The sequence below is a fragment of the Rhineura floridana genome, chromosome 11 (genome assembly GCF_030035675.1).
Source record: "Rhineura floridana isolate rRhiFlo1 chromosome 11, rRhiFlo1.hap2, whole genome shotgun sequence".
Classification (NCBI taxonomy): Eukaryota; Metazoa; Chordata; class Lepidosauria; order Squamata; family Rhineuridae; genus Rhineura; species Rhineura floridana.
In genome coordinates, this window is record NC_084490.1 from 2102956 (window position 1) to 2244547 (window position 141592).

General features: G+C 47.6%; 5 protein-coding genes and 1 pseudogene across 12 annotated transcripts in view; 2 read left to right on the plus strand and 4 right to left on the minus strand.

Moving 5' to 3' along the window:
- Positions 1–705: 705 nt before the first annotated feature.
- LOC133365887 (asialoglycoprotein receptor 1-like) lies at positions 706–19386 on the plus strand. 3 transcript variants are annotated; one of them, XM_061588307.1, is made up of 9 exons: positions 706–799; positions 4759–4857; positions 5258–5380; positions 8338–8433; positions 11174–11245; positions 15844–15936; positions 17850–17995; positions 18902–19008; positions 19139–19386. In XM_061588307.1, the coding sequence occupies exons 2-9, from the start codon at positions 4824–4826 to the stop codon at positions 19281–19283; spliced, it is 816 nt and encodes a 271-aa protein (XP_061444291.1). In that variant the 5' UTR covers positions 706–799; positions 4759–4823; the 3' UTR covers positions 19284–19386. The 3 variants fall into 3 exon arrangements, with proteins under 3 accessions (XP_061444291.1, XP_061444289.1, XP_061444290.1); XM_061588305.1 differs by lacking the exon at positions 706–799 and adding an exon at positions 809–1248; XM_061588306.1 differs by lacking the exons at positions 706–799; positions 19139–19386 and adding an exon at positions 809–1248 and having other exon boundaries at positions 18902–19012.
- LOC133365889 (thialysine N-epsilon-acetyltransferase-like) lies at positions 19355–28784 on the minus strand. Its single transcript, XM_061588309.1, has 6 exons — positions 28546–28784; positions 23780–23831; positions 22969–23052; positions 22083–22184; positions 21676–21716; positions 19355–21021 (listed from the first exon to the last, which is right to left on the minus strand). Exons 1-6 carry the CDS (start codon positions 28627–28629, stop codon positions 20842–20844), a joined length of 543 nt encoding a protein of 180 aa, XP_061444293.1. The 5' UTR covers positions 28630–28784; the 3' UTR covers positions 19355–20841.
- On the plus strand, positions 26967–42765 carry LOC133365888 (thialysine N-epsilon-acetyltransferase-like). The gene is made up of 7 exons (XM_061588308.1): positions 26967–27006; positions 33203–33390; positions 38530–38584; positions 38965–39048; positions 39594–39695; positions 40414–40454; positions 42474–42765. The coding sequence occupies exons 2-7, from the start codon at positions 33319–33321 to the stop codon at positions 42648–42650; spliced, it is 531 nt and encodes a 176-aa protein (XP_061444292.1). The 5' UTR covers positions 26967–27006; positions 33203–33318; the 3' UTR covers positions 42651–42765.
- Positions 42766–53243: 10478 nt separating this feature from the next.
- FGF11 (fibroblast growth factor 11) lies at positions 53244–112858 on the minus strand. 5 transcript variants are annotated; one of them, XM_061588767.1, is made up of 14 exons: positions 112250–112858; positions 91107–91217; positions 88031–88134; positions 81538–81652; positions 70735–70874; positions 67267–67311; positions 64153–64262; positions 62654–62762; positions 61410–61557; positions 60230–60421; positions 57164–57387; positions 56464–56639; positions 54509–54656; positions 53244–54054 (listed from the first exon to the last, which is right to left on the minus strand). In XM_061588767.1, the coding sequence occupies exons 1-14, from the start codon at positions 112440–112442 to the stop codon at positions 53914–53916; spliced, it is 1956 nt and encodes a 651-aa protein (XP_061444751.1). In that variant the 5' UTR covers positions 112443–112858; the 3' UTR covers positions 53244–53913. The 5 variants fall into 5 exon arrangements, with proteins under 5 accessions (XP_061444751.1, XP_061444750.1, XP_061444753.1 ...); XM_061588766.1 differs by having other exon boundaries at positions 81538–81736; XM_061588768.1 differs by having other exon boundaries at positions 53965–54054; positions 54509–54579; positions 81538–81736.
- On the minus strand, positions 74692–74810 carry LOC133368157 (5S ribosomal RNA; annotated as a pseudogene).
- Positions 112859–139664: 26806 nt separating the features above from the next.
- Positions 139665–141592, minus strand: part of TMEM102 (transmembrane protein 102) — a 12373-nt gene continuing 10445 nt past the window's right edge. For both annotated transcript variants that reach the window (XM_061589692.1, XM_061589693.1), the window contains exon 3: positions 139665–141592. This exon is cut by the window's right edge and continues 1539 nt beyond it. The gene's annotated coding sequence lies outside the window, so the exon portion shown is untranslated.

Genomic DNA, 141592 nt, shown 5'->3' on the forward strand with positions numbered 1-141592 from the left:
GATTGATTCCATAAAGGAAGCCACAGACCTGAACATACAAGATTTGAACAGGGTGGTTCATGACAGATGCCCTTGGAGGTCGCTGATTCATAGGGTCACCATAAGTTGTGATCAACTTGAAGGCGCATAACCACAACATTGTGAGAGATGAAGGAAAACGTTTCTCTCTACCTTCTCCACCCTGTGCATCATTTTATAAACCTACCACATCCTCCCTTTTTAGTCACCTGTTTAGCCCAGCGTGGTGCCCTCTACCTGCTTAGGACTACAGCTCCTATCAGCCGCAAACAGCACAGCTCTGCTCCCTTTCATCTCAGCATCACAGGGCTGTGCTGACTGAGGCTGATGAGAGCTGCAGTCCAAAACATCTGGAGGGCACCAGGTTGGTGAAGGCTGCAATCCCTCAAGCGTAAAACAGCCGGTCTCATGTATTGCCATGATCGCCCTTCCCCCCACCTGGCTGTGTTTTTAAAAAATCCCTCCAGCATCTCCTCCATTTGGCCTTGACGGGGATGCATTTTGTGTGCCTTTGGTGTGTGGCGGTGGGAGGGGGAGCCTGCCTCAGGGTGGAGCTTGAGCCTGCCAGTATATGAGGAAGGGCTCAGGGTGCAGGCTGGGGTGGGGGCACGGGAAGATTCCCCTTCAATGCAGTTCTAAATTTAGGCATGGAGGACAAATAATATTGACAGTTCAAAGATCACTGGGGAGCAATGGGGGGTGGGAGCCTGTGAAAGCGTTTGTGGGGGAGGGCGAGGGAGGCAACAGGCAGACGTTGAGCTACAGAGAGAGAGAGGAGAAGGTAAAGAAGGATCTCTAGCCAGTGGGGCTGGTGGCCCCCATCTCAGTGGGGCAGATAATCTGCTCTGGGCTTTAATTTGAACGTTCAAGGAGCTCTCCAAGTTGCTTCCTTGAAAGTTTGGATTAAAACATAGAGCGGATTCACTGCCTCACTGATGTTGGAGCCACCAGCCTTCACTGCCTCTAGCCCCCATATTCCTCTGCTCCAGAGCAACCAGAAATGTGTGTGTGTGTGACAGAGAGGGTCTTTGTGCGACCTTATTGTGCAGATCCAAAGGGTTAGCTGTCATTCATTGAAGATAATGATTAATTTATTAGAGCTGTGGAAATATTGGTTATTGGTTCAAAACTCTGGACACATTCGGGGAGACTGAACATTGTACTTCCCCACTGAGCATGTGTCCAGCTAGAGAATCTATTTTCAAGGAAAATCGCTGTGTCGTCTGAAAGGTAAGCAGTGGGAGTGCTGATGAATCTGTCAGGAGCTCCAGGGGGATTCCAGCAGGAGGGGAAATTCTCAGTGTGGAATGAAACTGTATGTATGTATTAGGAAAGCAGGTATAAGCAGATTGTGTATCTGTTGCTCTGTACAAAGAAATATTTCATACCACAGTTTCATTTTGTCTGTAGATCAATCATTTCGGGGGAAACGGAGAAATTCTGAGATGTTGCCACCAGCTTTAGAACTGGGCGTTAAATCAGTTTCATTTGGCAACTCCAAAATGCCAATATTGGACAATTTGAGCATTGATGTAAACCTTTTTGACTTAAATATTTGAGCCAGTTTCACTTAGAAAGCCAACTGCCATGCAAACTGAAATGCCAGGGCTTTTCCGGCTGAAATAATACATTTCAAATATGAAAAAAATTGCTTATGGTTGTTAGTATTTTTAAGTTGCATCGTGGGCCATTTAGAAGTGGGTGATACCAAGGTAATTGCAAACAGAATATTGTATGAAATATAGGACTTCAATGAAATATATTTAATTTGATTGCTTTGGCTAACATTCTTTTTTCGTTTTGCATTTTAACGTGCCCCCAAATGTATTTATTTTGAAAGGGGAAACGTGTCAGTTATTGAGAATGCTTGTTAATCTTCACAGTTTAATTCTGTGAGTTTGGCTGATGATAACTGAAAACTTAATTTTGAATTAGCATTTCCCCCACAGTTGGATATTTGGACTTTGAAATTGCCAGTATCTGGCTTAAATGAACTCACAGAATCCTCTGAGACTGGGAGACTTCAGGCTTGCAGGGTCTATAATTTGTTTGTCTGTCTCTCTGTGTTTTACTAGAAATCTCCAGAAGTTCATCAACTGGATATACTTGCAAAAGAAGGGCAGGGATGGTGGAGGAGAAGGGGCCAACCGTGGAGGCTGGCGGCTCCATGTCAGTGGGGCAGTGGAATCCGCTCTGGGTTTTAGTCTGAACTTTCAAGGAGCTGTCTGAGGTGCTTTAGCATCGTGCATTCCACTGCCCCACAGACATGGAGCCACCAGCCACCTCTGAGGACGACACAGTCACAGAATTAAGACACGGGGCACTTCCAGACAGCCTTATTGTGTGTGCGGGGAGATTAAATGACATTGGCTATTTAAGCAGCATTCATTCTGATTTGTTTGTGGGGAGGTTAGATGATGTTGCAACAAAGCAAGCGTTATCCCACATTTCCCAGGGCATTTCCCAGTCACTTTCCTTAATAGCAAAAAGTCCAGTCTTTGGGGGAAGAGGGTTTGTTGCACAAGAGACCTCCCAAGCAACTATGACCGGGCAACCTGAATTTGCCCATGATTTATGTATATATTATTGCATTTCTATCCCACTTTCTTTCCTCCAAGGAGCTCAAGGTGGCATCCAAATATGATTCTCCCCCTCCTGATTTTATCCTCACAGCAACCCTGTGAGGTAGGTTAGGCTGAGAGACAGTGACTGGCCCCTAAGGTTACCCAGTGAGCTTCCTGGCTGAGTGGGAATCTGAACCCTGGTTGTCATAGAATCATAGAATAGTAGAGTTGGAAGGGGCCTATAAGGCCATCGAGTCCAACCCCTGCTCAGTACAGGAATCCAAATCAAAGCATCCCTGACAGATCTTGAATGCCTCCAGTGTTGCAGAGCCCACCACCTCCCGAGGTCATTGGTTCCATTGTTGTACCGCTCTAACAGTTAGGAAGTTTTTCCTGATGTTCATCCAAAAACTGGCTTCCTGCAACTTGAGCCCATTATTCCACGTCCTGCAGTCTGGGGTGATTGAGAAGAGATCCTGGCCCTCCTCTGTGTGGCAACTTTTCATGTACTTGAAGAGTGCTATCCTATCTCCCCTCAGTCTTCTCTTCTCAAGGCTAAACATGCCCAGTTCTCTCAGTCTCTCCTCATAGGGCTTTGTTTCCAGTCCCCTGATCATCCTTGTTGCCCTCCTCTGAACCCGTTCAAGTTTGTCTGCATCCTTCTTAAAGTGCAGCATCCAGAACTGGACACAGGACTCAAGATGAGGCCTAACCAGTGCTGAATAGAGGGGAACCAATACTTCACGCAATTTGGAAACTATACTTCTGTTAATGCAGCCTCCCAGGAAGGGCTGCTGCCAAAGGGTGGCCAGGGCAGGCCCTGGCTGAGGGCCCCTGTGGCCCAGAGGGGCTCCTGAAGGGCCCTTCGTATGGGTGGGAGAGTAGCGCTCCACTGCCGCGGATCGCAAGAAGGGAGCTTCCAGGCTGTCCGCCTGTTCGCTCTCACCACCTACCTCTCTCTTCTGTCTTATGCAGCTGCGTGCGCTGCGCATGCAAGGCCACCATCAATCAAGATGGCGGTGCAGACTTCTTTAAGAGGCTGATGCCCCTACCGCCATTTTGGTTGATGGCAGGCATGTGCGCACATGTAGTGTACTGCACATACATGCCATCAACCAAGATGGCAGTGAGGGCATCAGCACCTTAGAGAAGCCTCTGCCGCCATCTTGGTTGATGGCAGCCCTGCGCGCGCAGCATGCACAGCAGTAGGAGACAGGAGAGAGGTAAGTGGAACAGGCAGGAGCCACGTGCCCGGGCAGGCTGGTGGTGCCCAAGGGCCCAGTAATGCCTGGCGTCAACCCTGCTCCAAATTCCCAGTCCAAGACTGTAACTACTAGAGAGTTACAGAGAGCTTTGGCTATGGGGCGGTATATAAAAGTGATAAATGTAATAAATAAATAAATAAACTACTACACCACACTGGCTGCAATCCAAAAACAGTGACAATCTGGAAGCGCCTATGCCTCCAAGGACATGCTCAGCGCAGGATTATGTCTGCAGTGTCTGAAGGGGGCGCAGGGTCTCGTCTCACATGCAAAAATCCACTCCTGTTTTTTTTTTCCTCCCAAGCCACCTTCCTCTGAGCAGCCTAATTTTTAGAAGGAAAAAAAACCCCTTTTTGTTCTTGCTGTTCTTAAACAGTTCCGAGTCACAATCCCTTAGTGATCTACTGCGAGCCACCCACAATCTAATGATCCCAATCTAACGTCTCTTCTCCAGCCCCACCCCACTCCATGAGACGAGGAAGGGTCAGGTGCGCTGTGCAGATGACAGCAGGGAGGCCTGTTCCTCCAAGTGCATCAAAGAGGCTCTTTGCTTCTGTGAAATGCCCACTGGACTCAATTTGAAATGGACCGATTAATGCCAGAGTGGAGGGGGGGCTGCCTTGAAAGGCTGGAACATGTACACACCATATATCGAAAGCACATGACTTCCCCTCCAAAACCCTGGGAATTGTAGTCTGTTAAGGGTTCTGGAAATGGTAGCTCTGTGAGAGGTAAACTACAGTTCCCAGGATTCTTTGGGGGAAACAATGTGTTTTAAATGCACTTTAAATGCATGGTGCATGTGCAGCCAGACCCATGACCTTCAAGAGCAACCTCACTCTTTGCTCCATACCTGGCTTTCCATACCTTTCAAATTCAACCCTCCCCACCCCGATATATTCTGATTCCAGGTTCTTCATGCCCTCTCCAAAGCACAGCAATCAAGGGTCATCAAGAAGACATTAAATTCCTGGATATGGAAGACAAATACGAAGTGCAAGGAAGAAGCGGTACAACTTTCTTTCTTTCTTTCTTTCTTTGCTCCCACAGTTTGTTTGACTTTTAAAATTATTATTTCTTACCTGCCCATCACCACAGGGTCCCTGGGCAGAGTTCAACAATAAAATATACAATTATAAAACAGTTACAAGTATGAAACAAGTGTCAACGCAATTGAAAACAATTCTATACGTAAATCAATTAAAAATACAGACATTTAAAAATGATTCCGGATATGAACACAGTTTTAAAGTAGTTCCAACACAGACGGAGAATGGGATAAAGGTCTTTGCTTCAGAGGCTTGCTGAAAGAGGTGCATCATTAATGGCAGTGGGTGAGGTTGGCAGGGTGGCCCATTGCAGGCTGAAGAGGGTTCTGTGTTCATTGTACCTGCTGCTCGTTCCCTGCAGAATTTGGCCCACACCAGTCATACTCGTGGCGACAGCGTGTCTGTCCCGGCCACCGCCTGGTTTTTGCCCTCCTGGGGCTCGTCTGCATCTTCACTGTCACAATTGCCGTGTTTGGCTTAACTGGTGAGTAACTCAGTGGGAGAGACGTTGAGCTGGGTGGTGGTGCAGAAATTGGGGACATGGCAAAGAGAGGAGTGGGTGACCTGCTGTATGACAGCTGGAGGGGGGGGCATCAGTAACCTTGGGCCAGTCACTGTCTCTCAGCCTAACCTACCTTTCAGGGCTGTTGTGCAGACAAAATGGGGAGGGGAGAATCATGTAGACAAATTCATAGAGGATAAAGCCACCAGTGGCTACTAACCAGGATGGCTCCGCTCTCCGTCCCTGGAAGGACCAAAAGAACTGTCAATTTCAAGTCTCCCCAGTTCTCATTTTTCTAATCCTAAATTTGGTTCTCCACATTTCTGTCGTTTGTGATTTTTTTAAAACCCTCATGAAAATTCTTCAGCATTTTTGTGCAAATTTATCCTAATAAATACATTTTATATGTAGTTTTGACTAATGTACACATTTTCTGCAAGCAATTTCTCCTAATATAAATGCATTTTTCTATGTTACTTTATTTATTTATTTATTTATTTAAAATATTTATACCTCGCCCTTTTTCTAGAGAACTCAGGGCGGCTTACAAGAATAATCATAAAAAAGATTAAGACAGTAAATATACAAAATTAAAAACAATTAGAATGAATAAAATCAAGTACAATTAATTAACCAATTCAATTAAAAGCTCGTCTAAAAAGGATCGTCTTCACCTTAGCACGGAAGGACAAAAGCGAGGAGGCTAATCGCACTTCACTAGGGAGCAAATTCCACAATCTGGGGGCGGCCAACGAAAAAGCCATATTCTGTGTCTTTGCAAGAAGAACTTGTGAAAAAGATGGAATAGCGAGTAAGGCCTCAATGGAGGATCTTAGATTCCGGGCAGGTTCATAAAGGGAGATACAGTCTAAGAGATAACCAGGACCTAAGCCGTATAAGGCTTTATAGGTCAAAACCAGCACTTTGAATTGTGCCCGGAAACATATTGGCAGCCAGTGGAGCTGGTACAGCAAAGGGGTTATATTCATTTTGTGCGCCCTTTGCTTTGTGTGCGTTTTTGTAAACATTGCTTGGTTGCAGACCTGCATCGCAATATTTGGATACATGCAAATTTCAAAGGATGGCTGTGTTTTGGTTCTCATATTCCTTTGGAAAGTGAGATTTTGATAAATTCATCTTTAAATGGGAGACTGAATCAAATTTCTCCCCCAGTCAGAAGCAGCACGCTTCCGAATACCAGTTGCCGGTAGCCGCAGGAGGGGACAGTGCTCTTGCGCTCAGGTCCTGCTTGCCAGCTTCCCATGGGGGCATCTGGTTGGCCACTGCGAGAACAGGATGCCGGACTAGATGGGGCCCTTTGGGCCTGATCCAGCTGCTGCTGTGGGGCTCTTCTGATATTCTTATGTGCACCACCTTGAGCTCCATGGCGGAAAAGGTGGTATATATACATGCAAGAAACGGGGGGGGGAGAAATGGACTGCCTTCAAGTCGATCCCAACTTATGGCGACCCTATAAATAAGGTTTTCATGGTAAGTGGTATTCAGAGGGGGTTTCCCATTGCCTTCCTCTGGGGCTGAGAGGCAGTGACTGGCCCAAGGTCACCCAGTGAGCTTCAGGGCTGTGTGGGGATTCGAACCCTGCTCTCCCAGGTCGTAGTCCAGCACCTTAAGCACTACACCACACTGGCTCTCAAGAAATAAAGAAACAAGAAATAAAATAATGGTGATGAGGCCAAATGTGAGATTGGGGCTGTTCTGTCATCTGGGAAGCAGAGACAATTAGTGAGCAAGTGGCGCAGGTGACTACAGAAGGGTCAGATCGCCGCTTGGCTATTGTGGGAAGGATCAGAGTGCTGGATTAGATGGGCCCCCTTTGGCCTGATCCGGCTGTGGCGCTTTTTTAACAGAAGCGTGAAGAATGAACGGTGGACTGAGGAAGGAGAGGCTTATCATAGAATCATAGAACAGTAGAGTTGGAAGGAGCCCATAAGGCCATCAAGTCCACCCCCCTGCTCAATGCAGGGATCCAAATCATGTTTGCTTGTACAACTGCTCAGGAGAAGTGTGGGAAAAGGAATGGATGGGTTAATAATTTTGGGTTGACTGCATTGCACAGATGGCCGCTTCCCCACCTGGTTAGAGTTTGCCAGGTACCTAACAATCTAACGACATTAGGAAGAGTCTGGCGGGCAGCTGGATCAGGCCAGAGGGGGGCCATCTAGGCCAGGGGGCAGGCAGATGTCTTCCTGGGAAGCTCAGAAGTGGGACGTGCATGCAACAGCATTCTCCCCTCTCATGCGCTATTGGTGGCCACCACTGCCTCTTGTGGGAGCGAATTCCATAGTTTAGCTTTGCGCTTTGTGAAGAAGTATTTTCTTTCGTCTGTCCTGAGCCTTCCAATATTTAGCTCCATTGGGTTCTAATATTACGAGAGAGGGAGAATGTTTGAGCAGCACCTATGTGATTCCAGGGCTACTACTTTAAATTTAAAGGTGGCCTCTCAGCAGTAGAGTGTCTTCTTTGCATGTTGAAGGTTCATGCACAACAGATGCTCTGTTGCAGAGCTATGGCCCTTTCTCCCATTAAATGCTGCGTAGGACACCTGCTTTAATTCTGTTTCCTGCTAGTTGCGGAAAAGCCATGCCTCACCAGCACAGAAGAGCCTCAGTGTGGGAAACAGCCACAGCGGACCAGTCCACCCTAACAGCCTACCGCAGAGTGACAGCCATTCAAAGTAGCCTCTCCTCTGTGTGGCCCTGAGAATGATGAGATCTTGGATTTGCAAAGGAAATAATGAGTGTGTGTGTGAATTTGGCTGTGCCAAAGTAGTACAGGCAGCCAAAGGAGATGAGTGTATGTGTGAATGAGAGTGCAAGGAAGGGTCTTGGGCACAGGTGACAGGTAGGAGATGAAGCTGGAGGAAGGGACCAGCAGAGGGCACCGATTTATCTGACCTTCATCCACTTCTCTCACCCCAGGGCGCAAGATTGGCACTGATTTGAGGGGGATGCAGGGAGACCTCAAGAGTGTCAATCGCACGGTCTTTGTGGAGTTAGCGGCTTTGAAAAACAAGGGTAAGTCAAGGAAACTTCTCTTCATGAGTATATTCTGGGGCTCACCTCTCTGAGGTTGAGGGATGCAATTGCCTGTCATGGTGTCCAGTAGTGGCTGAAGGAGGGGGAAATGGGAGGTGCAAAGGTCGGTATGGGGGCAGGGGAGGGAACAGGATTGTAGCTCATCTGCGTTGCATGCAAAAAGTCCCTGGTTGCAACTCTGCTGTCTCCAGCTATGAGTGGGAAAAACTCCCCTTTTGAAACCCTAGAGAACTGCTGCCAGTCAGTGTAGGCTGTACAGCTATGCATAGCCCCCCTTGTTATGGAAATATGTGTGTATATATATGTGTATGATACTCAGTAGTCTGAGTTGTGTGTGCCAGTGTGTGTATATATCGAAGAAGCAGGCTTTTGCCCTGCATTGAGATCACTGAGACTTAAGACTTAGTAAAATAAGAAAAGCTACTTTATTTGTAGAAATGCATAGTAGATAGGAAAGGCAGACCTAGTTCTAAGTTGGAGGCGCAGTGCCCAGACGTGGACATTGCCCTCATGGCTCAGGAGAGAGAGCAAAGACAGAGATGTTTCCTCTCTCCTTGGACAGTGGAAGAAGAAGACAAAGGAAGGAGTGGCAGGTCAGCTTCCCTGAGCATATCAGTTTACAACGAAAGGAAGTTAGGTAGAGAAGAGCACAAGTCAAGGTAGGCCAGCCTAGCCAGGTGGAGCACCCAAATCTATCTCCCTTCTGGAATCCAAACAAAGGACAAACAGGAGTTGCTGTTGCCCCCACTTCCAACACCCCTGACCAAATTCAGACCCCCCAATTTCCCTCCGACTCAAGGAACACCTGGCTGGCTCAGATCCAGTCCCTAATCAATTTGGGGTGGTGTTCTGGCCAACCCCTTCGGAACCAGGCTCAGGGGCGCTGACGTGTCTTTCTCTGTGACTTTTAATGTGAAACTTAACATGCAAGTGGTACATAGATCAGACTACACAGGCCACACAGGCCTCTGGGTCTCTACAAGGCATTGCTAGGTACCCGTACTCAAGCGAAGATGGTGTCACAGCACTGAGAGCTTGGAAAAGTTACTTTTTTGAACTACAACTCCCATCAGCCCAATCCAGTGGCCATGCTGGCTGGGGCTGATGGGAGTTGTAGTTTAAAAAAGTAACTTTTCCAAGCTCATTGAGACAAGGACCCCTCAAGAAGGTTTGGGGCAGGCGCACTACTTGTGTGGGAACTGTCGGAGCAGGACTGGGCAAGCAAATGGGCCCTCCTACAAATAGTCTGGGGAGGGGGCTCAGTATATCCACACCTGACCTTGGCAACAGAGGCGGAGACACCTCAGACTCCACCTTCGAGTTCTCCAGCTGGGCGGGAGCAGCAAATGTTCCGGAGGCAGCGTAGGTGGGTGATCCTTTGGTGATTCAGCCTTGTCTGCAGCTGCCCACACCTCAGGGGCAATGCTGTTGCTCAGCAGATCACTGGGTTCCTCCCCAGTTTCATCAGCCACCCCCAGCAGACCACTGGGCCCCTCCCCAGGATCCCAGTCCTCCTCCTCTTCGGAGCCACTCTGCCAGGAATGCTCTATGCGGCTCATGACAGGTGGGGCTAATGTTCCATTAGGGGTTATTAAACCCTAATTAAAACATACAGTCAGGAGGGGTGAGGGGAAGGGGGTGCTGTCTCTCTTCCTGACCCCTGCAGCCCTCAGGATTGAATCCTCTGCTCACCAGCTGGAGAGCATAGGGTCCAGTCCTGCTCAGTTTGGCTGCATGTGTGCGTTCCCCTGCAGCCAAAGCTCTTTCTTCCTGCTGGACGCTCCGCCCCCTGATAATACCAGATTGCTCCAGACAGGCCTGAAGTGGGGTGATCCAGAGCTGTTTCCACCCAACTCAGCCAGAGTCCCCAGCATTGGCCCGATTCGGTTCAGGATTCAGGCTTTGGCTGAATCTGGTGCACAGCCCTAGTAGATAGTACTGAGCTGGATGGATCCAGCGGTCTGACTCGGCATACGAAGGGGTTTGGGTAGTTCTGTACCAGGCTGGCCACAGCTGTCTCTCTCCCCTGCTCTGCAATGTGATCACTTTCTCCGCACCTCTTGAGTTAACAAAAGCAGATGAGCTTTTAAAAAAGTTATTGCTGTTGTTGGTACCTCTGCCTGTGCAGAAACCAGGGAGACAACACAAATATCTAGAAATGTATATCCTGCTTCTAAAATGTTGACATTAAATTTCAAAAGTGGCTAACAATAAATATTAATTTTTTAAAACTTTTATTTTAAAAAATAACCAATAAAAGCCAGAAGATGAAAAGTCATAAAGAATATAAGAAATATCAGAAAGAAAAATAATCAAATGCCAGACAGAACCACAATCTCTTTAAATGTTTTTAGCAAATCAACATTCACTAAAAAACATGTGCAAGCAATAAGGTAGCGCCCAAGCCTTTGCCAACCTGGTGCCCTCCAGATGTTCTGGGCTACAACTCCCATAAGCCCCACACTGGGAAAAGTTGACCTCAAGCTGAGCAAAGAAGAGGCCAGGTGGAACTCTCTAGGGAAAGCATTCTGCAAATGGGATGCAATCCCCTCCCCTCCAAAGACCCTTACCTCAATAAGGATAAGGCAAGGGGGTGGCACCAGCATTCAGGCAGTGTATGTGTGTGTGTGTGTGTGTGTCTGACTGTCAGTCTGTGTTTGCAAAAGCTTGGATGTGACTTTCCCAACCCTAACCCTTAACCTGTTTGTTCCAAGTCCAGAGGCAGATGATTTGAAGACGCTCGTGAAGATTGACCATCTGGTACAAAACCTGACTGAGGAGGTGAAGGAAGGTGGGTCAGCTGGTGCACCAACTATGGCCATTCTTGGAAAAGGATAGCCTGACTGTGGTGATTCAAGTGCTGGTAACCTCAATTTTTGTGGTGCTCCATTTAGGGCAACCCTTGCGCCTGGTGTGGAACCTCCAGATGGTGCAAAATGCTGCGGCTAGACTGTTGTTGGGGAGAGATTATCACTAGCACATAACTCCGGTGCTTAAAAGCTTGCACTGGCTGCTGCCCATATGTTATCGGGCCATGTTGGAGGTTCGAGTATTGCTCTACAAGGCTCTTAACTTGGGTCCAGGATATCTTAAGGACCACCTGATCCCTTGTATATCCTGGCCTAATCACTAAGATCTTGGGGAAATCTCTGTTGGTCGCCCCCCATTGCATAGATGCACGGCTCACAAGGACTGGAAGCCATGCATTTAGTGGGCCCAAGCCTGTGGAACTCCCTCCCAGCTGAGATTGGACAGGCACCCTCTTAGTTGACCTTCAGGTGCATGACAAAAACTTCCTTCTTCCAGCAGGTACTTTAAGGTAGAGTTTGGTTTGATGATTATTTTATTGTTTTATTTTAAATATGGCTGCTCATTTTTTATGTACGCTGCTTAGAAATGCAAAAGATTAAATGGTATAAAAATGCCTTACATGAATGAATGAATATATTAACTACAAATATAACAGAAAGAAAAAATAAGCAAGTTCAGGTCACACATTAATATAAACAGTTCATATGTGCAAATAGATATCCAAATCAGATGGTAAGATATACGTTCGACATGCAGAAAGGGCAGTAAGAGCTTCAGACCATCGACTAACAGATGGTGGGTGTTTATTCTACTGATCTTGAAGTATAAATCTCTTTGCACTCATCAGGGCTTGAAGGGTCCACTTTCATTGCCCATCTGTTAGTCCCCAGATCACAGGAATATAATTTAAAAGTGTGTTGTTGTTGTTATGTGCCTCCAAGTCGACTACGACTTATGGCGACCCTATGAATCAGCGACCTCCAAGAGCATCTGTCATGAACCACCCTGTTCAGATCTTGTAAGTTCAGGTCTGTGGCTTCCTCTATGGAATCAATCCATCTCTTGTTTGGCCTTCCTCTTTTTCTACTCCCTTCTGTTTTTCCAAGCATTATTATCTTTTCTAATGAATCATGTCTTCTCATTATGTGTCCAAAGTATGATAATCTCAAGTTTCATCATTTTAGCTTCTAGTGATAGTTCTGGTTTAATTTGTCCTAACACCCAATTATTTGTCTTTTTTGCAGTCCATGGTATCCACAAAGCTCTCTTCCAACATCACATTTCAAATGAGTTGATTTTTCTCTTATCCGCCTTTTTCACTGTTCAACTTTCACATCCATACAAAGAGATTGGGAATAGCATGGTCTGAATGATCCAGACTTTAGTGTTCAGTGATACATCTTTACGTTTGAGGACCTTTTCTAGTTCTCTCACAGGTGCCCTCCCCAGTCCTAGCCTTCTTCTGATTTCTTGACTATTGTCTCCATTTTGGTTAAGGACTGTGCTGAGGTATTGATAATCCTTGAGAAGTTCAATGTCCTCATTGTCAACTGTAAAGTTACATAAATCTTCTGTTGTCATTACTTTAGTCTTCTTGACTTTCAGCTGTAGTCCCGCTTTTGTGCTTTCCTCTTTAACTTTCATCAGCATTCGTTTCAAATCATGACTGGTTTCTGCTAGTAATATGGTATCGTCTGCATATCTTAAATTATTTATATTTCTCCCTCCAATTTCCTCCTTCATCTTAGTTGAATCCTGCTTTCCGTGTGATATGTTCTGCTTATAGATTAAATAAATAGGGTGATAAAATACTCCCCTGTCTCACACCCTTTCCGATGGGGAACCAATTGGTTTCTCCATATTCTGTCCTTACAGTAGCCTCTTGTGCAGAGTATAGGTTGCGCATCAGGACAATCAAATGCTGTGGCGCCCCCATTTCTTTTAAAGCATTCCATAGTTTTTCAAGTTCTACACAGTCAAAGGCTTTGCTGTAATCTATAAAGCACAGGGTGATTTTCTTCTGAAATTCCTTTGCCCGTTCCATTATCCAATGTATGTTTGCGATATGATCTCTGGTGCCTCTTCCCTTTCTAAATCCAGCTTGGATGTCTGGCATTTCTCGCTCCATATATGGCAAGAGCCTTTGTTGTAGAATCTTGAGCATTACTTTACTTGCATGGGATATTAAGGCAATAGTTCGATAATTACTGCATTCCCTGGGATCCCCTTTCTTTGGAATTTGGATGTATATGGAACGCTTCCAGTCTGTGGGCCATTGTTTAGTTTTCCATATTTCTTGACAGGTTTTAGTCAAAATTTGGACTGATTCAGTCTCAGTAGCTTGTAGCATCTGTATGCCATCTGTTCCTGGTGATTTGTTTCTTCCAAGTATTTGAAGAGCAGCTTTCACCTCACATTCTAAAATTTCTGGTTCTTCATCAGATGGTTCCTCCATGAATGAATCTGTCATCCTGGAATCTCTTTTACAGAGTTCTTCGGAGTATTGCTTCCATCTTCCTTTTATTTCATCTTGGTCAGTCAATGTGTCCCCCTGTAGATTATTCAACATCCCTGCTCTTGGTTTAAATTTCCCTTTCATTTCTCTAATCTTTTGGAACAGGGCTCTTGTTCTACCCTTTTTGTTGTCCTCTTCTATTTCTATACAGTAACTATTGTAATAGTTCTCTTTGTCCCTACATACTAGTCACTGTATTGTTGCATTTAGGGTTCTGACTGTGTTTCTATCTCCTTTTGCTTTTGCTTTCCTTCTCTCTTTAACCATTTGAAGAGTTTCTTCAGTCATCCATTGGGGTCTTTCTCTCTTTTTAACTAGAGGTATTGTCTTTTTGCATTCTTCTCTGATAACATCTCTGACTTCATTCCATACTACTTCTGGTTCTCTGTCAACTAAGTTTAAAGCCTCAAACCTGTTCCTTATTTGATCTTTATATGCTTCTGGAATGTTATTTAAATTGTATTTTGGCATTATGATTGCTTTGTTGTTCTTCTTTAGCTTTACTCTGATTTTCGATACGACCAGTTCATGATCTGTACCGCAGTCTGCTCCTGGTCTTGTTTTTGCAGAAAGTATGGAACTTCTCCATCTTCTGCTACCAATTATATAATCAATTTGATTCCTATATTGACCATTTGGTGATGTCCACGTGTATAGTCGTCTTTTTGGTTGTTCAAAAAATGTGTTGGCAAGAAACAAATTATTGGCTTCACAGAATTCAATAAGTCTTTCTCCTGCTTCATTTCTGTCACCTAAGGCCCATTTCCCCACAATTCCTAATTCTTCTCTGTTCCCTACTTTTGCATTCCAATCCCCCATGATTATCAGCACATCTTGTTTTGGTGTGTGATCAATTTCTTCCTGTACTTCTGCATAAAATCTCTCCAATTCCTCTTCTTCTGTGTTTGTCGTCGGAGCATAGACTTCGATGATGGTTATGTTGATAGGTTTCCCATTTAATCTCATTGATATCACTCACTCAGACTTTGTGTTGTAGCTCCTAATTGCTTTTGCTACATCACTTCTCACTATTAAAGCAACCCCATTTCTTCTTAGTTTCTCATTTCCTGCATAAAATATTTTGTAGTTGCCTGATTGGAAATGTCCCATTCCCATCCATTTTAGTTCGCTCACACCAAGTATCGTAATGTTGATGCGTTCTATTTCTTGCTTGACAATTTCTAACTTTCCCTGGTTCATGCTTCTCACATTCCATGTTCCTATTGTGTGCGTCATACAACTCCGGACCCTCCTTTCGCATCTGTGCACATCAGCCTCTGGGCTTCCTTTCGGCTTTGACCCAGCTGCGTCATTAGTCACAGCGCTACTCGTACTTGTCCTTTGTTCTTCCCCAGTAGCTTGGTGAGTGCCTTCTGACCTGGGGGTCTCATCTTCCAGCACTACCTCGTGTTGCATTTTGGATACTCTGTTCATATGATTTTCGTGGTAAGAGGTATTCAGAGGTGGTTTACCATTGCCTTCCTCTGAGTCTGGATGTATCTTAGTCTGGTGTCTCAGCTTTGACCATTTCACCTTGGGTTCCGCTGCTAGGAGTCTAGCCTCTTGGTCTAGACTCCTGATGGCATTGCTCTTAGCTTCTTCAACACACTCAAACCCCCTCACCATGTTAAGGTGTGAACACCCATAAATATCAAGGGTTTTTCCAAAATGAATGTTAATGTGAACAACAATTTCTGGCCAAAAATAAGACAATCCTACATCATACGCCTCAATGTATTTTTACAAAATTTTAAATACGTTGCAAGTCACTTGGAGAACTTTTTGTGTAAGAAGCAACTAAAAAGTTTAATTAATAATAATCTTGTGGTAGTGAGTTCCACAGTTTAACTCTGTGCTGTGTGAAGAAGTGCTTCCCTTTGTCTCTCTTGAATCTTCCTATCATTCACCAACATTGAATGACCTCAGCTGGGTTCAAGGGTTATATGAGAGAAGGCAATAAGCACTTTTATTAGACCATATCCCTGTGATCATGATGAGCCCCTTGCTGTGGGGCTGAGGGGGAATCGTGTCAAATGACCCTTATTTCCTTTCACCTGCTGCAGTAAAGACCCAGTTCCACGACCAGATCTCTAAGCTGCGGATCAACATTCGGACCCAAAATTGCAACCTGGAGAATGCTAAACGCAATCAAACAGGTCAGGAATTAATTTGGAAGAGGCACTCACAGGGTAGGGTGGGGTTGCATGTGCAGAGGACAGACTGGGCACAAACACGGAAGGCAAAACTGGATCATGTAATCATGTTTTAACGTCTCCAAGGCAACGAGAAGGAAGTGACTTCTTCTACGTTGAGGAGTCTGCCTTGCGAATGTTCTGGCGTTGCACCCAGGTCACGACTCAACATGTTCTTGTTCAAATGAATTTTGAAAGATTGCCGAAGACCGTAAGAAGAGCCGGCTGACTCAGGCCAAAGGGGGGCAGAGCTTGGAAAAGTTACTTTTTTGAACTACAACTCCCATCAGCCCCAGCCAGCATGGCCACTGGATTGGGCTGATGGGCGTTGTAGTTCAAAAAAGTAACTTTTCCAAGCTCTGAAGGGGAGCCCATCATCTAGCCCAGCAGCTTGTTCACAGAGTGGCCAACCAGAGGCCGCAAAGGGGGGGGGGCACAAGCAGATCACCTGAGCGCAAGAGCACCCTCCCCTTTCTTGGTATTCCCAAGCATCCTGTCTCTGACCGTGGAGGTATAATGTAGCCAATGTAGCTAGCAGTCACTGATAGCCTTATTCTCCATGAATTTATCTTAACCCTCTTTTAGAGCCATCCATGTTGGCAGCCGTCACTGCCCCGAAGTGGTGCAGTTCAGGGCAGAGAGTTTGGCAAGAATACCCCTTCCCTGTTAGTCCTCTGCTCTGAATTGCCAGCAGCATCCAGTCTGTGTGCAAGGAGTATGTCCTTCGGGCTAAGACTGCTAGCCACCTTTGCCTTGACTTCACAGCACGTGGTGCCAGTGAGTTCCACAAGTTAACATGTAGAGCAGGAGTGTGGAACCTCAGGCCCAGGGACCAAGTGTGGCCCTCCAGGCCTCTCTATCTGGTCTTTAGAACTCTCCCCAGATCACACCCCTTCCCAGCCACGCCCCCTCTCCCCATGCCATGCCCCCTTACTGGACCCACCATCCTTGAGTATTTTTGTCTGGCTGCAACGTACCCTTGAACTCTGCTTGTCTGGATGGAAGACAGAGAGGTCGGTGTGTAGAAACCAGCAGGGTGTCCTGCCCAGAGTGCGAGACATGAGACGGAGGCGAGGCTGGAATTAATTCTTGTTTTATTAGAGTAACGTTTACATCAAAAGCAGTGCGCTTCATAGACCTAACTATGCTGACTCACTACTGACCCTACCTAATCTAACTAGACATTCTCTGCAGCGTGTGGAGTAAGTTGACTCAGAACCCCAGTGAGGGGGGCGCTGCCTTAAATAGGGAAGGTCTTTGCCCGTCATCTCTGACTCCTGCGAAGTATTCTCCTCTGACCGTCCCTCGTCTTGAGTCGTCTCGCACGGGGCGAGAGGGGGCGAGCCTCTGGCTGCTCATCTGACAGCAAAGGCTCACTAGGTGTCGGCTCAGCCTTGAGGGGCGGGGAGCAGGTTGGCGAGGAAGCATTTGACGTGCCAGGCGGGGCATCCCGGGGGTGTGTGGAGGTGGTGCGCGTGAGAGATTGCTTGCCAACGGCTCTGTTGGAGTGCTTGCAGTCGGAGCGGAAGCCACGTCAATGGGAGGACTGTCCGTGGGAACTTGTGGGCTGTCAGCATCTCCCCCTCCCTCAGTGTCCTCAAAAACCTCCTCCTCCTCCGACACCTCTCCCTTGTCCACCTGAGGGAACTGGGGCTCAACACAGGGGAGACTGGTGACTCCATGTCAGCGGGGCAGTCTGCCAAAACAACAAACACTTTAGAGGAGGAGTCAGCAGAGGGAAGAAGAGATTGCCTCTCTGTCTTTCACCTCTCACTGGCTCAGGTCACTTGTAACATGTGTTGGTTGCTTTACTCCCAATAAAGGCATGGTAGAGGTTGACCATTATGTCATTCCGCCTTCTTATCCGCCACAAACAGATAGCCACTGCTGCCCTAAAGGTTGGCACTCATTTAGCCGGAGCTGCTACTGGATCTCCACAACGGACAAGCCCTGGGACGACGCCAGAGTGGACTGTGAAGATAAAGATTCCCACCTGGTCATCCTCACCAGCTACTCGGAGCAGGTCAGTGGCTTGAGTTTCGCAGGGCAAGTGAGAAAGAAAGATGGAGACAGAGCTGGCTGGGAGGGGGAGGGAGGGGCCCCAAGAGAGTGTGCTGGTGTCCGTCGGGGCTGGCGGGGTGGAAAGCAGGGGACCAAAAGGAGGAGGAGCCAATGCTAATGAGAGGCGGAGCCACACCCAATGAGAGGCGGAGACATGTTCTAGTTATGCCCCCACCCTCTTCCCTGCCAAATTCGACAAGGGTGTGAAACAAAGTCCTTCCCCGCGCAGAACTCAGCGACGGGATCCGCTCCCGCAGGAGGCAGCAATGGCCGCCCGCTGGGATGGCTTTAAAAGAGGGTTAGATAAAGTCATCCAGAAGGAAGAGGTTGTCGGTGGTCCTGCTTGCGGGCTTCCTATCAAGGGCGTCTGGCTGGCCACGGTGAGAACAGGAGGGTGGACTAGATGGGCCCCCAGTGGCCGGGTCCCACTGCTGATGCCGCCAGGCTCTTCTGATGTTCTCAAGGAGGAGGAAGCTGGCAGCCAGCCAGGGCCACCCCTTGTGCAAGATGTAAGTAAGACAGCAAGCAGAGGTGGGGGCTGGCAGACGGCAGACTGAGGTTGGTGGAGCAGTGCCCCATGCACCCTCATGGGTCAGCCTCCGCTGTGCCTATTCCAGCCCCACCTCCCTGGGGATGTGTGTGCGTAGCTCTGTGTGCCCAGTGGTGGCTGGTGGCTCCGTGTCAGCAGGGCAGCAGAATCTGCGCTGGCTTTTAGTCTGAACTCTCAAGGAGCTGGCCAAGATGCTTAGTTCAGCCTAAAACCCGGAGTGGATTCCACTGCCCCATTGGCACGGGGCCACCGGCTGCCACTGTGAGTGCCCTGGTTTCCATGCTTTTCATGGGTACTTTGTCTCCTCTCTTGTGCTAGCAATTTGTCACCCAGCTCGCGAAACCCCGGTACACGTGGATTGGCCTGACCCTGACCAGCGGGAGTTGGAAGTGGGTGGATGGGACGGCGTACACAGTTCGCAGAATGTGAGTTCACTGGCTGCCCTTTCGTCAGTGCCCAACCCAGCAACGTCTCTGTGTGGGGTGGCTGTGGAGGCAGGTTCTCTGCCCACCCCCACCCCACTTGCTTTAGCCGCCCCCTGCTGCTCTCTTCCAGAGACTGGAGACGAGGAGAGCCCAATTTGTCCCACCATGCAGGTGGGCCTGCCAACTGCGCACACCTTTACCGGGATGGGCTGTGGAGCGCTGAGCACTGCACACGCCGGTACAACTGGATGTGTGAGATGGAGACAAGGGGCTGAGCTGTCTGGCCAAGGAGCAGCCAGCCCTTCGACGTTGGGGAAAGGTGCACAGGTTTCGGGACGATTAAATGTCTTGCACAAATAAAAATGTTTATTATGTGAAGGAAGGTAGCCATGGAGTGGTAGTCCCATAGGCAGGACCAGCTTTGCTTCCCTGATTGTTATCTTATGGTGAGGGGTGGGGGAGAAAGTCGATTTTGTCTGCACTTCGAAATGAGAAACCAGTCCCGAATTCCCACTTCTCAAATCAATATGCGAACCAAAACACAGCGATCTTTTGAAATTCACACTTCTGTGAATTTTGTGATGCAGTTTTTCAACCAAACGTCATGCTAAAAAGAAAAAAAGTATATATTAGGAAAAGGTGTATGTAAAAATGCATATATTAGTGAAAATAACAGACAAAAATGCATTGCGTTGTGGAGAACTGCTTTAAAACCGTGCATATTATTTATTATTTATTTATTAGATTCATCTCTCGCCCTTCCTCCCAGTAGGAGCCCAGGCATATTAGTCAGAACAACACACACAAAATGTGTTTGTTAGGGAAATTCTGCATGAACGTGCTGACGAATTTGCATGAGGATTTAAAAGAGAAATACTGCAAGTTGCTGCAGAAATGGGAGCCCAATTTAAAAGTAGGAAAAATGAGAAACTAGAAGGGATAAATAAGTTTGTCCTCCTTATCCGGCTGTGACCACAACCGGCTGCAGAGAGGGCCCTGGCTTCCGACTCCCCCCCACCATGGAATGCGCTGGGACAGGCCAGTGGCTCAGTGGAAGGATATGTGCTTTGCACGCAGAGGGTTGCAGGTGGTTCAGTCCCTGCCTGCCCTGCTGAAAGGATTGCAGAGGAGCCGATGAAAAAGTTCTTTATCTGCCTGGGACACGGGAGAGCTGCTGCATGAGAGCATGCCAGCCTTTGCCAACCTGGCAAATTTGCCAACCCTCCAGATGTTTTGGACTACAACTCCCATCAGCCCCCGCCTGCCCAGTGCTAGATGTGCTAATGGACTGACTCTTGTGTAAGGGCACTGCATATGGATCAATACTGCTTTGGGAAGGACCATCATGTCTTCTCATTAAGTGTCCAAAGTATGATAACCTCAGTTTCATACTTTGGACACATCATGAGAAGACCTGATTCACTAGAAAAGACCATAATGCTAAGAAAAACAGAAGGAAGTAGAAAAAGAGGAAAGCCAAACAAGAGATGGGTTGATTCCATCAAGGAAGCCACAGACCTGAACTTACAAGATCTGAACAGGGTGGTTCACGACAGATGCTATTGGAGGTCTCTGATTCTTAGGGTTGCCAGAAGTCGTACTCGACTTGAAGGCACATAACAACAACAATATATATATATACACATTTATTTCTATTTGATTGTTACACCATGAAGCCTCGGAGGCGGCTGGTGCCCATCGGGACTGGTGTGGTGGAAAGCAAGGAGGCCAGGAAGAGGTGGAGTTCTCCAAGAGCCGGCAAGCGGGGAGATCTCTGCAACATGGTGCAGGCCCCTCTGAACCTTGTACCCGGGCCCTCACTCCGAGTGTGGCTCAGTTGTCCCACTGCCCGCCTGCCAGCCGCCGCATGGCATCTGCTTCGAAGCGGAACATGTGCCAGCCCTCTGTGGCTGTCAGGTCCACGGCCCCTTTGCCCAGATAGAAGTCGATGGCAGAGCGATTCCAGTCCAGCGCTGCAAACTTCAACTGGGTGCACCCCTTTCCCAAGCCGATCTGCAGAGCAACAGCATGGAGGAGTCAGCCAGGGAGAGTGAGGGAGGGCCTCCACCTAGCAGGAAGGGCATCTGTCTCGCATGCAGAAGGCCCTAGGTTCAATCCCCTGTGGCATCTCCAAGTAGCGCTGGGAATGTCCTGTCTGACGTCTTGGAGAGCTGCTGCCAGTCAGTGTTGACAACGCTGAGCTGGACAGAGCAGTGCTCTGACTCAGGAACATCAGAAGTTCCCTTATACCAAGTCAGGCCATTGGTCCACCTAGCTCAGTGTTGCCTACATGGACTGGCAGTGAATCCACTCTGGCCTTTAGTCCAAACTGTCAAGCAACTGTCCAAGGGCCTTGCTTTCAGCACCTAGGACAGCTCCTTGAGAGCTTGGGCCAGAGCCCAGAGCAGATTCATTGCCCCATTGACGTCGGAGCCAATAGTCTCACCTGGGGGAGAGGGCGTGATTACACGGTTATGGGGGGGGGCGTGTTCCCTGCTCCTGAAAGGAGTAACCAGAGTGCTTCCAAGTCCCTGCTGGTTGAAAGAGGAGGTGGCAAAATCCCTTGGCGCATTCACCAGTGGCACGCTGGCCAGCCCTTCTCCCCTCGGAAATAGAGACTGGGCAATGCAAGGCTGGAGCCCACAGAAACAAAAAGCAGCAGGTTACCTCTGCAATTGTGCTCAAGAGTTTCTTCCCGATGCCTTTCCCTGTGACAGAAGGGGGGGGGGGAGAAAGAGGCGACTCAGTTGAACGTGGAGGCCTTGAAGAGCTCCTGGCTTCTCGGACAAACACTTCCCACCCCTTCTTGGGAAACACACACACCCCTCCGCATCTTGGCTTCAGCCACTGTGGATGCTCCGAAGAGAGAGCATCACGGGATCTGACCCAAGTCATCTTGTCATCTCCCAGTCACCTTCATGCTGGCTGGGGCGGATGGGAGTTGCATCCGGAGCGCACCAGGTTGGCAAAGTCTGCTGCAAAGGTACATGGCTGTACATACATGCACAGGCATGCGCGCACACACCTCCTTAATGATCACCTCTTCCCTCCCCTTTCCCATCCAAATTCTGTACCCCGAAATTCTGGCATCACATAGAGATCTTCCATGTAGATGTTCCTGCCTTTCCAAGTGCTGTAAGTGAAAAAATAAAGGCTGTAGCCTACGATGGTGTGGCCTGTAAGAGAAAAGAAGTGGTGAAAGGGAGACTTTTACCTGGCTTCAAATCAGTTGTGCTGCCATGGATTCTGGGGACTGATGTTTTGTCAGAGGGTGGCATTAGAGAACCCACCAACCCCCTCCAAGAACTGCACTTGCAGGTTGGAAACTGCTGTGGCAGCACAATCCTAGGTGTCTCTACTCAGAAAGAGGCCCCATTGACTTCAGTGGGGCTTACTTCTAGATGCATAGGATTGCAGCGAAGTCCAATGGCACAGGGAACCCAGGAACCTCAGAAGATCCCTGCAGCAGCTGGATCAGGCCAAAGGGGGCCCACCTAGTCCCACATCCGGTGGCCGACACCAGATGCCCATAATGACAAGCCCGCAAGCAGGACCTGAGCACAACAGCAGCACTCTCCCCGCTTGCGATTCCTGGCAACTGGTGTTCCGAGTCAGGCAGCCTCCAACCGGGGAGGGAGAACACAGCCATCGCACCTATAGCCTTCTCCAAACAATTGGTAGGGGGCAGAAACTATATTTGGGAATGCCAACGCAGCAAGGTGTCACCTGAGGTCCTCTGCACTGTGGCAAGGGACCGTGGACTGCCCCTGCGGAGTCTTGCCTTGCAGCTATTTGGCAGGCAAAGAACATCTCAGATGGGTGAGTGGGGGCCGGTCTTCGCCAGGGTGACGAACGAACAAAACAAACTTACTGGGGACCCCCAAGGTGGCAGCGGTGGTGGAGGAAAGACTCTTTCTTCCCCAGGCAGCAGACGAGGCACTGAGCACGACCCTCACTTACCATCTTTGCTTCGGCACTGGGGTGGGACCTCAGCGACCACACATTTATAAAAAGGGTCCTGGCTGAAGCCGTCTTTGCAAAGTCCTATCAAGGCGGAAATAAGAGATGGATGTCAAAGGGGGGAGGAGAGGAAGGGGGCAGACAAATGAAGGGGCAGCACAGGACACAGCAGGAGGAGGAGAGAGAACTCCAACAGAGCGCCAGCTGTATAGCCCGAATAACAGACGGTAGCACTGAATCCCAGATGCACTTGGACCCGTCTGCACAATATATTAAAGCACTCTGATACCACTTCAAGCAGTCATGGCTTCTCCCAAAGGCTCCTGGGAATTATAGTTTGTTAAGGGTGGTGAGAATTGTTATGAGACCCCTGGTCCCCTCACAGAGCTTTGAACGCACAGTGCAGATGACGCCCCAGAGACTTTTTCAAGGGGAAACTGCTTTGTGAGTAAAATAGGGCAGCTGGACCAAGTCACTCATTTGAGAGTCATCTTCTGCCTTCCACTGCCCTCACTTTCCTTAATTGTCTCCCCTACGTTGACATAAATTGGAAGCCTCTCCGGGGCAGAGACCTGCCCTCTTGTGCTTTGTAAAGTGCCAGTGTTCACGGATGCTGCTGTTGGATGGTAAGGGGTATAAAGCCACCTTTCCCAACTTGGGGTCCTCAAGATGTTTTCGTCTGCAACTCCCATCAGCTCCTGCAAGGAGCTCATCCCACCCAACATGCTCTAAATATGACCACAGACTTTTGCAAGCAGACACAGGCGGTGAAGATTCACCATGAGAATTCCCACCAGGAGCTGAGCCTCACCTTGATCACTAATTTCTACCTGCTCAGGAAGATTCTCAAACTCTGCAAGTTCCTGAAAGGGGGGGGTTAGGGGAGAGAGAGAAGAGCATCAATCACAGATGTAGGAAACCCAGCAAATCCCACCAGTAAGACCTTGACTTTTTACCCACCCAGCCCCAAAAGTTTATGCTGGAATTTCTCTTCCTGGAACCCCAAAATGCTCATATAAAGAAACTAATTTTTGTGACAAATTGTCCTGTGCAGGGGTGTAGTTGCCCAGAGTCTTGAGTGGTCTTAGACCTCTTACTTTTTTGGGAGCAGGCTCCCTATGTCTCCAGTATCCTTGCCTCAGGTCAATAGGCAGGGAGTTCCAAAGGATATAAAAGGAATGACTCTATACTACATTCATATGAAGGTATGGTGGCGGAGAATTCTAAATTGTGAATATTGGGGCCAATGACCATGAAATATAGGAAATTCTGCTAGTGTTTTAAATTATAATTATTGATGATAAATACAGTATATCGTACTGAAACAGTCTCTAGGCTATGTACAAAATGTTAAAAAAACAAAACCAACAACATACAATTGACAGTCGGGAACAAATACAGTATGTAAGCCAAACATGAATATTACAGGGAGTAAGATAATAAAGAAGTGTAAAGATCTAATTGTTTTATTGCTGTACTTTGACTGGGTATTCTAGTACGATGTATATTCTCTCCTGTGCTATTTAGATGACGAAAGATTTCGTTTTATTTAACTGACTCCTTGGGAAGGGCTGCAGTTCGGTGGGAGAGCACTTGCTTTGTAGAAAGTCCCTGGTTAAATCCCCAACATCTCGAGGTAGGACTGGCAGAGACCCTGGTCTGAAAACCTGGAGAGTTGCTACCAGTCAGTGGACACCACTGAGCTAGACAGACCAAGGTTCTGACACGGTAGGAAGCAGCCTCCAACCCATGTTTCCTAGTAGGTGACACATGCCTGAGACATTTTTTTATTCTTCCGGTTCTTTGCCATTATGTTTTTTGCTTTTACTGTTTCTCTTTATACTGGATAAAACAATATACAAAATGTCAATAAAGTGTTTAGAAACAAACAACAACAGCTTCTTTTTAAAAGATTCCTTAAATGGTCCTTCTAGAGACCTTGTGAAAAAGTCTTAACCCGGTGCTGGAATGACATTTGTGTAGGTGTCAGGCAAACTTCTTTGGGGACCAAATTTCAGAAATGGAGGGGGGGTACCACAGAGAAGACCCTCTGTCTTGTGGCTACCCTTGGCAGCATTTTCTGTCCAAATGTATGCAAAACAGAAATGGGCTGCCTTCAAGTCGCTCCCGACTTATGGGGACCCTGTGAATGGTGTTTTCATGGTAAGCAGAATTCAGAGGTGGTTTCCCATTGCCTTCCTCTGAGGCTGAGAGGCAGCGACTGGCCCAAGGTCACCCAGGGAGCTTCATGGCTGTGTGGGGATTCGAACCCTGGTCTCCCAGGTTGTAGGCCAACACGCCACATTGGCTCTCTCCAAATGTACGCAAGGAAAGCACAAATGCCAGAAGGCCGCCAGGCAGTCTGTTGCAGGGAGCAAACACAACAAAATGTATTTTGTAGCCATAATAAAGGCTAGCAGATTCACAGTGCATCTCTACTCAGAAGTTAAGTCCCATTGAGTTCAATGGGGCTTACTCTCAGGTAAGAGTGTGTATAACTTTGCAGCCTTATTGTTGCAAAATCTTCCATGAACTGCACCCCACCTCATCAGATGCATCCCCCATTGACAGATATATAGAGCTGGGTCCAGACTTAGTCATATTTAGAGGAGACCCATTGAAATGAATGGGACTCAGTACTACCTGAAGTAGCATTGATTCCAATGGATCTCCCCTAAGCACAATTAAGCAAGTAGGGAGAACAGAGAAACAAGGAAGCTGCCTTATCCCGACTCATACCATCTGGGTCCATCCAGCTCAGTATTGTCTACACTGACTGGCAGCTCTCCATGGCTTCAGACCAAGGTCTCTCTTAGCCCTACCTGGAGATACCATGAGGAATTGAACGTGGGACTTCCTGTGCGCAAAACAGACGCTCTAACCAGTGAGCCATGGCCCTATTGCTACACTCCAGCCCCGCTTGTGGGCTTCCCTTCGGGGCATCTGGTTGGCCACTGTGAGACCAGGAGGCTGGACTAGGTGGGTCCCCTCTGGCCTGATCCGGCGGCAGGGCTCTGTTCTCCTGTTCCATCTCGTAGGGAGGGATTGAAAACTGTGGAGCCCAAAGGCTGTGAGATGCAAGAGTCAGAACTTGTGGCATTCCTCTAAAAATCTCAAAACAAGTACAAGAGCAAAGGACAACATTGGCAACCACACAATCTCTGGGAGCACTTTGTTGTACTGATGTGAAACCCACATCAGAAATCCTTGGCCTTGGTTCAGGGCTAGGACCAAACTGGCTGATAAATTCTGGTTCAGCCTTTTGAAGGGTGGGTGGGGTGGGGGGCTCCCTTTGAAGTCTTACGGTGTGAACATTTCAGCTCCAGCAGCAGCAAAGCATCCTTTGAGGCCAGATGTTCTCCCTTTGCTTCCCAAATGATGCCGCTGTGGACGTCAGACTCGTGTGCCGGTTCATTCTTTGGCATTGAGGCTGGTCTGTTTGTTCTGTTTAGACAGCAGGGGCAGGGGGGGTTGCTAGGAGCGGAAACAAATCCAGGGCACAAGCCCAGAGGCACAAATCTGCATGATGCTAATGTGTACGTTTAGGTACAAACACTGGGATTTAAATGTCACAGAAGGAAAGCCAATTCATTCCCCATCCAAATCACCCCAGGAACATTCTTCAGTTAATTTGCACTGCACTTCAGGACACCCCAAATCGGTTCCTCTTTGCTCATTTACCCCTCGCCCCCATATCCCAACACATCCTGCTTCAGATCAGTTCAATTCCCTCCTAATATTACTCCCCAAATCATCAACTATATAGCTTTGGAAAGTTGTTTCTTTGCTATGCGTTGGGAGACCTCTTAAGATATCATAATGAAATGTGCATGATGGTTCCTGATATTAAAGAGCAGGTTTTGGTCCATGCTTGGAAACAATTGGATGCCACTGTGAATCAAGATGGCGGACTGAAGCTTTCAAAACTGCACTGATTTAAAGCACTGATTTCAAACCTACACTGATTTTTGTTTTGTTTCTTAGAATTCCTGGGGAATGCCGGATACGAGGCTGATTGTCACTAGATAAAGCCATCAGGTAAACTACTTTATTTTCCCAAATTAATATGCTACCCGGTAAGCCAGATTACCCTTCAGTTCAAATTCCCCTGAATCCATTATCTGCTCCCAAACACTCAGGGCATTTAGAAAAGTATTTGGGGTCCATCGCCTATCAGCGCGTCCCAAGCAACACCCAATGACTTCGATCACACTGAACATACACGCTCATGCACACACCTATATTAGTCCATTGCGGGGGAACCAACATCCACAGAACGGCAAGAGCTCTTGCCTTCCATGCAGAAGCTCCCCAGTTCAGTTCCTGACAACATCGACAGGTAGGGCTGGGAGAGAGACTCCCAATCTGAAATCTTGAAGAGCCGCTGCCAGTCAGTGTCAACAATACTCGGCTAGATGGATCAATGGGTCCGACTCTGTGTCCGCGGCTGCCCGTGCTGCGGTGCCAAGATACGTGAGCCAGCTTTCAAGTTCCCCAGCATTCTTCATCAGGCAAGCCTGCAGGGGCAATGTTGTTTGGTGCCCAAGTTTGCAGCTTATAACAAATTTTGTGCTGGAAGGCAGGGAGGGTGTTGCGGACGCAGCTGGGCCTACCACTCAAGTTGGAGGGCCAGCATCGCCTCTAGGCAGCGCAAAGGGGCTGGTTCTGGGTGTTATTAAAAGGCAGGACAATTATTATTTAATTTATTGTTGTCTCTTCCCTGCTGGGGAGGCGGAGAAGTGCTTCTATGATTCTTTGCATTCAGGTACCAAGATAGTTGGCTGGCTCTGGGTCTATGCACCTTGACTTTTGGGGCAGGACAGCCTTTTCCGACTCTACAATATCTTTTTGGAGGCGAGGCGACCAGAACTGGACATAGTATTCCAAATGCAGCCGCACCATAGATTTGTATAAAAGCATTATGACAGCTGCAGTTTTATTTTCAATACTTTCTAATATTTTCTAATGATCCCTAACATGGAATTTGCCTTTTTCACAATTGCTGCACACTGGGTCAACATCTTCATCCAGGTATACACTGCAGCCCTACGGTCTCGTTCCTGGTCAGTCACCATCACTTCAGACCCCATAAGCGTATATGTGAAATTAAGCTTTTTTGCTCCAATACGCAGCACTTTACACTTGCTTACAATGAATTGCATTTGCCATTTTACTGCCCGTTCCCTCTGTCTGGAGCTCTTCGCAATCTCTTTTCCCCGCAACCACCCTGAACAATTTAGTATCACCGGCAAACTTGGCCACCTCACTGCTCACCCCTAACTTTAGACGGTTTATGAACAAGTTAAAGAGCCCAGGTCCCAACACCGATCTTAGGGGCACTCCACTTTCTGCAGCCCTCCACTGGGAGAGCTGTCCATTTATTCCTAAATGCAACTCCTGCCTCACCGTCGAGGTGTCTTTGCTATTTAGGCTGCAACGGGGGCGAGTGCCAGGACCCAACATCGGGGCAGGCAGAAATTCAACAGGTGTAGCAGCTGAATGGTTGCATAAGTCCCCCCCCTTCGCCCAGGGCAGAGCTGCGCCCCCCTTATGCCTGCCTGCCTGCCTGGAGCCTACCCGAATCATGCGCACGATCTCCGCGCAGTCGTCGGCTCGCGACGGCCGGATCGACACCGCGGGGGTGGCAGTTGCCTGGTCCATGGCTCCCGAGGAGGCGATCGCAATCCCCGGGCTGGGGTTGGAGCTGGACTCGACTCCGCTGCCCGTCCTCCCGCTCACCGCCCAGGACTGCTCAGGGAAGTTCCCTCCTCCTCCTGAGAGGACTACATTTCCCAGGATGCCTCGGGGAAAAGGGAGGGGGTGGAGAGGACGCGAGGGGAAAGCGGCGCACGCAACTCAGCGCACCACGGGTGGTTGCAGGCAGCCCTTTAACCCAAAGGGACCGCTTGAAGCGGTATTTGGGCGGCATCGACACGGGGGCCCTCTGTGGACTCCAACGCAGGCAGCGTGGCCCCAGGGCCAGGCACGATGGGCGCTGCAGTCCAAGCGCGGTCCCGCACCCCGATTTAGGAAAAGTTTCGCTCACTTCCCTTCCATCGCCCTTGCACCTTGAACTAGTTAAAACCACTCGCCTGAAAGCGTAAGAAGGAATTCGTCTTGAGAATCACCTGGACGTGAGGAAGAAATGGGTCAAGGCTCTCCGGTGGCCCAAGGCTCTGGGTGCTTCTAGACGGGATGGCTTGTGGGCTCAGTCCTGACCGCCCATGTGGCTGCGAGGACATGATTGGCCAAGAGCGAAGCATTTCTATTGGCCACACCTGGAGGGGGAATGGGTTGATCTGCCAATTAGATGCAACGTTTCTTGGAAGCCCTGGAACCGGCTGAACAAGGAGGGTGTTTCTACCCTTGGGGGTCAAGCCTAGGCCTCAGCACCTTGGACAGCTCCGTGAAAGTTTGGATTAAAACCCAGAGAGTATTCCTCCGCTCCACTGACATGGAGCCACTAGTAACCACCACCTCACAGGGTTGTTGTTTGTGAGGATAAAAATGGGGGAGTGGGAAAAACAATGTGCCCTGATCAGAGCTCCTTGGAGGAGAAAAGTGGGCGATAAACGTGAAATGAATAAATCTTGGCTCCTGTTTTCTTGTTTGCTCTGCCAGCTTCCAAACATGCTTCCCATGGATACGGCACAGGCTCAGGCCCATAGCAGGGATGGGGGCTGGCCCCTCCGGCCTCTCCTAAAAAAATCTACTCCCTAATTTTTTTTTTTTTACAGAAAACAGATAATTAAATTACAGATTTTTTCTCCCCCCCCCTTTTTTTTTGGTGCCTCTGCCCCTGAATTTTGAGGCTGGCTACGGGCCTGCAGCGGTGCCAGTGGTTCCGGGCGGTGACGTTCACAGCTCCCGCCCTGGTGAGAAATCCATAGCTGGCTGGTTCCACTGGGCAGAGCTGGGAGCAGCCTTTCTCCAACCCATTCTAATGGGTCAAATTCCACAGGCTGTTTCACTTCCTCACCTTTGCCCATTTATTCAGCGGACCTGTGCCAGCACCTTTGTCTTTTCAGGATTTTTTTTAAAAGTAGAAATTGTTGGCTTTTGCTTTCTTTTTTTACTTTGGCAACCAGTTGTTTATGTAAATACTTCTCACAGGCTGTGGACACACCATAAATTTAAAGCGCATGGCTCCCCCCAAAGAATCCTGCTAATTGTAGTTTACCCCTCACACAGCTACTATTCCAGGGTTCTATAGTTCCGGGGTGTGTGTGTGTCAGCCTGAAAGCTGCCTTTGTTGCCGGATCGGGCCAAGGTGGGGCCATCTAGCCCAGCACCAATGGAGCACCTTGGAGAGCTCCTTGGAAGTTCACACTAAGATCTGGAGCAGATTCACTGCCCCACTGGCATCAGAGCCACTAGTCTCCACTGCCCAGCACTCTGTTTCCAATGCAGGCCAGGCAGATGCCTCCGGGAAGCTCACCAACCAGACCTGAAGGCTGTGGACTTCCCCCTTGTTGGCCTTGTTGGGAGTAGAGCACCAACACTTGTAACAAGTAACCTGAACCACTGCGGGGACAGGAAACAGAAAGACAACCTTTCCTCATAGATTCCTTCTTTAGTAACTACTTGTTTGTTTTGATTGATTGATTTGATTGATCGTTTTTTCTTAAGCTTTACTTCCTTCCTCTTCTCTTTCTTTGTTAGGGAGAGATCGTGCCTGTGAGTGCAAGCCTCATGGCTCTACAATGACCACATGCATGTCTGTAGTCAGAATGACTTTAATTCCCAGTAGTAATAAGCCTTAAGTTTCTTTCATAATAGTCTTTTCAGACTATTCATTTCTGCATTCCACTGCAATATATACCAAACTCCAGTACGCCTTACATTCCTCAAATGCATTGAACAAATGCGGTTTAGCATCTCCGAATTACACTTTACTAATCTCTGTAGGTTCAGTGGAGAGAAGGAGAGAGAGAGATGCACTTTGCACATGCTTAGAGGACCACACCAGCTTCCTTAGTACCACTGAAATCCAGTACCATGTAGAGACCTTCTTGCCAAAAGCAATTTGGCTATCCCATATGCAGTAGGACTGATAACAGAATTAGTAGTTTATTAACAAACTAAAATTAACAAATCACAGGAAGATGGTGCAGGATGCGGGTTCAGAGGGTTCTTGCAGAGCTCAAATATAAAACTGCTGATCTCACAATTTCCCCCCTGACTCATCACTAAAATAGACCTGAGCTCATCTGATAAAATTCAGGAGAGATGAAAGGAAATACTACTTTGCATGACACATAATTATGCTATGGAACTCACCGCCACAAGACGCAATGATGGCTGCTAGGTTAGACTTCAAAAGGAGGAGGAGGATCAGAGGTCTGTGTATGCCTGTCCATCATGATGGCTATATAGAACCTCCAGGTTCAGGGGCAGTCTACCTCTCAATATCATATTTCCAGCTCCAACCATCGGGTGGGTGGTGCCTTTCATGTCCTGCTTGTGGTGGCCTTTCTGGGGGGGGTCTGGTTGGCCCTTTGCTCTGACCCCTCAGAGCTCTAACTCTGTTTCACTGGGATTGCTTTGCCTTGCCCCTCGATTGCAACCTCCTGCCTGGCTTTTCCACTGTGGAGAAAACCCTCCTGGTTCCAGAAACAGGAATCCGTTTGCGTGGAGTGAGGCTCTTGGCCTATCGAGACCAGCACAATCTACCCCAGCTGTCTACTCTCTGGACACTTCCAGACTGTCGCTATTTTCAGGTGGGGTTCATTCACATTCCAGCCAAATCAGGCTGCACAATTAATGCTGATTTGGGGTGACCAGCCTGCTTGCCCTCTAAAAGAACAGACTTTTTGCAGTAAGGGAGGTGATGGGAAAGTGTGGGATAAGGCTTGCTTTGATGCAACGTCCAAGCGACCTCTCTCTCTCTCTCCCACTGGGGTTTTCCCCTTTATCTGCCGCCTGAGCGCTGGAATTGAACCCAGGGCCTTCTGCAGGCAAAGTACTCAGAACAGAAGCCGTGGCCCCTCCTCCCCAGAAGAAGTCACTGAGGACGCGAACCCTGCTGGGCCCTTTCTTGTGCAACCCGGCTACACATGACTGCCCTTTAAGGACAGAAGGACACACAGAGAAATTAATTGCAGAGAAGGAGCTGCAGGTTCTGGAGTCATGGCTGCTGTTGTCTGCCCCTGCACCCCCCAGGACCTGAAGGATACTGTGAGACTTGTGAGGGGCAGGATGGGAGAGGCTGCATCCGAAGTGGAGCAGAAAGAAGTCCTGTCCTGAGGCAGAGCCCAAAAGTCATAGGAACAGAGGGAGTTGCCTTATACTGAGTCAGAGCACTGGGATCCATGTAGCTCACTATTGTCCCCACTAGGGTTGCCAGGTCCATGGCCTGAGACGGATCCTGTATCTTCAGGAGAAGAGAAGGTCAGCCAAGTGCAGGTGTTCTTGCAACCCTGTAATGGGAAAAACCAAAAGGTGGAATTCTCCCTCCCCACTCCACAACTTTTAAAGATATGGAAGACCTCTTGGTTGCCAGGATTCGAACCTTGGTCTCCCAGGTCATAGTCCAACACCACACTGGCTGTCAAGCTTTTTAAGCAGAATCTTATCCCAGTCTGCGTCTCTGTTGGAATTGCTTTTTAATATGTTTTTAAAGTTGTTTTTTTAAAGATATTTTAAAGATGATTTGTTTTAACATGTTGTTAAAACTCTGATGTTTTTAAGATGTTTTAAAGTGCTTTTAGTGTTTTTGTTTGCTGCCCTAAGCTCCTTCTGGGAGGAAGGGAGGGATATAAATTTAATAAATAATAAATAATAATAAATATCTATTTAACGTGTATAATTGTATAGTTGTAATTGTATATAATATCATGTAACTTTCCTTTTCTTTTATATATATATATAAATATATAAATATTTTTCTGTAAACACACAATAAACAACATTTCACAAAGCAAACAGATAAAAGTGCCCTAACCCAATGTGTGCTTTCTGAAATAATCTGAGAACTGACACACAGCCATCCTTTGACATTCACACGCATCCGCATTTTGCACTGCAGTTCTCTAGCCAATTAATGTCCACAAAAATGCATATACCGGGCAAAGCGTGCATATAAATACCTATATTACTGAAAATAATACATAAAATGCATTATATTAGGGAAGACTGCCTAGCAAAAATGGGCAAAGTTGCAGACGAACTTGCATACATTAGGAAACATTTGCACTAAAATGCTGATGAATCTTTATGACTGTTATTTTTAAAGAATCACAAACTAATGAGGAAATGAATTTAAGATTAGAAAAATGAGGAACGGCTGGGAAGCAAAATGACCAGATTCGCCCCTCCCAAGCAGAGAATGCGTCTGACTGAAACCCTTGAATGGGTAAGACAGCAGGGAGAGTTGACAGAAGAAGCAGACCACAACTCCACCTCAGCCAACTATTTGTGTGTGTGAGTATTTATGTTTGTGGACTGTTAAAGTGCAGCAAATAGGTTTGAAGTGAACGGGGTGTGTGTGAGACTCTTTTTGCAAAGATTCTCAGTAGCAATGAAAAGTGCCTGCCTGCTTTGGCACTTTTCCTTATTGTTGCTCCAGAAGGGGTTGATTGGCATGTTGTCACATGACAACATGTTAACGGTGTCTCCTGAATCCAAATTCTGTATGGGCATAACTCCAGTTTTGGTGACAAGCATATTTGCACAGCTAATACAGAGCTGTGTACAGCAAGCAAGTTAAATAAGCAGGCATGTGTTTGCTGACAATGCATGATTTATGATCCCGTCAGGATCCAGGTTTTTAAAGTTCCTGGATATCTCGGCAAGGATTGAGGGAATGGAAGGAAGGACGGGCAAACAAGCAGGTGAAAAGCCATCTCAGGGCCCTTCCTGCTTCATCTAGGGCAAGAGAGGCTGCTTTACTGGGATGGGGAGAATTTCAATTCAGTTTGCATTTAAAGGTGAACATAATTCACACTTTTTGAATCAATACAAGAACTGAAATACAACCATCCTTCAAAATTTGCACTTTTCTGAATTTTGCAATGCAGTTCTTTAGCCAAGTAATGTGTACAAGAATGCATATCCCAGGTATAGGGTGCATAAAAATGCATATATGAGTGAAAATAACATACAAAAATGCATTATTTCAGGGGAAATTGCATTGCAAAAATGTGTACATTAGGCAAAACTGCATGCAAATGTCTATATAAGGAGAAATTCACACTAAAATGCTGGTGAATTTTCAGGAGGAGTTTTTAAAATCCACAAATTGATGGGGAAATGTGGAGAGCTGAATTTAAGACTGGAAAAATGAGAAGCACCAAAATGTAAGCTGTAATGTAATGTAATCCCTAGCTTTAGCTAGAGCCAGGGACCTGAGTGCTGGAGGAATTGTACCCAGGAGAATTTCCTGCAGAGGATTCGTTGGAAATGCGAGTCTTCAAATTCAGGGTGTGATGCAGACTTCTGGGGCAGAGGAAGGAGTTTCCTCTAGATCAGTGACCTTGTGGGGTTGTTGTTCGTGGGGTCCTTGTTGGCTTCACCATCAAACAAGGTGTTTCTCTCCCTCACATTGTGCTGCTTACCAGGATAGGGAACCTCAGGCTGAGGGGCCAAATGCGGCCCTCGATATTTCTCTATCTGGCCCTGAGACTCTCTGCAGGCCACATCTCCTCTCCAGACCACACCCCTAATCTGCCCAGTTTCAAGCTCTTCTTGAGAGTTTCTTCTTCCCTGGAAGGAATATATCTGAACTATGATGAGGCCTCTTGCTTGTGTTGATGGAGGATGGGGAGATGGGGGTGTTTGGCTGGGGGAAGTGGAGGCTAGTGGCTCCAGTGTCAGTGAGGCAGTGAATCTGCTCCGAGTTTTAGTCCGAACTTTCAAGGAGCTGTCCAAGGTGCTAAAACCTGGAGTGGATTCACTGCCCCACTGACATGGAGCCACCACCTGCCACCTGCCAAGGGTGTAGAATCCTGTAACCTTTGTGTGGCATGCGGGCCCCGAAAGGTTCTCCACGAGGGAATGTGGCCCCCAGGCTGAAAAGTTTCCCGACCCCTGATCTGGCTTTATGAAGAGTTCTAGAGAACTCAAAAGTTTGCACGTTATTTTGTGACATTTTGGTTGGCCTAATAAAGGCATTGCCCGAATACTGACATGGTCAACCCTGTTGGATTCAGACTCGGACTCACTTCTGTGTTTTTCTCCATTATGTTCAATGTGGAATTCCATCTTAGAGAATGTCATAGTTCAGCTAACAGGTTACACAGGACTCTGCATCTCTGCACAACATAACTAGGCATGACTACTCAAGCTAAGTTGTTGTCTTAGCAATTGGCTACACCCTGTGAGACCCTCTAAGTAGGCTCAGGGCAGGCTTTCTATTTGTGTGGGGACTGGGTTAGTGAGTGGACACTCCTACGGACAAGTTGAAAAGCTGGCGCTATCTGCTCACACCTGCACATCTGCTGGCCCATCCTTGCTGATGGGGGTTGAGGCACTTCAGCCAGCTCTCCCTCCAGCACAGCTTCTGGTTGAGCTTCCAATTCCTCCCCCCCCCCTGGGAAAAGCACAATTGTTTTTTGTGTTTTAAAATTTGTATATTTGTTTTTAATGTTTTTAATTGTTGTAAACCGCCCAGAGAGTTTCGGCTATGGGGCGGTATATAAATGTAATCACAGAATAGTAGAGTTGGAAGGGGCCTATAAGGCCATCAAGTCCAACCCCCTGCTCAATGCAGGAATCCAAATCAAAGCATTCCCGACAGATGGCTGTCCAGCTGCCTCTTGAAGGCCTCCAGTGTCAGTGATGCCTCGCCAACAAGGCACGGCTGAGAGGCTAGACAGGGATCGGCTCGCTGTCAGATAGTGCTTTACCAGACGTAACTGGAATTAAGGGGTGGAGGAGCTGCCAGTGTCAAAGCTGATGAAGTCTTCTCCATTTCCAGCTCCCTCTCCCTGCAGCCCACTGGGTCTCTCCCCAGGATACCAACCCTCCTCCTTCTCCTCCCTCTGATCACCCAGCCAAGAACTCTGCATGCGGCCTATGACAAATATGGATTCTGGATTTTTTCTTACCTGCCCAAAACATCCACACTTTATTTTTTGTAGTAACTTGTTTATAACTCTTACAATAGCACCGTAAGTTAGATCAGAACTGTGACTTTGTGAATATGTTCATCCTTATTTTGGCTACCAAATCCTGGCCGGCCCCAGGGCTGATCCCCAATAAGAATTGACTTCCAGGGGGGGTGGGGGTGGTTTGAAGACTAGAGGTGTCAAGAGATGAAGCTCTAGGAGGCCTTATTAGGAAACTAGAGATAAGCAATCCAGGGGGGAGTGAGGGAGGGGTCCAAGCGGCATCCACCTAAGAGTTCTTATAGAGCTCAGATATGAAACTGCTGATCTCCCAGAAACATGCAACTCCTCACTAAAACAGACCTGAGATCACCCAATGAAATTCATGAGAGAAAATACTACTTTACGCAACACATAGAATAGACGGATACAAGATGTGATGAAGGTTGCTAAGTTAAATGGCTTTAAAAGGGTGTTAGCCAAATTCATGGAAGTGGAGGAGCCGAGGTCTGACAGTGTTTGTCGTGGTACCTCCAGATTCAGGGGCAGTCTACCTCTCAGTATCAGTTGGCAGGACCAGCCAAGAGGAGGTGGGCTTCCTGGAGGCATCTGGCTGGCTCTCCTTGTGGTTCCCTATCCTATGGTCTCCTGCCTGGACATTTCTGCAGTGCAGAGGGACCTCCTGGCTCTGGGGGCAGGGATCCGGTTGTGCAGAGTGAGGCCCTTGGTCCGTCCAGCCCAACATTGTCTGCTGCTCTGACTGGCAGCAGCACTTTCCAGCATCTCAGGCAGAGAGAGTTCCCTTTCCCATCCATCCCCTGCTAGCTTGAGGTCCAGGTTAACTGGAAATGCCGGGGGGGGTTGGACTTGGGACCCTGCTGCATGCCAAGGACACAGAAGCCATGCCCACTCCTTCCCAGAAGCCACTCAGGACAAGGAAGGGTCAGGATCCCACCCCTCACTTTCTTATGCAACTCCACACACGGCTGTCCTTCACAGAGGGAGAGAGAGAGAGAGGAATTAAGCGTAGAGAAGGAGCCATGGGTGCCATTGTCCGCCCCTGCACCCCCCAAGACCTGAAGGATATCATGCGGCTTGTGAAGGTGAGGGGCAGGATGGGAGAGGTGTTGGAAGTGGGGCAAGAGCAACTCCTGTTTTGTTCTTTTGTTTAAGCTCCAGAGGAGAGATAGGGCTAGGGTCCTCCAGATGGATACGCTTTGTTTACCTTTACCTGTGATGCTCTGACTGACTTCCTTCTGGCTACTAGACTGATACGTCTTTAGGGAAGCTTACCTGCCCCTCCTCCTTCTGCCCTTTCCACTCCTTTGTCCTCTGGCTGTCCGGGAGAGAGGAGACATCCCTTTGTCTCTGCTGTCTCTCCTAGCCACGGGGCTGACTCCCACACCTGGGCGTTATGCCTCCAACTTAGTTAGTTAGTTAGAACTAGGCATGCCTTTCTATCTACTGTGTATTTCTATAAATAAAGTAGCTTTTCTTATTTTACCAAGTCTCCAGTCTCAGTGATGCTGATGCAGGGTAAAAGCCTGCTTTCTTAGGCAAACACACACACATGCTGGCACACTCGCATTTCAACAACTGCTGTTACTCTCTGCTGCTGTGGTGCTGCTTTTAAACAAAATTAAGCAACACAACTACACACAGCGCAACAAGAGGCTGCATCCCAAACTGGAACAGAAATAAGTCCTCTCCTGGAGGCAGAGCCCAAGCAACACCCGCCTGACCCAGCCCTCCATCCCCTGCAGCTCTGCATGGAGTCAGGCTTGTAGGCCCCATGAACCAGGGTGGAATGGGGGAGGGGGGAGAGAGATCTCTCCCACAGGGCCCAATCCACTGCGGCTTTTGGAGAAGAATGCCCCAGTGGACTGAGCCGTGCATGGGGAAAAGCGATGCCATTGGGACTCCCCTTCTTGATTGTTTTAATGCTGCATTTTAAGGCTGCAAACACACCAGTGGCCAGATCAAAGCCATCCCATTAGCCACACCTGGAGGGGGAACGGGACGATCTGCCATTCAGATGCGACATCTGTTTGAAGATAAAAAATTTAAAAATTCACTAGAGCTGCTCCCTCCAGGTTTTACAGTGTAAAGGGGTGGGGTTTGACTAGCGTGGTGTGCCCCCGCTTTCAGAAGAGAGTGGTGGAGACACAATGGAACCAGCAGAACAGCGAGCGTGTTTCCACCCTAAGATTCCATTTTGTATTTTATGGTCTTATGTTTAATTATTATTATTATTATGTTGTATGCTGTCCAGAGAACATTAGTTTTGGGGCAACTAGGATATATAGCAAATAAAAAAGTAAAAAAAACCCAAAACTTCAGACAAATCTCTTGGGGTAGCCCCATTCACTCTGGCCCAGAGAACCCAGGCGTCCTGGCGTCCATTGCAGGCACCTTGATGTCAGGGAGTCAGAGGTAACTGGAGGACAAATGAGTCTTACTGGATCTGCAAACATGCATCTTTCAGCAGCACCCATTTCTGTCTCTCTTTTTGCAGGAAATTGCGAGCATTTATACCGTGCCCTTGAACTCACTCAGAACTAATGTGGAAGGTAAGGAAGGGGTTCTGGTATGTATAGTATAGATATAGGACAACTATAGATATATAGATAGATATCCATTTTTCAGGTGCTGGAGCAGGGTAGGGTTAAGTGCTGTACAGTACTCCTTAGACCGTGCATTGGGTTGCCTTCCGGCCTCGCCTGCATTGAGCAGCAGTAGGATCTGCCGAAGTCACAAAGCTTCTGAAGACAAGCACAGCCACTTTCTAAAATCTGCAGATCAAGCCGGTGTCAAAGGCAGAGCTGCAAGGACTGACTACAAAGTTGGCAGCCTTCACCCACCCAGCTGACTGAACTGGGGATGGGTATTCTTGCTTTTTTTACAGTAAGGTTCACCATCTCCCCCTTTCTTTTCCTCACTTCCTCCTCAGAGTTGAAGAAGGCTGGATTTGGGGAGAATCCCCGATATGAGTGCTTTGTGGCCGAAGTTCCCCCTGAGCAAAAAAGCAAGGAAGGTAAATAGGGAAGGAGATGAAAGTGCATCGATCCCCCCCCTTCTGAAGGGATGTCTAGGCCAATGCAACTACAGGACACATTTTCCTGCTCTGGGTGGCGAATGCAACTGTGTGCCTGGAGCCGCCTGGGCGAAGAAGCTCATGTAATTTGGGGTAGATGTGCTGATTGCTGACAAATGCTAATGGGTGCTGATGGCTGACTGAGTGCCTATAATGTGTTCCGCAGTGAGTTGCTCAGTGTTTGAGGCATGGCGCCGCCTCTGTCAGGGCTCTGAGGAGGCCCAACTAGTGGCCATGCCTTGCATGCATTGATTAGGCTAGAGAGCAGGTGGGGATGGAGGCGCTGCGTTTTCCAGAGTCATCACAACTCTTTGCACGAGCGAAGAGTGAACAGGCTGAAGGTGATCCCATATTTGTCCTGGCCCCCTTCCCTGCTTGGCTTAGTTCACCCCCCTGGAAAAGAAGATGGACATCTTGGAGTCAACCATTTTAGGGGAAATGGCTGTGAGGCTGAGCTCCATGGTAACGCTGTTTCTGTTCTGCAGGCCACACTATTATTGGGTACACCCTGTTCACTCGCACCTACAACACGTGGAGAAGAAAAAACATCTACATGGACAATCTCTACGTCATGCCAGAATTTAGAGGTATGGCTTGTAAGGAAACCTGGATTAGTGGTGATTTTGGGGGAGCAGGTTAGGACGTCTTGCTCCTCTTTGAGTAATAAGCAGCATGGATGTCACACAGTTCCTTTACTCTGGATTAATTGCACACCTGCGCAGTGGAGGCTGGTGGCTCCAACGTCAGTGGGGCAGGGAATCCACTCCAGGATTTAGCCTGAACTTTCATGTAGCTGTCCAAGGTGCTTAGGCAGCTCCTTGAAAGTTTGGGCTAAAACCCGGGCAGGTTCTCTGCCCCATTGACGTCAAAGCCATTGACCTGCACTGCATCTGGTCTTGAAGAAACGGTCCATGGCACAGCTGCCAAGGGTATGATGCTGCAAAGTCGGTATAGCTAAGCAGGTTGGGGTCTGGTCAGTTCCTGGATGGGAGACCAGTTGGGGCAACCTCCACCTCACTCCCATGGATGCTGCCTTGGGCAGAGCTTGGAAAAGTTACTTTTTTAAACTCCCATCAGCCCCAGCCAGCATGGCCACTGTATTGGGCTGATAGGAGTTGTAGTTCAAAAAAGTAACTTTTCCAAGCTCTGGCCTTGGGTTTCATCATGGGAGAAAGGCAGAGAATATGAATGGAATACGTACATTCACTAATGGAATATAGAACATATTCCTATCTCTTCAGTGGGAGAAAAATGTATCTTGCTCAGTCTCTCATAATAGGCTCTCTTGGTTGTTCTTCCTTGCAGGGAGGTGTATTGGAAGTGAACTGATGGACCGAGTGGCAGAGGTGAGTCAGGTGTCCCTCGTTGGCCCCATTCACACCAGCAGCTGTTCCGGCCCCAAGAGGTATTCTGCTCTGTTGTCCTTCCAACAGTAATCAGACCCCTGACCAATGCTCCCATATTACTGAATTACAAATGGTACATTGTAATTTCGTTCTGTATGATATTTTATTTTGAAATGCTGAAACTCAAAATCAATTATTGTAAGGTGACATTGGTTTTATGTTAGGAAATGTTTGTAAGTAACATAAAAAACATGTTGCTTGCATAAGTATTCAAGCGTTGGTCAGGGGTCTGAGTACTTTTGCAAGGCACTGCATTTGCCTGCACTGCAGCACCGTCCTGTCCCGTTTCACCATCCTTATGCCCTGTTCTGGCCTTGCGGAGGAGCCCTTTGTGGCATTGCCACCATGGAGCGCTCCTTGTGAGTAACTTGCTCCTACAAGATGTGGAAATGAAAGGGGAATTCCTGCCTCCTCTGCTCCCAAGGGCTCCTCCAGACCTCTGAGTTCAGCCTTCATCCTGATTTGCTTTCAGAAAGCAGTGGCTTGGTCATGCCCAGTGTTTATGGAGCTTCCATTCTGATGTATTTCAAGAGAGGTTATTTCCTAATAGGCAAGAAACCCTTGCGGTTTAAGAGTGTGCCTGTAGCAAACAGATATTTCTATCAAACGTTAAAATGCAGGGAAATTGGGCAACTACAGTGAATGCACCAGGGGAGCAGGAGACCTGACCTCCTCTCTGAGATATTGTACTGCTTTACAAATTTGTAAAAATGCAAACACAGTTTGGGTTGGTTGTTCACAGTCCAATGTACTTCCTGTGTAGCTTGAAAGAATTTGGTAGCATGTGCCTCTGAGCAGGATAATAAGAATTAGGAAGCCTTCCCCACATCTGTCTAGACAAGTCTGTGAGGATACAGACTCAAGTCCCCACCTCCTCCACCTTCTCCTTCCCAGGGTGCCTTGTTCCACCATAGAGTCAAGGACTCCTTCTTCCTCTCTAGCATGAAAACCTCTATGGTTCTACCCTATAGGTGGCGTGGGGAGTAGCTGAAAACCACCAAAGTATTCTTGGGAGGTGCTCAGTGCTGATTTGCACTGGCATGGGGGGGCTGCTTTCCTGCCACTTATTCCCAGCAGAGGCTGGTGGCTCCGATGTCGGTGGGGACAATGAATCTGTTCCGGGTTTTAGTCCGAACATTTAAGTGTTGAGCACCTTGGACAGCTCCTTGAAAGTTCGGACTAAAACCTGAAGCGGATTCATTGCCCCCACTGACTTTGGAGCCACCAATCCGCGCAGCTTATTTGCAACATTTGTCTGGGAAGGAACAAGTCCATGAGGTTCCTTAATTCACACATTGCCAGAGTGATGTGGGGAGAAGTCAGGCCCTGAAAGGGTTTCTGCTAGGGATCAGGGAGAAATGTAATTCATTTTGCATTTATAGGCAAGCCTACCTAATGAGCAGTTTCTGAAACGACGTGCAGACTGAAGCACAGGCATCCAAAATGTGCACTTCTTCAAATTTGGTGATGCAGTTCTCCAGCTACACACTGTTTACAAAATGCATATATTAGGGGAAAGCATGCATGAAAACGAACATACTAGAGAAAATAAAAGAACATGCAAAAATGTATCTGCATTAGGAGAAATTGCTTACAAAAATGTGTCTAGTGGGAGAAATTTGCACCAAAATGCTAATGAATTTTCACGACTTCTTTTTTTTAAATCACAAACTGATGTGGCAATGTGGAGAACTGTCCTTAAGAGTGGAAAAATGAGAGACGGAGAGAACCAAAACAGCCAGATTTGATCATCCCTAATTCCTACACTGCGAGCCAGTCAGTGTGAATAAGCTCTCAGCCGTGGAAGAATGAGAGATGGCTTCCTTATTATGCCACTTGAAATAGGCCAAATATCCCTTCTGTCCAATGTTTGGGCCAGCCATTGCTGACATCAGGTCTTCATGATGGTGGTGGTGGAAATCTGAATTTCGGTGGACTACTCTTTTTTTCCCCCCTCAGGCCGCTTGGAGCCAAGGCTATACCCAACTCCGAATGCATGCTTCTGCCAAGAAGCCAGAAGTCATACAATTCCAAGTGCAACGTAAAGGCGAAGACCTCACCATCAAAGAAGGCTGGCATCTCTTCCGTTTTCCCAACGAGGTGCTACACAAACTGGCAGCTCAGAGCAAATTCTAGTGGTCCCACCACACCCCAAACCCCGGGATGAGTTTTGTGGCTGGAGAAAAACAACATATCTGGGTCGTGGGGTGTGGGGAAGAAAGCACAGCCGAGTGTCTCCAGTTCACTGAGGCATGGTGCCTGCTGCTTTACCATGCTACGCCTCAGCATCATAACCTATGTGTGTGTAAAAAATAAAGAACAGTCCTTTTGAAGCATGTGTAGAGTGCTTTCCGCCTTAAATCACTGAACAACCAGAACCGAATCTGGAATGGAAGGAAAGAGAATTCTATAGAAGTAGTCTTAAACTCCAGCACCTCTTGTTTTAGGCTCAACACTGCCTCTCTGGGCAAGGTTTCCTGCACGGTCCTCAGATCTTGAGTCCAATCTGCCCTGAAGGGGAAAGGCCAGCCACTGAAGCTTCCAGTGCAGTTATTAAAATGGTACCTGCTCCCCCCAACACACATATTTAATCTGAGTCTGGCTCCCTTTGGCATTGAAGCTCTGTACTTAATGTTGCACGCCACCCCAAATCTCCGAGTGGTGAGAGATCTTCAGGGGTCCCTGTGCTTGTCCAGGGTTTGGTTTCCTTGGGAAGAAGGTCAACGGAGACTGTGGTGCCTTTTAGGAAATATGTTTTTTATTTACACGCATTCCAACCTGAGGTTAAGATGGAGGGGTTCAAAGCATAAGGAGGCACCCCAAAGCCATGGTGCAGAGAGCCAGCCTCTCTGTTTGCCTCCAGTTCCCAGCCTTTCCTCAGACTCAGCCAAAAACACAAGCCTCTCCTTGGCCTCAGAAAGGGGGGGGGCTCTCCTGAAGAGTTTCAATAACAATAGGATCTCCCTGGCCCATTCGCCAGTTAATGGGCACTCAGCAGACCCATTAGCCCACCTGGCCACTCTATGAGATTAACAAAGGGGACTCATCTGACCAGCGGGTTTCTCAGCTGCACAGCCCACCTCCAGGTGCGGGGTTCCAAATCAGAGGCTGGAAAGGGACTCATAGAAATCATCTATCTCAACCCCAAACCCACAGCATTAACTTCTTAATTGCTCTTACCCCAACCAGCCTGCTGTGAGCAAGAGCAAGCCCACATTTCCATCCAGCCAGGGACGACTGGCAAGAAGCACTCAAGGCTTCAGACGCCATATTTAAAAGGGCCATCTGTCCCTTGTTTTCAGGTGCCTGTCTGTGGTAAAAGGCTGCTCCTGTTTTCTGTTATTTTTCTGACTTTGTCTTACTAGAACCTGACTTTTTCTTTGCCTGACTTTACCTTAACGGAACCTGACCTTGACCTTGCTTGCCTTGCTAGAACTTGAACTCTTTCCAAACACACACACACACATGCCAGCTTGGGGTAGAACTCTGCCTTGCTCAGACCACCACTTGGGACAGAACAAAGGCAGGCCGCAGTCCCTACAGGCTGCGTGATCAGTAGCTGAATGGATGAACCTGCACGGGTGTCAATGTGAATATACAGATGGGTTACTCAGAATCCTCCCTCTCATGCAGGAGCTCTTCCCACGTCTGTTGAATGTGTGGCTGTCTTGGGGTGTAGACAGTGCATGTGGTGTGGATGGGGGGTGTTGCAAAACTCCCACAATTGGGGGGGCTATTCAGCATAACCCCACATCACCCTCCGATGTTTTTCCAATGCCTCAGGGGTGTTAAAGTGAACCCCCTTCCGTCTCTGGGCTGCAAGGTCTCCCTTTCCTCTATAGGACTGTCATTCTGGGCTTTTGATACCAAAATGATAGCAAAAGCAGAGCTTGGAGAAGTTACTTTTTTGAACTACAACTCCCATCAGCCCAGTCCAGTGGCCATGCTGGCTGGGGCTGATGGGAGTTGTAGTTCAAAAAAAGTAACTTTTCCAAGCTCTGAAAGGCTACAGCAGTGCAGGAAAATGAGTGCAGTGGGAGAAAAATCCTGATCAAAACGTCCCCACTGTGCTTAACCTTTCTCCTGAAGAAAAAAGTATGAATTTGAAACCTTTGCTCTTTTGGCTGACGGACTCACAATAGAACTCTGCAAGCCTATGAGAACTTTTCATCTCATTTGCAGTTCCGCACAGAATGCAGCTCTCTTCGGGAACCAGGTGACATATCTGCACACACTGCAGTGGTATCCTTTCGTTCTGAAGGCTTGGACAATGGACTGAAAAGCAAAGTCTCGTAGTAATCAATTTGCTTATTTAATACAGAGTTGTGTACATCATGCAGGTTAAATAAATAGGCATGTGTTTGCTGACAATGCATAATTGATTGTACTAGGTTTTTCAATTATTTATTTATTTATTTATTTATTTATTTATTATTTAATTTATATCCTGCCCTTCCTCCCAGCAGGAGCCCAGATGCCTCAGCAGGCACAAGGAAAAAGAGACCAGGTGGAACATCTCACCTGGGAGATGAGGGGCAGGCAGCTACAGGGAGGAACTTGGGTGCAGCAGGAATAAGAGTACCAAGTAAAATTTCCTCCAAAGGATTCACTGGACATTCAGGGCCTGATGCAGACTTCTGTAGTGTAGGAAGGAGTTTCCACTAGGTCTCTCTTCCAAAAACAGTGCTTTCGTGTGTTCAAAATTCTTGTAATCCCTACAGTAATCCTGTAAGGTAGTTTTGAAATGCAAAGGAGGTTTGTTTTTTGTTTTGCCAGGAAATCCTGACATAGAAATGGTTTATAGGGCTGATCTTTGATACAAATTAACTTTCAAAGAGAGCGGGTCCAAAGACCTGGGTTAAGTGGAGATGAAGGACTTCTTAACAAGCTAAAAGTTAATAAGTCATCGGGTGGTCCAGAGAGCAATCCAGCTGATGTGCAACCCATCATTCTAGCCTTGAGATCATCCAATGAAATGCAGGACATTCAGAAGATGTTGCAATGCACCCTCACTCCACGCAGGAACATCTCCAGGGCAGAGCTTGGAAAAGTTACTTTTTTGAACTACAATTCCCATCAGCCCCAGCCAGCATGGCCACTGGCTTGGGCTGATGGGAGTTGTGGTTCAAAAAAGTAACTTTTCCAAGCTCTGCCCAGGGCCAGCCCAGAATGAATCTGTCACCTCAGGCATCAGATGCTGAACTGGCAGCAACCAGCAAGCACAATATCAGAGGGCAGGGCTGTCTCTGCCCTGTGGCCTGCCTGGCATCCCCTGTGCTAGCCTGATGCCCTCAGGTGCAGTGGAGGATGCTCTCCTGGAGCCCCAACTGCCAATCTGGACAGAAGGGGCTGGGGGGATTTTGGTGCCACTTTGCCCTTTGTCTCAAGCAGCCACATCTCTTCGGCTAGCAGCTCTGACTTCTCCCTCTGGGCAGAGACAGTGTCGCAGGAGGCAGCAGCGTGGGCAGGCAAGGCTCTCCCCATGTCATTTCACCTCCCCAAGCAGGTGCGTCACATGATCCCAGAGGTACATCTGTCTGACACAGTTGCGCTCCAGCACCACTCCTCTGGCAGCCCTGCAAAGGATCCTGGGAGTGCAACTCTTGGATCCCGTCATGTACTGTTTTGCTGGCTAGCCATAAAACTAGCCACAATGGTTGCCCGTTGGCTAGGGAAACAAGGGCCTAATCACTTTTATTTATTATTATTATTACTTATTTATTTATTAGATTTATATCCCACCCTTCCTCGCAGTAGGAGCCCAGGGCAGCATTTTAAAAAATTGCTTTCAGGTAGGGATGGTTGAGAATTTCAATTCAGTTTGCATTTCGAGCCGAATTAATCAAATTTGCACTTTCTGAAACAATATGCGAACTGAAACATGCCCATCCTTTGAAATTTGCATTTATTAGAATTCTGCGATGCAGTTTGCCAACTAAAGAACATTTACAAAAATGCATATGTTAAGGGAAAGTGTGCATAAAACAGAATAAATGAATGAAAATAACATGCAAAAATACATTATGTGATGTGAAATGGCTTGCAAAATGTGTACATGAGTCAAAACTGCCCACAAAAATGTGTTTATTAGGAGAAATTCACACTCAAATGCTGGAGAACTTTCATGAGATTAAAAAAAACAAATTCGCAAATTCCTGCAGAAATGTGGAAAACTGAATTGAAGACTGGAAAAATGAGGAACAGGGAGAAGCAAACGGACGGATCCTCCTTTCAGGTTGTATCTCTCAGTCATTTTCCTTTTAGCTGCAGGTCTGAACTTTCAGCCAACAGAGATATTTTAGTGAACACTGCTGCTTTTGCTGCTATGCTGTTCTTGTTTTTTACTGCTGAATTTACTTTTTAAACAAGAGATGCCACCCTACAAGTCAATATTTTGCACGGCAGGTGCAGAATATAAACCAACCATCTAGCTGCAGATAAAATGCCACTTTGAATACCATTGCTGGGGACCGCAGGTAGGGAGAATGTTCCTGCTCAGGTCCTCCTTCCAGGCTTCCCACTGGCCGCCATGGGAACATGATGCTGGTCTAGGTGGGCCCCCTTTGGCCTGATCTAGCAGCCAGTTTGCCTTATGGTCTTAAATTGCCTCCTCCCTGTCCCATGGTGTCCACTAGGAGGAAGCCACAACCTCAGAAAAGTCTTCACTGAAGTCAGTGTAAATAAGCCATGGAGGACTGGGGGAATGGAAAAGGATCAGGCCCTTGGTGAAGGGCCACAGCCCAGTGGTTAGAGCATCTGTTTTGCATGCAGAACCCTCCAGGTTTAAACCCCGGCATCTCTAGGTAGGGCTGGGAGAGACTCCCTGCCTGAAAACGTGGACAGCCACTGCCAGTCAGAGCAGGCAATACTAAGCTAACTAGACCATCAGTCAGGATAAGACACTTTCCTATGGTCCAGTTATGTCCAACACTTGGGCTGGCCATTACTGCCAAAATGATGGTGGCGGTTTACATTTTTGTCCTGCCCTTCCACCAACAAGGAGCCCAGGGTGGCAATCAGACCTTCATATCATTCAGGGAGGGGGCCATTCCGTCAAGGGCATCCCCAAATCCAAATGCATGGTTCTGGTGATCAGCAGAAGGGCATGGGGTTCCTTCTGCACTGCGGAGACAAAGATCTCGCTGCCAGAGAAGGGTAGACCCTCTTCTGGATTCACAACCGTGTGCTCCACTGAATGGCCGCTCAGAGCAAATCTAGCACTAGGCAGGTGACCTTCTTGCGGCGAGATTTCTGGGCGGAGGGAGGTGATGTCTCAAGGTGTTTTAAGGTTCAATGCCCCAGATTTCTCACTTGAAAACATGTTTAAAATGCCAAGGTGCAGCATTGACCGATGTAAAATGTAAAAACAAAACGTAAAATGTAAATATAATGTAATGTAAAACATATAAATAATGTAAAAATGAAGGAGATGCAAAAAATAAATAAATGTAAAAATAAAAAAAATGAAAATAAAAAATAAAGGAGAGCATGTACAGAGTGCCTTTTCCCTTCATCAGAACCCTGCAAGTCTGGAATTGCAGGAAAGAGAAGAATTCAGTCATGGCAGCCAGCTTTGGACTCTCTCATTTTAGCTTTGCCTATATAAGAAAGAATCTTGCACGCTCCTCAGGTCCCCATGCCAACTTTACCTTACAGGGGAAAAGTCAGTCACAGGAGTTGCCAGTGCAGTTTATTATTCTGTAACTAAATGGCGATAATGGCAACCCTCCACTAATCTTTCACCCAAACCTAGTTACCTTCGGTGTTCAAGCTCTGTGCTTAAATGCCTTGCCATGCCAGCAAAGTCAAGCCCACATTTCCTTCAGACCGGGGGCTTGAGTGAGGAGGACTGACAGGGAGGAGCCAGGACTTTCGCTCCAGATACCTGTGCTTAAAACAGGGGATGGGCCCTGTTCTCTGCTGCCTCTCTGTGGTAAATCGCTTTGTTGTTGTTATGTGCCTTCAAGAGGGTTTCAACTTATGGCAACCCTATGAATCAGCACCCTCTGTTTTAAATCTCTTTATGAGGATGCTTTATGCAGAATTGTAGCTCAGAACTCTCTCCCTGGCTATGTGATAGGAGGTTTCTTTCACATGCACGCAGCAAAAGGGAAAGTTGTTTTGACTTGGGTGATGGTTCTTCTGAACCAGCACATCAAAAGACGCATGAGCTGTGGCATTGCTTTCCCACAATCAACTAGAGCTGGAATTAAAATGGAGCTTCTATACACCCTTCAATACAGCACTTCATTATCCAGCAATGACTATCTCCATGGTCATTTGCATAATGGTTATTCACAAGCAAGTACCATTCTACAAAGGTCCACTCCAGTGTTAAGTAAAAGCTTCCTGTTGGTCAAGCTGGTCCGTTTCATTACTTCCTGTTCCATTTGGCTGAGGGATTATTGATGGATTGCCCCTTAAATTATCAGCGTCGGTTCCACAGGAAGGAGATTAAATACTAGTTTTCCTGATTTCCCCCATTAATATTATTATAGTGGTATTTCACTGTAAAAAAATACAATAAAATGAAAGCTGGGAAATGCAAAGAAACCAGTTTCCCTTCCTCTGAGAGAAGCTCACCAATTAATGAGAAATTCAGGGGCAATTCATCATTTCCCCCCTAATGGTGCTGTACAAGAAGTAATAAAATAAGCAGAACCAGCATACAGGAAGCTTTTATTTAAAGGATCAGGTGCATTTAACAGCCTCACTTTTGCTTTATCAGTGACACTGGACAGGCTGGTAATGCAAATATATGTATGGAATTACATTTTACTGTAAAAAAGAAATGACCACAAACGAGATCTTAAAAAACAAACCAACCAGGAGCCCCAATGATTTGGCAAAAACGTCATCCGGATTCTCTGTAAGAAAAAATTGAAGAAAAGAAGGCAATTTCAGGAAGAAGAACCAATGTGGAAGCAAACTTAGATGGGCAAGGGCAGGGAAACCCTCCTTTTGTGTCTAGACTTTTGTGAAGAAGATACAAAGAGCCTGCTGGGTGAGGCCCAAGGGGGCCCCTCTAGTCCAGCATCCTGTTCTCACAGTGGCCAACAAGATGTCCCAAATAGAAAGCATGCAAGCAGGGCCCAGTGCCAGTGGATGGCTCCTTGTCAGCACCTTGGACAGCTCCTTGAAGTTTGGACTGAAACTCACGAGCGGATTCCATCACCCCACTGACATGGAGCCACCAGCCACCACTGGCAGCACCTGAGCCCAAGAGCACTCTCCCCTCCTGCCGTTCCCAGCAACTGGTATGCCGAGGCTTTCCACCTCCCGTCAGAGCATAGCCACCGTGGCCTTTAGCCCTTGGGAGCCTTCTCCTCCATGGATTTGTCCAATCCTCTTTTAAAGCCATCCAAGTGGGTGGCCATCACTGTTTAACTACGCACTGCATGATGAACACCATCATTAGTAAAGGTAAAGGTGTCCCCGCACTTACAGTGCCAGTCATTTCCGACTCTTAGGGTGACCTCTTGCGACGTTTACTAGGCAGACCGTATATATGGGGTGGGATTGCCAGTTCCTTCCCCGGCCTTTCTTTACCCCCCAGCCTATGCCGGGTACTCATTTTACCCACCACGGATGGATGGAAGGCTGAGTGGACCTCGACCCCTTCTACCAGAGATTCGACTTCCTCCTTCCGTTGGAATCGAACTCCGGCCGTGAGCAGAGCTTCGGCTGCATTACCGCCGCTTACCACTCTGCGCCACGGAGGGTCGTTTAACTACGCACTGCATGATGAACACCATCATTAAAAGAATGCAATTAAATTGAATGGAACGTGGGACCATGCAGCTCAATACTGCTGAGTACTCAATACTGTGACTGTGAACAGGTCTCCGGGGATCCAGACAGGAGCTCTTCCTAGCCCTCCCTGGAATTAAACTTGAGAGCTTCAGCTTGTATGGAAGATGCTCTGCTACTAAGCAACAGTATTTCCCAATGGAGTGGTGGAACAAATCCTATGTTTCTGCTTTCCCTAGCATAACGGGGCAGTCCTGGAAATGGACTGCCTTCAAGTCGATCCCGACTTATGGCTACCCTATGAATAGGGTTTTCATGGTAAGCGGTATTCCGAGGGGGGTTACCATTGCCTTCCTCTGAGGCCAGTCCTCCCCAGCTGGCTAGGGCCTACTCAGCTTGCCACAGCTGCACAAGCCAGCCCCTTCCTTGTCCGCAACTGCCAGCTGGGGGGCAACTGGGCTCCTTGGGACTCTGCAGCTTGCCCACGGCTGCACAGGTGGCAGGGCACGTAACCCGTAAGCCACTCACTGCGGGGTGATCTTTAGCTGGCCCTTTACACCCAGGAGACAGGAGCGGGGATTTGAACTCACAGACTCTGGACTCCCAGCCAGGCTCTCCTCCCTACTGTGCTATACCAGCCCTTGGTGCAGTCCTAGAGATGGCTACTTAGAAGCAAGTGCTACTGAGTTCAATGGGGTTGGCTACTCCAATCCTGTACCTTTTTACCTAGGAATAAATCCCACTGAACTCACTGGGGCTTCTTCCCTTATAGTAGACATTTTTGGACGGTGTATAAGCTGCCAAGTCCTGTCTCTTTCTCCATAGATTGAACGGCACACCTGCTGTTCCTCTTCCCTTGCCCCCACGGTAGCATTTTGAACCTGCCAAAGAATGTTGGTTCTTCTCTGTGTTAAGGTAGGAGTAACCGCGGATGGTGCCAGGTCTTTTCTTCAGCACCTTGTTGCCAAAATCAGAAGTAATTCCAAACGTGCTTATTCTCTGATCTGTTGGACCAGCGTTTGCCAAACTGGTGCCCTCAAGATGTTTTGTACTGCGACTCCCAGACATATGGGCTGTCAAAGACTGTGTGACCTTGTGGCAGAGTTCCAGATGGCCCACCTTGTATTTGGCCATTTAACAAAGAACCAAAGACTCCAAGGACAGCCAAAGCAACACTATTTTGATGTCTCTTGATGAGTGACCAGATTGAGTCTCGTGGGACTGTTTGGCTAAAGCCAAGACTGAATGCTGTCTTGGACGCCTGATATGGAAAACCACCAGCTCAGCCTGGATTTGTTGATGTGCTGGAATTCCTGGCTGAGATAGTAACCTGGTAACCCCAAGGTTTCTGCATAGGCCGGAGCAGAATAAGGAGGGTTTAAAGATACATGATTAAAAGAACAGCAGGACAAACAGAGTCTTGGTGTTTTGTGGATCTGCTGGCTTCAGGATTAAGAGGCCGGCACTTAAACAGAGAAGGGAAATTAATTATAATGGTGTGGACTTTGCCTTTTTTTTTTATCCATCCTTACTTTTGATCTTTTTGATCCATCCATTTATATACAAGAACATATATTTTTGCAATAAAAGGCTAAAATAAGGAGACGATTCCTGCATTTGATTGTCTCCTCTAGGCAATGCTCTTTACGAAGCCAGCCTTATTTCTCGAGGAGAGCTTTTGGGCCGGGAGCCCCTGGGAGCCCCATGCTTCTCATTTTCCATGGTTATCACTCAGGTCTTGGCCTCTGACAACCCCACGGGTGTATATTTTGAAAACATCCATTACCTTCAATCTAGCGATGCCCTTCCCTACTCCCTCACTGCTCTTAAAGAAAGCTTACATCTGGGGGTCAAGCCAGGGGTACCTTTCAAACAGTGTTGATTCTAGTGTGCTTGTGTGAATCATCTGCTAGGGTTCACAGGGCCAAATACCCCAGCAGTCATACCATGGATGTAACTCCAAAGTATATTTATTGAACCCAATGGGGTAGTTTCAATTTCACACTTGCATTAAGCGGAATAGAATTCCGTTAAGATAAGGAGAGTAACATCACTTCTTATATATGCAACTGTTGATGAAAACATGATAGATTCAACTATTTGGAACCACTGTCAAGAACATAAGAAGAGCCTGCTGGATCAGGCTAATGGCCCATGTAGGCTAGCATCCTGTTCTCACAGAGCACTCTCCCCTCTTGTGGTTTCCAGAAACTGGTGTCAGAAGAAATGCCTCTGTGCTGAGACCAACTTCTTGTATTCTCGGCCCCTGCCCAACGTGGCTCATTGTGAGCTGCAGAGACAAACTGGGCGAGGGGATCAGGGCAGTGGTTAATGCGTCCCTTGATGAAGGTCATCTGCCATCTGCCTTCAAGGAGGCGGTAATAATTCCAGCTTTGAAAAAGGCCTCCTTAGACCCCTTGGATTTAAACAACTTCCGCCCAGTCTCAAATCTACCATTCCTGGGTAAATTGGTCAAGCGGGTAGCAGATTGCAGTTCTTGGGGGGTTTAAACTCAAATTTAGGCTGGCAGATTGCAGATCTTGAGGGGTTTAAATGTTTAAGCTTTTAATTTTTAATTTCTAATTTTTAGGATTTTGATTATGTTTATATGAAATGTACTTGTGTTTGGTTGTAAGTCGCCCAGAGTGGCAGATTAACCTCTGCCAGATGGGCGTCTAACAAATCTCATAAATAAATATATAAATAAATAAATATCTAACTGTGGAGGTAGAGCTTAGCCATCCTAGCTAGTTATCGTTGATGGCCTTTTCCTCCATGAATGTGTCTAATCCACTTTTAAAACCACCCAAGTTGGTGGACATCACTGCCTCTTGTGGGAGGGAGTTCCATAGTTTAACAATGCACTGTGTGAAGAAGTGCTTTCTTTTGCCTGTCCTGAATTTTCCAACATTCAGCTTCATTGCTGAATCTACTGGAGCTCTGGTGCCAATATCCTAGGGACAAACATAACAGAGCAAATTAATAGGAACTCTATGGGTCCTGAGGCCTTTATTGCTTGCAAAAAAGGGGGGATGCAGTAGGGGCAAATGCAGACCACTCATCCAGAACCCGGATTCAAATCCAAAGCAAGCCACGGACACAAAGGCTACAATCCTATACAGACTTAACTTGCAAGGAAGCCCCACTGAACCCACCAGGGCTCATTTCCAAGTAAACATGCATACGATTGGGTAGTAGATATGTGACTCTAGAGCAGGGGAAGGCAACTTTCTTCAGGTTGAGGGCCACATTCCATGGTGGGCAATCTTGCAGGGGCCGCATACCAGAGGTAGATGGGGCCAGAGGTAAAAAAAAGTGGGTAGAGCAATGAACGTGACTCTTATTTTGAACAGTAGGGTACATTCCAGCCATGCAAAAATCAGAAGTTTCTACGCCTGAAAAGAAAGGGGTGGCCTGGAGAGGAGATGTTGCCTATGGAGAGTCTTAAGGGCCAGAGAGAGGGCTCTGGAGGGCCACACTTGGCCCCCAAGCCTGAGGCTCCCTGCATCTGCTCTAGAGAGAGGCAGACACAGACACGACCACATTCTTTGTGTTTTGCAGCTCCACTGGTGGGATGTAACCTTTCCGTAGGTCTCCATTGTGGAAGGACCAGCTGGCATCTTCTGGGGTGGTGCAGGAGGCTGAGGGTTCATGGGAAAGCCTGGTCGGGGGTCAGGTGGGACCTGGCATCTAGGAAGATGCTGAGGGTCCCAACGGTGGTGAAGATGATGAAGGTCCAGAAGAAAAGGCGGTCCACCACCATGGCGACGTATTCCCAGTCTTCCTTGAGCTGGAAGGGTTGGGGACAAGGGGAGAGAGAAGCAGTCATGGAGGGCAGCAATCCTCCCCCTAATGTTGTTCAACTCAGTGGTATGTTCGATGTCAGCAGGGCAGTGGAATCCGCTCCGGGTTTTAGTCCAAACGTAAAGGAGCTGTCCAAGGTGCAGAAACCCACTCCCAAACTAGGTTTAGTATCTTGGGCAGCTCCTTGAAAACGGCACAATTCTGCTGGGCTGCTCTTGCACAGCCCCTGTTCACTGACGTGGTGCAAGAGCAGGAGAGCAGACCAGCACAACTGCACCCCACGGAGCAATACTTTCTCTCTGTCTCCCATAATAGTGCCTTCAAATCCATTTGCTTCTTTGAAGGACTATCCCTGCACTGGATTCCCTGTTCACCGAGGCCAGCTGAGGTGGCAAGGAAGCACCCTCCAGTTCCTCCCCTTCCTTCCCCCAGCAACTCACCGCATCATAGTCCTCTTGCTCCTGTAGTTGTTCCGCTATGTACGTGATGGCATCCATGGCAGACTTCAGTTCTGGCGGGAGAGCAATGCAGTGACTGGGGCCATCAACGAATTTTTTCATATCTGTGGGGAATGCCTCCGGCTGAAATCTTAGAAGAGTAAGATAGGAGGGAGTCCGCCATTGATAGAACAAGCTCACTATGTCTTCATCTCGGGCTCCAGCCCTACTGTTTGTAGGGGACTGTTAAAGAGTGTCAGATATGATTGCGATAAACCGGGGGGGGGGCTCTTTCTGTAAAATTTCTAAGCAGCAATGAAAAGTGCTGGCCTGCTTTGGCGATTTGCCAAGGTAAAAATGTTTGCCCATTCAGAGTGATGCCAGTGATGATCCAGGAAGGATTACCCTCACTCTCATTTGTTTTTGACTGTCCTCTCAACTGGCTTTGAAGACCTGTAAAATGGTTTTACTGTCTCATGACCAAACCTGATTGGTATTGTAATCTCTCTAGATAATGAATGAATGAAGGCTTTATTGTTCAGAGCCATAGGCTACCACAATTAAACAGATATAAAAAGAAGATACAAAATACATATTAAAAACAGATCATATTACAATAAAACACAGTTCAACAGCATAGAGTGGAAAAGCAGCGGTACAAATAATTAATGAGATAATGTTTAGGCAAGCCTACCCAGACATGTAAAACTGATGTGTATTTTAATCTGTAATGTTCGCTTAGAACGTATACTTTTAAACTGTTGATTTTATTCATTTTGTTTTTAAATAAACTTGTTTGTAACGTTGATTTTTCCTGACAATTTTAATGTATATTTTAATGTAATGCCTAGAGGTTTTAATTAAGCAGTATCCAAAGTTTGTTAAATAAATATAAATAAATAAACAATTGGCTCCACTCCCTTCTCCTCCTCCTGTTTTTGGTCTAGCTTGGTGTCCCTTGAGCTGCCACCTTGTGCCTGGTTCTAAGTAGCTCACCCAAGCCTGAAGTCTGCCTGACGACCCTGCAGATTTCCCAATTGGCTGGGATCTGCCCATGTGACTATTTCCAGGATGGACACAACATAAGCTGGGGGGTGGGTGGGGAAAGGTGCCAAAGCCCCAGCAGCAGACACAGTTGCCTACTTTAGGGCTTTTTCCAGGAACTATTTTGGGTTCCTCCAAAACGGGCAAATCTTCAGTGCAACCCTAGCAACAAATGTCCACACTGACCCTTGACCTCCACCCAGCAGATATGTGTGAGCCAGGAGGAGCCTTCCCCTAGCCTTCCCCAACATGGTGCCCTCCAGATGTTTTTGGCTACAACTCCCTTCTAGGATTAATACAACTAAAAAGTGAACCAACATAATTTGCACTTTCCGAAACAATACAAGAGCTAAAATGTAGCCAACTCCCATAAATTTGCACTTTTTTGAATTTTGCAGTGCATTTTCCAGCCAAGTGCTGTGTACAAAACTGCATATACTGGGGCAAGATGTGCATAATGCATATATATATATATATATATTCATGAAAGTAACAGACAAAATGCATTATATTAGGGAAAACTGCTTTGCAAAAATGTGCACATTAGGCAAAATTGCACACCAATATTTGTATATTAGGAGAAATTTGCACGAAATCGCTGAATTTTCATGAGGAATTTAAAAAACCCCTGTAAATGTGGAGAACTGTACTTAAAACTGGAAAAAAGGGGCACTGAGCGAACCCAAAATGGACATATTTGCTCACCCTGTGCTGCCATCAGCCCAGCCAGGATGTCTGTCTGATCCTGGGGCTGGTGCAAGGTGTAATCCAAAACAGCTGGAGGGCACCAGGTTGGCAAAGGCTGCCCTGCATTTCTGTTACTGCAGTTCCAGAAATGCCTAGGAATGACCTTCTCCCTTCCTCCCACCTCTACTTCCTGTGCCAAAGTACCTGATGCCAAGTCAGGGACTCACCTGTTGGATTTGGGGAACAGAGAATCGCAGGCAGGGGTGCGGATGAAATATTCGTCAGTGCGGCGGTTGCTTTTCACGGTGAGCTCTTGCTTGGGGTGCAAGGGGGTGGGTTTCAGGATGGTCTCTGGCTTTGGGCGTCGCAGGCCCAAATACCAAGGGAGCTTGTGGATAAAAATCTGGAGAGGAAGGAAAGAAGGGAAGAGAATGCATTTGTGTATATTATCCGTCTGAGACATGCTAGCAAGGCAGAAGGTATTAGTAGGACTATGGCTGCCTTGATTTTGATCCATTTGTATAATTGGACACTAGATGGTAGTCTAAAGAGTTTATGTTCCTTAATTGCTGGAAACCTCTCCCCAGCCTCTTGGCATGCCATACTCATCACGGTCTGGGAGACAGAGAACTAGAGAGCATCATGGCTTGCTTGCATGGAATATATGGCTTCTCCTAGTAGTCACTTGCGCAAATGTTGAGGTTTGGAATAGCTGGACACTAGAAAAGAGGCTCATGAGAATTCGTCTGGTATGCTCTGAACTTGTTGAACTGGAGGCTTTGAACTGATCCTGCATTGCCCACAGAAGGGATGTGGCTTCATGGTCAGGTCACTCCCCTGACCCCTGCCACATCCTGTCCTCTTGAGCATCACTGGCCCTATCCTCCTAGGCCTGGTCCCCCCTCCCAGACAGCAAAGGGGCCATACCTTCCTCACCCAGAAGGGCATCTCATGAGTGTTGGGTGAGCGATGGTGCAAGTTGAGGACCACCACGCTGAGGATGACAGAGAAGGTCACGAGGATCATGGTGAACATAAGGTACTTGATGATGATGGGGACCGCCAAGGACGTCTCAGGCACTTTGCCGGCCAGCAGGAGCAGGAAGATGGTGAGGGTGAGGAGGGCAAAGATGGAGAGGTTCACCTTCTCACCTGGGGGGGGGGAGAAGCAGAGAAGGGAGACAGGCTTGGCAAACGCTCCCATCCCCACAGCAATAAAAACCAAAACCCTCAAGAGTGCAGCTCAGGAGTGCAGAATGGGAAGGAAAGCCACTGGCTTGACTCCTAGACTTTCAGGGAAAGCTGCAAGCAGTGGACCAATCCACAGAAAGTTGTTTACACTATGGTCCCGTTCAGTGGAGACTGGAACATTAGGACAACCAGGGTGCTGCCCCACCAATCACAGTCTGGCCTCAGCCAGCCCAGCACCTGCCTGATACCTTACTTAAAAACAGGGGGTGACCCTGGCCGCTGTCATTCTCCTCCTCCTCCGTCGCAATGTTGCCCTTGTAGAGCTCAGCAGGGAGGAGGAGGGGGAGGGAGGGAACTAGTGTGAGCTGACCCTGCCGCTCATTGGCTTTGGCTCCCTTTGATGTTTGGGCTGCCTGGATTCTGCCCCACCAGTCTCAGTGGGGACCAGTGGGGGGAGAAGTCCTTCCTTCCTTCCACCTTCCCTCTTCCCTTTCGGGTCCCCCAAACCACCTATTTATTGAGCACTCATCCTGAGTTGCTTGCACAAAGCTGACATGGAGGTTAGACTTTGTCCAACCTTTATTGAGCATTCATTCTGCTTCGATCGCAGGGCGTCTACATGACAATGAGCCTTCGTTCTGCATTCGTCCTGAGTTGCCTGTGGGGTACTTACACGTCTTCCCATTAATCCAGGCATGGGAACCTCTTTGGCCCTCCAGATGTTGCTGAATGATGACTCCCACCATTCCCCTGCACCTGTCTTGCGTTAATCATTCATTCATCCCACAGTTTTCAATACATTTCCCCATAACTTTCCAAATCGCAAAAAGTCTGGGTTTTTAAAAAATGGACTTTTTTTTTTAAGCTGGGGCAACAAAGAGCTTTAATCCACTTTAAGTGTGTAAACTTTCATTTCCAGTATGTGCTTGAATCCCTCCTACAAAATATGGTTAGTTTGAAGGTGCCCCGAATTTTATCAAATTCGCACTTTCTAAAACGATATGAGAACTGAAAGACAGCCATCCGTCAAAAATCACACTTTATTGAATGTTGCAGTGCATTTCCCAACCAATGTTTACAAAACTGCATATATTAGGAAAAAATGTCCATAAAAATGAATAGATGAGTGAAAATAACATACAAAAATACATTATATGATGAGAAATTGCTTGCAAAAATGTGTACATTAGTCAAAACTGCCTACAGAAATGTGTTTAGAAGTTTTTTTAAAAAAAACAATGCAAATTTGCTGCAGAAATGTAAACTGAATTTAAGATTGGAAAAATGAGGAACTGAGAACCAAAATCGACAGATCTTTTCATCCCTATCTGTCTGTCTGTCTATCTTTCTATCTATCTACTGCATTTATATTCTTCCTGTCTACCAAGGCATGCACTAAGCTGAAAAGAGAAACAGAAGTGGAAATTGCTGGTGTTTGCTCATTTGTCCCATGTCCAGAACAGAAATCAAGCCAGCAAATATGATCAGCATGTTGTTGTTGCTTCAGGCCTGCAAATGATACGTAATTGATTACATTCCCCCCACCCCTGTTTACATTGTTTTTTCTTTGCATTGAAATTAATGGGGTGGAATAACGTAATGACAACATAATTTATGTAATTTGCGTAATGAATTATTTAACTTATGAAATACTGCCATAGTGGAGAGCAAGATAAATAACAGCTTTTGGTGGAATTCAAACTGCAGCAGAATGAAAACACTGCTGCATGAGACAAATATAGGTCGGCTCAGAAACAAGGTCTGTTTATATCCCTAGTACCCCCTTTATCTATCTCCCACTGCCATCTGCCCTGACAGCCAGCACGGCTAATGTGTCAGTTGTAGTCCAACAACACTTGAAGGGTTTATTTATTTATTTATTATTTGATTTATATCCCACCCTTCCTCCCAGCAGGAGCCCAGGGCGACAACCCAAGGTTCCAGGTTGCTGCAGGCTGCTTTAAGCTATGCCTCCACCTATGCTCAACCTGTACATTTGTAAATAATCAGCAAATATTTCAAATCTCCAATAAGCCTCCAAAGACCTCCTTCTTCCAGTGGACACCAAAACTGGGTAAATGGGTGATCACCAGGAAGTGTCGGTGACTGAGCCAGCTGGAAGCTGCATTTGGATGGACTGGGTGGAGTGGGTTTTGCTAGCAGGCTAACAGGTCTGTATGACAGGGGCTGGGGGAATCTGCAGGCCTTCTGCAGCTTGTTGGAAGTCCTGAGGGCTCCCCAACAGCCACTGGGCAACATCACAGAAAAATCCAGAAGAGCATGGAACTCCATGGCAAGGGAAATAATGATTAGGTGTGGCTTTCAGATTGAGATTTGAAATGGACAAATCTGTCATTTCTGGATCCCCATTTTTCCAATATTTAATTCAGTTCCTGCACTGAGCAGAGAGTTTGACTCCATGGCCTTCTAGGCCCCTTCCAACTCTATGATTCTGTGTGTCTTTGTTTCTGCAGCAATTTGTGAAAATTCACCAGCATTTTAGTGCAGATTTCTTCATCTTTTCTATGCCGTTTCGACTAATATTTTTGTATGTTATTTTCATTAATACATGCATTTATATGCACACTTTCCCCTAATATATGCCTGGTTAGACGCCTTGTTTGGTTGGAGCACTGCATTGCAAAATTCGGAGAAGTGGGGACTTCAAAGGATAATTGTGTTTCAGTTCTCCTATTGGTTCTAGAAATGCAAATTAGGCAGCTTGTCATTAAAATGCCAACAAAATTGAATTTCTCCCCCATCCTCCTAACTGAGACAGAGGACGGGGTATGGGGAAACCCACCGGCATCTGGTGGGAGATAGAAGACAAAGATGGCGAGGATTGTAATCAAGATGCAAGGAATGATAACGTTGATGACGTAGAAGAGAGGCTTCCGGCATATGATGAGGTAAAAGGTGATGTCCTCGTAGAGCGGGTCACGCGGGAGCGTGTTCTTACGGGACGGTTTGTGCCAGATCTCCCATTGCCCGTTGTCTGCCAAAGGATAGACAGAAGTACAAAGGATTAGCCCTTGATGCTAACTGGAGGTCAACAAGTCCTGCACTTTGGTTGCCCAAGCACCATCTTGTTGACTGTCTGTGTATGAGGAAGAATGAAGGGAGGTGGAAATGTGGGAAGCACCCAACACTTGGGATGCCATTGTGGGTGTGTGAGGTGGAAGGGATGGGTGGGAGAGAATGGCCTCAAATTTGGTATCAGAAATCTGCAGGAGATGGAGAGAGAGGCAGGGGGTGGGTGGGAGGAGAGGTGCATGTGGGAGGCACATGATGGCATACGCCCAAGGTCCTTGATGATGTTAATTGTTTATTTTTGTATTTTTTTACATTTACATCCTGCCTTTCTTCCATCAAGGAACCCAAAGTGGCATACATGGGGTTCCCATGGGGTCACCCATCCAGGCCCTGACCAGACCCAGCCCTGCTAAGCTTCAGCAAAGTGGTGGCCGCCTGCCCCTTCAGACCAGACCTGCTACTGGAAAGAGGTGCTGGGCTAACCTTTGTGAGCCCTGGCACCAATCAGTTACAGACTGAAGAAAGACAGGTCACTTCTAGACGACCTTTTTAGTGAGCATTTGTCCTCATTCGTCTGCGGGGAGATTAGATGCTGCCAGCTGTTTATTAAGCATTCACTCTCTTCTGTTGGCAACGAGGTTATACAGCACCGCTTTGAGGAATTGTTACCCATTATTCCAGTGCATTCTCCTGTCACTTCCTTGCTGATAAAATCATAATAGTCTTTTTTTTGGGGGGGGGGAGTAGGGCTTGTTGTGCCAGAGTGCCAAATCAACTTTAATTGTGAAAGCTGCATTTGCCAGTACATGATGAAATTCCACCCAAAAATCCTGAAGCGCCCCCAGAGAGAGGGACAGGGCCTGCCCGCCCTTGGGGGTGTGTGCATGTGTTAGTTAAATGCAAACTCATGTCACAGGCATTTTTCCAGGAGCCACTGAGCCATTTCTCACCTATAAATGTGTTCTCATATACGATGATCTCCTTCACCTCCATCCCATTCTCGTCGAGCGGGTGCAGAAGGGTGATTTCCGAAGCGTCGTAAGAGTACGAACGGAAGGTCATTGTACAGTTCTGCCAGTCGAATGGGAAGTAGGTCACCTGCTCCCCGCCCCCCAGCAAAAGGGAAAGGGGTCAATGGAAAACACAGCATCTGTCCCACCTTCTGTTTCAAAATACCTTCTCTTGATTAAACACTTTCTCTCTCGTAAATGTTTTTGGGGCCTTTTAGACAGAAATTAGGTGTGATCGGAGGTGCTTCTAGATGCCTTATTTACAGAGCATTCATCCTGATTTGTTTGCGGAAAGGTTAGGGAACGTGTCAAAGCAAACGTTATCTCACACTTTCCAGTCCATTTCCCAGTCCCCTTCCTTAATAGCAAAAAAATCCAGTCTTGGGAATCCACTATAATTGACAACCTGAATTTGCCAGTATGCAATTGGATCCCACCTGAAGACACCAACAGTCTGGAAGTGCCCTGGACCAGTGTCCTCAATGGGAAGCCTACAAGCAGGACCTGAACGCAACAGCAGCCCTTTCTTCACTTGTGATTCCCAGCAAATGCCAGTTCAGAGGTATACTGTCTTCAGTAGTGGAGGCAGAAGATAGCCATCATGGCTGGTAGCCACTGACAGCCTTACCCTCCATGAATTTGCCTGATCCTCTTCTAAAGCCACCCAAGTTGGTGGCCATCCCTGCCTCTTGTGGGAGTGAATTCCATACTTTGACTCTGCCCTGTGTGAAGAAGGACTTTCTTTTGTCTGTCCTGAATCTCCCAACATTCAGCTTCACTGGATGTCCACAAGTTCTAGTGTTATGGGAGATGCATTTCCCTTACACTTTCTCCACACCAGACATAACTTTATATACTTCTATCATGTCTCCCCCTCTCCTTTTTTCTAAATAAAAATCCCAAAATGTTGTAACCTTTCCATGTAGAGGAGTTGCTCCATCCCCTTGATCACTGCACTTCGGGGCAGCAGACTCCACCCACTCCATGCACCCACCACAATCGGCTGCCTGAGGCAGATGCCTCACTCTGCCCAAATGATAGGACCAGCTCTGATTCCTGGGTGTGACCTAGCTGAGTTCTTTTGAAGGTCTTGCTACAGTTCATCGTACAGGTATGGCTGATTCTCCATGTCTGAAATAATAAATGGTCAATTGACAATCACATCCCATTCTAAAAATACTCACCTGGATACTGCAGCTGCTTTGATAAACGGCCGGCGGTTGCCAGCGGACTATTCCATTGTAGCTCACAAGGACATTCACTGCCAGAGCAATTTCAAATGTACCATCATTACTGGATAGGTGAATTGAGAAAGTATGGTTACCCTCCCCTGCCATTTGGGGGGAGATCGCACAAAAACATCTTCCTAAACTAGGAGTAGCCAACATGATGTCCTCACTCGAGATATTGCTAGCTTCTATCAGACCCAGCTAAGGTTGGGAGAGGAATTCGGTCTGGTTAGCATTTTAATGTCAGCCTACTTAATGATTTACTTTCCTAAAATGATGAAACTGAGGTTATCATACTTTGGACACATCATGAGAAGACATGATTCACTAGAAAAGACAATAATGCTGGGAAAAACAGAAGGGAGTAGAAAAAGAGGAAGGCCAAACAAGAGATGGGTTGGTTCCATAAAGGAATCCACAGATCTGAATTTACAAGATCTGAACAGAGGGGTTTATGCTCTTGGTGGTTGCTTTCATAGGGTAGCCTATAAGTCGAAATCAACTTGAAGGCACATAACAACAACAAACTTAATTTGCACTTCCTAAACAGGATGTGAACTGAAAAGGCAGCTGTCCTAAATTTCCCACTGCTCCAAATTTTGGGATGTTAATTTCTAGCCAAAAAATGCATGCAAAAAAGGCGTAAACATGCGTAGATCAGTGAAGAGAACATACACAAACGTGTTACATTAGAGAAAACTACTTGCAAAATATGTATATTAGGTAAACTTGCATACAAAAATGTGTATGTTAGGAAGTGTGCTCTAAAATCCTGATGAATTTTCATTAAAATGCTGATGATTTTTTGTGAGGACATAAAAAAATAATTGCAAACTGAGGCAGAAATATGGTGAACTGAATTTTAGATTGAAAACATGAGAAATGGTGAGAAACCCAAACTGACCAGCCCCTGCAAACATAGGCCAGGGCCAGGGGTGATGGGAGTTGTAGTCCCCCAGCAACATCTGGAGGGTACACAACAACTATCCTGTGTTAAACACACACACACATACATGAGGGATCCTTACTATCAACATAAGGTTAAGAGCCCTGATGGATCAGACCCCAGACCCATTTAATCCAGAAGCTTGCTTCTCCCAAAATATTTTGGATGACAAGGCCCACAAACTCCAGCATCCTACAGCCAGTGGTGGCTGGTGGCTCCATGTCAGTGGGGCAGTGGAATCCGCTCCGGGCTTTAGTCTGAACTTTCGGGGAGCTGTCCATGGTGCTGAAATCCCAAAACCTGGAGCAGATTCCACTCCTCACTGAGACAGAGCCACTAGCTGCCTCTGCCTACGGCCATGCTGGCTGTGGGCTGATGGGAGTTGCAGTCCAAAACATCTGGAGGCTTGGGGGGGGGAGGCTGATTCAAGGGAACCATGCTAGAAATAGACCTTTCCCACCCTAGAGATAGCTTCCTTTTTAGGTTCCCAGTCCTCATTGCTACTCACGTGTTGGTAAGGCCTATATCTGGGAGCCAGACATTGTCAGCGAAAGTCCTTATGGAGGTGATGCCCTCATAGTCGTCAGGAATCCAGGTGAGGCGATAGTCTGTCCACGTCTGGCACCAGAAGAAGGAAAAGGATTGTTGTATGAAGAGAGGGAGGAGGGTGCAAGAAGGCCAACAGAAACAGGAAAATTATCACTCCACGGAATATGCATTTGGTTTTATAGCCCACCTTAACCAATAGGCTCATATCAATTTTAGGCCCTGTCTACAACAGACATTTAAAGCAACATCGTACCACTTGAAACAGTCACGGCTTCCTCCAAATAGTACTTGGAATTGTCTCTTGTCAAGGGTGCTGAGAGTTAGGAGAAGCCCTCTTCCCCCTCACAGAGCTACAATTCCCAGGGTGGTTTAACAAACAATCCCTCTTCCTCCAGGGAACTCTGAGACTGGTAGCTCTGTGAACTCTGGAACTCTCAGCACCCTTAGCAAACTACAGTTCCCAGGATTCTTTGGGGGAAGCCATGATAGTTCAAAGTGGTACAATACTGCTTGAAATGTATGGGACAGATGAGGCCTAAGTTTCCCTTATGCCAATGTCATAAGGAAACATCGTCATTGCCACTAATTGCGCCAGTTTCATAGAATCCAGAATGGCTGCTGTGAGATCCCTTCTTCCCAACCAGGGCCATGCCTCTGAAGTCCCAAAACTGCAGAGAGGTGGGATTTGAACCCATGGCTCCATTGAGTCCTCTCTCAGCCCCCCCCCAATCAATTCAGTCTCCACCTTGCTGACTCCCCTCAGGCTTCTTTTCCAGCTACTTGCCCAAAGCTGCCCAGGCATGTTTTCTCTTCATAACAATGAGGCCTAGAATATTGTCGATGCGTTAAACAGATTCCTGATTCTACAAATTGTGACACTGGACCTCTTGCTGCCACCAGCTCTGTGACCAATGAGAGAACAGTCTCACAACATCTTATACTTGACTCCATATTGACTAGCATAGGGTTGCCAACCTTTTTGGGCCAAGGGGCTCATTTCAAATTTTGGGAGAGGGCTGGGAGCACCAGTCACAATAACACCAAATTAAACAGCAGTCATGATAAAGCTTTCCCCATAATTGTATTTCCATACTAGAAAAAGCTTGACCTGTTGAATTTCTGCCTGCCATACATCTGCTAAAGGCACAAGAACCCTGTTTTTTCCCATGCCAACCCTAAACAAAAGCCTAGGCTGCCATCTGTACCCATTTACCTGGAAGTAACCCCCATTAAACACAAGAAGACTTACTCTGAATAGACATGTACTGTAAGTTAACTCTGCAAATTCCTAATGAGTCCCTGGTCTATGAGAGAACTAGAAAAGGTACTCAAATGCAAAGATGTATCACTGAACACTAAAGTCAGGATCATTGAGACCAGGGTATTCACGATCTCTATATATGGATGTGAAAGTTGGACAGTGAAACAAGCGGATAAAAGAAAAATCAACTCCTTTGAAATGTGGTGTTGGAGGAGAGCTTTGCGCATACCATGGACTGCGAAAAAGACACATAATTGGGCGTTAGAACAAATTAAACCAGAACTATCACTAGAAGCTAAAATGATGAAACTGAGGTTATCATACTTTGGACGCATAATGAGAAGACCTGACTCACTAGAAAAGACAATAATGCTGGGAAAAACAGAATAGAGTAGAAAAAGAGGAAGGCCAAACAAGAGATGGGTTGATTCCACAAAGGAAGCCACAGCCCTGAACATACAAGATCTGAACAGGGTGGTTCATGACAGATGCTCTTGGAGGTCACTGATTCAGAGGGTCGCCATAAGTCATAATCGACTTGAAGGCACATCACAACAACAAGAAGCCTGGTCTTTAACCACTGCAAAGCAGGAGACATGCCTAAGCCTCTTTGCAAAGTTTTCACATTTGCATTTTTGGGGGGGAAGGGGGGATCCTTTAACATTCACCCATACATATTGTGTAGTAATATTTGCAGAAAATAACTTCTAGGCACTACCTGATCTCAGGCGAACCCAGTGCAGGAAAGATGTATCCTGGTTACTAGGGGGGAAAGAAGGGCAAAATACAGAGATTTCCAGAAGTTAGAATAACAAAAAGTGCACTAAAAGGGAGGGTAAAACAGCAGCTCTCTAGGACCCCAGGGGTTCCTGTTGCCTGGTGTCCAAATACCTCACTTATCAATCACAGCTCTGACTTCACTCATTGGCTAGTAACATGAACCGGGAGAAGCAACCAGGCTGGCTTATTTCGCAGAAATGGCTTACAAAGGTACCGGCATATTTTTCTACATAACTTTCTTGACAGGGCTAGAGACATTTTTAAAAATGAAAATTCAGATGCTGGACTTGCTGGGGGCACCATTGAGTGTCATGTTGCCTTGGGCAATGGGTTGGCGCCCCCTGAAGTGGCACATCCTAGGATGTTCACAGCCACTCGTGTAGATTCTAATAAGGGACAGATCAAAGGGGAAGGAAGAAAAGCTGTTTGTTTTCTTTTCACGAGAGCCATGAGGCTTCTTTTTACATCAAAGTCTTCTTTGGTTTTAGTGTGGTTATTTGATGTTCTTGTTTATCTGCTTTTTCTTTTCATGACTGCCATAAATCTTTTTGAGCAACTGGAGAAAAAGTGTATGTAAATACTTGAGTAAGTCAATAAAGCGCTCCACCTAGACAACATGAACAAACTGGAAAAGAAGGGGCAGGAGAGGACAGTTCAGGGCAGCATGTTAAGGGATCTTATTCATTCATTCCGCTTACATCCCACCTTTATCCAAGCTGCTCAAGGTGGCATACACAGTCTTCCTCTCCTAATTTATTCACACAACAACCCTGTGGGGTAGGTTAGGCTGAGAGACAGTGGCTGGGGCAAAGCCACCCAGTGAGCTTCATGTGGCTGAGTGGGGATTTGAACCCTGGTCTCCCAGGTCCTAGTCCAACAATCTAACCACTACACCATACCTTCTGGAAAAGGTTTTGGAATTGTGGCTCGTTTGAACTAAACTGAACACCCACTGGCTCCTGGTAGATATCCGGAAGGGAAGGCGTGCTTGTGTGTTTGAGAGAAATAGATGGAGATTTCCTTTTAACCTACCATATCCAGATAGACTTTTGTAGTCAGTTCTTCGTCTTTTTCTTTCTAAAAAAAAGAAGAAAGAACACCAAAGGAAATGGTTGATTGTAAGACTCCAGAGCGGTAATGGCTGCGTCAACCCATTTATTCAGCATTTTTCCTGATTCGCTTGCGCAAAGTGTATGCGGTGGTTAAGCTATGGACCTCTCCAGACTGGTGTCTTTTTGCAGTTCCCTCAGCCTCATTAAAACCCTGTTCATAGAGCCACCCTAAGTTGGAATGGACTTGAAGGCAGGACATTTACATTGCTGTATTCTGCAACATTCCATTCGCGCAATGACGGTGCGTTCGTGGTCAATTTATACTGGACCATCCACGCATCATTCCACTTTGTGAATTGTTCTGCAATGCATCCCCAATATTACTGTGTTATTGCTATCTGGAGGGGCAATTCTTCCTCTGTAGTGCAACAAAAATGAGATCAACCCTCCCCTCTCAGAACATTTGTGGTATAAATAGTGACAGGATATCTGCAGAAAGCTGTGGGACATGCACCAACCAGGAACAAAGCAGGGTGTCCTGCCTGAAATGTTTTATAGGCACATTCCGTATTGAAAACAGGCTCACGCAGAACTGCTCCTGGTATCATCGTTAGCACAAAAAATCACCCTGAATGCAAAATGGAAAGGATGTCTGGAGAGCCCCAAAGCCAGGTCTTCAATGAGCATTTGTTCTGATTCGTTTACAAGGCAGTTCCATGACAATATTTGTCCTGCACTCATCCTGATTTGCAGGGTGTTTACACATCTTCCTGTTAATCATTCATTCATCCCACACACACTGTCCAATGCATTCTCCTGACACTTTCAAAATGGCAGAAAGTCTGGGTTTTTTTAAAAAACTGATTTGTTGCACTGGGGCAACAGAGCCCTTTAATCCACTTGCACACAATGTCAATTTAGGGTAGGTGCCTGAATCCCACCCACAAAATCCTGACGATCTGGAGGCATCCAGTGCTGCAAAGCCAAGACAGAGACAGTTGCCCGGCCGTGCACACACCCCCTCATCTGCTCCGTGGCTTCAGTTTGGAGGAGGGGCATCAGGGTGACTCACCCTGGGTCAATGCAGGAACCACCCACTCCAGCTCAGAGCTATTCATGAATAAGTTCAGAGGCAGGGCTTGTGTTTAATTGGGGTTTTAAAAAACCCCAATTAAACATATGGCCGTGCGGGGACAGTTTTATAGGTACAAAGCCTTCCCCGTTCCCAACAGAGAGCGGGCTCAGTTTATCCTTTGCAATGCTGTTTTGCAAAACAGCACCGACACCCTTGGAAAATCCCTGCCTCTGCTCATCAAGCAGGGAGGACAGCCACGGATGCCTCTTCTTCCTGCCTGTAGCCCTGACCCCTGACAGCCCCAGGGCGCTCTGGGTCATCAAGTCTGACCTGTAGCAATCTGTGGCCAGTATTGTAGTGACAAGTTCAGAAGTGCAGGGTCCCTTCATAATAGTCACGCCACGCTCCCTCATAGCCACATTCCGGTATTTACTTGCTTGCTCTCTGTTGTCATCTCCACATTTCTCAGTCCTTCCCACGTGCACTTTTCCCCAGAACAACAGATGTCCATAGGAGCCAATCAACATGCAAGAGGAGTGTGTTAGCTACTGAAAAGAGTCTTCTCAGTGGCTGCCCATCTCCTTTCGCTGTGATTGGCTCCAATCAGCAGGAAAGGACAAGGAAGCATGTTAGAAGACTCTTCTCAGTGGCTAACACACTCCTCTTTCATGCTGATTGGCTCATAGGATGCCGGAGACATAGGGACCCTGCTCCCAAAATAATAAGGGGTCTAAGACCCCCCCCAAGACCCTGGACCACTACACCCCTGTCTGTGCCTGTCAGAACCCAACTCGTCCAAGGCCCAAAAACATCTGAATGGTTTAGCCAAATCTGATGCACAGCCCTACAATTAGCCAGTAGTGGCCAGAGGAACACAGAAATTTTTTTATCTAAAAACATTAATGGGTGACCCTATAAGGGGCCATCCGACTCTTGTTTTTGCAGCAAACAGACCAAAGTGCGATCCTATTCATGCCTCTCTGGAAGTAAATCCTATGAGTTCAATGGGAGCTGGTCACTCAGGGTCCCTCCAGAAGCCTATTGATTAAGCATTTATCCTGATTTGCACGCACAAAGCTTACACGGTGGATAGATCACATCCAGTCCTGACCGAGGATTCATTCTGATCTGTTCACTGGGCAGTTCTACGACAAGGCACTTTTATCCAGATTTGCCGGCCGAGGATTGACCCTGGGCCCTTCTGCATTGGAAAACGCAGCTTTTCATTTTTATTGGCTCTGGTAATGGGGACGATGCCGGTTCTGGGATGGACAGAAGGCAGGTCCGGATTGACTGGATCTTGGGGATTTGAAGTAAATTGGCAAGGGCTTCTGACTCCCAATTTGGTTAATGATGGCAATAATAAAATGAGATCCACACTCCACCGCAGCATTGTATGCCTCTGAAATGAAGAAAGCTAAAGGTGGGCTAACCGAGAGTGGTTCTGGCATGTGGTGCGGTGGGTGGGGGTACGATACTGACAGGAAGGGATGAGCCATTCACCATGGAGAGGGACACAGCGGCCGGCTGGCCTTTGTCCCAGTAGCGCCTCGGCATAATTTGGTTATTAATAGCCAGCCACTTCAGCTGTCAGGGCTGTTGCTTGCTGCTGCCTTTAACTATTTCTATACCCAAGCCCAGAAGAGTCCAAAAGCTAAAAAAAATAATCCAGATGGGTTCAGTTTATAAATGGAAATGGGCTGTCTTCAAGTCGATCCCGACTTATGGCGACCCTATGAACAGGATTTTCATGGTAAGCGGTATTCAGAGGGGGCTTACCATTGCCTTCCTCTGAGGCTGAGAGGTAGTGACTGGCCCAAGGTCATCCAGTGAGCTCCATGGCTGTGTGGGGATTCGAACCCTGGTCTCCCAGGCCATAGTGCAACATTCTAACCACTATGCCACACTGGCTCTCGTTAAGCAGAATATGAACAGATAAATAGTGGGTAATTGCTATTCATAACCACAATAAATGCACATTACATTTATTTCCCCTGTGCCCTTTAAATAATTGGTCTCTTTCCTGCTCCCCCCCCCCGCTGTTCTTTTAGGGACTGGGTTGAAGGGCAGCCGGATCATTACGGCCATGGTCTGGGGGGAGAAAGAAGAAAACTGATTCTCTGCCTCGCTCACTGAGCGTTCCACAGCTCTGCAGATCTGATCGGTGTTGAGGAGCACAGTTCTCCACTGTCGCCCTCTGCTGTTGCCCGGTGGTATTCCACCACAGGGAAAAGGAAACCAGACTGCCCTCTACAGGCCACACACAAGCAGCAGGGTTCCGATTGGCTACTGCGGTGCCACACCTTTCCGGCTGCTGGTGCTGTCCTAGTGCTGCATCTTCAAGCCGCATGCTCCAGAGGATCATCAACTCACCAGGCTGATGAGCTGTGAGAGGGACATGCCAATTCTCACAGGGACTCTGTCAGTGATCCTGCGAATGGGAAGGACCGCCTTGGTGTAATCCTCGAAGAGTTTCTGCAGCAGGCGACCCTCGATGTTGGAGGTGTTCACAGCTAGAGAGAAGAGAGAGAGAATACCATATGGGAGAGGGGGGTGACCACTTTCTTCTTGTCTCTCTTTTGCACTGGGAGAGGTCATGGACTCATAAGCAAAAGCCAAGGTTTTCATGGCCATGTAGAGTAAATGCATGCTTGTATATTTTTGTGGGAGGGGCTGGTGGCCTCTGATGTATGTATTTCTGTATTTTGAATCTGCGAATGGTAATTAAGGTCCCCATATGTTTGTTGTTTCACATTTATCCAGAAGTTTACAAGGATATCTAATTGCTGCTCTAAAATGTGGGTTTTGTTATTGTACAATTTGCATTTGTGCTTATTTGTGTTATTTTTAGGATGCTGTAAACCACTCAGTGATTTCCCTGAAATATGAAGTGGCATATAAATAATATCAACCCTAAATAATAAAAATCCTGATGAAATATAGTTTTAAAAAAGAAGTGTTTATAACAAAGCCAACTAATAGATACATGGCCATGCGCCTGACCCTCACCAAGCGCAAACCCCACCCTGTGCAGACAGCTCTCATGAGCATTCGAAAAGAGGTTCTGCTGAAAGGGTAAGCTCCAGGATGCCGTGTTTTGGAATAATCACAGCCCTGGCTTCCCCCCCCCCGTCTGTCGAAAGCTTCTTCCCCATTCCTGGAGCTGCCTGTTCTAAGAGCAAAAACGAAAAGTGCCCCTGTCACACTTACCCACAGCAGAGAGCGCCCATAGGAGCCCCCAAACTATCCCTTGGCTCGACATGATTCCCCTTGTTTATCTATACCCCCTGCAATATCCCAGAGGAGGACAGTTGGGGCCCTCCCCCACCCCACCCCCATCCCTTTCCCCTGAGGCCAGGCAGAGCGTCTTATTGGTGTCAGTGCCTGTCAGTCAGTAGGATCCTGAAATGGGCCACCAGGGTTTGTCTGGGGAAAATATAAAGAGTTATGGGTGGCATTTCACAGCTGTTGCGGGATTTCTGGCCTGGCCACCTGTTCTGGAGAGGCAGTCGAAAGAAGCGGGTTTCTGGTTTTTTTAACCCTCTCTGGCTGCAGGATTGTCACAAGGGGGCTGTTTCCTGTCTGCCCTTTGTGAAGGCTACTGAGCCACGCTCTTGCAGGCATGGGCTTGGCTTGCTATTCAAAACATGGAAGTGGACCTCTGCAGTCCTTGAACTGGGAACAAGTCTTGGGAGAGATGGAGAAAACCTGGAGTGAAATCCCTTCTGAAGTCTGGAATGGAGTCATCAGAGCAACCTGCAGTCTATCTGTGGAAATAGTTAAAGCCTGGAGGTGGAGCCACCCTGGACTGGAGCCAAAACTAAATCCAGAGGAGACAAACAGCTGGGTCAGTGCTAGCAGAGCACCTGTTTTGCATGCAAATAGTCCCCAATTCCATCTCCAGTTAGAGAAGCCTTCCCGAACTTGGTGCCCTCCAGATGTTTTGAACTACAACTCATTCCTCTCATGGAGCAACAATCCCCAGAGTTCCCTAGGGAGGAGGGTGGATTGTCAAACTACTCTGGGGATTGTAGCACTGTGAGGGGAACAGGAGGTCTCCAAACAACCCTCAGCACCCTTACCAAACTACAGTTCCTAGGATTATTTGTGGGAAGCCATGACTGTTCAAAGTGGTACGGTCCTGCTTTAAATGTATGGGGCAGATGGAGACAAACTGTCATCGCCTGAATTCCTGTGTGCCACCAGTTTGTGTCAGAGGAATGCGTAAGACCTGGATCAGGACATTTGTAAGAATAAGTGGAAAAGGAATCAAAAAGTATAAATCCTGGAAGTGGATCTCTGGATCTGGAGACCCTCTCCTCCCCCCTCCCCCGCGTTCCTCCTTGCAGATACTCACAGAGACAAGGCAGGCAGAATAATATAAATGCTCATTTTATTTCGAGAGTGCAGAACAAGGGGGCATTGAGATGCTTGGCCCTTCGAACCAGGTTTTAAGAGGGGGAGGTTATTGCTGAGAGGAGTCATTTTCTCATGCAGGGAGTCGAGGGCCAAAGACAGAGAGAATTCTTGCAATTATTGCTTTTCTGTGCTGGTAAAGGGGAAAAGGAAAAGGCAGGGAGGTGGGGGCGGAGTCAAGGAGGTGAAGCCCCGCCCCCCAGCTGTTGTCAACCCCAACAGTTCTACATCTGAAAGAGAAAATGAGGAGCTTTTCTGATCTTGAAGTGCAACAGGGTGTCTTTTACACACAGAAACACAACATTACTGAAATGTGCAAGACTCACAAGACTTCTAATAAAACAGTGCAATTTGAGCTCCCAAAGAACTCAGTCACGGGATTTGAATTTTTGTGAAATTTATTCTGAAATATTGGATTTGGAATAGTCACGCGCTCAGATTTGAAATCCCACTCCTAATTTCAGATGAGAAGGCCCACTCTTTGTAGAATGAAAAGGATCTTTTTAAAATATTCTTCCCCCCCCCCCGCAAAAAAAACCCAATCCAAATTTTTTGATTTTTGCACTGGGCCAAGGAATTATGATCTTCTGGAAAGTAGATTCTCAGATTCCAAAATGCTTGAAGCATGCAATTTTATTTTATTTTATTTTTAAAAAGCAAGTAAATGCCGTGTGGATTTCAAATCCAGATCAGAAAGTGGTGGAATTTAAATTGGGGACAGTTTTAAATTCTGGAATGCCTTAAAGTTTTGAAATATTGACATGTTTGCGTCTGGCAACCTCTAGAGAAGATGGGAATAGGGGGAAGGCGGAGGGTGGAGGAGAAAATGAACTGGGAAACACACACACACACACATTTAGGGGAGGGGTGTCAAACATCAAAGGAGAGAGGGCACCAGGGAGGATTTAACCCCTTCCCATAGCCCTAGTCTTCAGCTGAGGCTGGAGGGAGAGAGAGAATACAGAATTATATACACAGTATAGCCTTCAGATATAAAGTTGACCGAAAGGAATAAAAGAGGTTAGATGTTAAATCCACAACCTTTTGTGCCAGCTGGTTATCCCTCTCTGGTGCGCTCGCACACCCACCCACCCACCCACACACAAGAGATGTGCTGTAGGGAGAGCAAGTAGCCTCTAATGGAATTATTCCACAGTGAAGCAGTTAAAGCTGCTTGGGCATGGGGGGGGCACACATAGGACATTTTAGGATCCATAAGGATGAGTACATGAGAGCCAGTGTGGTGTAGTGGTTAGAGTGTTGGACTGCGACCTGAGAGACCAGGCTTCGAATCCCCACACAGCCAGGAAGCTCCCTGGGTGACCTTGGGCCAGTCACTGCCTCTCAGCCCCAGAGGAAGGCAATGGGAAACCCCCTTGGAACACCCCTTACCATGAAAGCCCTATTCGTAGGGTCGCCACAAGTAGGAATCGACTTGAAGGCAGTAAAAAGATAGGGGGATTTAGTTTGTGTTCTGTTTTTTGAGGGAGGCTGAGATAGGTCTGAAATCTCATCCATTAGCCAAAATATGGCTAATGTTGCTGTTGCATGTCTTCAAGTCGATTATGACATGGCAACCCTATGAATCTTTTTTTGATATATTGATAGGGTTTTCATGGTACGAGGTATTTGCCCTCCTCTAAGTCTATGGCAGTGATGCTCAAACGGTGCGCCCAGGCACACTGGTGCACCCTAAGAGGTGGCTAGGTGTGCCTCAAATATTATGAAAGTATATTTTAAAAATGAGAAGAAACCCATTTGTATAGGGTAAGTAATAGTTTTCCATAGTTTAAGTTATTTTTTATTCATACTTTAAAATATATTAATATATTTTTAATTTTGTACATGAAGTGCGCCAGAAATTTTTTATATGTTTTACAGTGCGCCGTGAACCAAAAAAGTTTGAGAACGACTGGTCTATGGCATCCAGTGTTCCCAGGCGGTCTCCTATCCAAGTACTAACCAGGCCTGACCCTGTTTAGCTTCCAAGATCAGATGAGATCAGGCACGTTCAGGGTAGTTTGGCCATAGGCATGGCTAATGTAAGATGCCTCAAATAGTGACGTTTTAATTAGAATTGCTGAGTGTAACAATTGTGAATTTTGTAAATTGTTGAGCTTAAAGTGTGTGGATTTTGTAAAACAGAAAAGAAAAAGTTCCAAAGGTGTTGGACTATGACCTGGGAGACCAGGGTTCAAATCCCCACATAGCCATGAAGCGCACTGGGTGACCTTGGGCCAGTCACTGCCTCAGCCTCATGAAAACCCTCTTCATAAAGTCGCCGTAAGTCAGAATCGACTTGAAGGCAGTACATTTTAAATTTTGGCACCCAAGATGTCCTACCAGAAGATCCATGCCTGCCCTTGACCTATTGACTTTGCTGTTGTTTTTTGAATTGCGGCAGGCCTGAAGATCACAACTGAACTCTGAAATCTGAGACATGAACGGCTGAAATTGTTGAATAGACAATTTTTGGAAACAGGACTTTGCAAACATTTTAGACTTCTGATCAGGGGTGTAGTTGTCCTGGGACTTGGGGGATCTTAGACCCCTTACTTTTTTGGGAGCAGGGTCCCAATTTCTCCAGCATCCTACGAGACAATCAGCAAGGGGAGTGTGTTAACCACTAAGAAGAGTCATCTAACATGTTGCCTTATCCTTATCTGCTGATTGGAGCCAATCAGAGTGAAAAGAGGTAAGTCAGCCATTAAGACTCTTCTCAGCAGCTAACACTCTCCCCTTTCATGCATATTGGCTCCTAGGGACGTCTGTTGTTGTGGGAGAAGGCATTAGCAAGGATCTCATTCTCAATCCAGCAGCAAAAAGAAGGGGGGAGGTATGGGTGTGGCTAACATTTTTTTAGCGCTTTGTTTGCCTCCCTGGGCTCCTGCTGGGAGGAAGAGCAGGATACAAATTAAATAATAAAATAAAATAAATAAAAATAAAACATAAAGGGGCCCTGTGCTTCTGAATTTGCCATTACACTACTGCTTCTGATGCTCCCATCCTGCTACCTGCCAGACCTGTGGTTTTGGCTGACCCTAAAGGAGGCTTGTGTGGAGACTAGCCATTCTGCAAAGCTGGAATGTTGAATTTATAACTACAGTTGGCTCTGGTTTAAGTCAGAAAAGACATGTAAGAACATAAGAACATAAGAACATAAGAAGAGCCTGCTGGATCAGGCCAGTGGCCCATCTAGTCCAGCATCCTGTTCTCACAGTGGCCAACCAGGTGCCTGGGGGAAGCCCGCAAGCAGGACCCGAGTGCAAGAACACTCTCCCCTCCTGAGGCTTCCGGCAACTGGTTTTCAGAAGCATGCTGCCTCTGACTAGGGTGGCAGAGCACAGCCATCATGGCTAGTAGCCATTGATAGCCCTGTCCTCCATGAATTTGTCTAATCTTCTTTTAAAGCCGTCCAAGCTGGTGGCCATTACTGCATCTTGTGGGAGCAAATTCCATAGTTTAACTATGCGCTGAGTAAAGAAGTACTTCCTTTTGTCTGTCCTGAATCTTCCAACATTCAGCTTCTTTGAATGTCCACGAGTTCTAGTATTATGAGAGAGGGAGAAGAACTTTTCTCTATCCACTTTCTCAATGCCATGCATAATTTTATACACTTCTATCATGTCTCCTCTGAACCGCCTTTTCTCTAAACTAAAAAGCCCCAAATGCTGCAACCTTTCCTCGTAAGGGAGTCGCTCCATCCCCTTGATCATTCTGGTTGCCCTCTTCTGAACCTTTTCCAACTCTATAATATCCTTTTTGAGATGAGGCGACCAGAACTGTACACAGTATTCCAAATGCGGCCGCACCATAGATTTATACAATGGCATTATGATATCGGCTGTTTTATTTTCAATACCTTTCCTAATTATCGCTAGCATGGAATTTGCCTTTTTCACAGCTGCCGCACACTGGGTCGACATTTTCATCGTGCTGTCCACCACAACCCCGAGGTCTCTCTCCTGGTCGGTCACCGCCAGTTCAGACCCCATGAGCGTATATGTGAAATTAAGATTTTTTGCTCCAATATGCATAATTTTACACTTCTTTATATTGAATTGCATTTGCCATTTTTCCGCCCATTCACTCAGTTTGGAGAGATCTTTTTGGAGCTCTTCGCAATCCCTTTTTGTTTTAACAACCCTGAACAATTTAGTGTCATCAGCAAACTTGGCCACTTCACTGCTCACTCCTAATTCTAGGTCATTAATGAACAAGTTGAAAAGTACAGGTCCCAATACCGATCCTTGAGGGACTCCACTTTCTACAGCCCTCCATTGGGAGAACTGTCCGTTGATTCCTACTCTCTGCTTTCTGCTTCTTAACCAATTTCTTATCCACAAGAGGACCTCTCCTCTTATTCCATGACTGCTAAGCTTCCTCAGAAGCCTTTGGTGAGGTACCTTGTCAAACGCTTTTTGAAAGTCTAAGTACACTATGTCCACTGGATCACCTCTATCTATATGCTTGTTGACACTCTCAAAGAATTCTAATAGGTTACTGAGACAGGACTTTCCCTTGCAGAAGCCATGCTGACTCTGCTTCAGCAAGGCTTGTTCTTCTATGTGCTTAGTTAATCTAGCTTTAATAATACTTTCTACCAGTTTTTCAGGGACAGAAGTTAAGCTAACTGGCCTGTAATTTCCGGGATCCCCTCTGAATCCCTTTTTGAAGATTGGCGTTACATTTGCCACTTTCCAGTCCTCAGGCACGGAGGAGGACCCAAGGGACAAGTTACATATTTTAGTTAGCAGATCAGCAATTTCACATTTGAGTTCTTTGAGAACTCTCGGGTGGATGCCATCCAGGCCCGGTGATTTGTCAGTTTTTATATTGTCCATTAAGCTTAGAACTTCCTCTCTCGTTACCACTATTTGTCTCAGTTCCTCAGAATCCCTTCCTGCAAATGTTAGTTCAGGTTCAGGGATCTGCCCTATATCTTCCACTGTGAAGACAGATGCAAAGAATTCATTTAGCTTCTCTGCAATCTCCTTATCGTTCTTTAGTACACCTTTGACTCCCTTATCATCCAAGGGTCCAATTGTCTCCCTAGATGGTCTCCTGCTTTGAATGTATTTATAGATTTTTTTGTTGTTGGTTTTTATGTTCTTAGCAATGTGCTCCTCAAATTCTTTTTTAGCATCCCTTATTGTCTTCTTGCATTTCTTGGAACATGTGCAAATGCTCTGTCTCGTGTGTGTCTGCCTGTGTGTGTGTCTGCCTGTGTGTATGCGTGCACGCATGCACGTGCACACACATGCACACACACATACACACACGAGACAGAGCATTTGCACATGTTCCAAGGAAAGAGGCTGGCCTCATGAATATAAAGATTAATGGCAGCTCACTGAAAATCACACCAGCCGGTCAATCCACATTATGACACTGGCCCTCCACTGCCCACTGGTGGCTGCGCAGAGAACTGCTCCTCCGTGGGCATTTTCCCCCGGCAGCCGTTGCCCCCTACAGGCTGCACCTTGCAAAAACGCCATTGCATCTCATGGGATTCCTGAGTTCACATGAACCCTGGGGCCAGCTGACAAAAGGCGAGACGTAGGCGCTTGCCTGATTTTCGAGTGGTGGGTGGTGATGGCGGGGCAGTGGCAGGTACCACTGCTGCTACGTGGGACACCCATGGCTCGTGCGTGGCATTGCCACCACCGGGAGGAAGACAAGATAGGAAGTCATGGCTCAAAGGATGAGAGTCAGTCCCTCGCTCCCTGCCTCCACTCTCTTCTTCTCTCTGCCGGCTGAACAGAGATGAATCTCTCTTTCCCACAAGGCTCAAACGATTTGCTGAGCGCAAAGTAACTCTGGAGCCTGAGGGCAAAAGCACTGGAAGGGGGGCGCACAGTCCTGGCTCCCAGACTCTTCCTCTTGCATTGGCTGTGGATCAGCAGTCTCAAGAAAATGGTCAAGGGCAGCCTTTCCCCAACCTGGTGCCCTCCATATGCTCTGGACAACAGCTGGGGCTGATGGGAGGAGTTGTCCAAAACATCTGGAGGGCACCAGGTTGGAGAGAGGCTGGTCTAACCATTTCAGGGCTGTGAACCAGAGAGACCCTTGGGTTTTTTCAGTGGGGGGAGAGAGTGAGGGCAGCCTAGCTAGTGGTTGTGTGGAACCAGAACAAGCATGCATGAACCAGGATCCCCTCATTTCTCCCACAGAGCTTCAAGGGGATCCGGACGACAGGGCTGGTTAGGGAACAGGGGGAGTGCAGGGGGATGTCTGAAGGGAGCTGGCACTGAGGATCCCTGGGTTTGCTTTCTGAAAGGGAAACTCAAGGGAATACAAGATGATTAAAAAAAAAACCTCTTCCACATCCATTCATACACCCCCATTCATACATGCCCCCCCAACTGGCCTACCTGGGTTCAGCCAGAGGCCCCACTGAGCCCCCCGAACCCCACAATCATTGGTAAATGTCACCTCCCACCCCCACAGAATACAGTTTAACATCAGCTCCCCTCCCACCCTTGTTCATTTATTGCCTGTTGAAATCCTGCAAAGATTGGAGAAAGGCAAATTTGGGCTCCAGGGATGCAGTGGTGGGGGGCAAAATGGTGGTGGTGGTGGAGGCTGGGTGCAGAATCTTATGGCATGCACCCCTCCCCAAATTATTGGCTATCTGTTCCCAAAAGTTCCATGCGCCAGCAAGATTGTTTGGACATTGCAAATTAGGTTAAAGATGTCCTGATTCCCCCAAGCCAGAATGACAGTGCTGCCACTCAGTGGCCAAATATAGGTACTGCATTCTCTTCTTTTTCAGTGGAAGCTGGCACATGACAGTTAATTATCTGTATCTTCCATGAAAGCAATGTTGCCATCCAGTGGCCAGAAGGGGTATTTCACTTTTGGGGGGCAATGTTCTCCCAGCTGGCTGTAAAATGTTCTTCATTCCTCCTAGGACAATGTTGGCCCCTAGTGGGCAAAATCAGCAACACAGTCTTTTTTTCCTCTTCTCACTGTAGAAGGTGGGAACTCAGCAGAGAAAACACAGTCCTTTGAATTACAAGTGTCCTGAATTTTCATTGGAATTTGTTTATTTTGGGGGAACAGTCACTGTGGGTTTTTTAAAGTGCCAACACTGGCATCCTGTGAATGATGAAAATGATTCCACTTTTTAAAATTGCTAAATTTTAACAGTGTTAGATGATTTCATTCTGAAAGCTTATCTCCACCTTCTGGGTCATGGGACTACTAAGAGGAGCAGACAGCCTCAGCAGCTACCTGAGCTGGTTAAAGCTATACTCAATTTGTCACTCTGACCCCATCCGAAGGAATTCCGCATTGTTAACTGCTGCTCTTATTCACAAATCTTAAAAGATCAGCAGTGAAATCTATATACATCTTGCAACAATTCCAAGTTAGAGAATGTCACCACCCAGTGGCTGAAAAGGGTATAACATAGTTGTTATGAAATGGAAGATCTTGTTTTTCCCTGTAGTAGGCAACAGTGTCGCTTTCTGTTGGCTGTTAAAAGAAGGCTAACACATCTTTTCCCCCTCTCCTCCATTCTGCTTCTCCCTGATGTGGTATTAGAAGTCGTGTCATCAGCACAGGAGGAGCCCAGCACTGTTGTTGGCCCACGTTGTTTGCACGGAAGACCACAGTAGTTTGATTGTTTTTAATGCTAAGAATATCCCTGACAGACGCAACAACTTCTGCGGTACGGAGGCCAAAAGCCCGCACAGTGGATTTGTCATAGTTTGAAAAAAAAATTGGTGCCTGTCCCATGCAGCATCACAATGTCGCCCCCTGATAGCTGGATGCCACATTGCACCTATAGATTGAAAAGGAAGACTTTCTCTGTGAAATGACTTCTCATCCGAGCATGGAAAAGCCTCTGGCTCCTTCCTGGCCAGATTTTATTGGTGTTAAAAGTCCCAGAGGCTGAAGACAACGAGAGAGAAAGGTTGGAAAACACATCCTGAGACATAGAGAGAGAGAGGAGGATTTGTGAATGTGTGGTTAGGAAGATGGTTCTCAAAAGAGTGGCTGTTGAAGATGAGGGGGTGCACGTGGGTCTCGCCCAGGGGAGGTGGGGGTGGAGGAGAATGGATGCACCCCCCATCCTTGGGGCTACGTGGCTTCTGCCTTGGATATCTCTTTGATGGGAGCCGCCGGAGCACTCCCTTCCTCGGCTTTCTTCACCAGGGCTGGCTCGACAACGTTGTGTAAGGAAGGCTCACGATACAAGGCCACTGCCAAGGCAAGAAAGAAAGATGGAGGAATTGAAATAGTAAAGCAGCCTTCCCCAACCTGGTGCCCTCCAGCTGTTTTGGACTACAGCTGGAGGGCACCAGGTTGGCGAAGGCTACAATACAGCAATAGGGGGTTCAGCCCTGCTCCACACTCCACCAATGGCAGGGCCAGACTATGGACACAAACCCACTAGGGGTTCATTCCTGTAAAAGCTGCGCTGGAAAGATGAGGCATGAGAGGGCCAAGAGCACAACTTTCAGGGCCACTTTGCATGAAGTCAGCAAAGAGGCCTGCTGTGCCAAAGAGCTGGGTGCACCTCACTCAGCTCCTGCAACGGGGACCGGAAGGAAGGTGCAGTGTGCTGCTCTCACAAGAGGGGGATGTGTATGAGAACCATCTGCAAAGAGGCAGCTGTGCAAGAGATCATTCGCACCAGACTAAGAGGCCGTGCCAGAGATCACTTGTGCAAAGGGGGTTCCTTTGCATATGAGGAATGATATCCAGGGATTACTGCTGAACAGGTTTTCTCCCAACCCCAACCCCGCTCACCTTCCAGTAGTTTTGGGAGGAAGTGGGCTGCAGCTTTGGTCTTCTTGACTCGGTTTCCCTTCATCACCTGCCCGTCTTTGTTGATGCCCAAATACCACGAGCGCCCCGACTCCCGCTGTCGGTAGAGGGTGGAGGAATACATGACGTAATAGTTCTCAAAGACGCACTCCTTGAAACGGCACTCAGTGGTGAAGTGAGTCTGGAAAGGGGAGGGGGCGGGAGGAGGGGGATGTGGCAAGAGGGTTAATCCCATGTTGGTTGGAGCATATTAAATCAGCCTTTGCCAAGCTGGTGCCCTCCCAGATGTGCTGGCTGGGGTTGATGGGCGTTGCAGTCCAAAACTTCGGGAGGGCACCAGCTTGGCAAAGGCGAGTATAAATAAAAAATTGGAGCGGCTCACCCTGCTCAGACGGGGGCTAAGATTCTGCTCCCAGAATCCTTTTCCTGTCTCTTCTCACAATACATTTCATAAGCTGTTTAACTCCACTACCAGTCCAGTTGTGGCTGGTAAACAAATCACAGAGGGAACGCTGGGCTGTGCGTGTGTGCATGCAAGGGAGAGGGTGGGGTGAGAGACAGGATAATCCCCCCAAAAGAGGTGCGGGGGGGGGAAACAGCAGAGCATAGCTTGAAGGCAGGTTAAGAGAGGAACTCCCTTAAATGACCCTGCCCTCCCACTCTTGAAGCCCCTTAAGAACAGCAGAAGAGTTTCACAGCAGCAGCAGCAGCCGTTCTCACAGTGCCCTGTCAGATGTCTCAGCAGGGATGGAGGAGAAACTAGGATTCAGTTCACATTTAAAGCTGGATGTATCAAATTTACACTTTCTGAAACTATTTGAAAAATGAAACATCTATTCCTTTGAAATTTGCACTTACTGTATCTGAATTTTGCAACACTGTTCTCCAGCCAAAGGGTTTACAAAAATGTGTATTTGAGGAGAAAGTATGCATAAAAATAAAAATATTAGTGAAAATGCATTACATTAGAAGATATTGCTTGCAAAGATGTCGGCATAAGAAGATCTTCAAGGGATGTCAAACAGTCAAAAGCAAGAGTGCCTCTGCAGAATCTCAGCTGGAAGAATGTTCCATAGCATGGGACTGGCAACGCTTAATGCCCTGCTTCTAGTTGAGGCCCATGAGGCCTCTGTAACGGGTGAGAACGAACTCTCCTCTGGATGATCTCAGTGACTGGTCTGGGATATAAGGGTTCAAGTGGTCCTTAAGGGATCCTGGACCCAAGTTATTCAGGTCTCTGTACATCAACACAAAAATAATTCAATATTTATTTATTTATTTATTTATTATTTGATTTATATCTCGCCCTTCCTCCCAGCAGGAGCCCAGGGCGGCATTAATTAAATTAATTAAATGAAATTAAATGCAAAATATATTTTGTTTATTTTTACAAAAATAATAAAATAAAATAAAATGCTATATATATGAGATTATCTTCAAAATGTATTATAATCCTTTTATTATTTCACAAAAATAAATAAAACGCAACATATATATTGCAGAGTAACTATTAAAAACATTAAAGCCAAATATATGAATGCAATCATTATAAACCTCCTTGGGCTTTTTTTGAAAAGCAGGATATATAACAACATACCCCCCCTCAAAAAAAAGAACACCAGAAAGCCCCCCCCCGTTCTGACCTTCATGCAAATAGATTTGTCATGACAGCTGCCTGCCACAAGGTGGCGCTGCCCAACACCAAAGGAATGCTCTTGTGAGATCACCCAAAGTAAAGGGGGGGGGAGGGCACTTGTCCCTCCAGGATGCCTGGGTTCCCATCCCAGAAACGTGAGGAGGAAGGCGCCAAGGGAGCCATAATGTTAATGAGAGCAAAATGTCCCAGCGGAGCACCTCCCATCCCCACCACCTCCCTTTCTCCCCATCCCCCACCCCGAGAGGTCCATCATTCTCGCTGCCAAATTTCTTCAAATATGTTTAGTTGGCATTAAAAAGGTCTCTTAATGCCACCAAGGGATGTGCCGGGGGTGTGTGTGTGAGAAGAAAATATCCCTCCAGAAAGATTTCTGCCATTATCAGAGGCCGGGAAACAGAGAAGAGAAAATGGTGGCCATCACCCCACCCCCAGCAGCCTGGCCTCGGTTCGCTCTCGGGGGTGGGGGACCTCAGGATTCTCGCCAGCCACAGCCCCTCTCCTCAGGCCACAGGCCTCCCGGCCGGGCTTCCCACCCTCCTCAAATGTTTTTGCATTGCTGGGATGTGTCCTTGAACTCGGATCATGCCTCTTCCTGGTCTGGATGGAAGAGATTGAGGGGTGGGCGAGTCTGGGTCGAAACTACCCTCCTGTACAAAGGCAAAGTTTACATCCGCTGCCCCACCCACTTTTTCCTCTGGCCCCACCCACCCCTGGCATGTGGCCCCTGGAAGATTGCCCAGGAGGGAATGCGGCCCTTGGCCTGAGAAAGCCTCCCCACCCCTGTCCTGAGGATCCCAGGTGGGGAGATTGTTGCTGTTGAGCTCATCTCCCACTTGTGGGCTACCCAGTTGGCCACTGTGAGAACAGGGCCTTTGGGCCTGATCCAGCTGCTGGTGCTGCTCGGCTCTTCCTACGTTTTTTGTCAAAAGCCCGTCAGGCCAACAACCTGTTTTTTAGCCCAGAAATAGAGCAAGCGGCGATCAAGAGTGCCTCTGAGCATGCCAGGTGCTTCCAGGTGCCCTATGGAGTGTTCATCCAGATTTGTTTGCAGGGAGCTTAGATGACATTGGCTGTTTAATGAGCATTCAGTTTGATTTCTTTGCAAGGAGGTTAGACGATGCTGCATTAAAGCAAGTGTCATCCCACACTTTCCAGGACCGTTTCCACCCAGACACGTCCCTTAATCACAAAAAGTCTGATATTTGAGGGTAGGGGAGAGGGGGGTTTGTTGCGCGAGGCCTCCCAAACAAGTACAATTCCACAACCTGAATTTGGTGGTACGTGATTGAACCCCACCTCTCGGTCGAAACTGAACAACCACAGCCGGCCCATGGGTTCACACAACAGCTGAGCTTTGGGGTGGGGGTGGGAAGAGTGGGGGGGCAGGCCTTCTGAGTCAGAAGTCGTGGCATCAAGAAAACGAGTGTGGACTCAAAGCAGGAGCCGTGCACCCTCGTTTCCGTTCTGCCCCTTTCAGCCAGCCTCTCGCTTTGGGCTCATTCTTTTGCCCTCTCCTCTTGTTTCTCTCGCCCACCCCGCCAAGCTGTCACCCTTTCACTCTCAGCTCTTCCTTCCATGGCTTATTTTTGGAGCTGGGGGGAGGGGAAGAATGGCCAGCACTGAAGCTGGGTTGCCAGACAGCTTTGACCTCTGACTCCTGGGGGTGTAGGCAAGCAGAGGCTGCGGGGACTTGCCGGTTTCAGAAATGCTCTCTTACCATGCTCAGTGGCACTCACTGTTTTTGTTAGGAAGCCGCCTTATACCAAACCAGGCCATTGGTTCACCACTTACTAGAAAGGCTAATGATGAAGCAGTCGGCCTTAAACAAAACAAAACAAAAGAGTAGTATTGCCTATGCTCTCCAGGGCTTCAGGCAGGGCGTTGGATTTTCCAGCCCTTCCTGGAGACGCCATTGCTGGGGCCTTCTGCATGCAAAGCAGATGCTCTGCCCACTGAGCTACGCTCCTACCCCAGTATAAGCAGCTGTCTCATACCGAATCAGACCATTCATTGGTCCATCTAGCTCAGTATTGTCTACACTGACTGGCAGCAGCTGTCCACAGTTTCAGGCAGGGAGATGCCTGGAGATGCCCTTGGGGACTGAACCCAGAACCTTCTGATGCTCTGCCTGCTGGCCTGCAGCCCTTTCCCTTAGATTCTTGCCCTGAAATCCACGGCACCCACACAGGGCCTCTGGAGAGCTCAGCCTGAACGGGGATTTGCATTCCTCTCGTGTGTGTGTCCGTGTCCCCTTCCCTGGTCACTCCTCTGTCCGGACCTCCATCCGGCCCCCCTTTCCCTCTTCCCCTCGCTCACTCACACAGCCATCATCTTCCCCTAGCCTCATCGCTTCTGACAGACGCCACCTTCCCAGGAAAAACTCCTTTGCTCTCAGCTGTTCCCCATTTCTCTTCTCCCCCCCGCTGGATCGGGGTCATCTCTCTATATGATTCAGCATATCCCCCCCCCTTATCCTCCCTGCTCTGGCTGCTGGCAGCACCTTCCCTCATCCATCCACCCTTCCTCCTTTTCTGCAAGGGACCCAAAAAGCTGGCCCTCCCAGGCGGCCGGTGCCAGGAATTTGCCCGAAGGTGAATCACGTGGCCGAGGGCCACCTTGCCGTGGGCGGGGGCAAGGGGCGGTCGCCTCAGCATCTGCCAGGCCCAAAGATGAGCAAGGAGTGCTGGGAGAAAGGGCGGCTTATGCTGGCAGCCACCCAGCTTAAAAAGGAACAGAAGACAAAACCCGCACAACTACACAATTTCACTGTGTGGGGTGGGTGGGCCTTAGTTTGTGCTGGAATTTAGCTCCAGAACCATCAGTGGTTGTGTACACACCATCCCTTTCAAGCATATGAAGCTAAGACGAGCCCTCCTGGATGGATCAGGCCACAAGAGCCCCTGCCCCATCTAGTCCACCATCCTGTTCTCACACGGGCCAACCAGATGCCCCAATGGGAAGCCCACAAGCAGGACATTTCATGCGCATTTCAAGCACATGACTTCCTCCAAAGAATCCTGGGAACTGTCGTCTGTTAAGTGTGCTGGGAATTGCAGCTCTGTGAGGGGTAAACAGCATTCCCCAGGATTCTTGGGGGCGGGAAAGGAATGTCCTATCAGTGTATGGTGTGTACACAGACAGGGTGTCTAGAGAAGAAGGAGCCGGGGCTCCAGTCTGCTGGGGATGTTGCACTCACTCTAGTTCTCTCCCCCCCCCAAAAATCACAGCAGGTGAGAAACCACTCCAATTGTCTCAAGTCCCCCCCCCCCCGGCAACACTCCTGTCCTGTTACCTTTTTGCACCAAGCATACCGGTGGGACAAACAGGATTAGTGATCAGGCAGTCTACTGAAAAAGGTTTACGGGCACAGGAGGCAGCAGCAGAATGGTTGTTGGATGCAATCTGCTCCCTTCCAGATTGGGGTCAGGGAATTCTCTCTCCTTGTTAAGGAGGGCAGCTGCTAATTGCAGTTGAGAGAGAGACAGAGAGAGAGAGGAGTATTCCTCTCCCGGGAAAATTATTAAATGATTGGTTCCCTGAATTCCTGTGGAAACACCCACCCACATAGTTTTGTGGGTGGAGGTAGTGGTGGCTGGTGGCTTCAGCACCTTGAACAGCTCTTGGAGTAACATTTGGAGTAAAACTGGAGCGGATTCCACTGCCCCACTGACATGGTCACCAGCTGCCACGGGGTGGAACCCTTTCCCTGTCTTAAAACCTGGAGACACTTTTACAGCTTAATCACTGCTTACTAGACTGTGCATGTGGGGCATGTGGGGAGCTCCTGTACAAATCGCACAAACTGCACAAATGAGAGACCTTCTTCCACCCAAGAGGGTGAGTTATTTGCAGCTTACAGGAGACGGATGAGATGACAGCTTCATACTCACCATACATTTCAAGTGCATTCCTCCCCACTCACAGAATCCTGGGAACTGTAGTTCATGCCCATGGACCTATAGTTCCCAGCAACCTTAACAAGCTACAGTTACCAGGATTCTTTGAGGAGGGGAAAATGTGCTTTCAATGTGCTTTCAATGTATGGTGTGTATGCAGCTAAAGGGGACCAAAGGGGATTTGGGGGGGGGGTGGACAGAGAGAGGAGCAGCCACAACCACCAGCAATGAACTGTGGAGAGGCAAGGGGAGAAATCGCAGCACCCGTTCTATGATTCAGACTTCTTCAGAAAGGGACTCAGAGAGAGTGCAGCGGGAGTGGGCGGTGCCTCCTTTTCCCACCTGCCCAGCGCCACACAGCCACAGCACCACCTCCTGGCAAGTCGGTGAAATGCACTTGCCTTGTTCCCTCCCCATATTCTGCTCAGGGCTGGCCCTACCATAAAATAGAGATTAGTGGCTGCCGCAGGCGGCACAATTCAGGCAGTGCGAAGAGTGAGAGGGTGCAGGTTTTCTTCCGTTCCTGTCTACAAGTTTGTCTGCCTTTCCCAATGACAGTGGAGTGGTGCTGGCCATAATTAGAGAAAAGGAGGTGGAGTGAAGGGAACAGCAAAGTATAACGTGGCAAGGGGGAGCAGGCGCCTCTGCCCTCTCTCACTGTTCCTGCACTTCAGTGCCATCTGGAGAGTCTCGTTTGTTCAACCCATGTCCCCCCCCTTAAAGGCCTTTCTGAATGTCTCCCTGCCTTGCAGCTGAAAAAAAGGACAGGATCCATGCCTAATTGCCTGCGGGTGGGGGGGATGCATCTCCTGCCTATTTGCTGACTTGGTGTTTCCCTCCTCCCTGCTTCATCCACAAGTGATGGTCAGAATCAGAGGGGCTGGGCGTGGAGGGAGAAGGGGAAATAGGCAGGGATACTCACAGAGGTATAGAGGTAGCCCTCAGCATTCATGGCGATGTACTGCCCTGATTTGGTGCTCTGAATGGCGACCACACGAAGACCCACGGGGATCAGGTTGAAGAGGGCTGTGGGGAGAAGGAAGATAGAGGCTCATACAAGGCAGGTACTGTGAATACAAAGTGTCCGTTAAGTGACAAAGAGGAACAAGGGTGCCAAAGGATATGGATGGGGGGGGAGAAATTTTGATTCAGTACACATTTAAAGGAGAACCTATCTAATTTGCACTTTCCAAAACAATACATCGTGCGTGGGAAACCTTTGGGCCTCCCAACATTGCTAAACTATCATTCTCATCATCCGTGGCCACTGGCCGTTCTTGCTGTGGCTGATGGAAGTGGTAGTTCAGCAACATCTGGAGGCCAAAGATTTCCCCACAACTGGGCACCTGGTAGGCCACTGTGAGAACAGGATGCTGGACTAGATGGGCCACTGGCCTGATCCAGCAGGCTCTTCTTATGTTCTTATGTTCTTAACTGTAATACCCTGATAGCTCGTTATAACGCAGGGAACGGGGGCAAAGGATGCACCTGCGTTATAGGGATTCCACATTATAATGAAAACCTCTATACTGTAAACAATATTTTACTTGGGGGACATTGTCAAACCCGTGGTTTCTCCGTATCTGTGGTACAGCGAGATGCGTTACAACGAGCCTCCACTGTACATGAACTGAAACACAGCCATCCTTTCACATTTGTACTTCTCCAAAATTTTCAGTGCAGTTCCCCAGCCAAATAATATGTACTAAAATACACTCAACAGGGCAGGGTGCACATAAAACTGCATTTATTTGTGAAAAACATTGTATTGGGGCAACTGCATTGCAAAAATATGAATATTAGGGGAAACTGCCTACAAAAAATATGGAATGATCCCCCTGACGAGGTGCGCCTGGTGCCAACACTGTTATCTTTTTAAAGTGTTTTTAAAAAATATGTTTTTCAAATTTGTATATTTGTTTTAGATGTTTTTAATTGGTGTAAACCACCCAGAGAGCTTTGGCTATGGGGCAGTATATAAATGCAATAAATAAATAAATAAAAATGTATGTATTAGGAGAAATTCGCACTAAAATCTTGATGAATTTTCATGAGGGCTTCAAAAAATATCGTAAACCTGTCAAAGAGTCTAGAATAAAGGTTTGCAACTGTAGCCATAGGCCAGATCTGCCTCCCCCCCACTCCCCACCCCCACCCCCACCCCAGTTGCCAAAGAGGCTATGTAGCTAGGGATGGGTGAACCTGTCAATTTCAGTTTCTCTCAGTTTCTGATTTTCCATTCTTACTTCAGCTCCCTACATTTCTGTGTCATTTGGCAATTTTTAAAGAACTCCTAAAATTTTGTCAGCACTCTAGTGCAAATTTCTCCGAACACACACATTGTTCTACACAATTTCCCCAATATAGATATTCTTGCATGCACTTTCTCTTAATATGATGCATTTTATATGTTATTTCCCTAATAAATGCATTTTTATGCAGTTTCCCCTAATATTTGCCCTTCTGCACCCAGAATGCGTTGCAACATTTGGATTAGTACACATTTTGAAGGATAGCTTCGTTTTGGTTTGTCTATTGGTTTGAGAAGTGCAAATTTAGGTCGTTTCTCATTAAAATGCAAACAAAATCAAACTTCTTCCCTTCTCTTAGATGGGAACCTGGACTCCTGGGTTCTTTAGAAAAAAGATGGAGCGAGTGGGGGCAGTAAAGGACTCTGACAGGCAGGACTTGTGGCTCTGAGGGAGTGCCGGCCAGGAGGAGGTGGTGGCGGCAAGAATTCTGTTTTTTGGGGGAAGGGGCCTAGGTGATGGGGGGGGTTGAGGTGGACAGCAGGGGATCCATGAGGCAGGAGTTCTCATCATTTTGAGAGCACACGTTGTCTCCAAGGTGCTATGCCTTTGCCAGGAGAGGCAGGTGGCTGCCTCTATCCCCAGGGGGCCAATTCTTTTAAACACTCACTTAACAGCCGCAAATGCAGGGTGGGTGGGTGGACAGGTGCCAGTGCCACCCTCCTCCTGCTTTGTATTCGGGGCTGGCAAGGGGCATGTGCTGGAACCGAGCTCTGCTCACCAGCCCAGGACAGGATGAAATTGAGGGAACAGAGATCATCAATCATGCATCCCTCCTTCTCTGGGTGGCCGCAGCTCAATTATACTTAGCGAGGGAGCCAGGAATGGACTGGCAGAGAGAGGAGGAGGGGAGGGAGAGGAAGGGAACCCAGATGGTGGAGGCTGCAGAGGGAGTGAGCAAGGGCGAGGGAGGCAAGGCCTGCAGGCGGGGACTCCTTTTGGGATAATGCATTCAGGTGCAAGGGTCCCCAAATCCCACACCCCCACCCAGAAGGAGGGGGCAGCCAGAATGCAACTCCAAGCAATATGGGGAATATTTCCTGCCTGATCACAGGCCTCCTTCCAAAATGAACCTCCCAAATGTAGGCAATGAAGCGGAGCCAGGATAGGCAACCATGCCATGCCAACAGGACGCAGCTGGTGGCTAGCTGGTGAGGCCACATGACTGGAGTGTGCAAAACACCCGCCCTGCAACCCCGCACCCAAGCAGGTCATGGATTTGGGTGCAATTAAAGGGTAGCAGAATGGGGAGAAGGCAGTGTGGGGCTGGTCCATGGGGGCGCATGGGGCACTGCCCCACCAACCTTGCTCTGCCCTCATCCACCTGTCTGCCTTCAGGGGCTCTGCCTGCCAGCCCCCTCTTCCGTACTTAGTCTCATTGTTGCCCCTTGCAGAACTCAGTGGGAAGGAGGGGGACAAAGCCACAATTAGTTGGCTCTGCCTCTCATTGGCTGCGGTTGCACCTGTCGCTGGCTCTGGCCGCGCCCTTCCAGCCCCAACAGGCACCACTGGGAGAGAGGCTAGTCTGAGCCATCCTGGGCCCCATCCATGGCAGGAAGGTCTCCCCCTACAAACGCCCCACTGAAATGAAGGGGAGCTCCCATTGGGCCTCAAGACTGGAGGAATAAATATGGGTTAAGTGAGACATTCCCCCCCCCCGCTGCCACCCTTTCTGGTAGCTGCCCTTACTGTAGCCGTTGGTGTCCTCTCTGGTCCCATCGATGCTGCCATCTGGGTGGACTTGGAGGTAATATCCGTGCCTGCAGAAGAGTTTGGTGACGATGCCTTTCAGTTGAGGTTCTGAATTGGGGGCCCCCACAACAACAAAAAACAAAGAGAGAGAGAGAGAGAGAGAGAGAGAGAGAGAGAGAGAGAGAGAATGAGAACAAGAAACTGCACATTCCAGGAGATACTGGGAAGCAAAGAACCCCATCGTCAAATATAAAGGGGGGCAACAGCGCAAGGCACTTGTACAGCCTCTTGGGAACCAAGCCTGCCCTCCCATCAGAAAATAAAGGTGTATTTCCACACAAAAAACTCCCCCACTCATCCCCAGATCTCTCAGAGTTTTGCAAGTTCTCAGGGATGGTGAAATCAGGTTCAAGCCTGATTTAAGTTTGCAAGTTGGGTTGCCAACTTCTTTTGCTGGCTCTGCGCCTGCACAGGTATGAACTGGCAGTAGAGCCTCCTTCTGTTCCAGACTTCCCTCGCCAGCCTGGTGCCCTCCAAATGTTTTGGACTGCAACTCCCATCAGCCCCCAGACAGCACGGCAGGTTGAAGGAGCCTGCTCTGTTCCATCAAGGTTGCCACATGGCCTACAAGTAATATGCACACTAGTGATCTTTCCTCCTTGACTGGTACATTATCAGCACATGCTTAAAGAATCTGCCTGTCGAGAAAAGGAATTTTTGAATCACTTGATGACCACGTCTGAGACCTGGCACTTGTTTTTCATGCAGAGCTCCTCTGCTTCCCAAAGCTGCAAAAGAGCATCCAAGGCTGCCTTTGACCGAGTCAGACCCTTGGCCCATCCACCTCTGGACTGTGAGAGGGCTTAAGATCCTGAGATGCTAACCATTAACACCACATAACCCTTTTTCTGTTGGAATATGTGGTTCAACTCCAACTTGTGGGTTGAGGCTGCATGGGGTTAAAAAGGGTAGCTAAAGAGGAGACCTCCTGGTTGCCAGGCTAATACCTATCCTTTGATCTCCTGCTGACTCTCCCTTCTTGCTAGACTGATATGCAAAGGATGTTGGCCACATTAACAGTCATGGCTTCCCCCAAAGAATCCTGGGAACTGACTGAACTAAGTTGCAGGGAAGGTATAATCTTTAGCAAGGATTCAAACGTACACACATACGCTCGCTCAGAACTCTCCATTCCCAGCATAGCCACTCTCTGACATTTTCAGAGAATGGTAGAGTTGGAGTCTTGAAGGTCATTTAGTCCAACATGTTGGAGAAACCTGATGCTGCTGAAGCACCTTGGACAGCTCTTTGAGAGTTCGAACCAAAACCCGGAGCGGATTCCATTCCCCCCCCCCACTGACATGGAGTCACCACCCACCACTGGGAGCAAGTCCTTGCCCTCTTCTGTTTAACAGCCCTAAAGGCACTGCAAGAGGGTCACCACTCCATCTCCTCTTCTTCAGGCTAAACAGCCCCAATTCTGTCAACGTTTGCTTATAAGGCTTGCCACTCACCACCTTTGCCGCTCTCCTCTGAACCCTTGCCAATTTGTCTGTATTCTTCTTAAGGTGCAGAGCCCAGAACTGTACCCAGCGCTGTAGTTCTGCACAGCAGAACTGACCTAAGTGGGCTTTTACTGATTCAGTTTTAATGCCGGCTGCCTTCCTGCCTTCTTTTCAGACATCAACACCGTTCACATAAGCGCATGCAAACCTCGGAGAGCTGGACTGCGAGAGACGTCCTTTCAGCGCAGCCTTTCCGCAACCTGGCGCCCTCCAGCTGTTTTGGACTACAACTCCCATCAGCCCCAGCCTCCAAACAGCTGGAGCGCTCCAGGCTGCGGAAAGGCTGTATGAGAGTCAGAGAAAACAGGCCAGCTCAGAGGGCACTGTGCCCTGCGGTCCTCCTGCTTGTTAAAAATGAAATGCTGAGGTATAACCCCCCCACCGTACACCTCACCTGCACCCCCCCAAAAATCACAGGCCTGACTGTGTGCAAAATAAAATGCATGTGTGAGAAAGACACTTACACAGCCAGAACAGGCAAACAAAAGCATCTTAGGACATCTCTATTCCACACAGATTCTCCAACCCCCCCCCCTCGTTGGCCTGTTCCAAGTGCAGAAGATCACTCTTTTTGTTTCTTTCTGCAGCTCTCCCTCCTCCCCTCCCTCCCTCTGCCTTTTGACAGGCCTTGGAAATAATTCACAAGCTATTACGAGCGAGCAAAGGGTATTTTCTGGGCCTGGCATCTGACATGCGGAGAAAGACTCTTAAGCAAATTATACTTAGCAAAGAAAAATGGGGCCCTTTAAGGAGCTGCAGAGAGATTTTCCCATTCAATCAACGTCTGTTGGGAAGATGTGAGCATTTTATTTCTGTTTCCTTAAAAAGAGAAATAAATCTCCTAAGGATGGGATGGAATAGAGAGGAGAGGGCTCTGGGATTTTTTTTTGGGGGGGGGTGTCCTGTGAGTAGGATATGCATATGTTGGAGACAAAAATGGAACAAAAACTGGCTTTTAAAAAAAAATTCAGGGTCTTCACTATTTAGAACGAGAGCTAGCGGAGAATTACTGGTTACAGAGTTAGGGCAAGAGGTGCAGTGCCTGGTTGCCAGGACACCTGGGTTCTCTGGAGGGAAGTGGGGGTCACTTGCAATCACTTTTGAAGGGACAGGCAGATGGGCTTTGCCTCTCACAGTTGCTCAGCCCTCCCCCTCCACTTCCTGCAGGCAACCATCCCATCCTAGTAATGAATCACTACAGTTGCACTCGGCTGTAATTTATCTAAGTTGCCATGTCCACACCTCTCGTGGCCCTAGCCAAGAGAGGAAGGGATGACTGCAGATTCCCAGCAAACTCCTCCCTCAACCCCTCAAGTGCCTGCTGTCCCTTCCCCTCCTCCCATCCATTAAGCCATACGACAATGGAACCGAGGATCGACACTGGAGGCCTTCAAGAGGCAGCTGGACAGCCATCTGTCGGGAATGCTTTGATATGGATTCCTGAACTGAGCAGGGGGTTGGACTTGATGGCCTTATAGATATGAACCCGCAGCTTCATAAGGACATAAGAAGAGCCTATTGGAGCAGGCCAACGGAGGCCCATATAGTCCATCATCTGGTCCTCTCAATGTCCAACCAGACGTCTGCGGGAAACCCAAAAGCAGGATTCCTGGCCCTCCAGTTTTTACTTCCTAGCAACTGATATTCAGAGGCATAGTTTCAAAGTTATTTGAGTGTCTCGGGAAATGTTTAGAGATGATGGTCCCTGACTTGGAAGGCATACCCCCCCCCCACAATTTCAGATATTTGAAAACCTGCTGTTGCCTTCTCCTTGGTAAGGACACTCTGCATGTGCTCAGAAGCAGTCTCTACATACTATATTATTCCTTCACAAATTTGGGGGCTGTGTTTTCCCCAGTGCACTGAGTTCGTTCAAATTAAAACATTTGTCAACCCCCCCCCATTGCTTTCTTCCAGCCTTCCCCAACATGGTGCCCTCCAGATGTTTTGGATTATTATTATTATTATTATTATTATTATTATTATTATTTGATTTATATCCCACCCTTCCTCCCAGCAGGAGCCCAGAACTACAACTCCCATCATCCCCAGTCAATGTAAGAATGTTTTATTCCGAAAACTCAAGCCTGCCTATGATGCAGATGCCCTTCCCCCTCAACATCAGTCATGGGGGTGGGGGAGGAGGCTGCAACTGTCAGGCCCCTCTGCACGTGCACTAGAGGCCTCCCCACATTTCCTTGCGCTTCCCATGTTCCGAGCCCTGGAACAGAGATCGGGCTCCTGGAGCGAAGCCTTTGGGAGCCCTTGGCTTGGATTAACCCTAGAGAAAGAGGGACTGGAACTCACGACCTGTCAATGATGTGGCAGTGGCGGCAGCTTTGTATTTCCCAGTCTTGGCTGCTGCAAGAGGGGGTGTGGGTTGGCACGATGCAACTGGGGGTGCCAGGGGATCTCCCCGTCGTGGTGCAGAGCAGAGACCTGCATGGAGTCAGGGAAGTAGGGAGGCATCCATCTATTGCACTGTCACCTCTCCTCGCCTGCCTGCCTTCCCTCTCCCTCTCACTGCATCTGCAGAGAGAGAGAGAGAGAGAGAGGAGAGCGATCTACAAGGTTACACAGATGCAGCGGAGCTCCTGGCCACGGAGGGGAGGGGGAAATCCCTAGGCCTAGGGTGGGAAGAGGGGAATCCCTTTAGGAAAGGAAAGTGTGTGTGTGTGGTGTCCCAAGGCACATATCATTAAGCCTGGGATAGGACTGGAATTGTGACCTTCTGCAAAATTGGGGGACCTTAGCAGCCCAGGGGTGTATGGAGAGGGGCTGTGGGCCTCAGGAGGAGAGAAGATGGAGGCGTTTGGTGGAAGGCACAATCGGGCCATGGAGAATGGGTTGTGGGGCGCACTGAAGAAGGGTGCATCAAATGGGCTGTGATCTGGGGTGGGGCACGTTTGGAGGGGTATCACTCAAGTTGGGCTACGGCTGGGATTTGCAAACACCAGGCAGGGATGCTGGCGGCCTGGAAGAGCTGAGAGGCATTACAAGGGCAGAGATCCCCGGAAGGCGATGGGAAGATGACAAAGTATTCCCAGACCTGTGATATCAGGAGGAGGAGGAATAGTATAAATTGAGGGGTTCAGAAGGGAGGGCATTTGGGGGGGTGGAGGGTTTGGCAAACACCAGCCCTCAGATACTGCAAGCAGTGGGATTTGAGGGTCTCATAAGGACTAGAATATTGGGTAGGTGGGGTGATTTGGGAGCCTGACAACCACACCTGGAATATTGGGAGAAAGAGACGGGGAGTGATTAGAATGGGGGGCTGTGGGGGGCACTGAGCCCAACACCCAAGCTGAAGATGTTTGGGGGCAGGGAAATCTTTGTCAGGACTGAGAACAGAGATATGGGAGGGAGGGGTATAGAAGGAAGAGAGACTATTACCAGAAGGGAAACCATGGGAATAAATTTATCCGGATAATTATTCTCTTCTGCGATTTCGACAAGCAGACGGTTCTTAAATACACAGACGCAGGCATGGCTTGTCTGCTTCTCCCAGCAAGCTTCAAGAACGCAATTTCCCTTCCCTCCATAATGTATGCAAATATATTTAAATGGGTTTGATTTATTGTAATGTGCATGCGTTTGCAGCTCAAGAAATAGACAGAGGATGAATAAGCCGGGATCAGGGCAGGCGTGCAATGGCTTGAGTGGCATTTGTGTGTGTAGGGGCATGAAGGCCGAGAGAAAGGCAGGAGACCACCTTGGGGGAGGGGGCCAGGAACATAAGAACATAAGAACATAAGAAGAGCCTGCTGGATCAGGCCAGTGGCCCATCTAGTCCAGCATCCTGTTCTCACAGTGGCCAACCAGGTGCCTGGGGGAAGCCCGCAAGCAGGACCCGAGTGCAAGAACACTCTCCCCTCCTGAGGCTTCTGGCAACTGGTTTTCAGAACCATGCTGCCTCTGACTAGGGTGACAGAGCACAGCCATCATGGCTAGTAGCCATTGATAGCCCTGTCCTCCACGAATTTGTCTAATCTTCTTTTAAAGCCATCCAAGCTGGTGGCCATTACTGCATCTTGTGGGAGCAAATTCCATAGTTTAACTATGCGCTGAGTAAAGAAGTACTTCCTTTTGTCTGTCCTGAATCTTCCAACATTCCGCTTCTTTGAATGTCCACGAGTTCTAGTATTATGAGAGAGGGAGAAGAACTTTTCTCTATCCACTTTCTCAATGCCATGCATAATTTTATACACTTCTATCAGGTCTCTTCTGACCCGCCTTTTCTCTAAACTAAAAAGCCCCAAATGCTGCAACCTTTCCTCGTAAGGGAGTCGCTCCATCCCCTTGATCATTCTGGTTGCCCTCTTCTGAACGTTTTCCAACTCTAGAATGGCAATGCAGGGGAAGGGGTCAGCAATTTGGACCTGGGGGTTGTAGGCAAAGAGGGAAGGCTCTGGCTTTTGTGGCAGGGAGGCAGGGGTTCCTGGCTGCGAACTGTGCCTGAGTCATGCTATGGTGAGTGGAGCCTTCCCGCCTGCTTGGCAGTCGTCAGGGAAGGCATCCATCATGCTTATATCCCAATTTCCCAATAAGATTTCCAAATGATATCGTGTATTTGAAAGAGCTGGCAGTTTCTCCAAGCCCCATAAATATTTTTATTCCCAGCAATGAAAGCACAGCCCTTTTTTAGACACCGCATCTCTGATGAGAAAACCTAAAATGCCCGTAAGGTGGAACCCGATATTTCCCAGGGGAGGTGTCACGCCTGGCGGGTGATTCTCTGGACATGACCGCAGAGCCGGGAGAAAACCGCAGCTCTGGGGCCCTTGGCCCCCTTCCCCCCTCCTGGACCTGCTATTGGTGTTCTAGATTAGGGTGTGTGTGTGTGTGTTTCCATGAGCTTTTCAGATTGCTTCCCTTCACCCTCCTGCTGTTCAGCACAGGGCCGGCTCCTCTGCTTGGCAAAAAACGAGAAGGGACATTTGTCCCCCATCGGATGCCTGATTCAGTTGTCACTGCTTTCAGGTTGGAGATTCCTGGGAGGCAACACAACTAGTTGTGGAGAAAAGAGATGGGGAAAAGGAGACTGATGGCAGATCTAGGGCTGGGGCTGGGTTGAGAATGGCAGAACTAAGAAATGTGAACCCCCAACCCCCAAGGAAGAGGTGGGAAAGGTCAGGAAGGGGGCACCTTGCTGGGCATGGAAACAGCCTGGAGGTTGTCCTTTCCAACCTGGTTGGCTTTCTCATAAATTCCAGATATGGGATTATCAATGATCAACCAATTAGTGTTGGGTAATGTTCAAGGGGGCACTCTGCACGTGTTCAGGGAGCTCTCTCTCTTTTTAGGATTATTTAATGTGTCAAGGCTGAATCCTGGCCTGAAGAACAGGTGATGAGGTGATTAAACTCCCCGCATGCGTAGCTCCCTCAAAGAACCCCAAAAGGGTCTCTCTCGAAGGTGCACTTTTCCTCTCTCCCCCTCTCCTACTCAGGCTTGCACATCACTAGCTGAGCTTCTGAGGGTGCCCTGATATTTTTGATTTACTACATTTATATCCCACTTTCTCTCCTAGGAGGTCAAAGTGGCATACAAGATTCTCCCCCTCCCCATATACATTCTCACAACAACCCTGTGAGGTAGGTTAGGCTGGGAGAGAGAGTCACTGGCCCAAGGTCACCCAATGAGTTTCATGGCCGAGAGAGGATTTGAACCCTGGACTCTCAGGTTGCAGTCTGGCACTCTAACTGCTACACAACACTGGCTCAAGTATTCTACCAGCTGTAGAAGCAAAATGCATCACTTTTAGCATATATCCACAATTCAACCATGTGTATTTAGGAGCTGTTTGCACCGGCCCATTTAGCTCAGTATTGTCTGCACTGACTGGCAGCGGATCTTGGGGGTTAGACAATCTGGGTGCAATGGGCTTTCCTCTACAAATAAAGTAACATTCCTCATGGTTCTCAATAAAAGGTTGAAACAGGAACCTCAGAATGTGCTGTATACCGTCAAACCATTCAGGCCCATCTAGCTAGTACTGTCCACACTGGCTGGCAGCAGCTCTCCAGGGTTTCAGGCAGGGGTCTCCAGCAGCCCTACCTGGAGATGTCAGGCATCACACGTGGGATACGCTGCAGACAAAGCAGGTGCTGCGCTACTGAGCTACAGCCCTCCCCGCAAAGCAAAGTAAGGTTCTAGCCCTCATGGATAAAGGGCCTATTGAAATAGGAGCGGCAGAAGCTGACTTATACCCAGTTAGAACACTGGGTCTGTTTAGCTCAGTAGTGTCCGCACTGACTGGAAGTGACTCTCCAGAGCTTTGGGCAGGGGGCAGTTCCCAACTGCATTGAGCAAGGGGTTGGACTTGATGGCCTTATAGGCCCCTTCCAACTCTATGATTCTATGATTCTAACCCAACCCTGGAACCTAGATGCTTGGCTACTGAGCTATGGCTGCAGGAACCGCATCCCTGGCCTAGATTTAAGACCCTGCGAAGCCCAAATAAGCCAGCCTTGGGTTCCATGAAGAAAGAGAGGTGGGATAAAGACTATCCCCCAAAATGGGGTTGGATCCAGCCTTAGCCCTACTCAGACCCACTTCACTCATCCTCTCATCCAAGAGTGGTGCTGGGATGCAGCACGGACACAGTCCCTGCCCCAGGAAGCTTACAAACTGCAGTGATGGGGAGGGGAGAGGGTCAGAGGGCCACTGCAGAAGAGTCCTGTCCCACCCACCCCCAGCACACCCCTGCCTGTGCAGGGCTTTCCCCCCCCCCAGTGTTTAGGGGGCTTAGAGGGAGGATCTGGAGGTTGCTCCTGGGCTCTTTTCAACCTGTTTTTTGGGGGTAGGTGGGCAATATGCATGACAAAAGAGGGTGCTGTAGGCTGAAGCAGCAGAGAGCACACCGAGGGGCTGAGTTTTTGGCTGGTTGCCATGACAGGAGCTGTTTTCTGCCAGCTGCAAGGACACCGCAGGGTAATGAGGTGCAGGCAATGGTCCAAGAAATCAGCCAGCGGGAGGGGAGGGGAAGGGAAGGCAAGCAGTGGGGAGGAGGGGGATGATCTGGCCCCAGCTTGAAATGGGAGGGTGCTGCAGACTGCATATCCAGCAGAGGATGAGGGCAAGCGGGGGGGCAGCTTTGGGTACAGAGCAGTGGGGGCTGGCGGCTCCATGTCAGTGGGGGAGTGGAATCCACTCTGGGTTTCATCTGAACTTCCAAGGAGCTCTCCAAGGCACTAAACCAACTCCTGGAAAGGTAGGACTAAAACTCGGAGTGGGTTCCACTGCCCCACTGACATGGAGCCGCCAGCCACAACTGGTGCAGAGGGAGGACAGGATGCTTACTGCAAGGAAGAGCCCTGCTGGATCAGACCAAACGCCTGTGAAATTCAGCAGTCTTGTTTCCAACAGGGGACAGCCCAGAAGCTCACTAGAGGGCCAGGTGACCTCAGCTGCTAGGAGTGCCTTTGACCAGCTTCGGCTGGTAAGACAGCTGCAGCCGTTTCCAGCCTGGGATAGCCTGACCACTGTTGTCCACGCAGTGGTAACCTCCAGGCTGGATTACTGCAATGAGCTCTATGTGGGGCTGCCCTTGAGGTTGGTCCGGAAGCTGCAGCTGGAACAAAATGCGGCAACAAGACTGCTCACTGGGCAGGGTATCACCAACACATCACCCCACTGCTGAAAGAATTGCACTGGCTGCCCATTTGCTACCGGGCCACGTTGAAGGTTCTAGTCTTGGTGTACAAAGCCCTAGACAGCTTAGGACCAGGACACTTGAAAGACTGTCTTACCCCTTATATCCCCAGTCGATCACTGCGCTCTCCAGGTGAGGGTCTCCTGCAGATGCCATCTGATCAGGAGGTCCGTTCTGCTACCCTGTGGAATTCCCTCCCCTTCAATATTAGACAGGCGCCATCTCTGCTGTCTTTTCAGTGCCTTCGTCTTTCAACAAGACCTTACTCCTTCAAAAAGTAGGGACCTTATCCCAGTCTGCATTTGTGCTGGAATTGCTTTTAAATATGTTTTTAAAGCTTTTTTTTTAAAAGATGTTTTGTTTTAATATATTTTAATGTTTGTTTTTATGATGTTTATAGTGTTGTTAGTGTTTTTGTTTGCCACCCTAGGCTCCTACTGGGAGGAAGGGTGGGATATACATTTAATAAACAAATAAACAAATGCCCCAGGTTCAATCCCTGATCACATCTCTAGGTAGGGCTGAGAGACCCCTTCTCTGAAACCCTGGCAATCTGCTGCCAGTCAGTGTAGACAATCTGAGTTAGATAGACCAATGGCCTGACTCCATATAAGACGGCTTCCCATGTTCCCACGTCTTAAAACTCCCAATATTTGGGCTCGTTGGGTGACCCTGTTCTGCAAGATGGAGAGACACTTTCCTCCCTCTCCTGGCCTTCCCCAACCTGGTTGCCCTCCAGGTGTTGTTGGACTACAGCTCCCATCATCCCTGACAATTGGCCATGGTGGGGCTGATGGGAGCTGACAGTACTGTAGTGGCAAATTCAGAAGTGCAGGGTCCCTTCATGACAGTCACAGCCACGCACCCCCTTTTTTTGCTGCAGGATTGAGAATGAGATCCTTGTTAATGCTTTCTCCCACAACAACAGATGTCCCTAGGGGTAATCAGCATGAAAAGGGAGAGTGTTGGCTACTGAGAAGGGTCTTCTCAGTAGCTAATTCACCTCCTTTCACTCCGATTGGCTCCAATCAGCAGAAAAGGACAAGGAAGTATGTTAGGAGACTCTTTCAGTGGCTCGCAGACTCCCCTTCCATGCTGATTGGCTCATAGGATGGTGGAGACATTCAGACCCTGCTCCCAAAAAAATGAGTCTAAGACACAGACCCCGACCCCAGACAACTACACCCCTGGTTGGAGCCCAACAACATCTGGAGCTCACCAAGTTGAAACAGGCCGCCTTCACCCACCATCCTGTACAGACTGGACCGCCCACCATGGTGGCCTACGCTAGGGATGTGAGGAGGAGGAGGAGGGTTGGGGTGCCAGTGGGCTTGGTGAGTGTGGTGGCTGGGATTTGAGGAGCTGAGCAAATAATGGGTGGGGGCATTTTTGTTTGGATTGGAGGGGCTGGAGGCATCTGGCCACCCGAGAGGGCTTTGCTGTGGCCAAATCTCACATTTTATTTTTCTACTCCTGTGTCCGTCTGCAACTATCATTTTACATGTTTGAGTCCTCTGAGTTTCTGTTTCATTTGCTTTTATATGTTTTGATACTGCTTCTTTGCTGGTTTGAGGCGGTGTTTTTGTTTTAATGTTTTCATGATGTATTGTTTGTCTTTTAGATTGCACGCATCCTGGAGATTTTTGAAACATTAAGCTGTTTATATTATAGTGCTGGTCATTGACCGTAATAAATGATGATTGATTGAACTGTTTATATATGCTTTTAAATTAAAATAAAGATAAAATCTATTGTAACATTTTTTTAAAAAAGAGAAACTCAAGCCAGAGTGTACTTAGACGCAACACATGCATTACGGCACACACGTGACTCTTTGCACATGCATGAGAAAATGTCTCTGATACGGGTTGGTTCCAAGAGCCCAACTCTTGGGAATCTCTGTCTCCATAGTTTCTGCCTCTTGCTCTGCCTCTGTAGCAGGACTCACTATGCAGCTGAATACAAGTTGCTGGAAACTGCAGGAGGGGAGAGTGCTCTTGCACTCAGGTCCTGCTTGCAGGCTTCCCCTAATGGGCACCTGGTTGGCCACTGTGAGAACAGGAGGCTGGAATAGATGCCCCCCCTCTAGCCTGATCCAGCAGGCAGGCTCTTTGTATGTTCTTATGGGCTCCTTCTGGGAGGAAGGGCGGCATATAAATTTAATAAACAAAATAAACTCTGGGAGCTGCAAGGATTGGCCCCTGGGAGTAGGACAGCAGGAACTTGCAAATGTTAACAGATTTTGCACCGTAGCACTGGAAATCACCACCACTCGGAAGGAAGGCTATCTGCTCTCCCCCAATTTTAAACAAAGTGCAGTTAAGTTATAACTGCATGTTCTTTAATGAGAGAGACCAAAATGCTACCCCCGCCCTACAAGTCTAGGACTTCTAGGACTGGGGAGGGCAGCTGTGAGAGAACTTGAAAAGGACCTCAAATGCAAAGATGTATCACTGAACACCAAAGTCAGGATCATTCAGACCATGGTATTCCCGATCTCTATGTATGGATGTGAAAGTTGGACAGTGAAAAAGGCGGATAAGAGAAAAATCAACTCATTTGAAATGTGGTGTTGGAGGAGAGCTTTGTGCATACCATGGACTGCGAAAAAGACAAATAACTGGGTGTCAGAACAAATTAAACCAGAACTATCACTAGAAGCTAAAATGATGAAACTGAGGTTATCATACTTTGGACGCATCATGAGAAGACATGATTCACTAGAAAAGACAATAATAGTGGGAAAAACAGCAGGGAGTAGAAAAAGAGGAATGCCAAACAAGAGATGGATTGATTCCATAAAGGAAGCCACAGACCTAAACGTACAAGATCTGAACAGGGTGGTTTGTAAGAAATGCTTTTGGAGGTCACTGATTCATAGGGTCACCATAAGTTGTGATTGAACTGAAGGCACATAACAACAACAAGCAGGCCAATGTGAGGCCCTGCAGATTGTATAGGACTACAACTGCCCTCGTCTCTGACCATTGGCCATGCTGGGAATAGAAGTCGAATGATATCTGGAGATCACCACATTGGCTATCCCCAATTTGGAGTCTGGGAGACAGGTTGGAGAGGATGGAGACTTAAGCCCAGACCTCTTGGAGGGTCGAGAATGGAAATGGGAGCCAGGAGTCCTGGAGTCTGACTCTTCTCTCCTGTACTGCAAGACTTGGATTCTGGAGCCATTTCCCTTTCAGTGGGTGGTAAAGTCTGTGTCCAAAATTGAAGCCTAGGCTGCAGTTCAAATCCTGCCTGGAAAAACAATTCTGGCCCCATGGACTTTAGAGCCCAGCTGGTACTGCTCAGTGCTCTGAGTTGAGCTGGAGAAATAGGAAAAGGTCACTAGCATTGTAGGTCCCCTCGTACCCCACAATTAAAGGCACACCCTCAACTTAAAGTGATTTTTTTTTTTTGCTTCAATATTTCCTTGCATGAGCTACTGCAGAAAAAGACCTTTCTCCTTTCAGGCACACACCTCCTCGGCACATGCTTCAACATTTAGCAAATTAAAAGAAGGACATGCTTGTAACACCCCGATCATCACGCTAAGAATCACCGCCTGGTCTCCTCCTCCTCCCTCCATGCTCGAAGGCTCTACTCCGCTTCAGTGCCATTTACACTGCGACAGTCTGCCCTGCATCATTTTAAATCACAAGCATGTTGGTGTCTGTTACTAAAGACACATCAGAAAAACAGGATTGTTCAACAGAATGTTAGAAGGTCACAATTTGGAAAGCTGCCGCAGGCTGTCTTTTGCAAGGCACCTCTGTTTGCATGCAACCATGTCCATGCATCTGCACTGATGTGCAAAGAAAAGTGCTTCACATTGACTCAGAGCCTTGGTCTATATAGCTCAGTATTGTCTCCACTGACTGGCAAAGGCTCAGCCCTTCCCTCTGTAGAGAACCCACACATCCACCTCTAGAGAACCCAGAAGAAGGGCAACATGCACACAAGCATGCAGGCGCACACAGAACATTCCCCCAAGGCAAAAATAAGGTCAAAACAGGGACAGTGCAGGTAATAAACCAACCAACCAACCAGGGACTGTCCCTGGTAAATGGAGGCAGCTGGATTGTGTCTCTCTCTGTCATATGCAAGATGTAAGCCATAGTTTAGTATAAGGATAAGAAACACCAACACTACCCCTGGCATTTGGTATTTTGTTGCAGATTTCTGCATCCCAACCACTTCTGGTTGCTTTATTTTTCTCTAAAGCAAGGTATTAGGTCTTCTGGCTGCCAAATGGAAATGGACGGCCTTCAAGTCAATCCTGACTTAAGGTGACCCTATGAACAGGGTTTTCATGGTAAGCGGTATTCAGAGGTGGTTTACCATTGCCTTCCTCTGAGGCTGAGAGGCAGTGACTGGCCTAAGGTCACCCAGGGAGCTTCATGGCTGCATGGGGATTCGAACCCTGGTCTCCCAGGTCGTAGTCCAGCACCTTAACCACTACACTACAGTGGCTTAAACGTGCGGATCAGCCTTTCACAGCCTGGCGCCCTCCTGCCACTTTGGACCACAACTTCCATCAGCCCCGGCTGAATTGTTGGGAAAGGCTAACGGGCTTTTTGCCTGCAACCAGAGAGGGACCGAGTGGCCAAAGGCCTGCTTTTTGGCACCTGCGTAGCCCCTCTGATTGCTTCCAATACCTGGCAGAGGCAGAATAAATAACACACACACATCCCGCCCCAAAGCAGCTGCACAATTAAAGGATTTTGAATGATGGACACAGGTTGCCCAATACCTAAGAGAGCCCTGCAGGGTCAGACCATCGTGTCCAGCATTCTGTACACTCTCAGAAGCATAGGAAATGGCCCTATACTGAGTCAGACCCTTGGCCCATCTAGATCAGTAGTGTCAACACTGATTGGCAGCGGCTCTCCAGGGTTTCAGGCAGGCAGTCTCTCCCAGCCCTCCCTTGAGATGCCATTGGGGACTGAAGCTGGGCCCTTCTGCATGCAACACAGGTGCTCTGCCACTGACCGCAGGCAGTTCCCCTCAGCAAGGCACAAAGATAACAGCCCTGCCCTGCAATTGCTCCTCAGCAACTGGTAATATAGAGAGGTAGACTGTCCCTGAACATGGCTGTTCCATATAGACTCATGGCCACAGTCCTGCTCCTCTGTGAGCTTATCTAAAGAGACCCCTCTCACAGTCTGGCCAAGGGGCGCAGCCTGCTGTGTGGTGACCTGGGACAGGGCTTTTGTCAGTGGCAGACACCTGCCCGTGGAACGGCTTCTCCCTGGAGGTGTGGCAACGATTCTCCTTGTAGAGGTTTGGTCGTCACCTGAGATGCATTCATTCCCCTTGGCTTTAGGGGTGTCCTGGATTATTTGTATTGCCTCGGCCGCTGCATTATTCTTGTTATATCAGTTACAAGTTTCTGGGTTTAATTTGTTCTGGGTTTTTTTAAAAGATTGCACCAGCGTTGGTTTGCATTTTAGTATTTTTGTTGATGAGCTGTGAACCACCCCACCATCTTAGTTGAATACAAACGGAAGCAATGAATCAGTCAAATAATATCTAATCTTCTCATTTTAATTCAAAAACCCTTCTCAGAACGGATGTTTTCCATGCTGCCTTTGGCATGACACAGGAGTCCTTAGGTCTTACTGCATGAGTAGCCAAGGTGGCGCCCTCCAGGTGTTGCTGGACTCCAACTCCCATCAGCCCCAGCCAACATGGTCAATGGACAGGGATGATGGGAATTGTAGTCTATGCTACTCCCCCTGCCTACTGTAATTAAACTTATGTATTACACACGTACTCATCTGAAATGTGGTGTTGGAGGAGAGCTTTGCACATACCATGGACCGCGAAAAAGACCAATAATTGGGTGTTAGAACAAATTAAACCGGAACTGTCACTAGAAGCTAAAATGATGAAACGGAGGTTATCATACTTTGGACACATAAGGAGAAGACATGATTCACTAGAAAAGACCATAATGCTTGGAAAAACAGAAGGGAGTAGAAAAAGAGGAAGGCCAAACAAGAGATGGATTGATTCCATCAAGGAAGCCACAGACCTGAACATACAAGATCTGAGCAGGGTGGTTCATGACAGATGCTCTTGGAGGTCACTGATTCAGAGGGTCGCCATAAGTAGTAGTCGACTTAAAGGCACATAACAACGACAACAACAACATTACACACATGCAATTGAAGTAACAGTTTAGTCTCTCTCTCCCCCCACCTCCACCTGTCTACCCTCACCTCTGTTTCCCTTCCTTTCCTCTGTTGTCTCTCTTGTGCTAATTTTTAGATTGTCAGCTTGATGCATAGTATTAAGCATATGTCTGCAGCCAATGAAGACTAGTGACTTGCTCCTTAAAAACAAACAAACCAGTAACTATACTGAGTTTTACAGGGCACTAGATTCAGTCCCTGAGGCCACAATCTGTGCTTTACAGCCATTTCACAGCCATGCTTAAAATTATCTTGACCAAAAATACTTTCTTTTTAATAGGCCTGAAGGCAAGGAGCAAGTGACGGATACACCCCCCCTATACCTTTAAAGCACATTTAAAGTACATGGCTTCCCCCAAAGAATCCTGGGAACTGTAGTTTTCCAAGGGTGCTGAGGATTGTAGCTCTGTGAGGGGTAAACTACAGTTCCCAGGATGCTGTGGGGAACACCACGTGCTTTAAATGTGCATTGAATGTGCTTTAAATGTATGATGTGATCAAAGAAAGGCACATACAACAAGAGGATCAAATGCCTCCAGCATCTTCCCAGTGAAAGCTTCCTTCCACAAGGTGGGACAGAAATTGAAGTGCTTTGAGGGCTGCAGCTTATTAAGGGCCAGTTGCTCACAGAGCAGCCAGTCTCCTCACTTTTGATCATCAGGGCAGGGGTCCTGCTCTGTGTCCCTGCACCACTGGAGCTGTAACAGGCCGGGATGCAGGGCACAAGGCCACCTCGGTGGAGGCCCACGGAGGTGGAATTTCCCCCTCTGGGAAACTCAGCCAGTCTCCTCTCCTCCTTCCTCCTGGCACCGAGCTCTAAATGATGGGTAATAACAATCACTGGGTACTTCTGGCTTACCTAACTGCTTTAAGATTTAATTTTTTTGTTATGTTGTTATTGATATGTTTGCCACCCTGGGCTCCCTTGGGAGGAAGGACAGGATATAAATTTAAATCATCATGATCTTCATCTTCTGCTAAATTCCTGCTGCATGGCTTGTTTTGGTTCCCCCCCCCCAAGATCTGTTGTACCTGTTGTTATTACTGTGTTGTATGTACCTTCAAAGTCCCTGACATTGTTCGGAAAGGCAAGGTATAAATATTTGAAGAAAACATTATATTAGATGGAAAAGGGAATGCTGAGATGGAAACACCTTTTAAAGAAAGAAAGAAAGAAAGAAAGAAAGAAAGAAAGAAAGAAAGAAAGAAAGAAAGAAAGAAAGAAAGATGCTTAGCATGCACAAAGTTCCGCAGGCGGTTTCCTTGGATAAGAGCCCCACATTGCCTGTCACTCTCTCTTTGCTCAGATGTTTGAAGGACAACATTGGAGTGGAGGGGGCTTCAGGGAGCGGACAGGGAGTCAGTGCCTCACAGTGGCTCTCGGCCTTCCTTATCTTTTCCTCTTGGCCTGTGCAATCCCCATAAATGTCTCTCTGGTGGGTTCTGAAAGCCACCCATTCCAAAGAGAAATGCAGGGACTTGACAAATGACACAAAGGCAGGAATGAGCTCTGTGGGTGGCTGGGGGGCATGGGGGGGAAAATGCCACCAAAATCCTGGCTTGTGTAGAGAACAGTCAATATCTTGGGGGAATAGCTTGCTGTGGGTCTGGCCCTAGATATTTGGGGTCAGTGGCGGCTGGTGGCTTCGATATCAGTGGGGCAGTGGAATCCGCTCTGGGTTTTAGTCTGAACTTTCAAGGAGCTGTCTGAGGTGCACTCTCTGTGGTGCCTGGGATGGAATCCCCAGTGGCACATACCCCCCCCACAAATGAACCAGAATCGCTGGATTGCCCGATTGTGCACCATGGGCCAGATCTCTCCATCTATTTTGAATTGGTTAGTTTTGCGGGTTTTATTTTATGATTTTCATATAATTTGCCCTTGTTTTAATTGCGATGTTTTCGTAGAGCACCCTGGGACCATTAGGTGAAGAGTGGGCTATAATACTAAATAAATACAGGATCTCTCCCTTAGCTGCCGTTAAGGCACCCACAAATTAGGGGTCATGCCATGCAACCTTCACGCAACAGCAAAAGTCTCTCTTCCTGCGTTTATTAATTTGGACAAGAATCCCCAAGTTAACTCGTCGGATTCACTTCAGCCTCTGATTCGGCACTGAGAAGCTGAATCAAGTGGAGGAGGTTTGTGTTATCGCAGGATAACCAGCCACATAAACAAGACGCTAAAACCAGCTTAGGCGGCAATCCTAAACGTGCTACTCAACTCAAAAATTTCCCGGAAGTCAGTCCCATTGATTGCCAGCAGGCTTGCTTCTGATTAAAAGCCCAGCTGTTTGGCATTCTAAAACCTTCAGGCAGTTTTCTTCTTTTCCATTTAAAAAGCTTTATGTCACAGTAATGTGCTTTAACGGAAAGCATTATCCATGCAGTCTGAGGCACTGAATGAGGGGTCACCCTTGAAGGGCCCCCCTTCCTATCTTGCTCTGGGGCTGGATCGATACACTCGCAACCTGGCAACAGGAAGGCACAGAGGCAGATGGGCCTTCTGGCCTCAGACTGTCATTGCTGCTTGCCGGGGGCTTGTGGCACAAAGCTTGTGCCTGGCCACTGGAATGCAAAAAGCGTCTGCTGAGCCAGACCGTTAGCCCATCCATCTACACTGGCTGGCAGCTGCTCATCTGCCTGGAGATGCCCTCAGGGATAGACTCTGGGACCCTCCTTCATGCAAAATAGGGGCTCTGCCACTGAGCCCCACACACCCCCTTCCTGCAACATTAATCACCCCTCCCCTATTCCCCCAAAGCTGAGGTTCTGATGCCTTGATGCCTGTTCTCTATTCCTCTTGGGGGGATTTTAAAAGAGAAGTTAAGAACTGCGGCTGCCCTCTGTAGCCATTAGGGAAGAGGACCTGAACCACCATCTCCTTCCCCCTCCCATTCCCCACCCCATATGCAGACTAATTGTAACCGGGCAATTAGCATCCATCCTGAACAGGTCAGGAGTGAGAGGTGTAGACATGAGCATTTAGGCTAATAAGCCTTAATTATTATTTCCTCCCCCCATCGTTAGGGAGCATTCGGAGAATAAGCAAATAGGCTTTCACATTCAGGCATAATAAACCTTTGGTTTCAGAATTCAGCAGCAGCTGTGTTTTCATTTAGAGACCTTTAAAGGGCCTTTTCTGTGGTGGCCCCCGAACTGTGGAACAGTCTCCCTGATGAGGTGCGCCTGGCGCCGACGCTACTATCTTTTCGGCGCCAGGTGAAAACCTTTTTATACTCCCAGGCATTTTAAAGTGTGTTTTAATAGCATTTTCATCATTATTTGTATTTTGGATGTTGTTTGGTTCTTTTATTGTTTGTTTCTTTTGTTTTCTTGATTTATTGTATTTATTGTATTTATACATTACTTGTTTTTTATCTTTTTGTACACCGCCCAGAGAGCCTTCGGGTTTAGGGCGGTATATAAATTAAATAAATAAATAAAAAAGTTAATGTGCTATCTTTTTCAAACATGGTAAAATCCCCAAAGGGGTTCATCTGCTGCTAGGAAAGTCCAGCAGCTTATTTACTCAAATTTTCTCGCTGAGTTCTACTGTCCAGCCTTGGAACAGGTGGCTTGGTCAAAAAGGAAACAGGGCCTCTGAGCATGTAAGGAATATATTAAGTCAGCCCATCTAGCCCAGCACTGCCTACACGGACTGGCAGCAGCACTCCAGGCTTTCAGACAGATGTTGTGGGCCTACAGCTGCCATCACCCCTGACCACCGGTCATGCTGGCTGGAGCGGATGTGGGTTGGAGTCCAACAACATTTGGGGGGGTGTCACAGATGTTCCCCATCCCTGAGGTAGAGGCATCATGGGTGAAGGCCAGGACCTTGGTGGTGGTGTTGTTGTTATGTGCCTTCAAGTCGATTACAGCTTATGGCGACCCTTTGAATCAGTGACCTCCAAGAGCATCTGTCATGAACCACCCTGTTCAGATCTTGTAAGTTCAGGGCTGTGGCTTCCTTTATGGAATCAATCCACCTCTTGTTTGGCATTCCTCTTTTTCTACTCCCTTCTGTTTTTCCCAGCATTATTGTCTTTTCTAGTGAACCGTGTCTCCTCATGATGTGTCCAAAGTATGATAACCCCCGTTTCACCCTTTTCGCTTCTAGTGACAGTTCTGGTTTAATTTGTTCTAACACCCAATTATTGGTCTTTTTCACAGTCCATGGTATCTGCAAAGCTCTTCTCCAACACCACAGGCCTCCAAATCAGCAATGCTCGTTTTTGAAACAGTTGCTGTGGATGCAAAGTCTGCTAACTGTTCTCAGAAAGGGAAGGAGAACTTACAATTAAAAATATTGTTCCTTCAGAATAATTTCCGTGTCAAAATATCAGCCCTCCCCAGCCAGATGCCCTCCAGGTGCTTTGGACTACAACTCCCATCAGCCCCTGCATCATATGGCTGGGCTGGGCTGGATGAACAAGCCCCATGGGCTGGAATGTGGGGAGAGAGACCAGTCTATGGATTCAGTTTCACTTAAATATTTTTTAAGCCACCGAGGAAGCTGGCATCTGTATTCCAGTAGGAAATAAGAGGTTCACACTGATGCCGTTTGTGCTGAAAAGGTGCCACTGGGACCCATTCATTTCAAATCCACCTCCCTTTGCTCTTCGGGATGCCTGCCCTCCAATATCCCCATTTGCATTGGCTCATTAATTCTTTCCTCCATCCTATACGTGGTTGTCTGTATACACCTGTCTACTTGCAAATTATTTATTTTCGGTTTTATGACCAACGTTTTTTAATGTAAAATAAAAATAAAATAAAAATCTTTATTGTAATGACAATTTTCAGCCAACAGAGGGCACTGGACAGTCGGGTCCACAGAAGTCCCTACCTACAGGGTGTTCTCGGTCTTTTGAGATTTCTGAATTTTAGTCCATCCGGCTTGCATGTATTTAGTATCACTTCTGTGCCTGCTCCACGTAAACCAGTTGTCTGGAAGAGACTGTACATGCTCCGCCCTGCAAACCCCCCTACTCCTATGCATGTGCTCATCAAACCAGATTACCCCATTGCTAGGCAGCGCCCCCTACAGTTGACTGGGAGGAAACAAACCTTCAATCAAACCACCTAACCAAATGTTGTGCAGTGCCCCCTGCAGGTGACCCTAGGAAGTGCAAGGTCGAAAACAGCCCATCTAAACCTGGAGCAACCAGCGCCTCCTGCTGTTGACCACTGGACACTGCAACTTGCCAAACAGCCATATCCACAAAGACAAAACAAAGCTGTGGACCTGAGAAACAAGTCTCCCTGCGGAATGCTGTCCACTCCGGTCGACCCCCTGAAAACTGTTGTTTGCAAGCGGTCTGAGCAAATAAATCACACTTGAGCAGCACATTTGGGGAGTAGCGGCTCTGGTCATGGCAGAAGACGCCCCCGCACGCACGCACGCACTCTGAGCAGGAGGGACCCCCCAAGACAGCATCGCTGGCGTACCACCACTGAAGCAAGCGTCTCAAGAGGAGGGTGGGCTGGGTGCGGGGGTTCCCCATAAGCCCTGGAAGCGTCTTTCTGGAAAAGGGAGTCCCAGCCCTCCTAGAGGGGGGCAGCTGCCTCAACCCTCCAGCCCGCACTGACTGGCAGCGGCGCTTCAGGGGCTCCGAGGGGGCCCCTCCCCAGCCGGACCAAGCGGCGGGGACGTTCCCTGCCCCGGAGAGAGGCGACCCCGGCCCGCCCCCCCCCTGCGCGCCTCTGGGCCGGCGGCTCACTCACCGGACGTCTTCTCCAGCCGGCCCTTCCGCCCCCCGCACAGCCGGACTTTGGAGATCAAGATGAGGAGCTGCTTCTGGCACAGCGACTTGGTGCCGCGGGGACAAACCTTCCGCTGGGCGGCGACGGGCCGGCTGACCACCGGGTCGCGGATCTCCCGTTTCTGCCGGATCAGGGAGCTGGCTAAGGCGGCCATCCCTGCCCCATCCGGAGGCCAGCGGGGCTAGTGGGAGAGGGCGCCCTCGGTCTCTCCTCCTCCTCCCGGCGGCGGGTCAAGAGGTCCCGGGCCGGCTGGAGGGCGCGCGGCAAGGCTGCGCGGTCGCCGGCTTCGGGAGGGCGAGGAATCCACCCGGGGGGAGAGTTCGATTCCCGGCAGCGGACGGTTCCAAAGAAAGGGATTGCCCGGAGAATGACTGGGCGGGAAGCCGGGAAAAGAAAGGGCAGAAGAGAGCAGGCGGCGGCGGGCAGGGAGGCGCTCCCTTCGGGCGGACCCCTCCTCTCCTCCGGAAGAGCTGCGAAAAAGTGGCCCCGGCCGGCAGAGAGAGCCCCACCAGCTCCCGCTAGGACTGGATCGCCAGCCGCCGCCTCCGCCTCCTCCTCGGCGGCGTCGGGGCTTCCTCCATCCCGGCTTCCGCTGCGCTTGGGAAGGCGGGGGGGGGGCGGGAGGGGCGGGGAGAGGAGACCCCGATGTCCTTCAGAGCGCCAGAGGTTAATTGTGGGTGGCGGGGGGAGGGGGCTGCGGAGCGAGCCAGCGCGATCCTAAGCGAAGGGGGAGGGAGCGGAGCGGCGAAGGGGGGGCGGGGGCGGGGGAGAAGAGGTGTGCTGTCACACGCCCGTGACAAAGCTCGTGGGGGGCAAACTTATGGGGGGGGAGAGAGAAAGACTTTCTCTTCCCCTGAGGAAAGGCAGGCACTGGAAGGACGCAGGCCCCCTCCCCATAGAAAGGGGTCTTTTGCCTTTGGGGGGTGAAGTTGGGGGGCTTCCTTCCCTCCCCTGGAACTCCCTTGCAAGAGGTTTGCTCCGTTTTCTGCGCCAAGGGAGGGATGGAGTCGCCATGTAGCGGAGCACCGTTGGTGGGAGCTCGCGTACGATGTGGGGGGAGGAAGGGGTCAGGGCGCCGCCAGGGGGCGAGTTGGCCCTGTGGGGGGGAGGCTCCCAAGCACAACAGAAAGTCATGAGCCGTCAGAAGGGGGGGCTGCCTCCCAAATCCCCTTAAGGAAGGGTCGCGCTTTGGAAAGGCTCTTAGAATAGGGTCCTTGGAGGGGGTCCAGGCATCAAAATGCGGCGGGGGGTGGAGAGGAGATGCGCATCCCAGGACCCTGTTTGCTCCCCAAGACGCCTCCCCTTCAGCCCCACGCCGGACGGGGTGGAGGGCAACCCCTGCAGGCACCATTCCCCGTCCCTCGCCCTTAACTGGCGCCCCCTAGAGGAACAGGCCTTGGCTGTGGCTCCCAAATGCCCCGGCGGAGCGCCGAACTTGCCGTCGGGTCAGCCCGCGACCCCGAACCGATGCCAGATCCTAGCGCTGAACCGCGGGAAGCCACATCAAAGAACAAAACGGAAACTGAGCATACGCAGAGTGCTTTTTGCTCACCTGTGCCCGAAGAGCGGTATTTGTCCTGCCTCTGCCATTTATTTATTTATTTATTGTACTTATATACCGCCCCGTAGCCGAAGCTCTCTGGGCGGTTTACAGTAACTAAAAACATTAAAACAAATACAATTTAAAACAGATCTTATAAAAACAATTTAAAACACAATTTAAAAATTTAAACAGTATAAAACACATACTAAAATGCCTGGGAGAAGAGTAAAGTCTTGACCTGGCACCGAAAAGGTAACAGTGTTGGCGCCAGACGCACCTCGTCAAATGGATCATTCCATAATTTGGGGGCCACCACTGAGAAGGCCCTCTCCCTTGTTGCCATCCTCCGAGTTCCCTCGGAGTAGGCACCCGGAGGATTTGTATCAGGAGAGACTTTCCATCAGGTATTGTGGTCCCAAGCCGTGCCATGAGATCACTGAGTGGCTGATGGACAGCCTCCCCCCCCCCTTATGTGCCTCGATTCCCCTTCTGCACAATGGGAATAACTGCTGTCTATCACACACAGCTATTGGGAGGGCGCAATTTAATTGGGGCTCCTTTTGGGAGGAAGGGCGGGATATAAAATGTAATAATAACTACCGAAATAAATTGCACTTTGCTACGGAAATGATGGGTGGAGCGGCCAACGTGGTTCCTTTGAGCCAGAGCCCAGGGCTTCGTCGCCTAGAACCTGTTTCAGTGCTATGATTTGAGTGAGAAAGAAAGAAGCCCCTGAACTTGTCCCTCTCCCTCACCACTGAGTCTGTCCCTCGCACATGTGTGGTTTGTGCCTGTCGCTTCCAGAGAAGAGATGGAGGGGGGAGGGGAGGGTGTGCAGCGGACTGAATCTCAACAACCAGGATTTTTTGTGTGTAGCAATTAACAGCACGACAACCCCTTAAATCATCTCCTCCCGGCTCGGTTTGCAAGAGGCGAGTGAGGAGCCGGCCTTTCCAGATCAATGCAACAGGGACACAGACTCACAGCTGCTTATTTCCACCCTGGGAGCAGTCGACAGAACAGCAAATTGTGGGATCTCGCAGTGAGCTATAGGTCTGCACCGGAGCAGGAGGGAGAGGAAAAGTCTCTCCCCTTGCTGAGCGGAAAAAACAACAGACGCGACCTGAGCTTTCCCCATGCCTAGAAAGGTGGGGAGGAAACCAAACTTTTAGGAAGCATTCCCAGGAGGGAGAGAGATGGGGGAGGCTGTGGTGCCATGTCATGTGCAGATGTAGGAAGCCGCATCTCTCCTGCCCCCCACCCTGCTATCCCACCCCATCTCCAGCAGAGCGAAACAGGACTTTCCCTTCCATCACAGGAGCTGTTTGTGAACATTCTGTTGCCAGCACCTGACCCTGAGCAGGCCTGAGAACATTCCATGACATCATAGAAGCCCAGCGTATAATTGGAGGGGAGAGAGGTTGTTGGTGACAGGTATTGATTTACAGATTAGCATTGTTGTGGGGTTTTTTTCATTTGCCTGCCATAAACAAGAGATTATGTTTCGTCAGCTGAAGCAACAAATAAATCCATCCCCATGTTCTGTTGCTCTAGTCTAGACTGTCAGAGTCAGAGCCGGCCCAGATTCTATGGATTTATCTTGCTTGCACAAAAACTTTGTGAGGTTCTTCTCTCAGGGTTGGGTGTGCCACGCTTTTCTTGTTTGCATTGTGGAGTGTCTTGAGATGCGAGTGGGCTGTTTGCTTTTTTGTAGTTCCTGGCCTCCTTCTCTCTCCCCCATTAAAATTTCATACAAATTTTAAAAACAAACATAAGTAGCAAAGTGGCAAGAAATTATGTCATGCCGCTGAAATAATAGCAGACAGTTCGCTGTGCATGGATGCGGGTGAGCACGCACATGCAGTTTTGCCCCCTAGTCCTGCATGGGTGAATTGTATCTGGTGTGCATGGGAGGGGGCCTCCAGAGAGATGAAGTATTTCACAGACTCTGCAGCTTTAAAAAGCACTCTAAAACAGGGCTAAACCAGAGGCAAACTCAGGCCCGATCTGGAAACACAATCTGTAAACAAACACAAGGATTCCTAATCATTTTTCTCTCTCTCTCAGATTCTTTTCCACAATTGGATGTATCTGGGGTTAGGCATGGCTAGAAGGGGTGGAAGCACCTTTCACCAACTGGGTGCCCTTCAGATTTTTTGGAGCCCTTCTCCTTCATGACTTTGATTAGTCCTCTTTCAAAGCCCTCCAAGTTGCTGGCCATCACTGCCTCTTGAGGGAGCAAATGCCAGAGTTTAACTACGCGCTGAGTAAAGAAGTCCTTCCCTTTGTCTGTCCTGAATCTCCCAGCATTCAGCTTCATCAGATGTCCATGAGTTCTAGTGTTATGAGAGAAGGAGAAAAACTGCTATCTATCCACTTTCTCCATGCACCATGCATCATTTTATACACATCTATCATGTCACCTCTAGTCCAGCATCCTGTTCTCATAATGGAGAACCAGATGCCCATTATAGGAAGCCCGCAAGCTGGACCTGAGTGCAAGAGTACTCTCCTCTCCTGCAGTTTCCAGCAACTGTTATGTTAATGTTAGTGTTTATTTCTAGGCTGCCTTTCTGCCAAAAAGGCCCCCAAGGTGGCTCACACACAAATAGAAAAACATAAATACAAATCAAAACAACACAATCTACAGGCATTCAAACCACCAAAATTATAACATTTCTAAACAGCAACAACAACTAAAAACAAAAAGCAGTCATCTTGGTAAAGGACAGTCCCCCCCCCCAATGTCACTAAGAGCAGAGGGCAAAGCAGCAACACATCTCAGTCTGTCGGAGAACTGTGCAAGAGTCGTGCTGGGAACGGAGAGTACTAAGAACATAAGAACATAAGAAGAGCCTGCTGGATCAGGCCAGTGGCCCATCTAGTCCAGCATCCTGTTCTCACAGTGGCCAACCAGGTGCCTGGGGGAAGCCCGCAAGCAGGACCCGAGTGCAAGAACACTCTCCCCTCCTGAGGCTTCCGGCAACTGGTTTTCAGAAGCATGCTGCCTCTGACTAGGGTGGCAGAGCACAGCCATCACGGCTAGTAGCCATTGATAGCCCTGTCCTCCATGAATTTGTCTAATCTTCTTTTAAAGCCATCCAAGCTGGTGGCCATTACTGCATCTTGTGGGAGCAAATTCCATAGTTTAACTATGTGCTGAGTAAAGAAGTACTTCCTTTTGTCTGTCCTGAATCTTCCAACATTCCGCTTCTTTGAATGTCCACGAGTTCTAGTATTATGAGAGAGGGAGAAGAACTTTTCTCTATCCACTTTCTCAATGCCATGCATAATTTTATACACTTCTATCATGTCTCCTCTGACCCGCCTTTTCTCTAAACTAAAAAGTCCCAATGCTGCAACCTTTCCTCGTAAGGGAGTCGCTCCATCCCCTTGATCATTCTGGTTGCCCTCTTCTGAACCTTTTCCAACTCTATAATATCCTTTTTGAGATGAGGCGACCAGAACTGTACACAGTATTCCAAATGCGGCCGCACCATAGATTTATACAATGGCATTATGATATCGGCTGTTTTATTTTCAATACCTTTCCTAATTATCGCTAGCATGGAATTTGCCTTTTTCACAGCTGCCGCACACTGGGTCGACATTTTCATCGTGCTGTCCACTACAACCCCGAGGTCTCTCTCCTGGTCAGTCACCGCCAGTTCAGACCCCATGAGCGTATATGTGAAATTCAGATTTTTTGCTCCAATATGCATAATTTTACACTTGTTTATATTGAATTGCATTTGCCATTTTTCCGCCCATTCACTCAGTTTGGAGAGGTCTTTTTGGAGCTCTTGGCAATCCCTTTTTGTTTTAACAACCCTGAACAATTTAGTGTCATCAGCAACCTTGGCCACTTCACTGCTCACTCCTAATTCTAGGTCATTAATGAACAAGTTGAAAAGTACAGGTCCCAATACCAATCCTTGAGGGACTCCACTTTCTACAGCCCTCCATTGGGAGAACTGTCCGTTTATTCCTACTCTCTGCTTTCTGCTTCTTAACCAATTTCTTATCCACAAGAGGACCTCTCCTCTTATTCCATGACTGCTAAGCTTCCTCAGAAGCCTTTGGTGAGGTACCTTGTCAAACGCTTTTTGAAAGTCTAAGTACACTATGTCCACTGGATCACCTCTATCTATATGCTTGTTGACACTCTCAAAGAATTCTAATAGGTTACTGAGACAGGACTTTCCCTTGCAGAAGCCATGCTGGCTCTGCTTCAGCAAGGCTTGTTCTTCTGTGTGCTTAGTTAATCTAGCTTTAATAATACTTTCTACCAGTTTTCCAGGGACAGAAGTTAAGCTAACTGGCCTGTAATTTCCGGGATCCCCTCTGGATCCCTTTTTGAAGATTGGTGTTACATTTGCCACTTTCCAGTCCTCAGGCACGGAGGAGGACCCAAGGGACAAGTTACATATTTTAGTTAGCAGATCAGCAATTTCACATTTGAGTTCTTTGAGAACTCTCGGGTGGATGCCATCCGGGCCCGGTGATTTGTCAGTTTTTATATTGTCCATTAAGCTTAGAACTTCCTCTCTCGTTACCACTATTTGTCTCAGTTCCTCAGAATCCCTTCCTGCAAATGTTAGTTCAGGTTCAGGGATCTGCCCTATATCTTCCACTGTGAAGACAGATGCAAAGAATTCATTTAGCTTCTCTGCAATCTCCTTATCGTTCTTTAGTACACCTTTGACTCCCTTATCATCCAAGGGTCCAATTGTCTCCCTAGATGGTCTCCTGCTTTGAATGTATTTATAGAATTTTTTGTTGTTGGTTTTACTGAGCGAGCTTATGTGTGTGTGCTGGAATCCTTGCTAAAGATTCCACCTTCCCTGCAAATTAGTCAGACAGAGACTTTAAGCTTTAAAATAAGAAATAACTACTTTATTCTGGAAGTACATGCTTGATAGGAAAGAGTTCTACATTTAGCTAACTAGCTAAGCTGGAGATGCAAACACTGAGCCCAGTGCTTGCCCTCATGCTTGGAGAAGAGGGAGAGACAAAGGAATATGTCTGCTCCCCTCTCAAGAGAAAGAAAGAAGACTGGGAAGGAGGGAAGGAACTGGGATCAACACCCTCTGCATATCTGTCTGGCAGGAAGGAAGAGACAGCAGGAGATCAAAGGACAGGTATAGCCTAGCAACCAAGAGGTATCCTCTCTAGCTATCCTTTTTAACCCCATGCAGCCTCAACCCAAGTTGGAGTTGAACCACATATATTCCAACACAGTCTGCAGCTCCTCCTGATAAGATCCAAGCAGAGGAGTGGGGCAAAGCAGGTGGATGCTGGTATTCGGACGCTGGTATGGTCAGACATGGACGAAGAGCATAGCCACCATGGCTAGTAGCCAATTATAGCCTTACGATCCTCCATCAATTTGTCTAATCCTCTGTTGAAGCCCTCCAAGTTGGTGGCCATCACTGCCTCCAGTGGGAATGAGTTCCACAGTTTAACTATGCGTTGCATGATGACGTACTTTCTTCTGTCTGTCCTGAATCTTCCAACATGCAGCTTCATTGGATTCTGGCACTGTGCAAGAGGGAGAACCACCTTTCTCTGTCAACATGGAGAGAAATGGCCATCATAATAAAATTTAGGGCCACCCAACAACATGGAATGCAAGAAGACTTAGGACAGACAAAAGGTAGAACTTCTTCACATGGCATGTAACTCATTTGCGATAGCTGCCGTGGTTGCTTTTAAATGGATATTTTTTAATGTGATGTCACTTGTGTTTTTATTCTTGTGTTCTTTGTAATATATATATTATATTTATATTATATTTATTGTTTTGTGATTTAACATTATGGCAAGCTGCTCTGAGAGGTTCTTCATGGGCAGTATAAGGGTGGGCTAGACCTTTTCATAAGGATTAAAATAATTCATGTAGCCTGCTTCCCAAGATGTGATGAGGACTACTAGCTCAAATGGCTTTTAAAAAGAGTCAGGCAAATCCCCTGAGGAGGACAGCTGGTGTCTCTGATGTCAGTGGGGCACTGAAATCCGCTCCAGGTTTTAATCCAGACTTTCGAGGAGCTGTCCAAGGTATTGAAACCAAGGCACAAAATATGTTCAGCTCCTTGAAAGTTCAGACTAAAACCTTGAGGGGATTCCACTGCCGCACTGACATCAGAGCTGTTGGAAGTGGGGCAAGAGCAACTCCTGTTTTGTTCTTTTGTCTATGTTCCAGAAGGGAGATAGAGTGAGGGTCCTCCAGATGGATAGGCTGGATTACCTTTATCCATGACGCTGCGACTGACTTCCTGATAAGTCTTAAGGGAAGCTTACCTGCCCCTCCTCCTTCCACCCTTTCCTTTCTTCTCCGACTGTCCGGGAGAGAGGAGACACCTTTGTCTCTGCTCTCTCTCTCCCAGCCATGAGGGCAATTCCCACGCCTGGGTATTGCGCCTCCACCTCAGTTAGAAATAGGCATGCCTTTCTATCTACTATGCATTCCTATAAATAAAGTAGCTTTTCTTATTTTACCAAGTCTCCAGTCTCAGTGATGCTGATGCAGGGTACAAGCCTGCTTTCTTAGGCAAACGCACACACTGGTGTTACAAAAGGGGCCAGGCCTGGATGGAGGCCCGACTGATAAAAGCTCTCAATTCCTTGAGATGCCAATAAGGAATAGAGACGAGACCAGATCAGTATAAAGTCTTGCCTTTTAATACCTTTGCAAAGGGAGGGCCACAGTCAAGTGGCTCTCCAGAATAGCTGACAGTCATCATATTTATAGGCTATAGATGCGTCACATACATAATATCAGAAATGCATAGCTAATCAAGAATACATCATTTCGGTGCCTTCCCATCATTGTTTAATTTCTCAGCATCTGTCTATTCTGGTCCACTTCTCTGTTCTCATCCCAAACTTCCTCTATCCTTGACCTTTGGTCCTACAAGCTGGGAATAACATTTTTAATTGCTAAAGAAGCAGATAAGCGGAAAACTCCCGTACTTTTCACAAAGCAAGGAAAGCAAGCATATGTTTCATTTTGCATTATTTGATTTCATTTTAGTACAACATTTTAATTTTAACTCATTGCAACACTGGCACACTAGCATTTCAGACCGCTGTTACTCTCTGCTTAACTAATTTAGCACCACAACAGGAGCCACCACTGGGGGAGAGCGGATTTGCCTGCCAGTCACAAAGGCTTTACGGAACCTCCAGTTTTGGAGGTAGTCTACCACTAAATACCAGCTGCAGCGATGGGGAGGGGGCTGTTGCCTTCCTGACGTCCTTGTGGGTCTTCTCGCTTTCCAGTGTGGAAGGCAGAATGCCAGACTTTGGCCAGTCGGTTCTGGACAGACTCCAAAGAGCAGAGGTGAAAGGCAAATGGTTCTAGGCAGAACACCTCCTGCAAAGAAATCCATCATGTCTGGGGCAACCAGTTTTTTCCTTGGGGGCAAAAAGTACTAAAAGTATTAAAAGAGGTACAAGTCTTAATGAATACAATGCAATGTATTGCATGTTAAAAACAACGCCTGTGTTCTCTTGATGTGTGTATTTTTGGCTTGTTTGTTTTCCCAACAAGGAGAGGACCCCCACGTGATGGCAGGCAGGCAGGCAGGCAAAGGAGTGAATTATGCAGAGGGAAAAGAAGAAATCTCCTTCCCCCTCTCTCTCCTCTGTGCTTGTGATACTCCATATCTTCTCCACCCCTAAACTGCCCTTGCATGTGCTCTCTCTCCCGCTCTGGCCTGAGCCCCACAGCACACACTCATTAAATTCTCACACACGAATGCGCTTCTCGCACGAGGGGGAATGGGCTGGTGATGCCAGCTGGTTCACCCCAAACTGCTTTGCCCAGGTCCTTTGGTGACATTTGGCAGGTTCAGAACAGGTACTCGAGTGGCTCTGGGAACGAGCAAGCAGGATCTCACGCCTGTGCGCAACAAGGCACATGGCTGGCACACATCCCGGGAGTCATTCCCTCCTGGATGCGCAGGAGAGCTGTCTTGGATTTTTATTTTTATTTGCTACTATTGATTATTAACTATTTTTATTTTAATCCACTAAGTTCCCAACTCCTGGAGAAACAGTACGCAGTTTGAGCAACACCTCACTGGTACCTCTGGGCATATTCAGATTGCTTTTGAGACCCTTTTAATTGGAGAAACGAAGGGCTAGTTTTGAACCTGGGAGACTTTGACATGCTCTAATGCTCTATAGGCCCACAGCTATGTATGGGCTCAGGAGGCAGGGCTTGGAACTTAGACGGTGCATCCTGAAGACAGGCCTGGCCCACCCACACAACACCAAATGTCTATTAAAGAAAAGAAAAGAAATGAATTGCTGTGGAGAACTCTGAGCCCCAGTTCACAGCTCACCCCAATTTAACTGCAATGATCTGTTCCTCTTCAGCTGAGAAGTGAGAACTCAGGGGCTGGAGTGACTCCACTATGAGGAAAGGCTGCAGCATTTAGGGCTCTTTGGAAATGGACTGTCTTCAAGTCGATCCCAACTTATGGCAACCCTACGGAGAGGGTTTTCGTGGTAAGTGGTATTCAGAGGGGGTTTGCCATTGCCTTCCTCTGAGGCTGAGAGGCAGTGACTGGCCCAAGGTCACCCAGTGAGCTTCATGGCTGTGTGGGGATTCGAACCCTGGTCTCCCAGGTTGCAGTCCAACACCTTAACCACTACACCACACTGGCTCTCTTTGGGCTCTTTAGTTTAGAGAAAATGCAAGTAAGGGGGGGAGGATATTAGATGTGCATAAAAGCAGGCATGACGCCTGCAGAAAGTGGATAGGGAGACATTTTTCTCCCATTCTCATGAGACTAGAACTCATTGACATTCGATGACACTGAATGTGGGAAGATTCAGGACAGAAAAAAGAAAGTCCTTCACACATCGCACATAGTTAAACTATAATATTCACTCCCCCAGGAGGCAGCGATGCCACCAAGTTGCATGGCTTTAGAAGAGGATGAGACAAATCCATGGAGCAGGATATGGCTACTCGCCACAATGACCGGATCCAGCAGGACTCCTTTCATGCTCACTGTGCCATAGTGAGGATGGGCACCCCTAAAAACCCTTGCAAGCAACATCCCTCTCCCATTTCTCCCAGGTTAAGACTCCTTGTGTTTTATAGCCCTTGCATGGCTAATAGGACTGAATACTGGTGAGGCTGGGCACATTTACGTCATTCCAAGGGGAGAGGGGGTGTTCTCTGTGTGTGCTCAGAGCTATGCATAACACAGGATCAATGCCACTTCTAGGAATGTTGAGCTCCCAGGCTATTTCTAAGGGGCCACTAAGGCCTGGTTTTTGAACCTTGAACCTGTTTCCGTCCCAGCTGGTCATTATAAGAACCTTGTAACATCAAGAAATTGGTGTCTGACTTTGCTAGTTTTCTTCTTTCCTCCCCATTCCTTTTTCCTTTTGTGTCATGTATTATTATTATTATTATTAGTAGTAGTAGTCGTTGTCGTAGTAGTAGTATACTTAGGGTTACAGTTAGGGTTACATTCAGACCATGGTATTCCCGATCTCTATGTATGGATGTGAAAGTTGGACAGTGAAAAAAGCAGATAAGAGAAAAATCAACTCATTTGAAATGTGTTGTTGGAGGAGAGCTTTGCTCATTCCATGGACTGTGAAAAAGACAAATAATTGGGTGTTAGAACAAATTAAACCAGAACAATCACTAGAAGCGAAAAGGGTGAAACGGGGGTTATCATACTTTGGACACATCATAAGGAGACACGGTTCACTAGAAAAGACAATAATGCTGGGAAAAACAGAAGGGAGTAGAAAAAGAGGAAGGCCAAACAAGAGATGGGTTGATTCCATAAAGGAAGCCAGACCTGAACTTGCAAGATCTGAACAGGGTGGTTCATGACAGATGCTCTTGGAGGTCACTGATTCATAGGGTCGCCATAAGTTGTGATCGACTTGAAGGCACATCACAACAAATTATTATTATTATTTATTCATCACTTTTCTTCACAGAAGTGAATCCAAAGCAACTTACAATCATGTCTTTTTATGCTGTAAGTAGGGACTGTGCCATTTTTAATTGATTTGTAAGTCCCTCTGGGAGCGTTTATCTGCTGAAGGGCAGCGTGCAAATTCTCTGAATAAATAAAATTAACACCTCCTCACCAAAGGAGAGGTGCCTGCTTGGGTATTACTCTGCCCTCTACACCTCACACCCACCATCCCATGTGTGCAGGGCACTGGTGGTGGCTGCCCAGCCTGTACATGCTCAGAGGTATGCTTCTCCTCTGACTCCTGGCACCAAAAACAGGTTCTGAGACAGAGCTCTGGCTCAAGAATCCTGCCCTGCAGAGACGCCAGACAGCTCAGGGCCTGCGTAATTACTAGTAACCTTGGAGCAGAGGAGGGCCACCAACCTGAGTTACACCCAATCCAGTGCACATTGCTGTGAAAGGAGCAGGAGGCAGGTTCCGATGTCAGTGGGGCAGTGGAACCTGCTCCAGGTTTTACTCTGAATTTTCAAGGTGCTGTCCAAGGTGCTTTGCACTCCTTGAAAGTTTGGATTAAAACCCGGAGTGGATTCACTGCCCACTGACATCAGAATCACCAGTTTGCACTGACAGGAGGTATACAAAAGCGCTGCTTGAAGCTGGCTTTTGGATAATCCCCCCAGTAAGAGCCCCCTCCCCACAATTCTCCCCAAGCTGCATAGAGTACCCAGGAGTCCAAGCCCTTGCCAGGACAGGAAGCAATTGGAGAGGCACTTAAAAAAAGGGGGGAAGGAAAGCAACTCTCCGAATAGCTGTAATTAATGTTTCTATCAAATTTTCATAAGTGTTTCTCTTCATCAACATTTCCCTGTCTGGCTGCCAAGCCCAGCCATTGGCTCAAGATATTGGCTTAGCCCTGGACAAGAAAGGGAGGTGAAGGTCACTACTGCCCCCTGATGGCCAAAATGGGAACAGAGGGGCCCACTGCATCTCTGTGTGTGGGTATGTGTGCACGCGGGATGGGGGGAATAGGGGAGATTCCTTACTGGACACAATACAGTTGTGGCAGCCACCCAAACCCCAGGACCTGTTTTAATGCCCTTGTTCAGCAGTACATAAAAATAAAGAGAAGCAGGCATCTGAACATGTACAGAGTAGGCTTATACTAAAGATACCTAGACCAAACAGTTTCCATACACTTGAAGCTAGTTGGGTGTCCCTCCATTTTTGCTTAGCCTTTCTAGCTTCTAGAGCATGTAAACACACACCCCTCCGAGCTAGCAAGAGGTTAGTCCACAAGGAGAGCCCTACTAGAACAGGGCAAAGCTCCATCTCATCCAGATGCATCAGAGGTGCAGATCAGGATATCTTTAGAGGTGATCTCAAAGGCCATCTATTCCATCCCCCTGACGATGCAGGAAACCCATTACAAATGCCCACAAATCGCAAGAAGCGCCCTGCTGGAACAGGCCAAAGGCCCATCTGGCCTGTCAGGCCATTTCCTTCCCATGGTGGCCAACTAGATACTTCCAGGGAGCTCACAAGCAGGGCCCCACTTCCTGCTCTTTGCTCCCCAGCACCTGACATTCAGAAGCAGACGGCATTTGGACGGAGAGGTTCTATATAATCATGAGTAGCAGGGAACTGATGGCCTGGTTTTGCAGAAAGCAAAATGAAGGAAACCCTTACTTATTCATTTTACTTACTTAACATAGACCGCTCGGCTGTCATTCAAAATTTAAATATTTTTCCCAAGGCGGCATACAGAACATGATGCAAACATCTTAAAGCCTTGTGCTGGCCCTGACCTTTCCCTGAGGTAGTTGCATCCCAGAGCTGTGGGAGGGAACCTTAAGAACATAAGCAGAGCCTGCTGGCTCAGGCCAAAGGGGACCCATCTAGTCCGGCATATGCTGTCCTCACAGTGGCCAGCCAGATGCCCCAAAAGGAAGCCCACAAGCAAGACTGGAGTGCAAGAGCAACAACTCTCCCCTCCTGCGGTTTCCGGCAACTGAAATTCAGAAGCATTCTGCCTCTGACGGTGGAGGCAGAGCACAGCCGTCGTGGCTAGTAGCCAACCCTGTATAAACAGCTGCCCCCAGCCCAAAACTAGCTGCATCTCATCTCCTACCCCCCCCACAGCAGTTGTATGAATGGTGGGGAGGGGGCTTAGATATATTGTAGCACTTACAGCGAACCCCTCATTTTCACAGGCTATTACAAGTTCCCCAAGACCTGCTATGAAAAGAGCTCAGCGCTAGGTAATGAAATGTATTAGCAGATAATGGTCCGCATTCAGCATTTACGTTCATGTTATTAAACCCTCATTTTCTCCCTTTTGCTCGTTTGCCAATAATAAATAATAAAGATGAAAAAAATAAAAATAAAGCCTTTACCAGCTCTGGTCTGTTCCAAGGCAATCTGCTAATTGCTTAGACAGAAGTCCTTTGCCCAGCACTGAGACGTTTTTGCTTGGGGCACTGGCTAAGGACCCATGTATGTAAATATAATTTCGAAAGCCACTTTGCTAAGGAATCCCCCTCCCCAAATACAGTGAATTCAGGAGTGATGTTGCAAGTTACAGTCTTCCCCAACCTGGTGCCCTCCAGAGGTCTTGGAATACAACTCCCATCAGCCCCTTGGGGTCTTGTAGTCCAAGACTTCTGGAGGGTGTCCAGATGGGGAAGGCTGTCTTTAGGAAAAGTTGCAAAATATACTTAACTGGGTAGAGTTATGGATTGGGGGAGAACTTCAGTTCAGTTCATATTTAAATCTGAACCTGCCTAATTCACACTTTTCAAAACAATACAGAAAGCAAGCAGAGCTTGGAAGTAACTAGTTACAAGTAACGAATTACTTGTAATTCATTACTTTTTTGAGTAACGAGTGGGTAATTCCTTTACATTTTGATTGTAATAGAACAAGAGTAATTTTATTACTTTTGTGAAATAATTGTAACGTTTCCAGAATTACTTTTGGGCATTACTTGGGGGGGGAGCAAGGGAAGTCTTCTGCTCCTCTGATTTGTGGATGAAAATCATGTGCCTCAAACTGGGCTTCTGTGCAGTGTCGCTCTTTCCTCGTGCTCTGTGGATGGGTAGGAGGCGACGAGGGAGGAGGCGGAGAGTGAGACGGGGTGGAGTGGAGAAAACAATTATTTAAAAAAACGGATAGTGGTGGTGAAGAATGGAGTGGAGGGGAAAAGGATCTGGAGGTCAAGAACATGGATAAAGGAGGATAAGGAGGCAGCAGCAGAATGGAGATAAAGGAGATGAAAGATGACAATGTGTGTGTGTTTGTGTGTGAATACTGTGTTTGCACTTGGCACACAAAGTGGCCTCCACCACCCTCTCTGGCTACTGTGGTGCATTTGCAGTATTTTAACTTTTTTGCATCTCAGGGGAAAATGTTTGCTTGAGTGAGTGTCCCTTAGTTGGTGGCAGGGCAGGGTCTGGGAGGTGGTTAAGTGAGAGAGATTATGCTCTGTCTGAGTGGGGGGGAGTGTGCACTTGGTTTGACGTGCAAAGATCTGAGTAGTGGCCTCAGCCTCCCTCCCTACCACCCTTACCAGCGGAGAGACCACCATTGCTACCTTATGAATAAAAATAATTATTCTACTGCCTCTGTATGTGTGTGTTTATTTTTAATGTTGTTTTAGGCTACTTAGATGTGCAGCAGCCAAGGCCAGCACCTTGTAGGCGGTTTTTTAAAAAGTAACTGAAATGTAATTGTAGTGATTACTTTGAAGGAAAAGTAAAGTAATCAGTTACTTTCAGAGCAATTGTAATTGTAACGGTAGTTACTACTTTTTGGGGCCATGTAACTGTAACTGTAATTTATTACTTTTTAAAAGTAATCTTCCAAGCTCTGAAAGCGAGACGCAGCCATCTTTTGAAATTTGTGCTTCTCCAAATTTTGCAAGGCAATTCTCCAGCCAAGTGATGTGTACATGAATGCACATACTGAGGCAGAGCATACATTTTTTTTTTTTTAAAATTCCCTTATTCATGACAACAGCATACAAAAATGCATCACCATCGGTGAAACTGCCTTGCAAAATTCTATATATGAGAAACAATTGCATACAAAAACGTGTATATTTAAGGATAAATTTGTACTGTAATGCTGATGAATTTTCATGAGGATTCTTAAAAACAAAAAAACCCCACAAACTGATGCCAAAAATATGGAGTACTGAACTTAAAGAGCAGAAAAAATGATCCCCCCAATTAATAGATCCCAGTGCAGTCCAGAAGTGATTGTTTTCAATAGGTCTTACTCCAAGCCAGTCTCACATATACTTCCTGTTGATGCTGGTACTGGTATTCCTGCGGAGTCTATGTGTGTGAAAACAAGCAATGGTTTAGCCCGCTAATCCGCTAAGTGGATGAACAAAAGAGACAGGACCTTTTCAGTGATGGTACCATGACTGTGGAACATGCTTCCAAGGGTGGCCCTTCTGACCCAATCAACGGCTTGCCTTCCAGTGAGCAGCGGAAAAAAAATATTGTTCAGGAAGTCTTTGGGAGTCAGGACGCTATTGCTAATTCCAGAGGAGGAGAGTGGAAACACCTGCAGCTAATTGACTGCGCCCAGCCCACAGATGAGCGATGAAGGTTGCTGCAATGCAGAACTTTTGGGATCTCCATGAGATATTGCACCAGGAGAGAGAGAGAGGGAGAGGGGGAGAGGGAGAGAGTGATGTTGTATTATTGGTTTATAGTTGAATTGTGTATGTGTGGCCCAGAGTGAGAGTCTGGGTTGTCATGTTTTTGTATGCTGCAAAGATGCCCAATACTACTCAGTATGAGAAACTGAACTGGTATTGCGTATGGCCCTACCTGGGTGGGAGACGGGGAGGGAGAGGTTGTGTTGGATGCTATGTACTTTTGTAGGCTACGTGTTTGTTCCTTATGGTGGTTTAGCTAGAGATAAGTTATCTGTATGGTTTGTGGGAATGAACCAGAGTGGGATTTAGACATGGAGGACTGTTAAGGACATATTTGGGAGGGATTCTTGGGGGGGGGGTGTAGCTCCTAGTATAGTTGTTTTAATTAATTAACTAATGATGCTGTTTTGGGAGTTCGTATTTTGTATTTGATTCTTAACTCATAATGTTTATGTTTAAGAGAATACTTTTATTTTTCTGATAAATATGCTGTTTTGAATGTTTTTTATATTTGGCTTGAATTTGTAATGTTTTCTTTTAACATTTTGTGATGTCTTGTTCAATGTTTTAATCTAGGTTGTAAACCGCTTTCAGATTTGTATTCCAAATAATATAAGGCAGTGTAGAAATGACATAAATGAATAAACAAACAAATAAAGAGAAACAGAGTAACTGAAATTGATAGGTTCTCCCATTGATAGGTGTGGGGGAACCTCTTTCTCCTCACCCTCTATGAATTCTGATTTCAAGGTCTAATATTTATTTTCTGCAGTGGATGCTGAGTCAGTGACTTTGAAGTTCAGAGAAAGAGATGCAATAAATTTTGACCAGCGGTTGGGTTTGATGTTATGCCTCGCACCCTCCCCCCCCCCATGATGCAGCTGATTTGGGGGGTGGGGAGGGCAGGTGGAGGTTAAGCATGCTGAGTTTAGCTATTATGCTGCTGCCCTCTGCTGGCAGTGATGTTGAACTGAAGCCTAGGGAATAATTATTATCCCAGGACAGGCACCGGTTCCCTTGATGGAGATCAGATATGTCTCACAAACTTAGAATCATAGAATCGTAGAGGTGGAAGGAGCCTGTAAGGCCATTGAGTCCAACCCCCTACTCAGTGCAGGAATCCAATGTAAAACATCCCCAACAGGTGCCTGTCCAGATGCCTCTTGAAGACTTCAAGTGCTGGAGACCCCACCATCTCCCTAGGTGATTGGTTCCATTGTTGTACCACTCTAACAGTTAGGAAGTTTTTCCTGATGTTCAGCTGAAATCTGGATTCCTGCAACTTGAGCCCATTATTCCGTGTTCTGCACTCTGGGACGATCGAGAAGAGATCCCAGCCCTCCTCTATGTGACAACCTTTCAAGTACTTAAAGAGTGCTATCCTACCTCCGCTCAGTCTTCTCTTCTCCAGGCTAAACATGCCCAGTTCTTTCAGTCTCTCCTCATAGGGTTTTATTTCAAGTCCCCTGATCCTCCTTTGCACCGTCGGCTAGTTTCTACCCACTCTCACACACTGGTCTTGATCCGCTGTCTGGACAAGCGAGAGTAGAGTTACCAGGTCTCCAATTTTCGGCCGGAGTCTCCAGTTTTTGGGGAGCCCCTCCAGCTCTCCGGCTACCACCCCTTAATCTCCGGACTCTCAGCTTCAATTAAAAAAAATAATTAGGTGTTCTGGTTCCCGAGATATACACCAAAACGTCAGCTGCCCCCTGCGACTGTTTAATCTATTTAACTGATATGACGCTGAAGTTGGTTCCTACTTCCCAGTTCCTTATTTGCTTGAAAGTTCAAAACACTAAAAAAGAAGAGTTGACAACTACAGCAACTTCAAACCAAACTTAACATGTCTCTGAACCCCAAAATATATGTTGGGGTACCCTGTATGATATATCACTGTGATCAGGGGACTCTCTGTGAGGCGTCCTTCCCTGGCTCTCCCTGTCAGGTTCCTACCTGCTCGTGGTTACTGCCTGTCTCTAGGCACCACCAGGGACTCCACCAGTCCGGACCACTCTCTCTTATGATTTCTCTCCCCGCTCTAGCACAGATCTCAACAGATCCCCCTGCTAGGCAACCACCAGTAACGTCCCAATACTAGTATTCCCAGAGACTCTGAATACTGGTATTGTTATTCTCTTCACCGCTGCCACCATTTGTTACAGTTCCCCTTCAGCCTTGGTCATTACCTTACCCTCCCTTCTGGTCTGTGAAACCCCAGCCAAGGATCAGGCCTTTGGTAAACCAAATTAAGTATTTATTACAGATAACAAAGCTAACAAGATTAACAAGATTTCTTCTTAAGGCACATAAGCATATGGTTTTACTCAATACTAATCCGAACTCCACCTCCCTCCTGGTAAACAACTCTCTAAACCCCACCAAGCAATCCACTCTTTCTCTTCTCCCCCCAGATTCCACAATTCACCACCTCACATTCCCCCAGATTTACCTGTCATCCTTTCATTTATACTGTCAGCCATTTTAAACATTCAGCCAATCATCAAGCATTCTATTGCCCATTCACTCCCCCTCCTCTTTCACTACTTACCATGTATACTCTAAACAACCAGCACTTACCATATATACACTAATATATAGGAACATCACACTCTCCCCATCAAGAATAACAATACATTTATGCAATCAAAAGCTTCAGGCTTCTGATATTATCATAAATACATAATGATATCATAAAATCATAAAAAAATAAGTAACTGGGGGTGCCCATTCCAAACTCTGCTCTGGGACAGGGCAAATCATGTACCCCAGGAAAGGGGAGGGTGTCCTCTATGAGATGCCACTATGTCCCGCCTGGGCCAGAGGTTCTGCTGGGCACAGGGCACAAAAGAGGGCATCTATACAAAATCAAAGCAGAAAAAGACATACAGGAAAAATAAGTAACTGGGGGTGCCCATTCCAAACTCTGCTCTGGGACAGGGCAAATCATACACCCCATGAAAGGGGAGGGTGTCCTCTATGAGATGCCACTGCATCCTGCCTGGCCCAGAGCTTCTGCTGGGCGCAGGGGAAGGATGAGGGCATCTATGCAGACAGAACGGGTAGAGAATCTTCTTACTCTTACTCATTTCTCAGACCTCTTTCTGAAGTGAAGGGTCAAATCTGTAAAGAAGTTTGGAGCAGCCACATTAAAAGATAAGGGCAGGGCATTCCAGGCAGGGGGTTGCCAACCTGGCTTGGATATGAACGTCTTTGCAGAGGATCCCTAGTCAAGCTTTACCAACAGCACAATCCAAACTATATCTACTCAGAAGTAAGTCCTGTTGAGTTCTATGGGGGCTTAGTCCCTTAGTAAGTGTGTTTAGAATTGCAGCCTTCAGGGGCATCCATCTTTACTCCTCAATGCTCCCATCTAACATCTCCAAAGCACTAGGCTCCTTTCTTCCTACAGTGACCTTCTGGTGACTGGCCTGGCCTAACGGCACTTAAACCCTTCTTGCCGAAAGCAAGTAGGCTAGATTAAATGTTGCCTACCCAGTCTCCATCTTTTAGCAAAAATGTCTAGCTTAATTTCCAGTCAGATATTTTTTTTAATTGTACGCTCCAAGCAACTGTGATTGATGCTTAATGTATCATGCTTAATGACATCACTTGGGCCCGCCCCATGACATCACTCGGGCCCGCCCCATGATATCACTTGGGCCCGCCCCTAAAATCTCAGGTTTTGGGATGCTTCTGACCTGGCAACCCTAAGCGAGAGGCGTGATCACAGTTCAAGGATGCATTTCCAGCCAGGCAACCAGGTGTTGAGGGCAAAGCAAGGGTGGTGAGGGATGCAGGCTTGGGACAGAGGGTAAAACCTGGGAAAAGCTCCAAGGGCCAAATAGAGAGGCCAGGAGGGCCACATTTGGCCTCTGGGCCTGAGATTTTCCACTCCTGCTCTACTTGAAGGTAATCTCCATTTGGGAGAGGGCAACAAGGGAGAGGGCCTTCTCAGTGGTGGCCCCCAAATTATGGAATGATCTAAGTGACGAGGTGTGCCTGGCGCCAACACTGTTATCTTTTCGACGTCAGGTTAAGACTTTTCTCTTCTCCCAGGCATTTTAGCATGTGTTTTTAATTTTTTTTAAAAAAATGTGTTTTTAAATTTGTATATTTGTTTTTAATGTTTTAATTGTTGTAAACCACCCAGAGAGCTTCGGCTATGGGGCAGTATTCAAATGCAATAAATAAATAAATAAATTTGGAGGGCTGTCCTGTTGAAAGGCAAAGAACATTAAGAATTTAGAGCAAGGGGGGAGGGTCTTGAAGCTGCCCATCCAGTGTGGTGCAGTGGTTAGAGCGAGGGGTTATGGCCTGGGAAGCCAGGATTCAACACCCTGCTTGGCCATGAAGCTCACGGGGTGACCTTGGGCCAATCGCTGTCTCTCAGCCTCACCTACCTTCCAGGGCTGTTGTGAGGATAAACTCAGGAGTGGGAGGAATGATGTTTGCCTGCCATCTTGAGCTCCGTGGAGGAAAAGGTGGGATAGAAATGTAATAATAAATAAATAAATTGAAAGATACCCACAAGTTAGCAGCATCCGGACAGCAGACTTGAGCAGGCACACCAAGTCCCCTGGGCCTAATCTCACCAGGGTGAGATGCATGCTTTTACTGTTTAAGTTACAGAAAATTAAACAGAAATGAACAAAAGGTCAGTTTGCAACCATACTTATGAATTAGCACATGCAAATATTATGCAAATCAGTGCCATCGTTTTCTGGCAATACTTAAGCAGCCACTCACCCAGCTGGCCAGATGCAGCTAGCTCTGGGGAGGAGGCAGATGCTTATTCAGCCTCAATAACTTCCATAACCAGCCATTAAGCTGTGTTAGGTTGTGTGTGTGTGTTTTCAAAAAGAGCCAGAACATGGCGGCTGCTCCTGTCTGGATTTTTGCCAGGATTCCAGGGTCAAAACTCTCTCTTTTGAGAGCAATGCCAAAAGGGGACTTTAAAGATTTGCACTGAAATGAGGGATTTAAGAGTCATCCGGAAGATGGCATGAAGACCAAAAGGACAATCAAGGCAGGGAGGCGGCAGCCCCCACTATGCCCCCTTTCCTCCCCACTACATTCCTCCTCTGGCGCTGCTGCGGGGGGGGGGAGGCAGTGACCAGAGGCAAGAGAGGTTGGAGCTTTTCCGGGGGAATTTTGCTTGGTACACATTCTCCTACGGCTGCTCTGGATGCCCTGCAGGCGATTCATTTTCATAACATGTGGCGCTGGGGTTGGGATCGGGCTGCCAGGGATGAGATATAAATCTTTTTTGCCATCTCCTCTCCCACCTTTCTCTGGTGGGATCCTCAGGGGAAAGAGAGGCTATTTGCTTTTCAAACTCCAGGCAGGCGCCCTACAGCGTCCTTACCCCCCAGCCCAGCACGTGGTACAACTCACTGTAGGCCCCTCGAGACTTAGAGAGTTTCGCCGGGACTCTGCCAGGCAACTTTGGGTGTGGAGTGGGCAGGGATGCTTAAACAGGCAGACCATCCCCTTCAAGCCATACTTACTTTAAAAAAAGAGTTTCTGGGGTTCAGCCTGACCTGGCCATCAAGCCCCATGGATCCCCCCGATGGCAGATGTGTGGGGCTGGGCTGGGCTGTGGCTTGGCGATTAGTGGAAGAATCATCCCTTTAAATCCCAGCTAGCTTACATTTATTATTTATTTAGAAAGGGCGGGATATAAATCAAACAAATAAATATTTTTTAAAAAATTATATCCCGCCCTTCCTCCCAGCGGGAGCCCAGGGCAGCAAACAAAAGCACTAAAAACACTTTAAACCACCATAAAAACAGACTTTGAAATATATTAAAACAAAAACATCCTTAAAAAGATATTAAAACATATTTAAAAACATTTTTTTAAAGCTTCAAAAATATTTTTTTTAAAAAAAGGTTTAAAAACATCTTATAAAGCAATTCCAACACAGATGCAGACTGGGATAAGGTCTCTGCTGAAAAGGCTTGTTGAAAGAGGAAAGGGCCAAGAGGTCAAAGGGCCAAGAGCCCTCTAAAACAGACATGGACAATCTGTGGCCCTCAGTGGGTGGTATTCTGTGCTAGTCCTACTCAGAGTAGACCCACTGAAGTTAATGGACATGGCCGTATTTCCCCATATGAGTCTGACCAAACTCTGAGATTATCGAGGGAGGCTCTTCTGTCAGTCCCGTCACCCCCACAGGCACGTCTGGTGGGAACACAGGAGAACACAACTACCCAGACATAGACTGGCTGCATATGTGTTCCAGTCATGACAAAGAAGCAAAGTTTCTAGATATTCTAAATGACTATTCCCTAGACCAGTTGGTCATGGAACCGACCAGAGGGACGGCAACCCTGGACTTAATCCTCAGTGGGGACCGGGACCTGGTGCGAGATGTAAGTGTTGTTGAACAGATTGGGAGCAGTGACTATAGTGCTATTAAATTAAACATACATGTAAATGGCCAATTGCCAAGAAAATCCAACACGGTCACATTTGACTTCAAAAGAGGAAACTTCACAAAAATGAGGGGATTGGTAAAAAGAAAGCTGAAAAACAAAGTCCAGAGGGTCACATCACTCGAAAATGCTTGGAAGTTGTTTAAAAACACTATATTAGAAGCTCAACTGGAGTGCATACCGCAGATCAGAAAAGGTACCGCCAGGGCCAAGAAGATGCCAGCATGGTTAACGAGCAAAGTCAAGGAAGCTCTCAGAGGCAAAAAGTCTTCCTTCAGAAAATGGAAGTCTTGTCCGAATGAAGAAAATAAAAAAGAACACAAACTCTGGCAAAAGAAATTCAAGAAGACAATAAGGGATGCTAAAAAAGAATTTGAGCACATTGCTAAGAACATAAAAACCAACAACAAAAAATTCTATAAATACATTCAAAGCAGGAGACCATCTAGGGAGGCGATTGGACCCTTGGATGATAAGGGAGTCAAAGATGTACTAAAGAACGATAAGGAGATTGCAGAGAAGCTAAATGAATTCTTTGCATCTGTCTTTACAGTGGAAAATATAGGGCAGATCCCTGAACCTGAACTAACATTTGCAGGAAGGGATTCTGAGGAACTGAGACAAATAGTGGTAACGAGAGAGGAAGTTCTAGGCTTAATGGACAATATAAAAACTGACAAATCACCGGGCCCGGATGGCATCCACCCGAGAGTTCTCAAAGAACTCAAATGTGAAATTGCTGATCTGCTAATTAAAATATGTAACTTGTCCCTCAGGTCCTCCTCCGTGCCTGAGGACTGGAAAGTGGCAAATGTAACGCCAATATTCAAAAAGGGATCCAGAGGGGATCCCAGAAATTACAGGCCAGTTAGCTTAACTTCTGTCCCTGGAAAACTGGTAGAAAGTATTATTAAAGCTAGATTAACTAAGCACATAGAAGAACAAGCTTTGCTGAAGCAGAGCCAGCATGGCTTCTGCAAGGGAAAGTCCTGTCTCAGTAACCTATTAGAATTCTTTGAGAGTGTCAACAAGCATATAGATAGAGGTGATCCAGTGGACATAGTGTACTTAGACTTTCAAAAAGCGTTTGACAAGGTACCTCACCAAAGGCTTCTGAGGAAGCTTAGCAGTCATGGAATAAGAGAGGTCCTCTTGTGGATAAGAAATTGGTTAAGAAGCAGAAAGCAGAGAGTAGGAATCAACGGACAGTTCTCCCAATGGAGGGCTGTAGAAAGTGGAGTCCCTCAAGGATCAGTATTGGGACCTGTACTTTTCAACTTGTTCATTACTGACCTAGAATTAGGAGTGAGCAGTGAAGTGGCCAAGGTTGCTGATGACACTAAATTGTTCAGGGTTGTTAAAACAAAAAGGGATTGCGAAGAGCTCCAAAAAGACCTCTCTAAACTGAGTGAATGGGCGGAAAAATGGCAAATGCAATTCAATATAAACAAGTGTAAAATTATGCATATTGGAGCAAAAAATCTGAATTTCACATATATGCTCATGCGGGCTTCCCCCAGGCCCCTGGTTGGCCACTGTGAGAACAGGATGCTGGACTAGATGGGCCACTGGTCTGATCCAGCAGGCTCTTCTTATGTTCTTATGTTCTTATGAGGGCCTTCTCAGTGGCTGCCCCCAGGCTCTGGAACTCCCTTCCTAGGTTAGAAGGCTCCCTCCCTGCTGTCCTTCTGTCAACGGGTGAAGACCTTTCTGTTCCGACAAGCTTTTGGGAACTGACTGCAAGGGCTTTGATAGTGTGCTTTTTTTTTTATTTACTAATTTTTGTTTTGTGTTGTTTTAATTGATGTTTCACACGTTTTTAATTCTATAGATAGTTTAATTACCTTTTAATAATAACTTTCTGTATGTTTTCACTTATATGGGTTTTCCTGTATTTAAGTTTTGTAAGCCGTTCCCTCAAAAAGTGGGATATAAATGGGGAAACGGTGAAATATAAAGGAATAAAACGCTGCTACTACTAACTGAGGTCCATTCATTTCAATGGGTCTGCTCTGAGTAGGGCTTAGCTGAATACAACCCAGTCTAATTTTAGGTGACCAGCTCTAGCAAGAGGAATTTCTCCCCCGCTCCCCTCCCCCGGCTGCCACTGGCTAGGCAGGGAGAGAGGGAGAGAGAGGGAGATGGTGTGGCCCCACCCACTTTTGACTCTGGCCCGCCCACCACTGGATTTGGCCCCACCCACAGTCAGCATGCGTCTCCAGCGGATTACTTCCCAGGCAATGCAGCTGGCGGAAACTCATTGATTGCATTCATTGATTATTTTGTTATGTTTTATTCTGTTTTGCTTGTGTGTTTTTGAATCCTGGTTAAAACTGAGTAAAAAATAAATTATAAATAATACCAGAAAATATGGTGTAATGTACACAGACCGATTATTTATGGGGAGGCCCATTCCAATCCCTGATCCTGGAGAGAGCTCTGAGCCTGGATCCCATTTCGTTCTGGATAGCAAATGCAAAAGGGGTTCAAGCCCCACCCAGTGCAGGCCTTGCTGGTACGTCCTGAATTCATTTGAACGGGTAGTAGCAGCTACAATTGCAAAGGAGGGAGAGAGAGAGAGAGAGAGAGAGAGAGAGAGAGACTCTATGCCCGTTAGAGAGATGTGGGCAATGGCAACTCTTAGTCTGACACTGGAAGTTCATGCTATCTGAAACTCCAGATGTTTTCCAGTCGCTGTGAGCAAAACCCAGACTAGAGATCTCTGTGTTCCCACTTGCATGCCATGGCCACTACGAGATCTCTCGCCCAGAAGCTGCTTCCAGCTCTCCTTCCGCTACTGCAGAACATTAAGCAAAGTGCAAGGCTCCTCCAAAATATTCTGGAATTCCTCCCCTTAGAAACGTAGAGGTCATCCAGTCAAGCCCTCACTGCTCACAGTATGGCTTTCCACCTACAGCATCCTTGCAGGTGGGTCTCCCAGCCTGGGCTTAAATACTTCTAGCCAAGAAGAACCTGTTTCATTGCTGAAGAAGTGCCGTTAGACAGTTTCTCCTAATGGGTAGCTGAAATCTGTGTTCTTTCTGTTTCCACTGAGTACCTGTCGCCTTCTGGAGCGACAAAGGAGGGTGGATCCATCTGCATGAAGAACAGATGGCCCTTGAAATATTGCAAGAGGTTATGGGGCAGCTATATACTTTCATTAAAGGAAGAGTCAGCGGTAGAACATTGGCTTTTCCTGCAAGAGGTCCCAGGTGCAAACTCTGGTAGCTCCCAAAAGACTCCTGCCTGAAAACCTGGAGAGCTGCTGCCTGTCAGAGTAGACAAGACTGAGCTAGATGGACCAATTGATCTGACTCGGTATAAGTCAGCTTCCTATTTAGGAAGGGCCACAACTCAGTGGCAGAACATCTGCTTTGCATGTAGAAGGCCCATCCTGAACAGTGCCTCCAGATCAGGCCGGGAACAATTCATTTTTTGAAACCCTGGAGAGCCACTGCTGCCAGTCAGTGTAAACAGTACTGAGCTAGATGGGCCAATGTGCTGACTCCGCAGAAGGCACTTTCCTGCTTATGTTAATGCAGACGCCTTTCTCTTCTGCGGCTGCCCCTCAGCTGTTATCTGCAGGAGCAGGGCTCTGTGGGGATTGGGGACCTGGCACACCACCTGCTGCATATTCCCCTTCTACAAACATGCCTGCATATTCAACATTATAAAACATTTGATAAACACATACCCATCGGATAAATATATTTATGGCATCCCCAATTCACCCCAGAACATAAGAGCCTGCCGGATCAGACCAATGGCCCACATAGCCCAGCATCTTGTCCTTCATAGCCAGCCAGATGCCCCAGTGGGAAGAGCAGGCAGAACTCACCCCTCCTGCAGTTTCCAGCAACTGGTGTTGGGAAGCCTCCACAGAGGCACAGCAACTCACTTTAAAAACACTGGCTGCTATCTCTGACCAGCAGCGCGCCAGAAAATATATCTAATGGATGCCCCTTGTTTCACAGATTTGTAGCTACCACATGGCCATCCCCCGCCCCCCCCAAAGATACTGTGATTTGACAACTATATCTCCTCTCCACTCCCACCTCCAAACAATTATTTAACCCTTCATAAAGCAAGTAGATATAGGCTGGTCTAGCACAGTGGGCAGGAGAGCCTGGCTGGGAGTCCAGTCTGCGAGTTCAAATCCCCACTCGTGTCTCCTGGGTGTCAAGGGCCAGCTAAAGATCACCCCGACAGTGAGTGGCTCGGGGGTTACGTGCCCTGCCACCTGTGCAGGCATGGGCAAGCTGCAGAGTCCCAAGGAGCCCAGTTGCCCCCCAGCTGGCAGTTGCGGACAAGGGAGGGGCCGGCTTGTGCTGCTGTGGCAAGCTGAGCAGGCCCTGGCCAGCTGGGGAGGACTAGCCTCAGAGGGAGGCAATGGGAAGCCCCCTCTGAATACCGCTTACCATGAAATCCCTATTCACAGGGTAGCCATAAGTCGGGATCGACTTGAACGCAGTCCATTTCCATTTCCGAAGCAAGTGGAGACAGTGTATTAAAATGATCATCTAGTGCCCCCTACAGGCCAGCATGGAAATCAACATGTGCAAGGAAATTAGTGCAGCCCAAAAAGGTAGAATGAAGGCAGCCATTGCCAAGCTGGTACCCCTCCAGAGGTTTTGGACTGCAATGCCCATCAGTCCCAGGATCATACACCTGTGCTGCCTGGGGTCGATGGGAGTTGTAGTCTAAAACCTCTGGAGGGCATCAGGTTGGTGAAGGTTGAGTTAGGGTTTGTGTGTGAGTTGCGCGCACACGCACATTGGTATATGGCAATTAACCCACTTCCCCTTCCTTTCTCATGGGAGCACTGTTTTACGTTTCGGTTGCCACAGGATTCAAGAGTGGGACAGAAGAGGAGCAAGGAGATTTCTGCACAGGATGGCCAACTCTTTAGCCAGCTTCTGTTGCTGTGCCTTTAAAAAACAGCGCAATCTGCAGGGGTGCACCATATGGTCAGTTGGCAATGCCATTTCAGTAAATGGGGGTAAGGGGAGGGAGGAAAGATGGACAGCGAGGTTCAGAGGCCTGCCGCTGGATATATTAAATATCTGATTGCAAAAAGAGAAGTGCATTTTAAGTGTATTGCTAAGGCTATTTTTTTTGGTATCTTCATAACAGAGGTGTTTATGAGAAATTGCCAAATGTGGTCTGATCCATGCGCCGTGCTGGCTGGAGCTGATGGGAGGGCACCAGGTTGGGGAAAGCCTGATATAGCCATCTGCAGATGATGTACACCAGCCTCTTCCTCCCCCCTCGCTTGCCAACTCCCTTTTCTCCATCTCTCCCAGATGCCCTCTCCACACATGACAATATTAAACAGTATTCTCTGCATAGAAATCTTTATTCATAGGCCCCCGGCATACAAAGACCACTGCTTAATATAAAATAGTTTATCCCAAGGCCTGCAAAACACCTTCCACTTATTACAAAAATCTCATTACCTTCATTCAATATAATTTTATATCTTATGTTTTTTTAAAAAAAGATGTTCACCCCAAATTTTATTTAAAGAGGTGTATAGATTTAGAAAATAAATTTATGATCTGCAACCAACCCTCCTCCAAAAATGTGATTGCTGCAGGAGTAGCCAAACTGGCACCCTCCAGACATTTTGAACTCCAGCTCCCATCAGCCTCAGCCAGTATGCCCAATGGTCAGGGATGATGGGAGCTGTAGTCCAAAATATCTAGAGGGGACCACATTAGCTAGCTATGGATTATTACATGGATACCCTGGTATTATAGGCCAAGCTGGTGTCCTCCAAATGTTTTGGACCACAGCCCCTATCAGCCCCAGCGTCACACACCTATGTTGGCTGAGGCTAATGGGAGTTGTAGTCCAGAACATTTGGAGGGCACCAGGTTTGGGAAGACTCTTACAGGGAATCCTTGACAACTATGATCTTCCACCCAAGACTTTACCCAATCCTAAAGAAATGGAGTTCATCTGTTAAGGTTTCAGTGCTTTGGTGGAAGTTGAGGTTATCCAGCCCCAGTGACAGTCCCCTCTCGAGAAATTCATATTATTAAGATGGAGACAAGCTCACCAGAATACTTTAGACACAACCACAACTGAGATGTCAGACACACCACTGTGGGTTTTCTCTTTGGCAAAACTCTACATCAAAGGCCAACAGCCTGAAATTGCACGAGCGCAAGCAAAATAAGTGTTCTAGGAGCATCGCTTCAGCACCAGAGGTTCTTAATGTCAATTTAAGGCACAATTTAAGGTTCTGGGATGGACCACCAGAAGGCCAGGGTCCCTAGCCCTATGGTCAGTGGAAACTAGTGGCTTCGATGTCAGTGGGGCAGTGAATCCGCTCCAGGTTTTAGTCCGAACTTTCAAGGAAAGTTCAGACTAAACCCTCGAGCAAATTCACTGCCCCACTGACATCAGAGACACCAGCCTATGGTTCTATCCCATCAGATGCCTCTCCCCTCTTCACAGCAACCTGCCTAGTCTTCTCTCCAACCCCCATTCCTCTTAATCTGCTAGGGCAGGGACATTGGGAGCATCTGTGGCCCTCCAGACGGTGATGGACTAGAACTCCCATCCTCATCCTTGATTGCGTTGGCCATGCTAGCTGCTGGGGTTGATGAGAGTGAGGAACCCAGCAACAACTGGATGGCCATGGGTTCCCTGTTCCTGGGCCAAAGTCACTTTTGCTGCAGAGGAAATGGAGGTCC

Bases quoted from the DNA above. Each gene is read 5' to 3' on its own strand.
- FGF11 (XM_061588766.1), bottom strand. From the start codon at position 112,442: ATGGCCGCCTTAGCCAGCTCCCTGATCCGGCAGAAACGGGAGATCCGC. The intron at 64,263-67,266 runs GTAGGTTAAAAG...TTCTGGTGCCAG, and splicing joins CAAAAGTCTATCTGGATATG to ACGTGGACAGACTATCGCCT. The intron at 56,640-57,163 runs GTATGGCCCCTT...CTTCCTCTCCAG, and splicing joins TGCCCTTCTGGGTGAGGAAG to ATTTTTATCCACAAGCTCCC.
- LOC133365887 (XM_061588307.1), top strand. From the start codon at position 4,824: ATGGAAGACAAATACGAAGTGCAAGGAAGAAGCG. The intron at 5,381-8,337 runs GTGAGTAACTCA...CTCTCACCCCAG, and splicing joins TGCCGTGTTTGGCTTAACTG to GGCGCAAGATTGGCACTGAT. The intron at 17,996-18,901 runs GTCAGTGGCTTG...CTCTTGTGCTAG, and splicing joins TCACCAGCTACTCGGAGCAG to CAATTTGTCACCCAGCTCGC.
- LOC133365889 (XM_061588309.1), bottom strand. From the start codon at position 28,629: ATGGACCAGGCAACTGCCACCCCCGCGGTGTCGATCCGGCCGTCGCGA. The intron at 23,053-23,779 runs GTGAGGCTCAGC...CCGCCTTGATAG, and splicing joins GGTAGAAATTAGTGATCAAG to GACTTTGCAAAGACGGCTTC. The intron at 21,022-21,675 runs GTAACCTGCTGC...GTTGCTCTGCAG, and splicing joins TCTTGAGCACAATTGCAGAG to ATCGGCTTGGGAAAGGGGTG.
- LOC133365888 (XM_061588308.1), top strand. From the start codon at position 33,319: ATGGGTAAGACAGCAGGGAGAGTTGACAGAAGAAGCAGACCACAACTC. The intron at 38,585-38,964 runs GTAAGGAAGGGG...CTTCCTCCTCAG, and splicing joins ACTCAGAACTAATGTGGAAG to AGTTGAAGAAGGCTGGATTT. The intron at 39,696-40,413 runs GTATGGCTTGTA...TCTTCCTTGCAG, and splicing joins CGTCATGCCAGAATTTAGAG to GGAGGTGTATTGGAAGTGAA.